We start from the raw sequence: 140,084 nt of genomic DNA on the forward strand, positions 1-140,084 counted from the left end.
TCTGGGGAATACCGAATCGATAGACGATATGGTCTCTTACGAAGTCGGCCATGGTAGCCGATGTCACGGCCCTCAACGGAATTGCTTCCACCCATTTGGTAAAGTAATCAGTAGCCACCAGAATAAATTTGTGCCCTTTGCTTGATGGGGGGTAAATTTGGCCGATAAGGTCTATTCCCCATCCTCTGAACGGCCACGGCTTGATAATAGGGTTCATGGCTGATGCGGGCGCACGTTGGACATTCCCAAATTTCTGACAATCCTGGCATCCTTTATAATATTTAAAGCAATCTTTGAGGATCGTCGACCAGTAATACCCATTATTTCTGATCATCCACTTCATCTTATGGGCCGATTGATGGGCTCCACACACCCCTTCATGGATTTCTCCCATCAGAGTCTTAGCCTCCTCCGTTCCCAGACATTTGAGCAGGACGCCGTCAATTGTTCGGTAGAACAAGTCGTCTTCTAGCAGTACGTATTTCGTAGCATGAAAACGCACCCGTCGTTCCACCTTCTTAGACGGGTCTTTTAAGTAGTCGGCAATTTTCTTTCCGCCAGTCATCGGCCGCGAGTTCCAGAGCCATGGCACCTAGAATTGGCCGATATCCAGATGCGTGCTGGGCGAGCTTGTTGGCATCCTCGTTGTGATCCCTTGGGATGTGCTCGATTACTGCCGATTTAAATTCTTTTAAGAGCTGCAGGCAATCTTCGTAATAAATTCTTAATACGTCGTCCTTGCATTCGGACCTCCCTATCAATTGATCCACAATAAGCATGGAATCTCCGAAGACTTCAACAGAACTGGCTTTGACTTCTATTAGTAGTTGTAAGCCCTTCAATACAGCCGGGTACTCCGCTTGATTGTTAGTGGCGGTGGCTTCTATCGGCAGAGAAAAATCATAGCTTGCCCCCCGAGGCGATATGAGGACGATGCCGATTCCTGATCCGACCCCACATGAAGATCCATCAAAGTACAAAGTCCAAGGCACCGGTTCTACGAAGGTGGTCTCTGGTCCGCAGTGTTGGGCGACGAAATCGGCCATGACCTGACCCTTAACGGCTTTTGCCGGTTCATACCGCAGGTCAAACTCTGACAAAGCTAAGATCCATTTGCCGATTCGTCCTTTCAAGATCGGCAGTGATAGCATGTATTTTACTACGTCGTCTTTGCATACAACCACGCATTCCGCCGACAGTAAATAGTGCCTAAGTTTGGTGCATGAGAAGTAAAGACATAGGCACAACCGCTCCACCGGAGGATATCTTGTTTCAGTGTCCAGAAGTCTTCTGCTGACATAATAAATCACTCGTTCCTTTCCTTCGAATTCCTGGACTAGAGCCGACCCAATAGCCTTTTCATCGGCTGATAAGTATAATTTAAACGGCTTACCAGTTTGAGGAGGAACCAATACTGGTGGTGAGACCAAGTACTGCTTGATATCTTCCAATGCTTTGCGTTGCTCCTCCCCCCATATGAACTCCTGGTCAGGCTTCAACTTCAACAGTGGTGTGAACGCCTGAATCCGCCCAGATAGATTAGATATGAATCTTCTGATGAAATTCACCTTGCCGATTAAAGACTGCAGTTCAATTTTATTCTGCGGGGCCACGACTTTGTTGATAGCCGCTATGGTCTTCTGATTGATTTCTATTCCCCACTCGTGCACCATGAATCCTAAGAATTGTCCGGTGGACACGCCGAAGGCACATTTATTGGGGTTCATCTTCAGCCCATGTTTGTTGGTGCACTCCAGCACTCTTCGCAAGTCGGCCAGATGCTCTTCGTGTCCTTTGGACTTGACCACGACGTCGTCGATGTAGATTTCTACCAGAATGCCGATGAGTTTGTGAAATATGTAGTTCATGGCTCTCTGATACGTAGCGCCGGTGTTCTTCAAGCCAAAAGTCATCACCACCCACTCGAATAAACCAAGGTGGCCCGGGCACCTAAAGGCCGTTTTGGGTTTGTCCTCTTCGGCCATTAGTATTTGATTGTATCCAGCGTTTCCGTCCATAAAGCTAATAATCTTGTGTCCCGCGGCAGCATCTATCAGCACATCGGCCGTTGGCATGGGGTATCCGTCCATCGGTGTGGCCTGATTAAGATTTCTGAAATCAACGCACACGCGTAGCTTTCCATTCTTCTTGTACACTGGTACAATGTTGGAGATCCACTCGGCATAACGGCACTGCCGAATAAATTTTGCTTCGATTAGCCGAGTTATTTCGGCTTTTATGTCTGGTAGAATTTTAGGATTGCAGCGCCGTGCAGGCTGTTGGTACGGCCGATACCCTGGTTTTATGGGTAGCCGATGTTCAACAATAGATCGATCTAAACCGGGCATCTCATGATACTCCCAAGCAAAACAATCCTTAAATTCTCTTAACAAATTTGTCAATTTACATTTGTATTCTGGGTCTAAATTCGCACTAATATAAGTCGGCCTTGGTTTGGTACCATTGCCTAAGTCTATCATCTCTAATGAATCGGCCGACGTGAACCCGTGACCTAGCTTCCCATCTTCTCGGGCGAACTGATCCATTTATTCCGAGTCTTCGGAGCCGACTGGTCGGATCAGCTGTAGGCCAAAATCGGACACCTTCAGGAAATTGGTATCCCATACTCTGCCGGATATGCACCTGACGGTTTCGCAGCTCCACTGCTGTGTGTCGGCTGCCGTGATGCTGTATGCGGAATCGGCGTTGACTACCTCGATGTTGTCGCCGACCCATTGTACAAGACATTGATGCATCGTCGATGGGATGCAGCAATTTGCGTGTATCCAGTCCCGGCCGAGTAGCATGTTGTAGGATCCCTTGCCATTAATAATAAAGAAGGTAGTAGGAAGGGTCTTACTGCCGATGGTGAGGTCGACGCAAAGGGCGCCGCGAGCGGGGGACACGTTGCCTTCAAAGTCTTTGAGCATCATGTCCATCTTGGTCAAGTCATCATCGCTGTTCCCAAGCTTCCGGAGCACGGCATATGGCATGATGTTGACCGCGACTCCTCCGTCTACCATCAACCTGGTGAGGGGTCGGCCGGTGACATGTCCTTTAAGGAACAACGCTTTCAGATGTTGCCGTTTGTCGTCTTCGGGCTTCTCAAACGTGGCTATCATCAGCTCCAAAGCCAATTGTGCCATCTGTTCTTCTATCGCCGCCACGTCCTGTCGGTCAGCAGGGGTCATAAATTCCATCGGCAGTATGAACACCATACCGATGTCGGCTGCCGATTCATCACCCGCCGATTCGTCGCCTCCTCTGTCATTTCTTTTGGGGCGCCACACCTGAGACCTGCCTTCCCTCTTGTCCGCCGTGCTCTATTGTTCCTCCTCCTGCTGTTCCCACTGGCAGAGATGTTGGATCCTTCGTTTTTGAGATTTGGTCAATCCATCGGGACACCACCTGGGGTTTACTGGTTTGGTCCTTGGCCTGGCGCGTTCCCACTCCGGCTCACGTCCTAAAGGGTTTTCGTCTGTCACCCGATCGTCGGCCATCTCCTCAAGCCGACTGTGAACGTTGGCCCTGTTCCCTGGCCGGTCATGTCGATCAAACCTGCCCTCCGGCCTGTCACGACGTCTGTCTTCTGACCGGTCATATCGGTCACTTCTGCCCCCCAGCCGATCACGTACGGGAGGGCGCCGGTCGTCTTGGTCGCGCCAGTTCCTGCTGATCGGTTCTGGTCTTCCGTCTCTGGAGCGAGACCTGTTGAACGGCTGATTACCCGATACGGGCCGTTGCATTCCGGGCAATTATCGGCCGAAGGTAGCCTGAGGTTGCTTTCCCAATAGTGAATGAAGAACGGGCATCTCCAGTGATCTTCGTGTCGCCGCATCGCGTCTTCCTGAGATCTTGAGCGTTGATGTTGATGCTGATATTTTTGGAGCAGGAACTGGGACGTAACACGTGGCTCGCTTGATTCGCCATCGTCATCCTCCATCCGCCGCTTCCCCTTGACGTCTTCAGGCGTCGCTTGATTTCTGGGGTCTACGGCACCACTCTTTTTAGCCGATTCGGACGTCAGCACCTTTGTTTGGAGCGAGTTCTTCCCTGTGTCAACCATGTTGGTGGGGAAGGGGTGTTGGTCGATCTTCATCGGCTTGACCGATTTTGCCGGTATTTCAAACTTAAGTCTGCCCTGCTCAATGGCCGACTGTATCTGCTGCCTGAAGATTTTGCACTCATTAGTATCGTGGGACGTAGCGTTGTGCCATTTGCAATATTTCATCTTTTTTAATTGTTCGGCAGAAGGTATTGTATGATATGGCGAGAGCTTGATCTGTCCTTCCTGGAGGAGAAGGTCGAAGATTTTATCGGCCTTTGTCGTGTCAAAGCCGAATGTTTCTGGCTCCTTTTTGCCGAACGGGCATGATATTGGCTTCTTTCCCTTGACCCACTCTGCAAGACCGACCTCGGCGTCTTCTTCGGCTTCAACCTCTTCCAGGAACGCCACCTTCTTCTGGAAGTTCCTCCGTGGATCGAAAGAACGTACTTCCTGTCCAGACAATCGGTGGACGATTTGGCTTAAGCTCTTGAACTCCTGGGAGGCGTATTTTTCTTTGATGTGAGGCAGGAGACCTTGAAAGGCTATATCAGCCAGCTGTGCGTCGTTTAGAGCCAAAGAGTAGCACTTATTATTCCGGATTTCCCGAAACCTCTGTACGTATGAGGATATCGGCTCGTCGCTTCTCTCCTTGAGGCTGGTCAAATCGGACAGCTTCATCTCATGCACCCCGGCGTAGAAGTATTTATGAAACTGTCTTTCCAAATCGGCCCATGTTATTATCGAGTTCGGCGGTAATGTAGTGAACCACTGGAAAGCCGACCCGGACAAGGATGATGAGAATAGCCGCACCCGTAGAGCATCTTGTGCAGCCGCTTCGCCGCATTGGATGATAAATCTATTCACGTGTTCCACGGTTGAAGTGTCATCCATCCTCGAGAATTTGGTGAAGTCAGGAACTTTATACCGATGGGGAAACGGTAGTAGATCGTACGTAGACGGGTATGGTGTCCTATAGGTGTAAGTTTGTACCTTCGGCTTCAAGCCGAATTGTTCTTGAATTACTTCTGCAATACATGCCGACCAATCCGGCTGTTGCTGGTGAACCGTTGGCTGAGGTATTGGCACGTGCTGGTATACCGGAGGTGGAATAGCCTGATGTTGAGTGAAAGTAGGTGGCATCTGAGTGAAAGCCGATTGTGTATTCAGGGCCGGCTGTTTGAATGAGCCACTCAATTCATCATATAGCACGAGCTCTACTGTTTTGCTCATCTCTAGCGCGACAGGCTGGTACAGCGGCATGGTTGGTCGAGTGGCCGTTTGGAAAGATGCCTGGAATTGGGGGCCTCCCTGACTGGCCGATTGATCCTGAACGGCCGTAGTTGATGGTGCCCCCCAAGGCGTTAGGCTAACTGGAGGGAACAACACAGAGGACAGCTGGACAGGGTATGGCTGAAGGTGTTGTGTGCCACCATACCCCATAGGAACCGATGATGATGAAGCGCCTGAACCCCCAACAGTAAATTGGATCGGCTGAGAAGCCGAATTCAAATAAACCTTGTTTGGTGGAATCGGCTGAATATAAGCCGGTCCCTTGTATCCTTGAGGTATCCCGGTAGCGAAGGAGCTGACTACGGCATTGTACACCGTATTTGCGAGCACCGGGGATTGATCAATGAAGGCGTGATAAACGGACTGTTGGACCATCTCGGCCATCTTGTCCGAGTCCTCGGAGATCGTGATCTGGCGGGGAGCTAGAAACGGAGATTTTTTGATGGTTTCCCTGCTTCTGGAGCGACTGAAGGACTGCAAGCATGCCTTCCGGTAGAGTGCTGTCTGCTTCTCTAGCTCTTCCTTCTGGTCGTCCTTGAGATCTGCTTCCGTCACTTCGATGACGTTGTCTTCGGAGACTTCAGCAGCTTTGGACATGGTGGCGGTTGTATGTGTCCCACCGGGCGTGCCAAAAGTGTGTTGGCGCTAGAAATCGGTCAACCGAATCCCCAGCGTCTGACACACGACCCGGGAGAATCTGCTTAACTCCTGTTCGGGTGATTGCCCTGGTGCGGTTCGCGTGGCGTGCCAGCCAATCTGACCTGTTGATTGGCAAGGAAGAATACGTGTCAAGTCCAGAAGTTGCGATCGGCTAAATTTCCGATCTCGAGAGAGCTTATCAGCGAATCGGCCGATTCGCCGTAATAAAGAAATCGGCTATAAAGCAACCGATCACTATAGCCGTGTAGACAAAGAACTACTGGAGCAATCGACACAATGCTATAGTAACAACACTAGGAATAGATCTAATCGGCTATATGTGAAATAAGTAAATTAAATAGCAGAATATGATAAAAGCCGAAACTGCCGATTCCTAGCTGGATAACTGGTGATAAAAACTAGAAAAACAGGTAAAACCTACAATTCTAGTAGATATCGATAACTGGTGAATAAATCTAAACGAAACAACAGCGATGCGCCCGAAGTTAAAGCTTAGATATTACTCGATAAGCGGAACTTACAGAATTGGCCGGAGATCAAGTTGATGCAGCCTTGCCAACCTGCACGAACTCGTGGAAAAGGAGAAAAGTATTGGCGAAGTCGCCTGCTTGAAAGTAAGTACAAGGAAAAAGTAGTTTGTTGTATTGAGTAGTTGATGATTACAGATTTACAAAGGTAACTATTTATAGCCCCGTACAGATGACTCCTTAACTGACTAGAACTCTATCCCTAATTCAAATAGAAAACGAATATTTATAAGTACGATTCGTACTAGGTTGGTTATTATACGCTTCACGGGCTGATCTCCCCTTCATCCTTCTATTCCTTTCAAGCCCATACCGGCCCAATTATTCCAACCTCCTAATCGGCCGATTCCTCATCGGCAAAAGGTAACCGATCGGGAACCTGGCGTGTCCGATCCGAACCCCAAGGGTTAAGCGAGGCAGAAGTCATCGGCCGATCCCGTACTGTAGCATTGGCCGATCTTGGACTGTAGCGCCAACCAACCGATCTCGAACTGTAGCGCCATTCGGCCGATTTCCAACTGTACTTTTCCAATTTCCTCTTTTCCTGGCGCCGATTTCACTAGTGATGAAATCTGGCGTCAACAACAGCGTTACCTTACCTTACTCCTTTCTTCAAACTTGTCAGAGTAAACTATGTGATCTATCGTTAGTAAACAGTAAGCTAGCGGGATGTTGCAGACATATTTCTGAAGTTCAAAGATGACAGAGGAAATATTGTAAGCAATGATGCAAGATGTTTGTTGAGACTGTATGATGCTGCACATCTTAGAGTGCATGGGGAAGAAATACTTGACAATATTATCACTTTCACCAAGAGTCAACTTCAATGCATTGTAGAAAATCTGGAACCGGAGTTGAAAGAAGAAGTGAAATATGCGTTGAAAACACCTTTTTTCATGAGACTAAACATAGTAGAAGCAAGACAATATATCTCGATATACGAAAAAAGTAGTGCACAAAAAATTGGACTTCAACATTTTACTAACTCTATATTGTGAGGAGCTAAAAGATCTTACATCATAAGCACAGTCACTAACTGAAAACTGATATTGTAATGAGTACTTCCACTGCAAATATCTCTATAAATGTGCTGATAAAACACATATTGTATATAACTACAGGTGGTGGATAGAGTTCCAAACTCATGCCAGCACATCTAAGTATGCACGAGATAGGATGGTGAAGATGCCTTCTACGAAAGATACTCACTTAGTCAGTTATACCATAATCAACTTGACTGTTTCAAGCCATGTAGTGACTTGAGTTATACACAATATATGTTACGATTTCTATTTAGATTTGGAATGTGAAGTCCATCGAGGACTTGTATATCCAAATCTACCAAAATTATTTGATCTACCAATGATTAAATATGGAAATATATTTTCACATATACCATGAGGGTATGTTGCTCAGTCTCAACATGAAACTAGTGCTACAATCTCTCATTATCTCACCACCTTGCTTTCATAAAGAATGCATTTGTGAGAAGATGATATTATGGTGGTAAATACTTCTCACTAGTGAACGAGAGAAATTCTCCATAATTGCCACCTTTGCTTTGACCAAATTTGAGTGTTGATACACTCTGCCTAGGACTTTTGGTCTGGATCCAATTTAAGGTGTATAGCAATTTTGAGAAGCATATCGACAATTTGTAGTCTTTGTATGATTGATTCAATGGAACCAGTATAACTTCTGAAATATTAACCCTTTAGAACTCTTATCTCATTTCCCACGATGATAGATTTAGGGTGTTCCAATGACCCAGTGCTTAAATTTATGTACACATGTACTGGGCTTTTGAATGCTGAACATTCATAGGCTTTGGATTTGAATATCCATAAAGTGTCTAACAACATGCATGATGTTGATTTGCATTTACTATCTTGGAGGATGTCTCCCCTTATTTCCACGGATGCTTGGAAGAACGTAGTGATCATTATGATTCACAATGCAGTAGAATAAAAAGAACATGTGCACATGCGTACCATGTTGGAGACAATTCGTAGCAACAAGAACTTGTCCTTTTCTAATCCCACTGATGGTTGTGGCCTTCTTAATTGTACTCAATTAGGAGCGTGCATGATAACGTGTTAAAAGTAGAAAGAGAGATTGAAAAAATGAATATGCTGATTCTCTTCATTTATTGAATAAATGGTCCGGTTACATATTTATACAAGGGGAAAGGACATACCTAAAGGGCATCATGTCCCTTGGGAGTTGGCCCCTTCACGAAAGGTCCACATCCTTTGATGAAAGGTCCTCTACAATTATCTAATACTAATTGATCACTAATTAACATATTTCACAGTAGAAATATTACAAACTCTCAAGTAGAATCGATTATCTCGATTATCGATAGATTGCAGCAAAGAAATGTAACAACTCTACCTAAATTAAGTGCTTTAATTCTAAACCAGTGTCAAATTAAATCCCTAAGCTACGAAGTGAAATGACCTTTATAAACCTAAGAAGCTCTCTTTTAAAGTTTGTTTTAAAGCTTGAAATTCTATATACAAACTTCAGTTTCTGCCCAAATAAGAGTTGTAAAACTTTTAAATTCCAACAACTTTTGTTAAAGGCACCTGGACTAATTCGGAGTGGCAGGGAGTCAAAAATAGCAACCAAAGCCGGTTTTCCCTAAAGGACCCTGAAAATCTCTTAAGTCCTGGAATTCGAGTTTCCTCCATCTTTGCAAGCTTTCATCTCCCGTTTTCCTATCTAAACTCAAGTCAGAGCCTTAATAGAAGTTGTAGTACCTCGAGAGTGTTCCAACTTTGTTACACTGACCCAGATCCAAATCGGGCCCGAACTTGTTCAAAATCCCGGTCAGAGTGAGGTAAACCAGTCAACTCCCCCCCCCCCCCCCCGGATGCTTAAAAATTCTAAGTCTGGAATCCCAGATTTTTGGCTAACTTTGGCCGGAAATATCTTTGAATCCTTTCACAATCTAAACCGACACCTTAAACAAAGTTTGAAGAACGATCAGAGTTGAACAAGTTTGTTTAAGGGACTTTCGGGAGTTGTGTTGAAAGATTCGGAGAAGGATCGCTCCAAAGCTAGTCTGGCTTGCTGCCCGAAAGGAGCCTCGACGCCCGCGCGCCCGAGCATGTTCGCTCGCACGCCGCGCGCCGCGTGGCCGCCGGCCACCAGCAGCTCGCCAGCGCCCTATCACTAGCGCGACAGCGACAGGACGAGAGCCACGGCGCCCAACCCGCGCCCGCGACAGGACGGAGCGAGCGCAGGGCTAGCCAATCGCCGGCCGCGCGCAGGTCGCCTTCCGCCTGCCACGGCTCTGCTCCGCCAACCCGGTTCCGCCCGTTCGCCGAGAAAGCTGAGATGCCCCCGACGTCCCGCGCTTCCGCCCGCTCGCCCAACCCCCACGGTAGCCTTTCCGCCTCGCCCGCCCGACAGACTGGAAGCCCCAGACGCGCGCCGCCCAAGGCCAATCGCCGCCAAAGACCACCCGGAGCTCCGCCTCCTCTGCCCAATGGCGTCATCGGCCAATGGCCGCCTCGCTCAAGCACTCGCCGCTCCCGGCCTTATCCTTTCCCCACCGGAGCCCCGCCTCGACCCTCCGCGCCACCCCGGCCCTATAAAAGGGGACCCCCTCACCGGCAATGCCACCCCTTGCCACCGCCCGCACCTGCGCCGCCGCTTTCTCCTCTGCGCCCTGCCTTCTCCTCTGAGCCACCGCTTTCTTCCCGCGCCGCCGCTGAGCTTCCGTGGAGCTCACCCCCTTGCGCCACCCCCACACTCCGGCGACTTCGCTGCCACCCTCAAGCCGCTTCTTACAACACACCAGCCGCCTGCTCCTCCACGCGGTGCTAGAGCTTGCTGGTGTCCACCAGAAGCACCGCCGCCGTCGAACCACCGTCGAAGTCTCGCCGCCGCCCAAGCCTTCGTGCGTACAACCCTTCCGCCCAGCCTGCTCCTGCTCGGCCCCAAGGCTTCGCCGGTAGACCTGGAGGTAAGCTACTTAACCTCCCTGTCTTTTCGGTTCGTCCGACCCCTCTCCGTTCGGTTCGTCCGACCCCTCTTCATTCATTTCGCCCGACCCCTGTCTTTCTGTCTCGCCCGACCCCTGTCCTTTTCGTTTCGCCCGACCCCTGTCTTTCCGTCTCGCCCGACCCCTGTCTTTCCGTCTCACCCGACCCCTGTCTTTCCGTCTCGCCCGACCCCTGTCTTTCCGTCTCGTCCGACCCCTCTCCGTTCGGTTCGCCCGACCCTTGTCCTTTTTCATTTCGCCCGACCCCTGTCCTTTTCGGTTCGCCGACCCTTGTTTCGGTTCGCCCGACCTTTCCCGTTCGTCTCGCCCGACCCTGCCAAGTTCGCCGACCCTTTCTCCGCCTCGCCCGAGGGCTCAGTTGTAATTCTTTTTCTTTGACCCGAGGGTATCGGTGAAATATTTTCGGGGATTCCTCTATGTTGAGTCTGAGGACCTCGGTACGGTTTTCCTTAAACCTGAGGGTCAGACCCTAAGTTTCCCCCAATTCGACCCTCTCATCTTGCTCTCCACCAACAGAAGTTGAACTCCCCCACCTTTCCTGTAGCTTTGCTACAAGTGTCCGTGTTAAAACATGAGTGTGTTGAAAATAACCATCTAAAATGTTTAACCCCTGCATTGCATTTCCGTGTAGAGTTGAATCTCACCGACGGGACGTACGAGCTTCATCCAGCCCCGGAAGAAGACCCCGCCGAGGAACAGCTGCACCCCTTCGAAGGAGAGCCCGAACCAGCGCAAGACCCCGAGGACCCCCAAGCTTTTTCTGAAGGCAAGCCTCGGTGCATGAACTCCCTGTTTTATTTCATGCCACTTATTGATTACTTGATTGTGCATTTACGTTTTGAGGAGTTGTAATGGAACCTTAGATGCATAACTTAGTACCTTGTTTTTGAATACTAGTTTCTAAGGCCGAGTAGTTGCATTGCTTAATAGGTTTCGGTAAAAGTCGAGTGATCTCCTGTCACTCGCGAGTTATAGGAGTTGAATGTTTCAGAGTTGTCGCAACTATAAGGACGACGGACGGGGTCAGGCTGGTGTTCGATGCTTGGTGGATTGCCCCGTCTGTCTAAATGAAAATGAACTAAGGTCGAAACGTGTCGGCGTTCGTGATCAAGTGATTGAAAGTACTAATCTCATACCTAGTATGGGATGGGGAAGCCTAGTACCTGATTGAACTGGGGCGTGGCATACCTTTCGGCTATCCTTGGAACGTCGTTCCCATGGTGCATCATGTGGGTGCAAGTGCGGTCACAGTGCAGCAATAGGCCGGGACTGTGGAGCATTGCATGCCAAAGGAAGTTGGCCCTGACACGTGCCTAAGGGATCGATGGGGACGGCTGACAAATGAAGCGACCCTTCGTGGTGCGCGGATGTCGTGAGATTAGGTTTGCCATGCATGGTTAATAAATTCGAATCGATTCGTCTGCCTCTCACAGATTGGGACTACTTGATCGCTATTCTGCACTGAGTAAAGATGGAACATGATAATGATTTAATCTTGATGTTTGTCAAGGAATTGCTTGGAAACCATGTTTGTTTAGTATAAGTTGCTAATCTAGAATGGATAAAGAACATAGAACATGAGCTAAAATGTTGAAAGTAAGGACTAACTTTAGACGCTTTTGGCAAGAAAACCCCAGAGCCAGAAAGCCTTGCATGTCTAAGTCTCGGTCGTGTCCTTCCGACGGGTCAGTCTTGCTGAGTACTAGTTGCTCAGCCTTGTTATGGCTAATCTTTTTCAGGTAATGTCAGTAGCTTGGGTGTTGGTACCACTTGGCCGACCCAGCTTCCTCCAGGCTGGACCGTCGAGTGGGATCCTTCCTCGGATGGCGAAGGAAGGAGTTTTTGATGTCATGATCGGCTCCGTCATGATGTCTTGTATCGACGTTTAGCTTCCGCTAGTTTTAATTTGACCTCGAACCATGCAAAATTTCGGTTTGAATTTCCCAAAATTCTGATGTAATAAATTGTTGAACTATGTTGTCATGATGGAATGTTGTAATCTCTGTGCTACTCACCCTCGCGTGAGCGATGCTTCTCGATCCTGTTTACGTGGTTTATCGGAGGAAATCCGACGGTCGACCAAGTTGACTTGCTTAAAGTGCATAATCGCATGTCAGACGACTTCAATGCATTTTAGTCAGGTTAATTTGGGCGGTTCCGCCACAAGAACACACCATATTGTTCATTATCATAAATCAACAATTACTTTGGCAATTGATAGTGAACGATTGCCTGGTCATTGCATTTGTCTACCTCAGTCCTGGACTTCTGGTCGTTGTATTCACCAGCCAAGTGTTAGGATTGTGATCAGATCAATCTCTACTGAAAAATAAGATTGCGGAGGACTCAAATGTCCCTAAGCAATGGATGAGGGCATGGAGGTCCACAGCACGAAAGGAGAACGAGGAGTTGGAGTTGCAGGCGCTTCTCCGTCACGACATTACGATTTTTCCTCTTTTGCATGCTGCAAACTTGCCATGATGTAGTTGTACTAGTATAGCTAGTGTCTGCAGATACTTGGGGAGGGGCCTCCTTTATTCAGGGCCCTAGGACGGCTGCCCCTCTCACCCCCCCTCCCCCTCCGCCCACCAAGGATCGGGTCTGCATATATGTATGTACGACTTACATAAGTAAGTACAATTCGGGAAATTAGAGAAAAAGAGGATTCCTTACCTCGTATACAAAGAAGTGAGGGGTAGCTTAGTTGCATATAAGTTCATTGTAGTGGAACCTATTCACCGCGGTTAGAGTCTCCGAACGAGAATGACAGACACTTGTAGAGGTAAGCAATGAATATCAATACGGAGTTTTAACTTTCTCCAAAACTAAGCTTCAAATAAAGTTTAATTTAAAATGCACGGTGGCCTCACTCTCCTCCAAAAAAACATCCACTTGGTTACCCTTGTCATGATTATAAGTGTCCAAATCAAACTTCTATTAAAATTGACCATCAATGTACAAATTTTTTTATAATTGACAAAACAAGGTTGGTATTACTACCTTTATTATGAAAGCAATTTTTATAAAAAAAAACTTTTCATTTAAGATAATAATTTTATAGGTATTGCTAACCAAAACTAAGAAAAGTTTGAATTGCCTAAGATAAGGATTAAGCACACCAATATAATATTGATACCAATCAATAGACTGTAACAAAATCAAAGTAAAAAAAAAAGAGATCACGCACAATCATGCTGTGTAGTCCGTAGTCCTCACCATGCTTACGTACGTACGCTACGTAGGTCTTGAAAATTGAAGCCTTGATTAGACCAGTAATGATAAGGTCACAAGAGACAAATCATCGATTGGACTGTACGTACCAGTCAGCCAAAACAAATTAACTATCGTATGCCATTTGTTTCAAATTGAAACTGCGAGATCCACTACTAGAAAACTGAGTATTAGTACCGGTTCGTAGGCTGCATATCTCCCGAAAATGTATTCGGGATTAACCTGTCGAGATAAAATGGGAGGTCTTTTATCACGGATCCCTGAACCGAGATATAAGACCCGCTTTTAGTCCCGGTTTGTAAAACCAACCGGGACTAACGGGGCTGCCACGCCAGGCACTGGACAGACTCCTTTATACCTGGTTGGTGTTAAAAACCGGGACTAAAGGTCATCTCTTTAGTCCCGATTTGTAAAACAAATCGGGACTAAAGTGCATGTATACAGTGTCATGCAGGCGCTTGCATGGCGTCTATAATTTCGTGCATCACGTACCCATTTATTTAGTTGAGAGTTTTTTTATAATTAATGAAATCAATCAAACTATATATAGTATTTAAACGAATCAATTTAACTATTACATACTTATATATACAATTCTTATACAATTACAATTCTTGATTAGTATATATATATAGTACAATTAATTCCTAGCTAGCTAGCTATATAGCTTTAGGATCTTCGTCGAGGTCTTTCCGTCGAGGTGTTGCTCAGTGCTTCTTAATTTCATCCACCGTAATGAAATTCTCCTTGTGGATTTATCACCTCGTCCAACAGGAATCCTACGAGACTTTCGCATATTGTGTCTATTCTTTTCTTCTCCAAGATCTTGTCTCGAATATTATGCATCTGTAATTTGAAAGTGAATAATGTTACACGGACAATTAAATATAAGGAGCTAGAAAACAATTAACTATTAATAGTCTTATTTTATATTACGTACTTCCTGTTTTTCCTGCAGCGTCAACCTGGCCTTGTGTGACAGAAAACTTTGCTTGTTCTCACAGACATAGTACCCACATAGATTATTCTCTTGTTCCTGTCTTAAACACTTCAGTGGGAAAAAAATAAGTTATAAAATATTCATCAGGTAGAATGTACAAAATATGCAAACTTCATACGTACCGGGAAGTCTATGTCCCATGTAAGTTTTTCTTGGAATGCACCTTGGCGTCATTTTTTGATGAATTGTTTCCATACCCTACGGATTTAAATAATGAATGATATAGTGTTCGGTGAAAATTTAGGAAACGCACTTTTGTATTGAGATAAAGGTTCAGAATTATTAATTACAAGTGTAAAATATCTTGAATCTCTTGGTACTCCGCTAGTGGTTTCCTCAAGGAATCGAGGACGGTAACTCGGCTTCTATCAGCCTCAATTACTATTAGGATCTAGTGGTAACTATGTACGTAAATATTCATTAATCAGATAAGGAAAAGGATACTAAGATAGACGGTATACGTATGTACAAACACTTACTTGAAGTTGTATGAAAGTAGTATGTATCTCTTGCCACCTTGAAGGTCTAGCATATTGAAATAGTCCACCAACGTTTTATCTGTAAAATCTCGTAGTTGGGTTTGGTTAACTATGGATGGATCCATGAAGCCAACATGCAAGTATCCTTCTTGTCAGCACTTCTGAATTAGCCTCCTACATTAAAAGGAAGACAAAGTTAGTAGGGTGACGCATGCATAAAAAATAATGATATGGTCCAAAATTTACATATAGACAAATGGATACTTACAGAGCCCAGGTGCTGATGAGAGAGACGTCTAGAGCATTTTGATGGTACATTTCGTATATATCTTTGAATTCCAGCCAGAGGCATTTCTCGCCTTCACTGTAAAAATCTATCGGTTTTACCTTAAGGGCGAACATGGAAGTCTAGTCGGCGGACATCTTCATGTACCATTCATGGAATTCGTACATCTTTGGTGATAGGCTCCATACCAACTCAGGCCTTACTAGAGACTTTCCTAGCTCAAACGTCCATCTTGGTTGAAATGGTTGTGAAGCTGCTGGCTCATGACCACCTAGCTCTATACATTGATCAAGTCCCACTCCAAATTCTTCCATGAATTGCAATACTTGATCTTGTTGAGACTTGGGCATTGCTGCTATCCTTCTAGCATTTCCTTTTGGTAGATGACGAAGGCGGCGATCAACAACAGTTGAAGATGACTTTCCTTTTCTTTTTTTCCCTACATTCATCGCCTCCTTGTTTGAATGTGACATCTTCTGAAAAAATTGTAATTTAGTTGGATCAATTGTTGGTTGTGGCTCCATCTCCCTTGCTTTTTTTTTGTTCAGCCCTTTTCCTGAACAAATCCTTGCTTTCTGCTTGGATTTCGGACCAGCGTTCCTCTTGAGTCATTGCATTCCAGCGTTCCTCAGGAGTCAATTCAGGCTCCTTATTTGTTTTCCTTTTTTTATGTGCTAGCTTGAGAGCTGTTGGTCGCGACTTCATAATCGGGTCTCTAGCAGGTTCCTTTCTCGGGGCTGTAGGTACCTTGCTCGGGACTGCTCTTATTCCCGGCGTCATCGGTGAGCGGGGAGGAGTATTGTTGTCGTCGTTGTTGCCAGCTGGATGTGGAGATGGAGACTTTGCTCGAGCATGCATCGACGACGGTCCTGGTGCTGAAGGTCCTGCTGGTGATGGTCCTGGTGATGATGGTCTTGGAATTGACCGTGGTGGAGAAGTCGATCTTGCCATTTGAGGAGATGGTTGTGGCTCGGGTTCTTCCCGGAGGGGTGCTGCCTCCATGTTCGGGATGATGATGTAGTGTTTGCACCATAGAATGTTGCTTCCTTGAACTGCATCTCCTAATGTCCTCTTCCCAACGCCTCTCGGGAGCTGGAGCTCATAGCCTTCATATTGCCGATCAACGAGCTTCTCTACCGAGACACTAGCATAGCCAGGTGGAATCTCCATGCCATGGCTCGCCTGCGTTGCCCAGCTTGGTAAGGCACTCACGTACACTACCTGTACATATAGTAGAAATAAAGATGTTATTAAACTCCAATCCTATGGCATGGTGGATCGATGGATTGAGAAGATTATTGCATAAATATTAATTATGTATAAGAGTATACCTTAACAGTCAGGTTGCCGACCGGTACATGCAACTCACAAGAGGTGTGTTGCCTGATGAAATCAACAGCGAACTGTTGCTGGTCCTGTGGATCGGGCTGTGCTTCTGATTGTGAAAGGGCCACTCAAAGATTGACTTCGTCATGCATTCTTTGTTCCATAGATTGCACTTGAGATTCTAGGTTGCGCCGCCAACTCTGCTCAGCCCGATCCTTTCTTCGCTTGCGGCTTTTGTAGGAGTCTCTGTCTTCATTGAAACCGTACTTCCACGGAACGATCCCGAACCCACGGACACGTCCTGGGTGCTCAGGATTCCTGAGGGCCAATGTGAGCTCATCCATTTCTCGATCCACCACCAACCTCCCAGCCTTAACATCTTCAATGTTCTTGGCGAGCTGTTCGCCCTTGAGACGTATTTCCTCAGTTAAGATCAACGTCCCATCCTCTGGGTTCAGTTTGCCTCCATGAGCGAAAAAGCAATTTTTAGCTCGTTGGCTCCATTCATGAGTTGCTGGTACGATACCCCATTCGAGCAGGTCTTGTTCTATCTTCTGAAATTTTGGCACTCGTTTCTTGCAAATTTTAGTCAGAAAAGGCGTTCTAAGGTTTGTTGTTCTCCGTACCGTGCTTCGAGCTCTGATGCCAGCTGTGGCGGAACCGCCCAAATTAACCTAACTAAAATGCATATAAGTCGCTTGACACGCGATTATGCACTTTAAGCAAGTCAACCTGGTCGACCGTCGGATTTCATCCGATGAACCACTTACACAGGATCGAGAAGCATCGCTCACACGAAGGTGAGTAGCACGGAGATTACAACATTCCCATCACATTAACTTAGTTCCACAATTTATTACATCAGAGTTTCTGAAATTCAAACAAGTTGCACGGTTCGAACAGTCGAATAAAACAAGCGGAAGTTAAACGTCGATACACGATATCATGACGAAGCTGATCATGACATCAAAAATCCCTGCCCTCGCCGTCCGAGGAGGGATCCCACTCGACTATCTAGCCCGGAGGGAGCTGGGCAGGCCAAGCGGTGCCAGCAGCCAAACTATTAACATCACCTGAAAAGATTAAGCTACAACAAGAAAGATTAAGCTACAACAAGGCTGAGCAACTAATACTCAGCAAGACTGACCCGTCGGGTAAACTATTTTTACCAAGACCTAGACATGCAAGGCTTTCTGGCTCTGGGTTGCTTTGCCAAAAGCATCTAAAGTAGGTCCTTACTTTCAATATTTTAGGTCAAGTTCTAAGTTCCTTATTCAGTCTAGATTAGCAACTTATACTAAGCAAGCATAGTTTCCAAGCAATTAAAGAACAAGCATCAACTTAATCTCGTCATCATGTTCCATCGTTACTCAGTGCAGAATAGCGATCAAGCAGTCCCAAACTGTGAGAGGCAGACGAATCGATTCGAATTTATTAACCATGCATGGCGAACCTAATCTCACAACATCCGCTCACCACGAGGGGTCGCTTCATTTGTCAGCCATCCCCATCGATCCCTTAGGCACGTGTCAGGGCCAACTACCTTTGGCATGCAATGCTCAATAATCCCGGCCTCTGTCGTACTATGACCGCCCTTGCACCCATATGATGCACCATGGGAACGATGTTCCAAGGACAGCCGGGGGGGTATGCCACGCCCCAGTTCAATCGGGTACTAGGCTTCACCATCCCATACTAGGTATGAGATTAGTACTTTCAAACACTTGATCACGAACGCCAACACGTTTCGACCTGAGATCAATTTCATTTAGACAGACGGGGCAATCCACCAAGTATCGAACATAAGCCCGACCCCGTCCGTCATCCTTATAGTTGCAACATAAATAAAACATTCAACTCCTATAACTCGCGAGTGATAGGAAATCACTCGACTTTTACCGGAACCTATTAAGCATGGCAACTACTCGACCTTAGCAACTAGTATTCAAAATAAGGTACTAAGTTCATGCATCTACGGTTTCAATCAACTCCTACAAACGTAAATGCACAAACATAAGCATCGCAAATGGCATAAAAGTAAAATAGGGAAAATTCATGCACCGGGGCTTGCCTTCAGGAAAAGCTAGCGGTTCCTCAAGGTCTTGATCCGGTTCGGGCTCGCCCTCCAAGTCATGAAGCTCCGCAGCGGGGTCTTCCTCCGGTGTCAGGTGGAGCTCGTAGGTTCCGTCGGCGAGATTTGCTTCTATACGACATGCACATGCAAGAGTTTAGTTGTACTCGCGCGTTTACTCAAAGATACAAGGCATGGATTAAATAAAAGGAAGTTGCAACATCCACAATCACTTCGACGAGGTTTAACTTTCTTTAACTTCAAACAAATGTGGTCGGTTTAAACTTGAGTTCGAATTTGATGGCGATTGTGTACATATATAGTTTCTTGCAACTTAGAGTTGCATAAAGAGTGTGAAGGGTCGTGTTTGGGTGGTTCAAGTGCATTAGGAGAGTTACTTTCTTCTGAATGTTTTTATGTACCTCTTTCAATTTCCACTTATTTAACGTATTAGGATTTGTGCTTTTCTTTTTATTCCTTTAGGTTGATTAATTAACCAAAAATGACTTCATAACTAAACAGTAGCTAAAGGTACTGAGAAAATTACAGCACCTCACTTAAGCCATCACTAAGTTACTGTAAAATTTTGGGAGCCATTGGATGACTCAAAAAGGAATTGCATGCATTTTATTATTAAAGGTAACATGAGCTTAACTTTTTCTATCTCCAAAGTTACAGTGTAACAAAGGATGAAATTTAACTAGTATGTTAAGGGTGTGTTACAGGAGCTTTGGTGAATTTTTCATGATTTTTGGAGAAGGATAGCTATTTACTCTATTTTCCTTCTAATTAAACATGCTTCGCAAGGAAGGTGTTTTTCTTTCTGATTTGCCCAACAACTTAAATTTTTCCTGCAAACTACACAGCAAAAAAAACTCAACCCAAGTAATTTCACATTTTTTTGAGCTCTAGATCAAAACTTATGTAAAAAGGAAGATTTAATCTTATATTCCTAAATTAAAGTTAAAACAGTGACTTAAAGTGCTAGACCAGAGCCCTAACCATTTTTTTGAGCTTCTACACATAGAAACAAGCATCACAGAGTTGGTTTTACATTTTTCCTACTTTTCTTCTATTTATTAGGATTTAAAAGGCCTAGACCATGATTAAAAGCATAGGATATTATTTACAACAGTAACATGGGCAAACTTATTTTTCTTAGGAACTAGACAAAGCAAGGATTCCAACAAAAGTGGTTTGGCATTTTTATGATTTTTCTACGATTTACTCGGCATTTACAAAGTTTAACTATTTTTTTGCCTATATTTAAAAGAAAAGGCCGTGGTAAACTTGCAAGCTACCCCCTGAGTCTACGGGTTAACTACGCAGGGGTCCCTAAGTTTTGCGCCCAGGCCCCTGGAAAGAATGGGGAAGACGCAATGTCGTCCCCGGGGGCGCGCGCGGCGGCGGCGAGGAAATCCCCGGCGGTTCGCCGGCGGGGATGGGGCAACAAGTGGCCGGAGGAGCACAGGGGCTCACCTGAGCTCGGTTTGGCGGGGTTTGGGCGACGGAGATGGCCGGGGGGGATCAAAACGTGGCAGCGGCGACAGAGCTCGGCTGGCGGCAGTGCAGGCGGCGTTCCGGCACACCGGCGGCGTCGGGGAGGCCACGGGCTGCTCGGAGACGTGCGCGGAGGGGTGGCGAAGCGGGTGGAGAAGTCGTCGGAGTGCGGGGTGGCTTGGAGGTGTGAGCTCCACGGGAGCCTAGCGGCGGTGCAGAGGAGAAAGCAGAGGCGCGGTTGCGGGCGGTGGCAAAGGGTGGCGTTGATGGCGAGTGTGACCCTTTTATAGGGCAGCGATGGAGCGGAGGGTCGAGGCGGGGCTCCAGTGGCGGGAGGATAAGGCCGAGGAGCGGCGGGTGCGCGGGTGAGGCGGCCATTGGCTAGCAGCACCATTGGGCTGGGGAGGAGGAGCTCCGGGCGCTCTCCTGCCGCGATTGGCCTCGGGCGGAGCGTGTCTGAGTGCCTCCGGTCTGTTGGGCGGGCGAAGCGGACGGCCACCGCGGGGGTTGCGCGAGCGGGCGGAGCCGTGGGACGTCGACGGCGCGGCGGCTTCTCCGGCGGGCGGGTGAAGCGCGGGTTGGGCGGAGCAGAAGCGCGTCAGGGGGAAGGCACGCGCGCGGCCGGCGGTTGGCCAGCCCGGCGTTCGTCCTGTCCTATCGCAGGCACGGGTTGGGCACCATGGCTCTCGCCCTGTCGCTGTCTCGTCGGGGATAGGAAGCCGGCGAGCTGCCGGTGGCCGGCGGCCACGCGGCGCGTGGCGCGCGGGCGAACATGCCCTGGCGCGCGGGCGTCGAGGCTCCTTCAGGCAGTAAGCCCGACCGGCTTTGGGGGCTCCTTTCTCCAAATTTTGCAACTAAAGTTTCAAAACTCCTTTAAACAAACTTGTTCAACTCTGGACGTAGTTCAAACTTGGTTTAAGGTGCTTGTTTAGATTGTGAAAGGATTTGGAGATATCTCGTGCCAAAGTTTGCTAAAAATCTGGAAATCCAGACTTAGCCAAATCGGCCGGAGAGGTGGAATTTCAGAGGTTTAGCTATCTTTGACTCGATTTTTGGGGAGCTTATGAGTTGAATTAGACCGAAGTGTTATTAAAAGAGTTGCTCTCCAAACTTAGGACTTCAACTTTTATTTAGGGTTTTTCTTGAGTTTAGTTCAAAAATTTAGAGGAACGCCCTCGCCAAGAGGTGCACTCTGAGCAGTTTTTCCAGACTTAGTGTGGTAGTGCCCAGCGGCTGAGTTGACCGTTTTACCCAACTTTGATCAAGATTTTGAACAGGTTCGGATTCGATTTGGACCTAGGTTAGTGTAACAAAGTTGGAACAAACTCGAAGGACTACAACTTTTATTAAGAGTCCGACTTGAGTTTAGATACGAATTCGTGAGATAACAGCTTGCAAAGTTGGAGGAAAACTTGAATTCCAGGACTTGGGGGGGTTTATAGAGTTCTTTAGTACTTCGGTTTTGATTCCTATTTTTGACTTCCTCCCACTCCGAACTAGTCAAAATGCCTTTAACAAAAGTTGTTTTAAATTAAAAGTTTTACAACTCTTATTTGGGGAAAAATTTAAGTTTGCATATAAAATCTCAAGTTTTATTTTAAACTCCAGAAAGAGCTTCTTAGGGTTAAAATGGTCATTTCACCTCTTTACTTAGTGATTAACCACTAGTTTATATTTAAGAGCACTTAATTTAGGTAGAGTTGTTACAGGTTTTGATCGGGCTCTTCATTGCCATCGGCAAAGATGTTGAGGTACGTGTCCGCCTGGTTACTCTCTTCTTCGGTGTACGTTACGTTATGATCTCTACCAGCAATAATGTTCTCCAGCATGAACCTTGCATTCTCGTCATCCGCCATCTCAACTACTCCAAACACACATGAAATCATAATTACATGTACGTTAAGGTATATAAATAAAATCATAGAAACGTACACATAAAACCGTACACGAAATTAAACTTACATGAAAACTTCTTAATTACATGAAAACTTACATGAAAAAATACAAAAAAAGCTTGAATGAAACTTAATTACATGAAATTTCTTTAATGTATTACAAGTTAATGTACATACATGAACTCATAGAAGAACAATGTGAAACCATACTAATTTGTACTAATTTCTACTGAATTCTATCAAAATTGAAGCGTAATTTATTTATAGAGATTTCTACTAATTTATTGGAATTTTTCTAAAATTTGTATTAATTAGTACAATTTCTATGAATTTCTACCAAATTTTATAACTAGAAAATTTTATAACTACCAAATTCTAACTTCCTATACAATTTTACCAATCCAAAATTTTCTATTAATTTTATAACTAGAAACAAATAAATATAAAAGGCTTGCATCACTGCCAAATTTATTCTAACTTCCTATACAATTTTACCAATCCAAAATTTTCTATTAATTTATAACTCGAAAAAAGTAAATAAAAAAGGCTTGCATCATTGCCTTACCTGCATCACTGCCAAATTCATTCTAACTTCCTATATAATTTTACTAATCCATAATTTTCTATCAATTATATAACTAGCAAAAAGTAAAAAAAAAGGCTTGCATCACTGCCTTGCATCATCACTACCAAATGAATTAACTAGCTACAGCGGCGGGTACCAGGGTTTTACGTGCGCGGGCGTGGCGTGGGGTTGACAAGGCGCGAGGGTGGCCGCAGCGGCAATGCGCGCGAGGCGGATCGGGGCTCGAGGCGCGGACGGAGGACAGCACGTGGACGGAGGAGGGAGGACGGGGTGTCGGACGACGGATCGAGGAGGGAGGACGAGGCGCCAGACGGAGGAGGGAGGACCGGGTGCGCGGACGGAGGAGGCAATACGGGGCGCCGGACGGAGGAGGCAAGACGGGGCACTGGACGGACGAGGCAGCTGGATGGGGCGCCGGACGGAGGAGACGGCTCGCGGATGACGACGAACGGCGGCGCGGATGAAGGCAGAGGTCGACGGCACGGACGGAGAGGAGGCGGCAATGGGGATAAAGACAACCGGCGGCGATGGGGATGGAGGCGGCAGTGTGACGCCCGCGGAGCCGGTGACGGAGACGATGCGGAGGCTAGAGAGGAGTAAAAATTTCGCTAAGTTACCGGGTGCGGGGGGAGTAGAAACGCTAGTTACTTTTATCCCCCTACCATTTATCTCGGTTTGTAAGAAGAACCGAGAGAAATGAACTTTTAATCTCGTTTCTTCTTACAAATCGAGATAAACGGCCTGTCCTTTTATCTCGGTTTGTAAGAAACCAAGATAAAAGGCATTCCCTTTAATCCCGATTTTGACGCACCCGGGATAAAAGGGCAACCCTTTATCTCGGTTCGTAAGTAGAACCGGGATAAAAGGTCACATCCAGGCGGGAACTAAAATTTACCATTTTGTCCCAGTTCTAATTACGAACCGAGATAAAGGGCCTCACCAACCGGGATAAAATACCCCTCTCCCATTTCTCATCTCCCTCTTCTTTTTTGGAAATAAATTTTTTTTATGTTTTCGCTGGATTTCATGTAGAAAAAAATAAACTTTACATATTTCGAACATGCAAAAATATATTTAATTAGCAAGTATATTTACAATAAGTTTGAATGACTCATTAATTCTACACTAGTTATATTACCTTCTTAAATAATTATTTTACTGCATCACTACCATCAAGAAATTATCAATTAAATAATTTATACGCATGAAAATAACTAATTTAAGCACACATGAAATTGTATCAAGTAGTACATGAAATTAATCATAAATGTAAAGCAAATTTAACGCATTACAATGTAACATTAAAAAACTTCTTCTTCACGAATGTTCCTTGGTCATGATCGCGGCGCAGGTACGGAGCCTCTTTTTTGGATAGCAGGATGCTAGGGTCAACTTCAACAGCGAATGGAGGCATGCCTGCAAACTGATCATAATCATCTGATTGGTCTGTTTTGTCCTCGACTCCCACAATTTTTCTTTTACTTGGAAGGACTATGTGGAGCTTTGGCTCCCATGGATCTTCTAGATTTCTCTTGGGTTTGCTAGACATGTCCTTCACATAGAAAACTTGATGCACATCATTGGCGAGTACGAATGGTTCATCACTATATCCAATCTTGCTATGGTCCACTATTGTCATTCCATACTGATCTTTGGTTACGCCATTTAGCTTCACCCATTGGCAACAAAACAGAGGGATGCATAGCGGTCCGTATTCGATTTCCCATATCTCCTCTATGAAACCATAATAAGAGTCCATGCTACTATTTATGCCTATGGCATCTATGCGGACACCACTATTCTGGTTCGTGCTTTTCTAGTCTTGGGCTCTCGTGTAAAATGTATAACCATTTATCTCGTAGCCTTGAAATTTCACGATTGTGCTAGAAGGTCCCCTGGCTAACCAAGCAATATGTGGGTGAATCTCAGAGTTACCCATAAGTTGTTTGCACAACCAGGAGGGAAAAGTTTGCACATGGCTTCTTGTAAGCCAAGTATCGGATCTCGCTGGTTTTTCAGAAACTAACATCTGCTTGTGCTACTCGATATACGGAGGCACAAAGGTTGACTGCTGTAGAACAGTGTAGTGTGCATTGTTGAACAAATCAGCATCATTGCTCAAACATACTTTCCTTCCAAGGGTGCCCATTCCCCGCAGCCTCCCCTCGTAGTGTGAAGTTGGAACCCCAATCAGGTCAATTGAGTCAATAAAATCAACACAAAACTCAATCATCTCCTCTATTCCATATCCCTTGGCGATGCTTCCTTCTGGACGGGCACGATTAAGAACATAGTTTTTAAGGACTGACATGAACCTCTCGAAAGGCCACATATTGTGCAGGTATACTAGCCCAAGAATATTAATCTCTTTTACTAGGTGAACCAGAAGGTGAGTCATAATATTGAAGAAAGATAGTGGAAATACCAACTCAAAGCTGACAAGATATTACACCACATCGTTCTGTAGCTTTGTTAGCTTCGATGGATCGATTGCCTTCTGTGAAATTGTATTGAGAAACGTGCATAGCTTTACGAGCGGCAATCGAACATTCTCTGGTAGAACACCCCTCAGTACAACCGGAAGCAACTGGGTCATCAACATGTGGCATAGGCCTTGAGATTTGTGAACTTCTTTTCTTTCATATTTATTGTTCTCTTTATATTCGAGGAGTACCCATATGGGACCTTCAGACTATTCAAGCATTCAAACATGCTATCCTTCTCTTCTTTGCTGAGAGTGTAACTAGCAGGACATAAGTAGTGCTGTCCGTTATGTCTCTTTTCTGGATGTAGATCATCTCATTGCCCCATTTCTTTAAGGTCACATCGTGCTTCCAGTGTATCTTTTGAGGGCCCATAAACACCCATGAAGCCTAGCACATTCACACAAAGGTTTTTCGTCAGGTGCATCACATCTATTGCGTTGTGGACATCTAGGGTTTCCCAATATTGCACATCCATCATCGTCGTTCGGAACAGGTTGGCTACCAAGACCTTTTCCAAATACTACCCTTACATCCTTTATCATCTCAAAGACACGTTTTCCATTACGATGTAAAGGTTTTTTACGAGTTTCTGGCGCCCCTTTGAAATGCATCCCGCTTTCTCGCAGTTGGTGGTGAGCATGGAGAAATCGACAATGACCCATATAGACTACCTTCTTACAATGCTTCAAATACATGCTATCTATATCATCTAAGCAGTGGGTGCAGGCTCGATATCCCTTGTTTGTCTGTCCTGAAAGGTTACTTAGTGCAGGCCAATCATTGATGGTTACGAACAACAGTGCTCGCAGGTTAAACATCTCTTGTTTATCCTCATCCCACACACGTACACCTTCTTCCTTCCAGAGCTGTAAAAGTTCATCAACCAACGGTCTTAGGTACACATCAATGTCGTTGCCGGGTTGCTTTGGGCCTTGGATAAGCGTCGGCATCATAATGAACCTCCGTTTCATGCACATCCAAGGAGGAAGCTTAATCATACATAAAGTCACAGGTCAAGTACTATGACCACTACTCAACTCACCGAATGGATTGAATCCATCAGTACTTAAACCAAACCTTATGTTCCTTGGATCACCTTCAAACTCCAGGAATGCTCTATCAATTGATCTCCACTGAGCCCCATTAGCGGGGTGTCTCAGCATCTTATCTTCCTTATGTTCTTCTTTGTGCCATCACATCAACTTAGCATTCTCCTTGTTCCTGAACAACCGCTTCAAGCGTGGTATTATAGAAAATACCACATCACTTTCGCGGGAACTCTCTTCCTAGGAGGGTGCCCCTCAACATCACCAGGATCATTTTGCCTAATCTTATACCGTAGCGCTTCGCACACAGGACACGCATCCAGATCCTCGTATTCAGCACCGCGATAGAGGATACAATCATTACGGCATGCGTGTATCTTCTGAACCTCCAATCCTAGAGGGCAAACAATCTGTTTAGCTTCATATTTTGTGAATGGCAATTCATTATTCTTGGGAAGAATCTTCTTGACAATTTCCAACATCCCCTGAAATGCCTTATCAGACACACCATTTTTGGCCTTCCATTGCATAAATTCTAGTGTGGTACCCAGCTTGTTATGGCCTTCCTAGCAATCTGGGTATAGCAATTTCCTGTGATCATCTATCATACACTGCAACTTTGATGCTTCCTTCTGAGTTTCGCAATCTCTATGTGCATCCCTAAGCACCTGACTGTTGGGATACGAGGTTGGCTACACTAGCGCAAATCAAAAATTTCTACCGCGTAAACTAGGAAAACTGCCGTATAAGGATCACGGGATTACCACTCGACGCACTACTGGTGCGGAAGATTTAGATTCGCGTCGATGTAGCGAAGTCGATCAACGTAGTCATACGTAGTCGATCACATCGACGTCCAGCAGCTCCTCAGCAGCTCGTCCACGTGCAGCAAGATCGCCCTCGTGCCGCGGCTCGTCGTGGCTCGTCGTCGGCTCGTCGGCGGCTCGTCCAAGTGCTGCAGGCGCAACACCTCCAAGGTATCCACACGTGCAGGGAGGAAGCGTCGCAAGCCGGACTGCTAGATCCGTGAGTTGCAACTGGCGAGGGCGTGGGAGGCGCGGCAGATGTGTCTCGCCAAAAAGGTGTAAACCCTAGGGCGCCCCCACCCCTCTATTTATAGAAGTTCCTAACGGGCCTCTGGGTCCGAGGCCCATTAGTACTTCTAAACCTAATCCAACTCAGATCACATCCGAATTGGGCTTCCAGCCCCTTAAGTGTGTGACCCTATGGGTTTGGATGCGTATAGACATGGCCCGAGTACTCGTACTTGGCCCAATAGTCGGTAGCGGCCTTAGCAAGACGTGCCAACTCCTATATGCACACGAAGATCATATCAGACGAACCATCACAACATTATATACATGCTATTCCCTTTCCCTCATGATATTTGGTCTAGCTTCAAGCCGACCGCTCTTTCTCGATCCTGTGATTCGGAATCCCTTTGTAGGTTAACTCTTAACCGTACGTAGCATGGTCATGCATTTTCGGATCTGATCACTCGAGGGGCCCAGAGATATCACTCTCAATCAGAGAGGGGCAAATCCCATCTTGATTGACCATGTCTCATAGCATGCTTCTTGACAAACCCGAAAGCTACCTTTATAACTACCCTGTTACGGCATAGCGTTTGATAGCCCCTAAGTAGGTCGATCCACATCTTGAATACATGCGACAATCTCAGGTCTAAGGACAAAGCGTATATGTTGTTTAAAGAGAGAACTACTTCTCATGTTGGGTCAGTCCTAGCACATGTCTCCACATGGCCCACATTATTAGTTCAACATCTCCATGTCCATGACTTGTGAAACATAGTCATCAACTAATACATATGCTAGTCTAATATTCATGTGTGTCCTCACATGAACTCCGACTAGGGACAACTTTAGAATAACCATACAAGTAAAGAGTTTCACACACAATTCACATAATTGCAAATCAATTCAAGTAGCCTTTAATGGATATTCAAGGAACACAATATAAATCATGAATACAAATGGAATATCATCATCTCTATGATTGCCTCTAGGGCATACCTGCAACACTGACTGAGGTCATCGGTATGGCCATCTTCTGCAAACTCATCTTCATCAGCCTCCCCATTGTAGTATCTGCAAAAGATTGGCCTATAACGTAGTCCGGAATATTGTCATCATCATCCTCCTCTTCACTGTCTTCCATTATAACCCCTCTTTCACCGTGACGGGTCCAAACCAAATAGTTAGGCGTGAAACCATATCTAAACAACTGGCTGTGAATAGTTCCACAGGAAGCTTTTGAATAGCACTTCTGATTACTACATTGGGCGCATGGACAAGATATGAACCCATTCTCTGGCTTGTTCGCTTTAGCCACTTCAAAAAAATTATTCATGCCAGCAATAAACACGTTGCTCCGCCTGTCCGCATTATACATCCATTGCCGGTCCATCTGCATGGTATTACGCAAGCCATCAATAAAATGGATTACAATAAAAGTATCCATCACATTGCTACAATTTTAGATAGAAAAACACAAATTAAAATTTCAAAAGCAAATAACATCATACAGTACGACAAACTCAAATATTGCTGAAAGTTTACATAGAAATACACAAATTATTTAGTTCATATTTAATTTACAAATAACTACTATTAAAAGTTCAATATTGTCCACATAATGTACTTATTCTAAAAATGGCTAATTGCATACCTCTATCTGAAAAGTACTAAAGTATCAAATTACACCTACAATTTATATGGCTAATTTATAAGTATTAAAAACATATTTACTCTAATTTTTCCTAATACATAAAATTGAAATAATCTCAATTCTACCTCACATTTACTGTCCATTCTCCCTCACATTCAAACTATCCATCACATTGTAGCTCAAAAACATGTATAAATACAAATCCTCTACATGCTTAACAACAAAAAAACTAATTTTTCTCCCTCTCTAAAGTATAAAACAAAGCTTAACAACAATATTTGAAATGGAGCATGAAGTAGCTAACCTTCACAACACTTTGGATGGGTGAAGTCCCCACAGCAACACCTCCCCTAGGCTTGCTTCGGCGCCATGGAGAGGATGAGCTTCTCTATCTTTGTGGAGTGGAGTGGCTCGGGCTGGAGGAGTGGAGGAGGAAGAAAGGGTACTTGTAGATAAGATTTTATCCCGGTTGGTAAATCCAACCGGGACAAAAGCTTCAACATTTTGTCCCGGTTCGAATTACCAACCGGGAGTAAAACGTTTATCCTGGTTGGTAACTCCAACCGGGATAAAAAGTTGGATCTTTTGTCCCGGTTGGTGGCTCCAACCGGGGGTAAAGGGTAGCGCCGTCGGTGCCCGAAAACTAGCCGTTTTAACCGAGACTAAAGGGTGCCTGTAGTCCCGGTTGCAAAAAAAGAACCGAGAGTAAAGGTGCGCCGCATTCCAGCCTACCGTGGCGCACCCCCTTTTCTCCTGGGTCGAAATTAAACCGAAACTAAAGGAGGTGGCGCCGTCGGTGCTCGGAAACTAGCCGTTTTAACTGAGACTAAAGGGTGGTCTGTAGTCCCGGTTGCAAAAAAGAACCGAGAGTAAAGGTGCGCCCCATTCCAACCTACCGTGGCACACCCCCTTTTCTCCCGGGTCGAAATTAAACCGAGACTAAAGGAGGTGGGATCTAAAGTCAGTTCTCTAGTAGTGATCAGATGACGCCTACCAGGGCGTTCTTCAATTGGGTTGGACTCTGAAAATATTTTTTGAAGACAAAAGTAAGAGAAGTGCCTTTCAGACATACGGAGTATTTTCAGAAGACTGGCTGGAAAAGGACGTCAGCTGCGCGGTGCATGAACCATGCATACAAGTGGATGTTACTGACATGATGCTAATGACTTCTTGTGTTAGCATTAGTTAATTCAGGGTCTGGAAAGTCTCCACAGGCTAAGAAAAGACGGATTTACAGAAAACAGCACTCCGGCTAAGAAATTTCAAAGAAGCTATAAGACAGTTCAGGAGGTTGCGCGTCGTGGAAGCAACAAACTATGTGTGATCAGATCATGAGAGTCTGCTTTAATTTGTTCTCATCCACAAACCACAAATTATTAAGCCTTACTGAGAGATTCGTTTTGGAAAGAAAAAAAAGCCTCACTGAGAGACTGGTTTTACAAATGTATCCTTCTACCAATATATCAAGATATAAATGGAGCTATATGCTTGATGCCTTGAAGGTCGTCGTTGCTACCATCACTTTATTAGAAAATAATTATTCCGAAATGTTAAGGATACCGAGAATAATAGACAACGGAAAATCCAACAACTATTTTTAACTATTTCATGATGAATCTTGTAGCGGCAGCGTTATAAAAAATGCACCATAAGATAATTTCATGCTGAATCTTGTAGCAGCAGCGTTATAAAAAAAATTAAATTTTTAACTATTTATGGTTAAAGTTTCAAAAAAAAAGATTGGCTAATTAGAATAAACACTGAACTTCTTGTATTTGTCTTGAGCAGTTTCGTGTCTCCTTTGCAATCAAAAGAAATTTATGTCAACCCGATTTCACATGTATATATCATGAATATGTGGTCCACCCAAATCTCTCTTAAATCATAAGGACAAGAAAAAAGAGAAATTACAATATATATAAAAAGGTAAGAAAAGAAAGAAAAAAAGATGCGTGTGACTAGAGGGTGGGGGGAGTGGGATGGGATGGGAGTCCTGGAGCTCACGTTAGGGGGTGTTTGGTTCTTTAGAACCTCCTAAAATTCATGTCACATCGAATGTTTAGATAATAATTAGGTGTATTAAATATAGATTAATTATAAAACCAATTACAGAGATGGAGGCTAATTTGCGAGACGAATCTATTAAGCCTAATTACTCCATGATTCGACAATGTGATGCTACAGTAAACATGTGTAATGATAGATTAATTAGGCTTAATAGATTCGTCTCGTGAATTAGTCTCCGTCTGTGTAATTAGTTTTATAATTAGTTCATATTTAGTTCTCCTAATTAGCTTTCGTATATTCGATGTGATATGAATTTTAATCCGGACAAAGATCTAAACACCCCCTTAGGCATGTACCGGCCTGATGCAGGATTGCAAGCCATCATCAGCAATGATTATATTACTGAAGCACTAAAAGATTCAGATAGGTAGGCACTGAATCATTTGCATCTTTTGTCAAGCAACATGGTCTAAACTTCATAGATTGTCTCTCCACCGCCATCGGATACCACCCATATTGTTTAGCTGTCATTTAGTAAATATTCGATCTTCCCCTCAAATTCCCTTCGCAGGAAATTCAATTAGTTACATGTATTTGAGTTCCTCTCTAGTCATTTTCGTGCACGCGAATTTTTTAAAAGAAATTGACAAAACATATCACAAGAAGCATGTGCACACATGCCCAAACAACAGTTCTCCCGGGCCTGGTGCGCGTCTAAATAAAGCCGGGAACTCATCAGCCATCCTTATCAAGCCATCCAACACCCACATCGCCACCTGCTACTTAGTAACCTGTGTTCTGGGATGTTACATAGTGTGTGCGTAATTATGGATATGCAGCTGCAAAATAATGTTGTGAGCAAATTTTGTTGCATGTATTTAGATAATCGACATGGCCAAATGCTATCATGCTGAGGCAGAATGGCGCGACAAGAAATATGTGCCAGGCACCGTTGAAGAACATCTAAGAGTTCCAGCATATAACGAGCCAGGGATTCATTTCAATGGGAGATGTGGCAACTACGGAGGCTATTGAGTGGGCTTTTACCTATCCGAAAATTATCCGAGCCGTTTACATTATTGCACGTCTTGCTAATGATATAATGTCGCACAAAGTACTACTTAATTCTATATTTTTTAGAAGAAAATAAATAATAAACTTAGCAATAGAATTGTTCCTAACTTTTCACTTATTCTTTTTTGTGAAGCGAGAAGCCGCCTCCTATGGTATCTCTAGGGTTCAAGCTTGCGCGAAAGAGCATGGCATCACAGTAGAGCAGGCCACAGAAAAGCTTAGAGAACTGATTGAGGAAGCATGGATGGACATCACAGTAGTTGCTGCTCCGTATCCATCGGGTGATTGCCGCCTTATCTTCAACAAATGCATTCCACGATTTCCATTCGGTGATTACCTTATCTCCATTGCTTATGCATGCTGCAATAGGCTCACCTTCCGAGCCCTCTGCATTTGTTTGGTTCCCAGCGATTCCTCCCATTGATACAGACAAAGCCGCTGTCACCATGCGTGCATGCCCACATGATGGCTTAGTGTTGCCTCCTAGTCTGGTTGATGGTTGGTGAAAGTTCAGCCATCTAGCAACAGAATTAGGCATGTACCGGCCTGATGCAGGATTGCAAGCCATCATCAACAACGGTTATATTACTGAAGCACTAAAAGTTTCAGATAGGTAGGCATCTTTTGTCAAGCAACATGGTCTAAACTTCATAGATTGTCTCTCCACCACCATCGGATACCACCAATATTGTTTAGCTGTCATCTAGTAAATATTCGATCTTCCCCTCAAATTCCCTTTGCAGGCAATTCAATTAGTTACATGTATTTGAGTTCCAATTATGTCCTCTCTAGTCATTTTCGTGCACGCGAATTTTTCAGAAGAAATTGACAAAACGTCTCACATGAAGCATGTGCACACATGCCCAAACAACAGTTCCCCCGGGCCTGGTGCGCGTCTAAATAAAGCCGGGAACTCATCAGCCATCCTTATCAAGCCATCCAACACCCACATCGCCACCTGCTACTTAGTAACCTGTGTTCTGGGATGTTACATAGTGTGTGCGTAATTATGGATATGCAGCTGCAAAATAATGTTGTGAGCAAATTTTGTTGCATGTATTTAGATAATCGACATGGCCAAATGCTATCATGCTGAGGCAGAATGGCGCGACAAGAAATATGTGCCAGGCACCGTTGAAGAACATCTAAGGGTTCCAGCATATAACGAGCCAGGGATTCATTTCAGTGGGAGATGTGGCAACTACGGAGGCTATTGAGTGGGCTTTTACCTATCCGAAAATTATCTGAGCCGTTTACATTATTGCACGTCTTGCTAATGATATAATGTCGCACAAAGTACTACTTAATTCTATATTTTTTAGAAGAAAATAAATAATAAACTTAGCAATAGAATTGTTCCTAACTTTTCACTTATTCTTTTTTGTGAAGCGAGAAGCCGCCTCCTATGGTATCTCTAGGGTTCAAGCTTGCGCGAAAGAGCATGGCATCACAGTAGAGCAGGCCACAGAAAAGCTTAGAGAACTGATTGAGGAAGCATGGATGGACATCACAGTAGTTGCTGCTCCGTATCCATCGGGTGATTGCCGCCTTATCTTCAACAAATGCATTCCACGATTTCCATTCGGTGATTACCTTATCTCCATTGCTTATGCATGCTGCAATAGGCTCACCTTCCGAGCCCTCTGCATTTGTTTGGTTCCCAGCGATTCCTCCCATTGATACAGACAAAGCCGCTGTCACCATGCGTGCATGCCCACATGATGGCTTAGTGTTGCCTCCTAGTCTGGTTGATGGTTGGTGAAAGTTCAGCCATCTAGCAACAGAATTAGGCATGTACCGGCCTGATGCAGGATTGCAAGCCATCATCAACAACGGTTATATTACTGAAGCACTAAAAGTTTCAGATAGGTAGGCATCTTTTGTCAAGCAACATGGTCTAAACTTCATAGATTGTCTCTCCACCACCATCGGATACCACCAATATTGTTTAGCTGTCATCTAGTAAATATTCGATCTTCCCCTCAAATTCCCTTTGCAGGCAATTCAATTAGTTACATGTATTTGAGTTCCAATTATGTCCTCTCTAGTCATTTTCGTGCACCCGAATTTTTCAGAAGAAATTGACAAAACGTCTCACATGAAGCATGTGCACACATGCCCAAACAACAGTTCTCCCGGGCCTGATGTGCGTCTATATAAAACTGGGAACTCATCAGTCATCTTTCTCAAGCCATCCAACGCCCACATCGCCACCTGCTACCTAGTAACCTGTGTGCTGTGATCAAACCCCAGCGATTTCTATGGCGACCACCGTCCTTGCAACCTCACAGTCGTCGCCGGAGCATAATCCCCGGCCATACACCCCGAGCCCCTGGGGCGACTTCTTCCTCACCCACCAGCTGTGCACGCCGGCAGAGCTCCTGTCCATGAAGGAGAAGGCGCAGGTTAAGGAGGAAGAGGTGAGGCGGATATTGCTGGCCACTGCCGCCTCGCCTGACCTGGTAAGTAAGCTGGACCTCGTCGACGTGCTGCAGCGGCTCGGGGTCGACTACCACTACAAGAAGGAGATTGACGAGTTGCTACGTGCCATTTACGATGACGAAGATGGTGGCTCTGATGACCTCTATGTCACCTCACTGAGGTTCTACTTGCTCAGGAAGCATGGCTACAATGTGTCCTCCGGTATGACAGATTGATGGCAAAATAGGACAACGTCCATTTATTTAGTATGCAATAATTTAGAGTTGGATTATTAGGATATGAATGACTGGTCAATTATATACGCAGACATTTTTCTGAAGTTCAGAGACGAGCAAGGAAACATTACCAGCGATGATGTGAACTGCTTGATGACGTTGTATGATGCTGCGCATATGAGAACACATGGGGAGAAGATACTCGACAGTATTATCACTTTCAACAAGACCCACCTCCAATCTGTGATGGAAACAGATTTGCAGCCGGAGCTCGCTGAGGAGGTGAGGTTCACATTGGAGACAACTCGGTTCAGGCAGGTTAAGAGAGTGGAGGCGAGGCGCTACATCCCAGTATATGAGAAGAAGGCTACGAGAAACGAGGCCATACTTGAGTTTGCAAAGCTCGACTACAACATCTTGCAAGTTCTCTACTGTGAGGAGTTAAAGGAACTAACGATGTAAGTAGGCATGTACTTTTTTTTTTGGCAAGCAGTAAGCATGTACATTCCTATGAGTTGGTCGTCAACTTTCAGATGGTGAACAAGTACTGGTGTGAAGTACATTTTGCTAAACATATTCATTGGTCATCAACTTTCAGATGGTGGATGGATTTCAAGTCTCGGACAGACCTGAGATTTGCGCGGGATAGATTGGTGGAGATGTATTTTTGGATGATGGGAGTTGTTTATGAACCTTACTATTCGTACTCCCGGATAATGCTCACAAAGTTGGTCATGTCCGTGTCATTGCTCGATGATCTCTATGACAACTATAGCACTACAGAGGAGAGCCAGATCTTTACTACAGCTATGGAAAGGTACGCTTGACCTAGATAACATCATACAGAATTTATGCTTATGAAAAATAATTAACCTTTTCTTGAAATTGATGATAGGTGGGATGAAAAGGCTGCGGAGAAATTCCCATCATACTTGAGGGCTCTCTACAAAAATATAATAGGCACAACTGATGAGATCGTGGAAGAGTTAAAACTCCAGAATAATAAGCATGCTGAATTAGTAAGAAAACTGGTACGTTTGCTCAAATGATCACACCAAGAAACTACGAAATCAGGCACTTAAGTTAATTTAACATCACGTATATTTTCTGTTCAGATAATTGACGTCGCCAAATGCTACCACGCTGAGCTGAAGTGGCGTGATGAAAACTATGTGCCAACTAACGTTGATGAGCACCTCCAAATTTCAGTGTGTAGTAGTGCTTGTATGCATGTTACAAACCTTGCATTTATTTCACTAGGAGACAGGGCTAGCAAAGAGGCAGTTGAGTGGGCTTTCACGTATCCCAAAATTATCAGAGGTGTTTGTATAGTCGCGCGTATTGTTAATGACATCATGTCACATGAGGTATATAGAAAATCAGTTCATATACAATACATTGACATTATAATATTGCTAATCACTCCTCACTTTTATTTTCTTGAAGAGGGAACAAGCTTCGAATCATGTGGCATCCACAGTGCAAACTTGCATAAAGCAATATGGGGTCACAGTACAGGAAGCAAACGAAAAGCTCAGAATAATTATCGAGAAAGCATGGATGGACATCGTTGAAGAATGCCTCGATCAGAAACAATCCATGGAACTTTTAGAGAAGGCAGTCAATCTTGGACGAACAATGGATTTTATGTACAAGCGTGAAGACGCATACACCCTCTCTTTTAGCCTCAAGGACATTATAGCTTCAATGTACGTGAACTTCGTGTGAGTTTGATGATCCAGCATCAAGTATATGGCTTTTTGTATAATGCCAGGCTACGTTCAGAGGTCAACAATATTGTAAAATCAACCTTTGTGTGGTTGCAGCTCTTAGGCTATCCACACTTGTCAACCTCTATTTCCATACTCTAAAAAGAATATTCCATCCTAGTCATCAAGATTCTCTACTTTATACAAATTTCTTCCACACTCGTGTTATCTCTATCTCATACTCTATACTAACTACTCCATATTTTATTCCCCTCCCTTCCCCTTCCTCTTAGACTCTTCGTAGCGTGTTGGTTGGGTCTCTTTTATCCAATGTGGGCCTGTGTGCCTATTTTCGTATTGGGCTGAGCCCATAGCTACTACATAAATGGGAAATAACATAACTCACGAAAAAAATACCTGTGATCGAGGGGCACTGGCACGTTTCGCGGCAATGTTAAACATCACGCAAGCTGCTGGCAACCAATTCATAGCGCACCCCTCGACCAGTTCATTCCAATTTTTGTTTCTTTCTAGGTGGCCCCAGTACCTTCCACTCCTATCTTCACTAGAGTGGAAGGTGGTCCGGACCTGGTGCCTAGCCTACATAACGTAGGGGGCTACTCTAACCTCTGAACCCTGATACAGCGTGCTGTGAGCTAGCATAATATTTGGAATTTCAACGAACTTTTGTGTTATCCATGCACTGAAAATGCCCAAGAGTCTGACGCACTTAGAAAATGTATCATGCATGCAACTGTGAGTTAGCACAAGGTACTTAGTCCATGCGATGGCGATGGAAGCCAAAGGAAGCAATTCCTTTATTGTGATTGAAGCATTTTCCACCAAACAGATCGGAGCATTTGTGTCCGCATATTTCATTGTGCAAATACATACTATTTCCTATTTTCCCACCGCATCTCAACATGTGAGTACGTCATCAATTTTGGTCACCATAACCAACTTGTACAGCTCTAAATTGAAGAAAAAGAACTATGATTTGAGCTCCGACGTCATGATATTCTTTGATCCATCTCCACTGCCGCAGAATTAATGTGTTTAACTTCACCAAAACTTGCCTGATTTTTCCGGTAACTACTGAAATAGTCTAGCTCCAAATTTTGATAAAACTAGCTTAAAATTGTTAAATGTCATATACTTTTTAGTTGTCAACTAATTATATAGTTCAGTTGGTTATTTTAATTTTGGTAACAGCATGTCCATTCAAGTTTCAATCTTCGACTAAAACGCACTGGTGCTCACATTTTTGACTAATTAGTTATTCTTTTAGTCATAGGCTACATTCTGTTCTCATCGACAGTGAGACATCTAGGATGACTTTCTTAACGTATTAACGTTTAAGAAAATGCATGATGATAGATGAAGTACCGCACACCAAGATCTAGAAGGACATAATAAGCATTGAATCCGAATCTACAGTGTAATCCATGCAGGCATGCAATTAGCAATTAATCACGCAATACAAATTCTTGGTCGAATTGTCTCATATTCCTGCCTCTAGTATACATTGCATGTGCAAAAGATATGTAACGTGCGAGTAGCCGAGTACCCTAAACGATGAAGTTGGAATATATAGTAGCAGAGAAGGAAAACAAATTCTTGGCTAGCAGTGGCTCAGCTCGCGTCCATACATGTGTCACTATTTCTCTAGAAGAGCAGCAAACACAATCAGCGTGGTACCCACATCTCTAATACTAGGAGACGGAGATTCATAATGAGCATCCAAACACAATCACGTGGTACACATGCAGACCTATGTTACACGGATACTTCGGTATGGCGCCGTGTCCCGTATCGGATACGTATCCGTATTGGATACGGAACGGATATGCATTGGATACGTATCTGAAAGTATCCGAAATAAAAATTAATGCTAAAAAAACCGATACACATTTCGGTACGTATCTGGGTGGCTCTTCAATACGGCCCTGCATCCACGACGGACCTTCGCCGGCTACGGCCCTCCGGTGAGTTTCTTCCCTTTTAGCTTCTCCGGCGACCAGCGGCCCTTAGCTTTCTCGATCTACTCTCTTCAGTTTCTTGAGTTCTTATTGTTCGATTTTCCAGATCCCTTTCGTGATGCAGATGGAAGCAACAAATTCGTGATGCAGATGTGAACTGCTGAACTCTATTTGTATTGGTGTAATCGTGTTTATTTATATTTTAAAAAATGTTGAAACGTATCAGCGTATTGGATTTTTTTGAGAAAATAACGTATTCACGTATCCGAAGTGTATCCGTATTTAGTGCAGCTTAGATGCACACACACCTCTAGAAGGGCAGCAAACACAATCACGTGCTAAGTCACGAGCATATGTTTGGATTTAACACTGGTAGAGAATGGACCTTTCATCCCGAGGCTCGGTACCGGTTGTATTTTAGCTTGGTACTAATGTGAACATAAGTACCGGACCTAAGGAATAGTTCCCGAGGAGCCCCGCATGAACCCCTTTAGTCCTTTAGTACTAGGTGGAGCTCCCACCCGGTACTAAAGGCCACCCTTAAGTACCAGGTGGGCTTGCCCCCCGGTACTAAAGGCATCGCATGCCTCCGCATCTTCCTCCGAACCGCCTCCCTCACCTGTAACTCCTGCACGTCCCCCACCTGCTATCTCTCTATCCTCTATCTCCTCCCCATTGCTATCTCTAGCTCTCTCCACTCCTCTATCTCCACCATCCCCACTGCCATTGCCTCCCCTCCCCCCTCAGCTTGCCCCTCACCGACGCAGTGAGGAGCAGCGGCAGGGCGAGGTGAGGCGGCGGCGGGCAAACGGGCAAGGGGGGTGGCGGGAGCAGCGGCAGGAACGGGCTGAGGTGGTTGGATGGCAGAGGGCGGCGGGTGGAGGGTGGGAGCGGCGGTGGGCAGGTGGGCGGCGAAAGGCCGGGCCCGGCGGTGGGCAGCAGGCGGGCTGGGGCAGCTGGCGAAGGCGGAAGGACAGAGGGGTGATGGGGGGCGGGACGGGGCGGGGCGGCTGGGTAGAGGCGGAGGCGGGGCGGGCGCGGGGGCACGCAATACAAATGTTCTATGCCTATGTCTTCATGTTTGTACCAAAACACAGATCCATCTCCTAGCAGTTCTTGAACCTGTGGACGGCGGTGCTGGTTTCATCATAGATGCCAATATGTCATACACCTACTCTTCAGGTACCAGCAAGTCCTTAGGTACACCATCAAGTGTGGTTCTCTCTACACAATGGGCTCTGTTCTACTAATTAAACTTGTCGATAAAAATAGAATGATAGGACCAACAAGTATAGCTTGGGTCGTTATTTGTTAATGGAGACGGTTGTACCTCTTGCATATGTAACACCCAGCTCCAAAATTTGTTTATGACCTAGCTCCTCATGTGGCACGGGTTCGTATGTGCATAGCACCTCTGTTACACTTTTGTCCTCACTTCACGTAAAAAGATTAAGCTCAAGATGCTACGTTTGGAATGACAAGCATTATAAGCTGGTCTTCACCCTTTTAAACTTCCAAGGTGGTACTAAACCCACCAACTACAACCACAATTGATCACATGGGCCAACAACCACTCTTATTAGAGGATATTTGGCTGGTGTATTACATCACATTAAGGATCAAACCGTCAATCTTAAGATCTACTAGTCCAGTCTCCTATAGGTATTGATGTGTGTGTCTTTGCATGTTTATGGTTCTAGTTACTACTACAGGTGTATGTACCCATATCAAAGGAAATTGCTTTTTTAAAAATAGCTAATAATGTAGTCATACATCACATTTATCATATGTGAAATGTCACAGAAAAGCCATTTCCTTTCAATTTGATGTGATGTACGATTACAAAAATAGTACCCCTACACCATTGAACCCATCCGAGTGGAAGCCTTGGAGCGAACTGAACTTCAGTAAAGTCTTTTTTTTCTGAAAAGGAGGAGCAACTTCTGTTATCAACACTCAAGTGGACATTGATGTGATGATGTATGGTGGCTATATATACAAGGGCAGGGAAGGTGCCACCATGGTTGTAAAAAGCCCTAGGAACCAAGGAAAAAGATGGAGGTTCTATGAGCTTCTCAGGAAGAAGACGAGCATCACGCACCCTACCTTGTGGGGTGATTTCTTTCTTCATCACATCCCATGTCCTCCAATACAAGTATGTTTTAGTTATTATGATCTATAAGTGCATCTTCTCTTCTCTCAAAGGAATTTTCTTTTGCTAAAAACCAGAGTTTGTTTTGGATAATTCCTAGTGTGGCATAATTTAGTATATATACCAGTAAAAAGATGTATAACTTTTCTTTTTTCGTCCCATTTAAAAGATACATTCGCGACGAAATAGGTACAATGACCAGGCTAAAGAATATTGCGCATTCAATTTAGGTCATCACATAGAAGAAAGGGTTGGGTTTAAAAATAGATCAAATACCCTCACTGAAAGGGGCATATAAAACATAGATCTTGATCTTCCATGAACAGCTGGGATTGGATCATCACTATACGAAGGAGATCCATGAACAGCTGCGCAATGTCTCTGAAGCTGGGGACAGAGATCTTGATCTTCCTACAACGTCCCTTCAGTTCTATGTGCTCAGGAAGCATGGATATCGTATTTCTTCTAGTAAGATTCCAAACAAATTATTCTTAACTACCTTGTATTTCCGTATCCAAAGCTTTAAATAACACTACAAGAAAATTTTAGCCTACAGCATCAAATCAAAATAATAAAGATGGTGTCTTTTATACTTTCAGAATCTTGTGGGACTCCATATAGTGTCTAGAACAGAGGAAACTATCCATACAGCACCTTGAATTATACTATTCCATCATTATACCTTATTTGCTTCATAGTTTATAATTTTGGCTAATGTAATTAGATGCCTAAATTTGTTGATGTTGCAGACGTATTTCTGAAGTTCAGAGATGGCAGAGGAAATGTTGTAAGCAATGATGCAAGATGTTTGTTGAGACTGTTTGATGCTGCACAACTTAGAGTGCATGGGGAAGAAATACTTGACAATATTGTCACTCTCACGAAGAGTTAACTTCAATGCAATGTAGAAAATTTGGAGCCGGAGTTGAAAGAAGAAGTGAAATATGCGTTGAAAATACCTCTTTTAGGAGACTCAACAGAGTAGAAGAAAGACAATATCTCTCAATATACGAAAAACATAATGCACATAATGATGCAATATTGGAGTTTGCAAAATTGGACTTCAAAATTTTACTAACTCTATACTATGAGGATCTAGATCTTACATCGTAAGCACAGTCACTAACTGAAAACTGATATTGTAATGAGTACTTCCACTATAAATATCTCTATAAATATGCAAATAAAACACATATTGTATATATAACTACAGGTGGTGGATAGAGTTCCAAACTCATGCAAGCACATCTAAGTATGCACGAGATAGGATGGTGGAGATGCATTTTTGGATGCTCGGGTTGCTCTTTAAACCCCAGTATTCATATTCACAAAAAATGCTAACGCAATTGTTTATGATCGTGTCTATACTTGATGACTTGTATGAACCACAGAAGAAGGCGGCATCTTTGCTACAGCATTGCAAAGGTTTTCATAACTTCTTATTCAAATTCAACATGCTTCTTCTACAGTAGCAGACATATATACTCTTCATTGTTTCTTTTTATGATACTCTTTGTGCAAATATCATAATATGTTATACCAATTCGGACATTATTTATAACATGTTATGAAGATGGGGCATGTTTTATTCATTGTTACTCCTAACCACATTTATATACAAAATTTTATAGTCACTCGATGTAAATAATGGAAATTATTTTAGCTACTATGATCATAAAAATATGCCCTTTCGACATCAAAATGTGCCAAAAACCAAGCTATTATCATACAATACCATGTATTTAGGAAAGGAACCAAGTTAAAATAGTTCGTAAGACTGCAAGGACATGTACTAAGAATATTATAACTAACATTATCTCAAACTACTTGTGGTTTGCAGCTATCTTGTCCATACTACGAATTTGCATCTGTGAAGTCTCAAAGGCCATTAATTATTTTTTTATGATACACAATCAATTGTAGCTATTTGCAGATCATATCTATTAGTTCTATTTCTTAATGCTTGTAAGAAAATCACAGTTGATGGAAATGGCAGGTGGGATGAAGAAGCATCAGGGCAATGCCCAGCATACCAAAGGATCTTATATATAAATATACTTACCACTGTAAAAGCTACTCCCTTCATCCCAAATTGTAGGTCATTTTAGTTTTTTAGGTTCATAGATATTATTATGCATCTAGATATAGTGTATATTTAGATGCATAATAAACCTAGAAAAGTCAAAACGACCTACAATTTGGAACGGAGGGAGTATCGAGGAAGAACTGAAACTTCAAAAGAACAAGCATGCCAAGTTGGTAAAATGATTGGTATGGATTCTCTAATCTTATCGAAACAATAAGTTTTAACTGCAGAAACAAAATTTGTATTACCATACGAGAAAAATTATGGTGCAAGGGGCATAAATAAAATAATGTATAGTAATGTATTACCTTAATTTTTTTAAATGTGGACATGTTGGTTCCATCTAGTGTGTAACACTCAGGATGCGCAAAGGTTAAAATATGCTTTGTATGTTGGAATACATAAAGATGGTAGGCGGAAGTTGACTTTTAGATTCGTCGCTTGTATGGATAAACGGAGGCCATGGTTGCGTAGAGCTCGTCGTATTCATTCCGTTTGATCACTCATATGTACCATTTGGAGTTCGTCATGAATTTATGGATGCGGCATTTTTCACCCATAGGTGCTACAGTAACCCCGCGTAGCTACAGTTGTTGCAGCTACAGTTGCCCGGTTCCATCTGGTTGTCAAAGTTCTTTTTTTTTCTTCCTTTTCCCTTTCCACCATGACCCCACTTCTTTTCCAAACTGTCAAAGTCCCTACATCTCCTACCCTGTGCGCCGCCACCTTCCCTTGCCGTGCTCCACAGGACGGAGAGAGGGAGAACAAGAGAAAAGAAGGAAATTAGGGTACGCCGCCATCCGTCATCACCGTTCCTCTCCAAAAATTGGCTGGGCTTCCTTTCTCTCCGTTTTCCCCAATTGATTGCCTTTCCTCGCTGTTCAAGGTGGTGCCGCCATGTGTGGTGTAGTTTAGATGCAATCGACAGGGATGCCGTGACGTTCGTTGCTAGGGAGAGGAAAACGACCGAGTGTCATCGTTGGGATCGCCGTCGTCGTCGTTGTCCTTGCTGTTTTCAAGCGGAAACCCTAGGTTAATGACAAGGGGAAACCCTAGGTGAGATGTACCCCCGCTGTAATCTATGTTTTCCCAAAGGTTTTAGATATTCTAGCATGTGCGTGTAGCGGCACTCGACACCGTCAAGGGGTAGGGTAAAGTTTTGCCCTTGTCACTGTGTTCAGCATGTAGTCAATCTGTGCAATTTTCAGTAATAGCTGTTTTACATCCTCTTAATGGCTTCAAAAAAATATAAAACTTGTATATGAATTTTATAAGATTTGCAGAGCTTTCCATAGCCATAAACAACACCACAATCAGATTCTATCAGTTTTTCAGTCTCGTAATTCTAGGCAGAATCTGTTGACCTACAGTTTAGGCAACCCAAATGAAAGAATTAGATCTTTGGATGAATAAAGAAGTTGTAGGCAATTTCATAAGTGTAGAGAAGTAAATATGGGGAAACACCACACACCCTAATGAGGGGGGTGACCTCTATTATATAGCCAATATGGATTGGAGTACAAGGAATACAATCAAGTGTACATGGAAAGAATAAATACTTCCTAATACACATATATATTTCCTAATACCCGCCCGCAGTCGTAGCGGGAGGATCACGGATCCAAAGACTAGACCTAAACTCAGTGAACAAAGGAGTCGGTAGGCCCTTTGTCATGATTTCCATGAACTGGTGAGAGGACGGCACATGGAGGACCCTGACCTCACCCAATGCCACCTTCTCATGGACGCAGTGGATGTCAATCCCAATGTGCTTCGTGCGCCGATGATGCACCGAGTTAGCTGTCATGTAAACAGCACTCACATTGTCACAGTAAACAACAGTGGCCCAAGCAAGCAGGACATGATGCTCCTGAAGAAGTTGGCAAAGCCAGCAACACTCCACCACAGAATGGGCCATAGCCCTGTACTCCGTCTCAGCACTGGAATGAGACACGTGGTCTGGCGCTTGGAGGACCAAGACACCAGATTGTCGCCGAGGTAGACGCAGAAGCTGGAGGTGGAGCGTTGAGAGTCCGGGCAGCTAGCCCAGTCGGCGTTAGAGTAGGAAGTCAGAGACTGAATAGAGCTGGTGCCGATGTGAAGCCTGAAGGAGAGCATGCCCTTCACATAGTGTAGGATGCGCTTGATCAGGGCAAAGTGGGGCTCGCGCGGGTCATGCATGAAGAGGCACACCTGCTGAACTGCATACACCAGGTCAGGTCGAGTCCGAGTGAGGTACTAAAGAGCCTCATCAAGACTCCTATACTCAGAGCCGTCCTTGAGCTTGGCACCGTCGTGTGCCGAGAGCTTGGCATGAGTGTCAACAGGAGTTGCTGTAGAGTCACACTCAGCCATGCTAGCACGCTGAAGAAGGTCCAGGGCGTACTATCATTGGGACAGCAACAGGTCCTGGGAGGAACGCATGGCAGTGATGCCGAAGAAGTGGTGAAGATCGCCAAGGTCCATCACGGCGAACTCGGAGTGGAGATGCCCCATGATGTGCTGGAGGAGAGTCGAGGATGAGGCGGTGAGGACGATATCGTCGACGTAGAGCAGCAGGTAGGCGATGCTCGGACCTTTACAAAGAGGAAGGTGTCGGAGGTGGAGGCAATGAAACCGAGCTATCGAAGGAAGGAGGCGAACCGCTGGTACCAAGCCCTCGAGGCCTGCTTCAGGCCATATAAGGACTTCTGCAGGAGACAGACGTGGTATGGGGCGACGGGATCGACGAAGTCTGGAGGCTAGACAGTCTCCACGAGGTGTCCATGAAGAAACGCGTTCTTCATGTCCAACTGATGGATCAGCCAGGCACGAGAAGTGGCGATGCTGAGGACAGTCTGTATGGTCATCGATTTGACAACCGGGCTGAAGGCCTCGTCATAGTCAATGCCATGGCACTGGAAGAAGCCACGAACCACCCACCACGCCTTGTGCTGGGTGACGGAACCATCGGCGTGGAACTCATGTCGGAAGATCCACTTGCCTGACACAACATTAGCATCGGGCGACCGTGGGACGAGGTGATAGGTGTCGTTGTCAAGGAGGGCCTAGAACTCATTGACCATGGCAGCTTGCCAGTTGTCATTAGCCAAAGCACTACGATAGTTCACCGGAATTGGAGAAGGCGAAGAAGGAGTCGTGGCCGTCAAGCCCCTGTAGTGTACCCGCTGGATGGCCCCAGTCATAGACCGAGTGACAGGGCGCGGTGGAGCAGAAGGTGGTGCCAGGGTAGGCACAGGGGGTGCCAGGGCCGCGGGCGCCAGGGGCGCCAGGTCGGGCGCCAAGGTTGCGAGCGTCAAGGCAGACGACAGGGACACCAGGGCCGCTGGCGCCAAGGGGTCGTGGGCGCAACGGGCGACGGGGGCGCCAGAGGCGCAGGGCATCACTGGGTGTAGTGGCAGAGCAGGGGCGCCACCAGCGGGCTGGTAGGCACCAGGCCGGCGGAAGAAGGGAGAGCTAACTGGGGACCCCTGGGGAAGGGAGTAGGGGCGGTGCTCGAGGGGGCCGCACCTGAGGACCTGCTAATAGATCTGGCGGGCAAGGCCCGCCGAAGGAGCCTGGTACGCGGCCGGTCCACACACCAGTATTGCGGGGTCATCGTCAGTGAGTTCCTGCAAAACAACCAGTGAGGGCAGCGGTTGCTCAACGTCTGAGGATGGAGCAACCGAGGTGGGAGTAGGAGCACCTAAGGGACTTGACAAGAGGATGTCGAGCTGTGATAGGGGGGTGGGGTGGAGGAGAAGGGAAAAATAGACTCGTCGAAGACAACATGGTGAGAAATAATGACTCGACGGGTGAACAAGTCAAGGCAGTGGTACCCCTTGTGAGAGGAGGGATAACCAAGGAAGATGCATGCTGTGGAGCGAGGAGCAAGTTTGTGGCGTGCCATGGCTAAAAGGTTAGGATAGAAAAGACAACCAAATACACGCAAGTGAGAGTACTCGGGAGGCTAGGAATATAGGAGGCAGTAGGGAATATCATTCTGGACGGTGGAGCAGGGGCGCCTGTTCAGAAGATAGGTAGTGGTGGCGAGTGCCTCAGCCTAGTATCAGGCATCCATAGAAGACTGAATCATCAAGGTGCGAGTCACATTATTAAGAGTACGGAGGACACGTTCGGCTTTCCCATTCTGTAGAGATGTATATGGACACGAAAGGCGCAAGTGAATGCCCCACGAAGCCAAGAAGGACATGAGGGTCCTGTTGATGAACTCTACCATTATCAGCCTGAAGACTTCGGATAGGCAGACCGAACTGTGTAGTGGTATATGCATAGAAATTAACAATATGTGTGGACACGTCAGACTTGTGGACTAGGGGAAAGGTCCAGCAAAAATGAGAGTAGTCATCTAAAATGACTAAATAGTAGCGGTAACTAGAAACGCTAGTGATAGGAGACGTCCAGACATCATAATGAATAATTTCAAAAGGATTAGTGCTGCGAGAGTGGGAACTAGAAAAAGGTAACCACACATATTTGTCCAACTGACATGAATGACATAAAGTATGAGTCCCTTTATTACAAGCTATGGAGGAATTAAGTCTAAGAGTGTCGATGGCGGCGGGACCCGGATGACCAAGACAAAGATGCCACAAGCTGGAGGAGGAGGCGAGGCCGGCATAGGGAGCTACTGGGCTGGCGACGGGTGGGATGGTGTAAAGATCGCCAGCACTATTGCACCGAAGAATCACGCGTCTAGTCTGGATGTCCTTGATAGAAAAACCAAGAGCGTCAAATTCTATAGTGCAGTTATGGACTAAACTGACGAACAGAAATCAGGTTATGGACTAAAGAAGGAGAAGACATTATTTAGGTGGGACTGTGAAGTCGGGGTGGATAGGGTGGAGTTGCCACGGCATGTAATAGGAAGTGTCTGACCGTTGCCTAGGGTGATGAAAGAATGAAAGGGAGGTAGGTGAGAGTGAAGTATACCATCAGACGATGCCATGTAGCCAGAGGCACCGGAGTCAACCACTCAGCCACCATTCTGCTAGGCCATCTAATTGAGGGTAGCAACCAGACCGGCCTAATCCCACATCGGAGCCACCGGGGGCACTTGGACAAGCGAGGAAAGGAGTGTACGCCGTGTGTGCCTGGGGCGGCGGGCCTAGGAGTCCGGGGGCAGAGGTGCGCTAGCCGCCCCCGCCACCAGATCCATTGCCACTGGCCTGCTGCTGTGCTTCGTAGGGTCCAGTCCCTGGACTAAAGCAGAGCCACAGATCGGAGGGGTGTGGTTGGCCGGCCTACTGTCCACCAGAAGCAGGCTGCTGGAACCAGCCGCCACCTCTCTTACCGTTCCACTTCTTCTTGCCACCGTCATTGCTGCCCTTCTTCTAGTTGAAGGCGCCGCTGCTGCTGCTGCCCTGGACCAAACAAGAGGAGGAGCGGCACCCGCCCGAACAGGTAGAGGAGGAAGACGTCGAGCCGGTCGCGGCAAGTAGGACAGTGGAGTTGGAGACCTTCTCCTCGTTGGTGAGGTGAAGCTCCTTCAAGGCCAGCATGTCGCGGGCCTGGGCGAAGCTGGGGAAGCCGGTGGTGGAGTTGGCGATGCCGTCAGCGATGATGGAGTAGCGTGGGTTGAGGCCGTGGAGGAGATTTAGGACAAGCTGGGAGTCCTAACGGAATGGCCGATGTCGCAGAGGGCGTCGGCGAGGGTCTTTATGCACTGGCAGTACTCAGTGATGCAGGAGTCTCTTTGCATCATGAAGTGGAAGTTGTGGCTGAGGAAGATCGCCCGGGACTGCTTGTTGGCGCGGAAGAGTCCCTCGATGGTGAGCCAGCGATCCCAGGCGGTCTAGTTGTCATCGTTCATGGTGAGGTTGAGGACGGAGTTGTCGACGAAGCTGAAGAACCAGGAGCGGACACAGCAATCTGCTTGATCCCAGTCAAGATCCTGGTGACGAGGCACCACCATGCCATCGATGTGCGACTTGAGTCCAAACTTGCCGCACATAGACTTGAAGAAAGATGCACACTTGGAGTAGGCGGAGGACTTCATCGTCAACATCATGGGAACATGAGACTTGACGGAGATGGTGGCGTAGGGGTGGACGACGAGCGGCAGTGTCGGGTACAGGAGGAAACTGCAACTGTTGCCGGGCACATCACCGGCAGGAGGAGCACGAGGCGCCTGATGAAGAGGCAAGCCGCCACCAGGAGGGGCGCCACCGCCGGCGCCAGGAGGTGGACCAGGAGGTGGCCCAGAGGTGCCACCGCCGACTCCAGGAGGAAGCACAGGGGCGCCAGAGCCGCCAGGAGGGACGGTGGCGACGCTGGAGGTCAAGAGGCCGCCGCCGAATAGGGAGGAGTCGGCGGTGGAGTCGGTGGCCATAGGAGGGAGGCGGTGTGGCACCGGCGTAGGAAGAGGAAAGAGCGCCGCCGCACAGGTGGGCGCCTAGGGTTTAGGCGCAACGGGGAGGAGGAGTGGAGCGAAAGGAGAGTCCCAGATTAGATTGATTCCAGTCTCGTGATACCATGTAGAGAAGTAGAATATAGGAAACACCACACACCCTAATGGGGGGTAACCTCTATTATATAGCCAATATGGCTTGGAGTACAAGGAATACAATCAAGTGTATATGAAAAGAATAAATACTTCCTAATACACATATATACTTCCTAATAATAAGATTTCCAGATTGATTAAGTGCATCTTCATATGAATTTTGGAGCTCCAAATATACCTGTTTTATTAGGACTATTTTGTTGTTGTCAGATTTTCAGTTTGAGGTTCATCTCAAGATTAGCCTATGTTCATGATTTTTCCTCTATTTATGGATCACTAGGAAGTTGTAATTTATGAAGTTATCTTTCATATGGCACAAGATGGGAATTTTTAGCCATCAGAATTAAAAGATATAAAAAAGAGAAGCAACAGAGTTGTTGTCATGTCTAGATTTGTTTGTGTTTTTTGAGAATGTCGGGTTCAAGCGTAGGAACACTTTGAATTATGTTGTTTATGCTTGTGTGTTTGTGTTGGTGATGAGTTATATTTGTAAACAGATGGTGCACCATCAGATCATGCTTAGCTCACGTTCTTAGTCTTCGGTGAAGGCAAGTAAATGTAGTGATGTGGTCTACATGCTTTAACTTTGTTGTTTGAATTGTCTCCATTTAATTTCATTACCTCACACTAGCAAGATAAATCTGAAATTTTTCTTTATATTGAAGTATCTTGTTCCAGTTGAGGCTTTACTTTTGAAGTTATGACTTTGAAGTATATAAAGTTCATGCATTGCAATCTTGCATTCGCATTCTTATGTTATTTATGCATATGAAGAAACTGTAGTCGGATTGGCGCGGTCAGTACCAAGACAGCAACGCACATTGAGATATAGCAATGTGGTTGCAGCCCTCACCTCCTTCCTTGGGGATGTGTGGGTAGAAGTGAAGTCATGCATTGCATTGCACCATTCGCATTTCATTATGAAGTGTTATTCGGAAGTATTTATTTATCTTACTACCTGAAGTTATGTGGTGCTTCTTTTATAGTAATGACTCTTAAATTTATGCTTAATATATTGTGATTTAAATGATTTGGTTGAAATAGTTTGCTTGCTGAGGTTTTCCATAAACCTCATACGTTGTTTCCCCTCCACAGGTTCTTGAGTTTGGAGGGTGCTTGGTTGGATGGGGAGTAGCAGCACGCGTGTACACACTTCTTCATATATATATTTTGGACACATGTGTTGTAATAAAAATGTTTGGTTGTGCAGTTTTTTGCTTTGCTTTTAATCTCATATTTGGCAGTTTGTAAGATATTCTATCTAGATGATTTAAGTTGCTTCCGTGTGCTGTTTATTTATCTTTGTTGCTGTATTTTATGTGTGTGTTGTAGTAGTTGTAGTGTAGTGTTATGCCTGTAGTATTTATGTTGCTGCTGTTCTAGGGTGTTACATAGTATATGCGTAATTATGAATATGCAGCTGCAAAAATAATGTTGTGAGCAAATTTTGTTGTATGTATTTAGATAATCGACCTGGCCAAATGCTATCATGCTGAGGCAGAATGACGTGACAAGAAGTATGTGCTAGGCACCGTTGAAGAACATCTAAGAGTTTCAGCACGTAGTAGTGGTTGTATGCACTTAACCAGCCAGGGATTCATTTCAATCGGAGATGTGGCAACTACGGAAGCTATTGAGTGGGCTTTTACCTATCTGAAAATTATCCGAGCTGTTTGCATTATTGCACGTCTTGCTGATGATATAATGTCACACAAGGTACTACTTAATTCTATATTTTCTAGAAGAAAATAAATAATAAACTTAGAATAGAACTGTTCCCAACTTTTCACTTATTCTTTTTTGTGAAGCGAGAAGCCGCCTCCTATCATACCTACGGTTCAAGCTTGCGCGAAAGAGCATGGCATCACAGTAGAGCAGGCCACAAAAAAGCTTAGAGAACTGATTGAGGAAGCATAACCAATGGCTCTTCTGGATAGCGCAGTCAGCCTGGCACGTACAATGGAGTTTTTATACAAAGATGTCGATGGATACACCGAATCCTACAGAATCAAAGACACATTGGATTCACTATATGTGAACCTAATACACTGAATTAAATTTGATAACGCTTGCGAGTGCCGACGAACTTACCTCAGATAAATAAAATAAATATGCAAAATTGGCCGGAGTTGCTGCTCCGTAGCCATTCGGTGATTGCCTTATCTTCTACAAATGCATTCCACGATTTCCAGCTCTGTATGCTCCATTGCTTATGCCTGCTACAATAGGCTCACCTTCCGGGCCCTCTGCATTTGTTTGGTTCCCGGCGATTCCTCCCATTGATACAGACAAAGCCGCTGTCACCATGCGTGCATGCCCACATGATGGCTTAGTGTTGTCTCCTAGTCTGGTTGATGGTTGGTGAAAGTTCAGCCATCTAGCAACAGAATTAGGCATGTACCGGCCTGATGCAGGATTGCAAGCCACATCAGCAATGGTTATATTACTGAAGCACTAAAAGTTTCAGATAGATAGGCACTGAATCATTTGCATCTTTTGTCAAGCAACATGGTCTAAACTTCTTAGATTGTCTCTCCACCACCATCGGATACCACCAATATCGTTTAGCTGTCATCTAGTAATTATTCGATCTTCCCCTCAAATTCCCTTCGTGCACGCGAACTTTTCAAAAGAAAAAATTGCAGTTATTGTTTTATCCCAAGAAGCTGGTAGTTGCCTTAGTGGAGAGGGCTCCCCTTGGTGAATTGTGGCTGCAGTGAACGTAATCACTGAGCTCATCTTCATGATCCGAACTATGAACATGGTGTATGAATAGTCAAACATAATCGTTTCGATTAAACTGTATTTAGCGATTTATAATCGACCATCAGAGCGACGTAACGGATATGGTCAAACTTTTATTATTTAGCTACCCTGCTGCCATTTGCTATTTCCATTCATTAAACTGTTTCATTACGTACATACAGCTTGATGGTACTAGGAATCTAGCTACAAAGTGCAAACAGGAATTGTTTGTATAATGAGTACACCCGGCCCCATGATCGAATACTTTGGCTGGTACGGCATCTTTATTCCAGGTTTGACAATGAGGAGAAAATGATACTGCCGACTGTTAAGAATGCCTTTCGCGTATGTCACGCATGGCGGCTGGCCGGCCGGCCGTATGGCCCAATGAGCCTACATCAGAAGCAAGATGAGGTGCGGGTTTACTTTGTTAGGGATGATCATCTCTTTGTTAGGAGTAGATTGGGACGTTATTTCTAGAGTGCTTGTTAGTCAAGTCAGTAAATCATATTTCTTAGAGGCGGCTGAGTACTTGTCAGTCAAGTCAATGTATAGATTGCATTTGTTAGAGAGGCGGCTAAATAGATGTCAACCAGTCCTCTATTTGGAATCAAGCAAGTAAGAAATTGCCAACAGAGATCCATTACTCTACAAGGCTAAGAAAAACGCCCAACAGGCGGGGATACTATAAACCTGCAAAACAAAAAAGGCTAAATCTAATAAGGATGCCAGTAAGCCTCAGCTTTTACAGTCCAGCTTATTACAATCAGTTTCTAAAAATCTACAAAACTTTTTCACGGTTTGTAGCTAAAACAAACATGCCATTAATTATAGTTAGAACTATATATTACTTCCTCTGTCCCAGAGTATAGCTATATTTAGATTTTTCCAAAGTCAAACTTTCTTAACTTTGGCCAACTATATCTCTAAAAATAATTTATTTCAAATAGAAAAGGTTACATATATATGATTATTTTTATGTTATTAGTCTCTATGATTATTTCGCTATTCGTAATCAAAATTGAAAAAAGGTTTGACTTTGAAAAAATCTAAACATAGCTATATTCTGGGACGGAGAGAGTACATTAAGTTCATGCCTTCTCCTTGACCTATATATTTTTTCGTGCAAAGTCATTGGTGAGAAATTAGCTTTGAAACCTTTTTGCTCGGGTAGGTCCAATTTGAATCCCTTCATCAGTCATCACAGATATAATAATGCAAGTACATCCTGCAGTCAACTAATATTCAAAGAAGCGAATAGCTACACTCATACGATGTATGACGTTTTGCAATCACACCCCAAGTTTGCAAGTCTATAATTAGAGGCCAGGAGCCCAGCCATCATCTCCAAGCCACCAGCCTGCAGCCTCTCTCCAGCAATCACAACCCGATCCAGCAGTCAGAATGTCGACCACGGGCGATCCTATCCTCCAGGTGTCACAGGCGCAGCGCAAGGGCCGGTCATACACCCCCAGCCCTTGGGGTGACTTTTTCCTCCATCACGTCCCATATACTCCATCACAAGTACTCCCTTCCTTCTAAAGTACTATAGGCTAATTTAGTTTTATTAATTCTAAGTGAAAATTCTCTAACTTTTATCACATTTAAAGAAAAATAGATGAGCATCCACAATACTAAATAAATGCAATAACTTAGCCAAAAGATTTGATGTTATACGTGTTAGTGTGTTTTTTCGATAAATTAGATAAATTTGACATAGAACAAAACTAAAAATGATTTACACTTGTGAATAGTGGGAACACATACAAGACGATTTTCTACAAAAGTATAACCATTTAGCTCCATCGCAGCTGCAGTAAAAAGGACGATGAGATTGATCAATAATCACACATATATAAAACATCTTTCTTCGATAACGGATGTCTATTAATTTATGAAGTTTTTACATCGAGATGGTAACAGTATTTGAAAAGCATTCCCAGCCATTGCATATCTAGGATACACAAGGCCAAAAATGGAATGTAAGAACACGTACTCTAATGACTAGCAATCCAAAGACTAACTGCCACCCATGTACCTGAGTAAAAAAAACTCCTTAGGTACAAGCACCAACTGATGAGATGCTACTGCATAAAACGCATTTGCTTGTCTTTTACTTTATTTCCATGCAAGTTAAATACCAAGGTTGGGACATTTTACATCTTGTTGTGGGGCAATTGGTATCCAGTGCACGTATAGTATTTGGTCGGCAAGTAGTAGTGCATTTCAAAACCTTTTTGATAAAAACTGCTTTATGATGTGCTTATAAAACTACTCTGCTTACCCAAAGATCGAATTTCAGGCCCAATATAGTGAAAGTAACGAAAAAGAGAATTTTCTAACAGATGATAAATGTAATGGAGAAAAGCACCACACAATAAGACAGATGCTGCTTATTATTGTTGCTTGTTCCTTCTAATACACTGTGACTTGGGCTTTAAGTTTTAAAGGGTGCACAAGAACATTTACTCCAGCTAGAAAATTTTCCAAAAAAATATTATGTTGATTTAAATAGGCTTTCTTGTCCATTGGTGGACCAAATGGTGCTTGTGCACTAGAGGTTTTGCCTTAATTCATTCATTTATCAATTTGATGCAGCTCTTGTCACTGAAGCAAAGGGCGCAGATAAAAGAGGAGGAGGTGAGGCAGATCATACTGGCCACCATTGCCTCCTCCGACCTGGCTCGGAAGATGGAGCTCGTCGACACGCTGCAAACGATTGGGGTCGACTACCACTACAAGAAGGAGATCGATGAGTTACTTTGTTCTGTCTACGATGACAAGGATGATATAGGCTCTGAAGACCTCTATATCACCTCCTTGCGGTTCTATTTGCTCAGGAAGCAAGGGCACACTGTCTCTTCAGGTAAGACAGCAAGTTAAAAGCTATATACTTTGAAATTTGCTATCTAGTTTTTATTTGTTTTGTTGACACGCTGCTGTTAGATATGTTTTAATTTGTTTAAAGTGGTATTATGTGTAGTAGACTAGTAGTCTACAACTTTAGTTGCATTGACATGAACAAATGAATGAATGAATGTTCAAATACGTATACAGATGTGTTTCAGAAATTTAGGGATGAGCAAGGAAACATTTCGAGCGATGATGTCACCTGCTTGCTGATGCTGTACAATGCTGCGCATCTGAGAACTCACGGGGAGGAGATACTTGACAGCATCATCACTTTCAACAAGATCCGCCTCCAATCTTTGATGACGAAAAAACTGGAGCCAGAGCTGGCAGAGGAAGTGCAGTGCACATTGGAGACACCTCGGTTCAGACGGGTCAAGAGAGTGGAGGCAAGGCGCTACATCTCAGTATATGAGAAGAAGGCTACGCGAGATGAGACCATACTGGAGTTTGCAAAGATGGACTACAACATCTTGCAAGCTATCTACTGCGATGAGTTGAAAGAACTTACAATGTAAGGAGACACATCACTATAGCAATAATAAGTTAGTGAAATTTCTTACAACCAACAATACTATGCTGACAATATACATTTACTCGTTGACTTATAGATGGTGGAAGGATTTCCAATTAGGGACGGACCTGAGATTCACACGGGACAGAATGGTGGAGCTGCATTTTTGGATGATGGGAGTGGTTTATGAGCCTTATTACTCATATTCACGGATAATGCTGACTAAGTTCACCATATATGCGACCATGTTCGATGACCTTTATGACAACTATGGAACCACAAAAGAGAGTAATATCTTCACCACAGCCATGGAAAGGTTCGCCTAGCTCACTTCTTGAAATCAGATTAAACATATAGCTAGGATGAACAAAGTTTACACATTGCTAAAACTACCTCTGCTTGAAAAACTGATGGCAGGTGGGATGAACAAATCACAGAACAGCTCCCAGCACACTTGAAGGCACTCTTCATCAACATACTTAACAGTACAAATAAGATGGAGGAAGAGTTAAAATTTCAGAAAAACAAGCATGCTGAATTGATCAAAGAACTGGTAGGTTGCTCAAAAAGAGATGTGACAAGTTCGTCTTAACATCTTGGTCAAAGAAAAACAAGCAAGAAACACATGGCAAGTTCATTTAATTTTAACATCTTGTACATCTTCTATTTAGGTTATCCACACTGCCAAATCCTACCATGCTGAGGTGAAATGGCGCGATGAACACTACATACCAACTAATGTTGAAGAGCACCTCCAAATTTCCATGAGTAGCAGTGTATGCATGCAGATTACAAACCTTGTGCTCATTTCACTGGGAGATGTGACTACTAGAGAGGATGTCAATTGGGCTTTCACCTTTCCAAAAATTATCAGGGGTGCTTGTATCGTGGGGCGCGTCGGCAATGACATCGTGTCGCATGAGGTTTACCAAATCTCTCCAGAAATAAACTTCTTAAACGTTGTAAAATCTTTTCATCAGTAGTGGAGATATTATATATTTATGTCATTCAGCCATTCTCCATCTTTTTAATTATTTCCTAACTCTATTCCCATTGTTGCATTCAAAAAAAACTCTATTCCCATTGTTGCCGTCATCCCTCTTGCAGCGGGAACAAGCTTCAGAGCATGTGGTGTCCACGGTGCAGACTTGCATGAACCAATATGGGGTGACAATGGAGGAAGCCAACGAAAAGCTTAGAGTTATAATCGAACAAGCATGGATGGACATCATCGAGGAATGCCTGGAGCGGAAACGTCCCATGACACTTTTGGAGATACCAGTCGACCTTGCACGAACAATGGATTTCGTGTACAAGCGCGACGATGCATTCACCCTATCGTTCAGCCTCAAGGACGTTATAGCTTCAATGTATGTGAACTCCGTGTGAGCTTATTGATCCAACATCAGTAGAAGCTGAAGCGAACAGGCCCAATTAAGAAGCACGAGGCTTTTTGGCGTATGTGGATTGACTCAAGGTACTCAAGGGTATATTTAATCCCAGTTTATAGAAATAATATGTGCAGTAGTGTTGTACTATCCTATTACATGTATTTATTTGGGCTCCTAATATGTCCTCTCTAGTCATTTTCCTGCATGCGAACTTATGCATGGTATAGTGAGTCATGTTGTTGTCTACTGTACAGTATCTTGCAGTAAAAGCAGTTGTGAATTGTGATACTAAATTTCAAATAAAGAGGACAATGTTTTCGGTTGAGTTATCTCATATCTGCCTCTAATTTACTTGTGGAGAAGAAATGTGTGTGTAATGCACGTGAGAACAGCATCCACAAGTAATTATTCAAAACAAAAAACAGCATCCACAACCCCTGAAGATGGTGCCTGATACCTGTACATGATAGCTGATCAGAAAAAAGATGGATGTAGCTAATTATGATACCCTGTACATGATTTGGTACCTCTACCTCATAAAACAAAAGTTTGCAATTAAATCCCAATTTGTTTGCCTTGGAAATACATACATACATACAATTTCTACGGGCTAATACGATTTAAAAAAAAAGAGTGTTTGATTAAAAGGACTATTAAACTGGAGAGGACATAGACTTTCATTCCAAATAAAGGAAAATGGTACTACAAAGACGTCACATTAAATTTTGCTCAAGCGATGAAACCAGCACCATCACCATTATTAGCTAAGGCATTAATAAATAGAATAGATCAGGCCATTTTTAGCTTGTCAATTTCACATCAATCAAACCCGACAAAGCGAATGAGTGCCACGAAGGCCAGCCCATGATGGTGTCATCCGGCCCATTTAATGTTACCAGTTGATATGGGGGGCGTAAAGGTACATGTATGGGCTGGCCTGGGAAGCTGACTCTTCATCTGAAGCAGCAGCAAATTTTGGCATGGAAACGGCAGCATGTTCTAAAAAGAAAATATAATGGGCACAAAATTTGTCCTCCTTTTTTTGTCGGCAGGAAAGGATATTAAGCAAACGTGCACATACTACGTATATTATGGATTGATGGTGCAGATGCAAAACTTGCAAAAAAAAATCTGAAGGAAAATGGCGTCATGCGCAGACCTCCATCCAGAGTGACAGATTGAAGGAGCAAGCCTGCTCACTGTGACGACACTGACTCACTGGCTGCTACCTCGCAGTCAAACTGGGCCGGCCCATGAAGCTTTGAATAAGGGCCGCATGCACGCACGCACGCACGCGTGGGCCTGGTATGCGGATCAGTCAGTTTCGTCTTGTGGGCTTGAAACGGCACGAGTTTCCCATCCTTTTCCTTTTTTTTTTCTCGGCGAAAGATATAGATCAATAGATGGCCCATGGGCCAAGGCCGTAACGGGCTGAAACAAAAGCAGACGAATAGCAATAAGTATACATATCAACTACGCCCTCTCAAAAAAAAACATATCAACTACGTATCAAGTTCAGAAAAAAAAATACGTAGTACTCAGCACACGAACATGATGGGGCGGATTGCAAATGTGGAAGGAATTTGAAGGAAAATGGCGGCACACGCACAGTGCCCCTGCCTCCATCCAAACTTTACTGACTGACCGACCCAGTCTGACTGACTGACTGACTGACTGACTGAGTGGCTGGCCTGCTGGCTGCTTCCGTCTTCGGGGCCCCACCACGCAGTCAAACTGTCATTCAAAGTACACGCGGTAACCAACCAAAACCAACGACCCTCCTCCCTTCCCCATCCCCCTTGCCCCCTCGTAGCCGTTGGGACAGCGACGCCTCGGTCTCCGTTCCGCGCGCGCTCCCTCTCTCCGCTTGGTTTCACTTTCACCGCGCGGTGAAACGGTCAAGGATAGCAGGCCGCCCGCCGCTGCTGCTGCCGCTAGGAGTAATGCCGGGATCCCGCGGGCCCCGCGCGTCGGTGACGCGGAAACGGATAAGGGCGCGGTGGGTGGGCGGCGCGCGGGTTCGGGCCGTCCGTTCCGCACGCTCCTCGCGCCACGCGTAGGGCGGCGATGCGCCCGCCGGATTCCGGCGACGGTTGGCTGACGGGCGGTGACCCTACCCCGCGGTCAGCCGCCGTTGGTTCGCGCGTGATGAGGTCACCGGAAGTCTGGAGCTAGCGCTGTGGATAGTGAAGCCAAGCCAAGCCAAGCGCGAAGCTCTAGCCGGTGGCTTACCTATATTGGCAGCAGGCGATTTGTATCCTCTGCTCGTCACTCGGAGACGTTAAAACTATAATACGCTGTCTAATCTTCTTATTACCAAGGTTCAAGCAGAGGTATTAAATTTAGTCTTGTATAAACTTTTAGTAACAATTAGCCGCGGCGAAAAACTCATTACCAAGGTTCAAGCGGAGGTTGAGGTTTGATGGTGACGGGTGGGTACGGAATTATTGACCAAGTCATCAAAGAAATTGAACATCAAATAAGGTAAGGGTTTGGTGGTGGTAGAGACTAGAGAGTTAGTATTGACCAAGCCGTCAAAATGACATAAAGTTTTTGCATACGAACCATGAAATCCGCATGATTAAGTGACTATATATATGGTGCCTTTGCTAAAGCAAGAGGGTTTAGTAGCATTTAGTCTTTTAGAGTGGATTATTTCATCATTCAAGCTGGAAGAATCACCCAATAACTATTTACCTTTTTTGTCCCCATAGATATGAAATTATGAAAGCTGTGTAGACATCTCTCTGGCTTGGTCAAGAATTTGAGGAGTGCATACGGGAATCAGCTACAGGTTCTTTCAGTTTACATGGTGATTATACAGATAAGTAAATGACCAACCAGCTACTAATCAACGAGATCTAAGAAGTAAACAGTTGCTGGTCACAGTTCACCGTGGAAAAGTTGCACTTGTGTAGCTAAGCGCGACAACAGCTTAGATGTTAAAAATTGAATTCCGAACAATAGTAAGACTTAGATGTATTGCAATATTGTAATCAATTACTAAAATTGTCTGTAGAAATTGTTGACAGATAATTATTGTTCATTCAGTTTGGTTGTTTTTGTTCAAATCAGGCTGATCAGATGGTTGCTGGTGGTATTGCTATGTCCCCTTTGTTAATCTTGTCAATACTTGCCGACATTTTCCAATTGATATGTGTTACATGTGACTGAAGTTGTTTCCTCTGTTTTCCTTTTCAGCTATAATTATTTAGGCTATGGTGCTTCTACAGGAAAAGTAAGTTTCTGAAAGAGCTGAAGTGTGGTTCTCTGCAATTTAATGGAAAGTCACAGTAGGCCTTGTTTTGCTATTTGCATACCTAATGGCCTATTATTACATATTTCACTTTCAAATTTAGGTCTATTTTAAATCAGCGTTAAATAGAACCGGTACGTTCTAATACTTGAATTTACTTATATATAGTTTTTTCACAGGTCAGATGTGGAGAAAGCCTTCAGGTTGGGCAGTGGCGACCACATTGAGCACAAGCTAACGAGCGCAGTTAGAGTAATAAGCTGGTGTTTGGATACACCCTCTAAAGTTTAGCACCTATCACATCGGATGTTTAGATGCTAATTAGGAGTATTAAACCTAGGCTAATTACAAAACTAATTACACAGATGGAGTCTAATTTGCGAGACGAATCTATTAAGCTTAATTAGTCCATGATTTGATAATGTGGTGCTACAGTAACCATTTGCTAATGATGGATTAATTAGGCTTAATAGATTCGTCTCGCGAATTAGCACAGGGTTCTGCAATTAATTTTATAATTAGCTCATGTTTAGTCCTCCTAATTAGCATGTTTATAATTAGCTTAATGACACTGCTAAAGTTTAGCACCTAGTATCAAACACCTCCTAAGAAATGCATGCGTTGGTTTCATCAATTGTGTACATAGCTGTGATATTGTGATAATGTGGTGGCAAACTCGCAATGAAGTGTGAGGCCCGGTACAGTTAACATCAAACATCATGTCGATGCGGATGCCTTTCAAAATGAGGCTAGTGCTATATCTGGAACTTGATGCACTACAAAATATTTGGAAAGTGATGCCCTTAGAAAAAGGTAGTTTCACATGAAGACCAAAGAAGAAGGAAGACAGTGACCTTGAGTAAGACCGAGCAAAAGGATTACTTAAAGAAAGGCCGTCCTGAACCCTCAGAAGTTTCCTCTGGCTGCTACTGAAGCTTCAATTCCCTGTGGCTTGCTACTGCAATTGCACCACTCATCAAGTTTGTTATTGCTAATGTGAAGTGGGCTCAGTCCACGTCTGGTGGACAGGAGAAGATTGTGATTTGCAGTTTCTTTCACCTGGTCTTAAAGCCTGGATCGACCTCGATTTTGTAATAGCTGTACGCCTGTAACTAGCTAATCTGACGTCCAAAAGTAGGGACCGATTTTTACACTTAGTCAAAACAAAACAAATCAACTCAACTAACCCATGAAACAATATCTCTAATAGTTAGTTATTTTCTCAGAGAATGCATGCATGTTCCTTGCCTACTTGGCTGCAATGCTTGTATGCTTGTATGCTTGTGCTTCTTTGGTTCGGTTTGACTAGGCTCTGGCTCTAGATCCTGGACTCCTTCTATCTTTTGAACAGAGTAGGGACATTGCCCTTCTACTTTCTCTTAATCTATGTGGTTCTTAGAAATTTCTTAGAATGGAACAAGCAGAAGATGCAGCTTGTTACCCAACCTGGAGTCCTGGAGTATATCCTACTATAGTCTTTTACCGGCTGGGAGGACTAAATCACATTGAAATTAAAGTTAATCTCAAATTAAAAGCCGGAAGAAAAACTGAAGTAAAGTGCACTTCATTCTAATGTTATTGCCAGGGGTTCGACTCCCTGGTAATTTCTCCATTTTTTCTGAGAAATACACCGATACTTACTAATTCCCACCTTTAAGCAAGTGAAATTTTATTTACCGGACAGCCATGGATGGAAAAGTTCGTCGTGCTAGCGATCTGATCGCACCAACACCAGCATCGATTGTTTGTATATGAAATAACATCTCTCTTTTTCTATCAAACATTATTTGAACTTTGAGAAAAGTTCGTATGGTATTTGAAAATTTTCTAATATAGTCCGATTACTGCATTTACAGTGACACCTTTAAACCATAGATGCTGGTAGGAGCAAGAGCAATACAATCGATGGTAAGAGGTTTCCAAACAAGGCAAATGCATAAAACTACAAGAGCAAATGTTTACAGGGTGAATGGAGGAGAACCTAATAATCAATGCAGTCTAAGCGGCGGATCCGAACGTGGTGGTGGTGGTGCCCGCCGTGAAAGTCTGCGACACCAGCTGATCGGAGTCGAGATGCGCGAAGGGGCTCACCGCCGGCGCGGCGACGTCCTCGTCGCCCTCCAGCATCCGCACGACGCCGCTCATCGACGGCCTGTCCTCCGGCCGGTACTGCACGCACCACAGCGCCACCGCGCACATCCGCTCCACTTTCTTCCTCCCCTCCTTGCCGGCCTCGCCGGCGAGCGCCCGCGCCGCCAGCACCTCCGTCTCCCCGCGCTCCAGCCGCCGCCACGCCCACCGCGGGTACCAGCGCTCGTCGGCGCTCTCGTCCTTCGATTCACCGTCGACGTAGTTCCTCCGCCTTCCCAGGATCTCGAACAGCAGCATCCCGTAGCTGTACACGTCACATTTGTGCGTCGCCGGCGCTGCCATCCATAGCTCCGGCGCCGCGTACCCAGGCGTGCCCCGCCCACCACCGGTCATCGTCATGTGCGTCCTCTCCCGCTCGCACAGCCTCGCCAGCCCGAAGTCGGCGACCTTTGGACGGAAGGCCTCGTCGAGGAGGACGTTGCCGGGCTTGATGTCGTAGTGGATGATCCGCCGCTCGCACTCGTCGTGGAGGTACCGGATCGCCTTCGCCGTGCCGACGGCGACGTCGTAGAGCTTGTCGAACCCGAGCTTGTCGCCGCCGCCGCCGGCGTCGTGGAAGAAGAGGTGGCGGTCGAGCGAGCCGTTGGGCATGAACTCGTAGACGAGGGCCTTGAGGTCGGCGTCGAAGCAGAAGCCGTAGAGACGGACGAGGCTGACGTGCGACGTCCTCCCGATGGTGCCGATCTCCGCCATGAACTGCTCCTCGGCGCGCCGCCCCATCTCACTGCCGAGGACCTTCACGGCCACCGGAAGGCTGCCGTGATCCGGGAGCGGGATCTGGCCTCGGTACACCACGCCGAAGCCGCCGGCGCCGAGCTTCTCGGCGTAGTTGCCGGTGAATTCCTGCAGCTGCAGCGAGCTGAACCTCAGTGGACGGTTCTTGACGACGTCCACGGCGCCATAGCTGCTGCTGGTGCTGCTGTGCTTGACGCTAGCCATGGCAGCCGTGCCGCCGTTGCCGCTGGTTGGCAACGCCGCTGCCGTCCTCGTCTCCACCAAAGGCAGGACTGGCGGCGGCGGAAGGCCGCCGTACTTGCGCATCATGCGCAGCTTGCAGCACTTGTAGATGAGCACCGACACCACGATCACCACGATCCCGCCGATGATCACGGACACTGAAAGTTACAGAGGCCATGGTGCCAACAAGTCAACAAATAAGTTGTTAATTTCTCTGCGAAATTAAACTCTACAGATCAAGCATGAACAATCCATGGATGAAGTAAATCTACCCGCTTACCGATGGCTATTGCGATGTCTCCACCTCTTGTTTCCGACGCCATATCCGATTGCTGAACTTGGCTAGCAGGCAATGAGATAACTCCCTGAACAAAGTTGATCAACCTTTTCACACTTGTTCTAGAAACCACAAAGTCAAACAAAATGACTTCAAGAACAAAACAATTGAATTTTCTAGGTGGAATATTCGTTTGATGAATACTAGTAGGTTAGTAGACATACTTTCTTCTATAACCATTTCAAACCCAACAAAAAGCCATCACCATGCCCATCAAGTCCAAATCCTACTAGCCCTCCACAACAATATATTATTTTTTAACTCCCATGCCATGCAAAACACATGAAAATACACACATCATGGCACAATAGCAAAATAGTAAAGTCCCCTGCTCCCACTCCAAAATTTGAGCATTGATTACATACTACAAAAACAGGATGGCACTATGCCTCCAAACATTGAGGTTGCGACAACTGTCCATCCCATTTTGGCACGAGGAGCATATATCCTTGTCAACAGCGCTAACATTAATTGTGGTCCACGTCGACTATTTCAACCATATCTTTTCATTAGAAAGGCACTAATCCTCCATATAATAGTTACCAAAATATACATGATTTATTTTACCAACATTCATTACCAGATACTACTAGATAGCATAGCACAATCTTTGTAACCATAGTAAAAGAGATAAGTTTTTTCGACCGGTCTTTTTTATGGTGCAATTTATACAGTATGTGTCGTTTAGAACTGTGAAATCAGATTATTTCAAAATAGATGAACATATTGGCTCGGCGCTCGAATATGCCAAGCTTCCTAGACAATTTTTAAAAATAAAATAGACTAGTATGTTACAAGCTCCGTAGCCAACTTTAGAAACAACACGGATAAATATATTGGTTCAGCGCAAAGGATTATGCCGAAATTTCCTAACCAACTTTATAAAGAAAGCCGATGAATATATTGGCTCTATGCCAACGAGTAGTATGTCCGAAACTGCATAGCCTACTTTAAAAGGAAAACTAATTAAAAATAATAGCTGACGCTAATGAATACGTCGGAAGCTTTCTAGCTAGGTCTAAAATAGAAACGGATAGACATATTGACGAATAATGTGATAGGATACCACACATGTAAAAGCCATTGCATACGAAATGTGCACAACGTGTTCATGACACTTAAACTTATCGGTTTGGCGCTAATAAGTATATCCTGATCAACTTTAAAAGAAAAATAGATAAACATATCTATTCATCACTATTTGAGGACCTCAGATCCTTTATGACTAAGATAAACATATTACCAAAAATGTGGAAGGATGCCACGCGCAAAAGCCGTCGCGCGCGAAACTTGCATAGTGTGTGAGACGCACTTAAACCCACCGGGTGGTCTCCTCACTCGCTCCCACGGTAGCCCGTTCCCGTCCACCGGAAGTGCCGGACTTTCCCCACTCGCTCCCAACCCCTCCTGACCTCCTCCTCTTCTTCTTCGGCTTCGTCTCCCTCCAGACCAGAGTCCCACACGCTTCCCATTCCACTCTTCCCCTTCCGCGTGAACGCGCCGGCGCCGCGGATCCTGCCGCCAGGAATGGAGGCGTGGCCGGACGACTTCCGGTGCCCCATCACGCTGGAGGTCATGACGGACCCCGTCATCCTCCCCTCCGGCCACACCTTCGAGCGCCGCAGCATCCAGCGCTGGCTCGACGGGGGGCACCTTACCTGCCCCGTCACCAACCTCCCGCTGCCGCCCTCCCCGCCGCTCATCCCCAACCACGCGCTGCGCCGCCTCATAGCCACCGTCGCGCCTTCAGCGGTGGCCGCCCCCGTCCCATCGGAAGGGGGTGCGCAGGGGAGGCAAGAAGCGGCGGCGTCTGCGGCAGCGGTCCAGCCCTCGTCGCCCGTGCCGACGCTGCTGAGGCTGGCCAAGTCCGGCGCCGCCGGGCGGAGGGAGGTACTGGAGTCCGGCAACGCGGCGGTGCTGCTGCGGCACGCGGCGGCCGGGGACGAGGCGGCGGCTCGGGCGCTTCTGCTCCTCACCCTGGACGGCGACGACACGCGCGTCGGGCTCGTGGCGGACGGCGCCGTCGACGCGCTCTCCTCCGCGGTGCGCCGCGGCGGCGCCGTCGCCGCGCTCGCGGCCACGGCGCTCACCAGCCTCGCCACCGTCGACGTCAACAAATGCACCATCGGGGCGCACCCCTTGGTCATCCCGGAGCTGGTGGGGCTCCTCCGCCGCGGAGGCCCGCGGGAGCGCCGCGAGGCGGCCACGGCCCTGTACGAGCTCTGCAAGCTGCCGGAGAACCGCCGCCGCGCGGTGCGCGAGGGCGCGGCGCCCGCGCTCGCCACCTTAGCCGCCGCCGGCTCCGCCCGCGCCGTCGAGGTGCTCGGCCTCCTCGCCAAGTGCCGCGAGGGGCGCCAGGAGCTGTGCAAGATCCCCGGCATCGTTGCCGTGCTCTCCGGCGTCGCCGGAAGCGGCAACTCCCGGGCAATCGAGCAGGCCTTGCTCGTCCTCAACTGGATTTGCTCGGAGAGCAACGAATTGGCATTGGAAGCAATAAAGCTGGGAGCTTTCCAGCTCTGTGAGACCCTGGTGAACGACGACAACTGCAAGATCGCCAAGAACGCGCTCGAATTGGCCCGGACGCTCGAGACAGCGTGAAGATTGGGGGCTGTCCGGAGATGAAATTTGTCATGATTTTGATTTGGCACCTGCTCGATTGGGTGTTGGCCTCACTGTACAGAGGTAGAAACAGCAAAGGTGAACCTTTTCATCTTCTTCTCTCGTTCTGTTCATTTCCCCTTCTGTTTTCATGTTGTAGCAGTGCCGAAAGGGGGACAGATCAGTAGAATTTAGTTTCTGTTCATATGGTTAGAACAAAAAAAAAAGAACATGGTTCCTGGACTTATCAGCTTGAACTGCTTCCGTGTTTCGGAGAATCACCAGATCAGCAAATCTGAAATGTTGTTCACAAATCACAAGTATATGGTACATCTGATGATCTAGTGACAGTGAACATATACTTGAAGTGGGTTGATCGAGTGTGGTCGCTACTAGTTTTTTTTTTCCTTCTTCCTTTGCTGTGTTCCATAGTTTTACATTGTTACATGAGGAGAATTGGATTGTGTGTACCGCCTATCATCTCCTTGTGACTTTTTATAAGAAATGAAATTCCCCAGAAGTATATAGAGTCTGTGACTTCCTGTCTGCTCAGAAAATTTTCTGTGCTTGTTAACTTGATATGCACTTCATCAGCTATCTGCTATATTAGGTTTGACATTTGATGCTAATATTATTTTCATGTAGTGCATTGAAAGCTTGTGATTTGTCCTAAGTTTTCCATGTTGGAATTCAATAACCAGGGTGAGCTTACTGCTGGGCATATATTATAGCCAATAGATATCCTGATGAAACTCATGTAGGACCCTCAGTATCTCTTGCATCATCCTAGAGCTTAAATTACTCAGCAGATTGTGCAACTGATGTTCCTTATTTAAATTTGAGCAGGGCCGTAGATTTGAGATAGGCTAACTTTGTGCTATAAATTATACGATATTCTGTATCAGTCCCCAATAAACTTTCAGAGTGCTCTTATGTGGAAACGTTTTATACGATTAAGAAGGGCCTCTTGCAGCCAAAGCCATGTGAATCATTCCGGATTGCTTGTGTCACTTTTGTCCATGAGGTAAGCTGAGTGGTTATCGCTCACCTTTGATTATCGTTTTGTTTGACAAGGACACCTTAGTTTTTTAGATGGTCTAGTTTTTGCTACGTCAACAAACTTACAATCTCTACGTCGAATTGAATATGGAGAGGTCTAAACACGCTTTTGTCCCATTAGTCGGCGACAAAGCAGTGGGGATTTCTTGAGATCCGGACGGATCAAGAAACACCCAGGAAATTTAATGGCTTTTGTTTGTGGCTGGTTTTTCTTCATATATTCCTTTCAGGGAGTTGTTGCCATCCTACTTTTGTTTTACACTTTTACTAGTATGAACAATGGGAAAATATCTTATTTCTCTCTGATTTGCCATAAAGATAACCAGCCCTTAATTATCTGATTAGCTTTAGCAAAACTGCATCAGTACAAAACTTAGTGAGGGTATATGCAGTGCTGATGTGGCGGTGATGTTGACAATGACTGAATGGAAACCTAGCAGCCGTAAGATGAGGGTTGACCTTGACCACAAGCTTTTCCTGTGGGGGTGGTTGTTGGCATGTCCATTTTGATCGCATGGCCTGTTCTAAACCAACAAAAGCCTGTTGGCGCCATTACTAAAAGCTGAAACGCAGGGATCTAATCTGACCGGTGACCCTGGGTTAGATCACGCAAATCGGGCAGTCGTCAGCTCCTCTGATTGGGGTGACCCATCCTGATGCCCTCATGCACATTTTTAGCAGGGAACTGAATGAGTGTGTGTGAAGAATTGTGATAACATCTTTCAGGAAAAAAAAAAAAGGGCTTTTCCCCACGTAGCTCCATTTCGGTGTGTGATGGATGTGATGGATCTGTGGATGCTCCATCCGGGTGTTGTTGATGATGATGCAGAAACGGCAGCGGCAGCTGTTTCCTGAAATACGCTTGCTTCTTTCCCTGCCAGCCATTTGGCTCCTGAATCTTGATCTATGCATGTCTGCTTGCTCCCTGACATGCCTGTCTGACAGTTCGAAAAAAAAAAGTTCATCTGTTCCATAATTGTGGTGAAAAATAGTACAGTGTCTCAAGCATATAGTACTCCATTAAGAATTATGGCACAGGTAATAAGTAGAAATGCAGATTATACTTGGATTAGGTCATTAGCATCATCATTGTAACTTAAGCCTCTTCTGATGAAACTTGTGCAAAGCTGCTGGTCTCTGCTCCTTCAGCTTCAGGAATCATATAACACAGACAGGTTAAGTAGAAATGCAGATGACAATAAGGTGGTCCATTGTGGGGGGAAAAACAAAGAAACGAAATTGAAGCGTCCTTGGCTGAGGGGGCATGTACTGAACTGCTTTCTGATCATGAACCCCTAGGGGTGTTTGGATACAAGGTACTAAAGTTTAGGAGTGTCACATCGGATGTTCGGACGCTAATTAGGAGGACTAAACATGAGCTAATTATAAAACTAACTGCAGAACCCCTATACTAATTCGCGAGACGAATCTATTAAGCCTAATTAATCCATCATTAGCAACTGGTTACTGTAGCACCACATTGTCAAATCATGGACTAATTAGACTTAATAGATTCGTCTCGCGAATTAGACTCCATCTGTGCAATTAGTTTTGTAATTAGACTATATTTAATACTTCTAATTAGTATCCAAACATACGATGTGACATGTCCTAAACTTTAGGAGGTGTTTCCCAAACACCCAAGACGACAAACACCCGTCACATCTTGATGGTCGGCCCTTGCTGACATGTGGGGCCGCGCTGCCTTGGCTGGGAAGTGGGCCCCCCTGAGCCAGCGACTGTAAATAGGATCTGTCGCATGCCGTTTCAGAGATCACTAGCAGCAGATGCTGTCAAAAGAGGCGCCTTCGAAGAGTCCGCGTCTACAGTGCGCGTGGCCGGAAACAGTCAGAGGCCCCTCCCCGTTTGGCGCATCGCATGTCCATTATCAACGGAGCAACCGAATCCAACCAATGGCAATTGGTGCTGCAGTAGCAGCTGCACGTTCATCTCTCTCGTCTGATCTCTCTGCATGTGTGTTGAAATTTTGATCTCTGAACTCATGAACAATGACCATGATCATGGATTGGAATTTGGAGTCAGAGCATTTTGGTGGCCAAACACAGCCAGTAGGGCAAGTGGAATGCTGCCAAATCGATGAAAGTAGGCCAAGAAGAGCAACACAACATGATTACACCACCATCTCTCATCGTCGTCATCAGATGAGTGAGGGGAAAAGGCTTTTTGCATCGAGACGGACGGACGGACGGAGGGCGGTGGGGGGGACTTTGGTGGTGGTGGGCTAGTTGCTCGGGCCCAATCCGTTTGGGATCTTCTTGATCTCTTCTGCCCACCGCGCCACTTGTCGACTTGCCGTCGATGATTGCTACGACCCTGTCTGTCTAGTGGGGGCTCATGTATCATAATTATTCTTCCAGAGATTATACCTGCTGCCCTCAAACAGAAAACAAAAACAAAAAAAAAGAGAGTATGCCTGCTGGTCAATGACTCCTCCTTTCCTGGCCCCTAACTTGCGAAAGAGGGAGTTTGACCAAGTTAGGACTCGCAAAGACCGGCGGATCGAGGGGAAACCAAATTCTCTAGAAGATGAAGAATCCGTGTGACTCAAAACCACCGGGTTAGGTACTGAATGGTCAAACCGGCCGGTAGTTGAACTAGATGACCCGTGTCGGTGGTAATGCTACACAGATTTTCATTTGCTGCTACGCGAAAGCGATTCATCTAACTAACTGCACTTTCTCTTCAGTGGATGTAACTGAACGATGAAAACTAAATCTGACTATGACAGAAACAATCTGATAACTAGTTCACGCCATGACAGAACAACGAAAACTAAATATGACTACAGCAGAAATATTGATCTGATAACAAAAACTCGGATGTATGTGCTCCTATACAAATAAAATCACAACGCAAAGAAGAAACAAATAAGTAGCTTGAAATCGACACAAAAAAGTGAGCCACTGAGCCTCCCTATCATTCCTAAAATTGCCACCAGCACCACCCACACACCAATACCGCGCCTCTCCGTCTCTCTCTGTCACCAGTAGTGGCAGAGCTCAAAACTCAAACTGCACTATCCGGTAAGTCTCCAAGAAAATGGTTATTCTACTCTTTAAAATAAAATTTGACAAGTCTGCTGGAAAAGTATATAGGACCGTCCGTAAAATATATGGGTAGTACCAAATTATAACGTGGCCCTCAACCTAATTGCCAAAGTTCAATATATAGTATTTTTTATACTATAAATCATTGCATAACCACTTCAAATACTTGTTGCTTGAACACATTTATGAAATCGTGTCAGCTGCTTTATTCTTTTTTTCTTCTTTCTATGCTTTTCATAACCAGAGTCATACTTTCTATTTCAACTTCCAGAAGACATGACCAAATAGAGATAGAATGGAATTAACAGGGTTGCAAATTCAAGAAGAAAAATGCAGGTTTATGTAGGCTGTAGAAGTACTGGCCCCCCTAGCTACGCCACTGGCCACTGTGGTAGCAGGCTATGCGACACAAACACATTCAATCATGGGCCGACCGAGGAAACATAAAACTGACCAAGGAACAACTGCACGACACACGCTTCATCATTTCATCATAACAAGCACAAATCTTAACATTATGTTACCGTACTCCCGTAGATCGGTAGATAGCACAGGAACTGGGTAATTTCTCTGGAACTCAGGCAACGGCGACGACCGTCCCTGCCAACGTCGGCGACTCGCGAACGGTTCAGGTTCGAGATTTACTGTCCTTCTCCACACAGGGAGGACAATAGATAACCCTCCGGCCACTAGGCCGGAATGAACCTATCCTATTACATGGGCCGAGCTCAGGTTTCCCAGTCAGGTCCGACGGGTTTGGCTTCCTCTGGCGCCTTCCAGTTTCCTGTCTTCCTAGCCTGCGTGGCGTCTTCTCGGGAGCATCAGGTTGATCAGGTACCTTGGTGGTGACACATTACCACAACCATAGAAAAGTGAGTGGAAATAGAACGCAAAATCAACCGAGTGTTATCTAGAAAATCCGTCTTTCGGACCTTCTTGTTACATACGTGCAAGCAAGAGGAAGAACAGGTGAAACCTGAAAGGCTCAGTGATCCACTGGGGACATAGGGGACTCCTATATGTCTACCGAAAGATGGTTAAGCGATTGAATTATAAAACTCAGCAAGACCCAATTTTATATTTCTGTTCCAAAGTCACGAGGCCCAACTGGTAATGGCCCATTCAACATTTTCAACGAATAAAAAATGTTGACCAACATTTTTCGAAAAAGTTGAACCTATATTTTTTAGAAATGTTGAACCTCAACATTAAATGTTGAGCAACATTTTCTCAAAAATATTGAACCTCAACATTTTTCAAGAAATGTTGAAAAAAAGTTGAACCAACATCTTTTTAAGAAAAGTTGATCCAATATTAAAAAAATTTGTTTCAATATTTTTTCCGCACCTTCTTCTCCGGCTCCGATGGTCAGCGGCGGCGCGCGCTGGCGAGCCCGCACGCGGGGGGCAGCTAGGGCGGCGGCATGGGGCGACACATCAACCGACCATGGCGGGCAGCAACAGGAGCTAGCGCGCGGTGGGAGGCAGCAACAGGAGTTAGGATTTGATGCAGATCTGACGGACCTCATTTTTCCACATATCTTAAACATTGAAAGTTAAAATTACCGACCCTATCCACCTTCCGGAAATGGATAGGATTTCCGGATCCACTTTCATCGCTGCCGGGCCAGCCCATGGGCCCTGAGTCACCATGAGCCTAGTCTGGCTACCAGCAGCTCACAAAAGCACCTCAGGAATACAATATCGTTTCAGTTTTGGTTTGCACATGCTTAAATACTTTTTTAAAAGCTATGCTTATAAAACAAAAAATTCTTTAATCGAACAAGTATGGTCTGATTTAAGGGTCCGTTTGGTTACTTTTGCACATGTCACATCGAAATGTTTAGATACTAATTAGGAGTATTAAATGTAGACTATTTACAAAACTCATCACATAAGTGGGGGCACACTAGCAACACATTGTCAAATCATGAACTAATTAGACTTAATAGATTCATCTCGCCGTTTAGCCTCCACTTATATAATGAATTTTGTAAATAGTCTACGTTTAATACTTCTAATTAATATCTAAACACGGTCCTAAAAATAAGAAAAAACCAAACCAAACCTTTTCGAAATCCAGAGCAAACCTTTCTCGTGCGCCGAGGTGACTCTGCCGAGTGCCGAGGTGGAGTGGAATAAAAAAAAATGCGGGCCGTGTGCCCCGACCCCGAGCGAGCCCTGTCCTCGTGCGTGACACACGACACGAGACGAGGCCACTCCACCTCCACACGACCAGATGCTTTGACGGCCTGCCCTCTCCCAATCTTCCTCAGCACACCACTGCTCGAAGCTACTACCACTAGTACTCTTCTAGTAGCTCTTGCCTGCCTGCTCAAAGCTACCGCCGATCCAATCTCCTGTTCTTCTCCAACAAGCTGCCAAGGCCGTCTCTCGCCATGGCGACCAAGATCTACATCGTGTACTAAGCTCCCCTCCCCTCTTGGGTTACCATTGGTGCTCCTTCCTCCTCACATTGACATTGTCCACGCCTTTCCTGTCTGAACTTCAGTTGCTTTGCCAAAACAGAAGCATGTATCGTCGTTTTGTTATGAATTCTGCAGGTACTACTCCACCTATGGCCACGTCGCGACGCTCGCGGAGGAGATCAAGAAAGGCGCCGCGTCCGTCGACGGCGTCGAGGTCAAGCTGTGGCAGGTACATGATTTTTTCCCATGATTTTACACCTGTTAACAATCCCTGAAAACCTGACAGAACCGTCATATCTGAGCGACTGAATCGATCGAACAGGTCCCGGAGACACTCTCCGGCGAGGCGCTGGCGAAGATGAGCGCCCCTCCGATGCGGGAGGACGTGCCGGTGATCACCCCCGCGGAGCTCGTGGACGCCGACGGCCTCCTCTTCGGGTTCCCGACCAGGTTCGGCATGCTCCCCGCGCAGTTCAAGGCGTTCATGGACGGCACCAGCGACCTCTGGTGCGAGCAGAGGCTTGCCGGAAAGCCCGCCGGCATCTTCTGCTCCACCGGCTGCCAGGGCGGCGGCCAGGAAACCACCGCGTAAGTTCATGGCACCAAATTTAGCGTGTGATCTCTGACGTGTCATAACTTGATCTTGATTATTGTGTAGGCTGACTGCGATCACCCAGCTGGTGCATCACGGCATGATCTTCGTGCCGGTAGGGTACACGTTCGGCGCCGGGATGTTCGAGATGGGGGAGGTGAAGGGCGGGAGCCCGTACGGAGCCGGCACCGTCGCCGGGGACGGGTCCAGGGTGCCTACCCAGCTCGAGCTGCAGCAGGCCTTCCACCAGGGGAAGTACTTCGCGGGGATCGCCAAGAAGCTCAAGGGCTCCTCCGCATGATCGCCTAGATAAAAACTCTTGCATTTTGGGTCGTCAAAAGCTAGCTAGAGATGTTTTCAGTTGCAACGGAATAAAGTTTGATTAGCTGTGAACTTTGTCTATTTGGTAGCTGTTCCTCACTTGAATCCATGAGCCGTTTCTCTGTCCTATGAAATTCAAAGCAGGAATGAGGCTGTGTTTAACTGATGCAAATATTAGTTGCTTCCCTTCCCTGTTAGAAAATTCAGAACCTCTTTTTGCAGAGGAGAAAATCCAGAAGAGGCCTGAATGCTTGAACTTGGTTTGAATCTTTCCAAGGAAGCTCCTATGTGTCTTCCAGAAGGTAGATAAGCTACTCATTTTTAAACTTCATATTTAAGTCCATGTACAACATTTTTTTTAACATCTATCAACATTTGTTGACATCCATCAATTTTTTAAATTTTTTTTACTTAATTGTTACCAACATTTCTAGACATTGACCAACATTTTTTATATATACTAACATTTTTCTTTTAACTTTTTTACATTCACTAACATTATTGCTCAACAATTTTTTACATGCACCAACTTTTTTTTGCACTTGCCAATATTATTTTCTCAATATTTTTTGACATTCATCAATTTCTTTACCGAAAAAATATTGAGATAGTTAATCTAAAATGTTGAGATAGTTTGTTGAGCCGTTGTGTACCAGTTATGGGTTACTGCTGAATTATAGATGTTTAAGTAAGATAGGAGTTGGCCCATTAAACAAGAACAAATATCCAGCCATCATCCGGCCCGGCCCACTAACGCTGGAATGGGCCGGCTAAAACCCTCGCAAAATATCTTATTGGTCCTCACCCTTCTTTAAAGCGAACGCGCAAGTACTCTCTCTCTTCCTCCGCTCACCTTATCCCCTTCCGGCAAAACCTCGCGCGCTCCTCCAATGGCAACCTCCCTCCCGACCACCGCCGCCGCCGCGCGCCTCGCGGCGCAGGCCTTTGCCTTCCCGTCGCCGAGGCCTTCCTCCGCCACCGCCTCCGCCGCCCTCCCGCGCGCCGCCTTCCCCGCAATCGCCGTCGCGGCGGTGAGGCCCCGGCGAGCGCAGCAGCTGAAGCCTCCGGCCGCGGCGGGGGCCGCTGGGGGCGAGCAGAGGGAGACGATACTGCTCCCTGGGTGCGACTACAACCACTGGCTGATCGTCATGGAGTTCCCCAAGGACCCCGCCCCCACCCGCGAGCAGATGATCGACACCTACCTCAACACCCTCGCCACCGTCCTCGGAAGGTAACCTCACCCACTCAACGATACTTACACGTGGCCCGGTTGTGCGGCGATCAATGTCGCCGCCTTTCCGAATCCCCTTGCTAATTTGCTAAATTTAGTTGGGGAACGAAATGATGTTTTAATAGTAGCTGTCAGCCTGTGATGGGGAAAAGATGGAGAGCGTTCCAGTTTGGATAGGGATGGGTGTCGGAAACCCACAATTCTCACATATTAACCGCTGAGTTGATCAATTTTTTAGACAACTGTCTCCGGGATTTTTGTGCATATTGTGTACTTGCACAAAGAGGTACTTGGTTGATAGATATGCAAGATAACACAACTACTGCCTCCTTGTCGATAAGATTGAGAAATGTCTATTGTGCACACAGGAAATGGCTGTTGGATAGCACTTAGAAGTTAGAACATAGAGCAACATTTCATTTCCATCGTTACCCCACATATTTGATGAGTGACATTGTGTCACCTGATGTAACCTGCTGCATTGTTTAGCATCAACATTTTTCGATGCCATATGAAGATTCATCCTCTAGTTCATTGACCTGATAAAAGAGCTGCAATGCAATGTTTTTTTTGTTAATGTTGATCAGTTTGCTAGTGAAGCAAGTTGATCAGTTCGTGAAGCACGGAGTGCGGGCATAGTGAAGCATGATTAGTATACAGCAATAGTGGCTGTGCTAGTTGGATGCAGCCTGTGGCTTTGTTAGTGGTGCTAGCTGCGTGAGTTTTCTTGGCCGGGTTGTGCGGCTGAGATGCAGCTTAGTGCGTGCGTGTTTGTGGTGTTAAAATCTGTGTAATCGTGTTGTAGTGTGGTGATATAGTGCAAAAGAGGGTGCTGTTGTGCAGTGCCGCAAAATAGTCTGTGTGATTCTCATCTGTGAGTGGGTGGTGTGATCCTGGGAGGTGCTAGAGGCTAACAGTTAATTAAATAATTGTGCGCATATGACTCTAAACTGGATATTTTGTTGCATTGGCAGTATGGAGGAAGCCAAGAAGAACATGTATGCATTCAGCACAACCACCTACACAGGGTTCCAGTGCACTGTTGATGAAGAGACATCAGAGAAGTTCAAGGGTGAATCCTCAATTGACTAAATTAACTAACCGATTGTTCCAAATATTTTGGATGGCCCTGGCTCACTGTTTTTCTGCTTCCTGTAGGTTTGCCTGGTGTTCTGTGGGTGCTTCCTGATTCCTACATTGATGTAAAAAACAAGGACTATGGAGGTCACTGCAACACTACCAACCTCTGCGGCGGCGCTTTTATATACGTCTTGCTTCTTTCATCACAAGATGCTCAACAATTTCTCTTTCCTCCATTCAGGTGACAAATACATAAACGGTGAGATAATTCCCTGCACGTACCCAACCTACCAGCCAAAGGAACGGAGAACATCTAAGTATGAGAGTAGACGGTATGAGAGGCGAAGAGATGGCCCCCCAGCCAACAGGAGACCAAGGCAACAGGCCCCCCAGACTGAGTCAGCATCTTCATGAGGTAGAAACACATCCGAATCAGTCCATTTGCACAGCTTGTCGCCTAAACTGAACCCCCTCCTTATCACAGTATTGCAGGCATTTATCCACATACTACTGAAACAAAAGAGCACGTGCTTTGGCACCATGTACGGACGAGCAGGCAAATCCATCCTCAGCCCAAAATATCATGCAGAGCTGTGCAATTGACCCGCACAGCTTGGATTTGGATCATGTGGATGGGTGCTGGTATTTTGTGCAGACTATGACATCTCAGTGTGACACGTGACTGAAAACCCTGATTCATCTAAAGTGTTACTATTCTCCCAACTCCTAGGGAACTATCCTCATGATATTTTCTATGATGTCGACTGGCCTAGCTGTATCACGGAATTCTAAATGTGCTCCAGTTCCCCTTTTGAGCTTTGCTTGAACAGTTGGCCTTTTGCCATGGTATTATACTTGCATGTTCTGCTTGAGTTTGCATATTGGGTCATTGAAGGAAGTGAGATTTATTCGTCCTTGTGTTAATGTGATGCGTTTTTTGCTCTCTGGATTGTACTGTGTGCTTGATTGTTAGATGTGAAATGAGAACCTTGAGGTGCTCTTTCACCCCAAGACAGTTTGCCTGGGGTATGGTTGGGATAGCTCAAGATTGGAGGACATGACCATGTTGTGGTAAACCATTGATTGTTCATCTGATTATGTGAATCTATGGACGGTGTTGGTTTTTAGTTGAATTTGCATAATCATATAAGAAAACAAATGAAATGAACCCTACTTCGGTTGTAATTTCTAATTTAGCTGCCCTCACCTGTTATATGGAGCAAATTCCTGGATTTCATCTGTTTTTTTTGAAAGAATGATTTCATCTGTGGAAGTCTATTGTTTCTTTCCAGAAGTATTGTTGGTTCTTTCGTTTTTGCAAGTTTTGTTCCACAAATTAGGGGTGGGACACGAGGTGCTAAACTTTAGCAGGGTCACATCGAATGTTCGGATGCTCATTAGCAATTATAAAACTAATTGCATAGGTGGAGTCTAATTCGCGAGACGAATCTATTAAGGTTAATTAATCCATTATTAGCAAATGGTTACTGTAGCACCACATTGTCAAATCATGGACTAATTAGGTTAAATAGATTCATCTCGCGAATTAGACTCCATTTGTGCAATTAGTTTTGTAATTAGACTATGTTTAATACTTCTAATTAGTACCAAACATCCGATGTGACAGGTGGCAGTGAGAATCCAGTGGTAGAATAAAATGAAAAATGGAAGTAAGTGATACAAGAGAAGTTTCAGAATTAATGGCAAAACATGAAAAGAAAAGTCACCCGATTTGTAGTGCGTCAGTGAGATCCGACGAGCAATAGTTACAGCAGCCTTTCAATGCGATCACATCTCACTTCTCACATATGTTTTTTTTTTGCACGATTTTGGCAGAAATGCAAATATACACTGTAAAATTCCTGCTCTGCCAAACCATGAACCCTACACCAAACGGCTGTCGTGAAGATCGCATCCGTCCATTTACCAATCCGACGGCCACGACATTGCTAACTGGAAAAGGAAAGAAAAAGAGCGAAGGGTATTCTGGTCAATCCAGATATGAACCCTGCCGCCGCCACACGGGGGGCAGTACGGTCAGTTCGCCCCAAGCCCTAGAAAGCTCTTAAACCCCAGGTTTAGCAGAGGAGGCGAATCCCTAATTCCCCCTCCAGTCTTCGGCACCAGGACTCCGGCGGCGGCGGCGATGGCGGCGGCTGTGGCGAGGTCCGGCTTCCGGCGCATGTTCTCCATATCGGCCTTCGCGCCGCCGAAGCCACCCGTCCCGCGACCCCAGGCCGACCCCTCCCCGAACCTCTTCGTCTCCGGTACGGTCCCTCCTCCTCCTCCCCGTTCCTGTTCGTTCCCCTTTTCTGGTGAGACCTATGGAGGCGATCTGCTCTGTTGATTTAGCTCGAATGTTGAATCAGTGACGCCGGTGGGTGGTCATGCGGTCTTGATTTTACCTGTCGGTTAGGTCTGGTAGCTCTGGATCTCGTCGTGGTTTATGTTTAGAAATGGATTAATTGTTAGCGCGCTCCTCGGGAATTGTGGAAATTTTGAGATGTATGCTCATGGTGAATGGAACCACAATTCAACCTGTAGGTTCCCTTCATTCCGCACATAGGGTTTCTTATACTGTTGGTGATTGGCAATTTGGCTTAGTTCTCATTTCATTATCCCATCAACAGTAGATTTTACTACCTACTATTAACTAGTAGGTTGACAGAAAAACTTGAGCAGTGACCTTGCCCACAAGCAATTAGAGAATTGAGCGTCAGGAGAATGGGGGAGCCCAATTGAGACCCCTGCCCATTTGTCAGTTAGCCCAATGCCCCAATGTCTCAACTTTGAGCGGTCTACACTTGGAGTTGAAATGTTAGCCACCTTGGTTTGTGATTATTGAACATACCAGGAACTTTATAGTCGCAAACTAGTGAAAAACTTGAAAATGACAAAGAAACACAACTTGAATGTAGTATGGCAGCGCTTGACTCCTGAGTTCACTAGAAGTCGTGATAGGAAAGGCCATCAAATTGTTATGAATGTTGCCAATTTCTTACAGTCTTAACAGATGAAAGATGGCGGTAGTGAGCTCACTTTCTCCATTACAGAAATCAGACATTCATTCAGATATTAACATCTATGACTTGTAGGATTAAGCAAGCGTACCACAACAGAAGGACTTCGAGAAGCTTTTGCAGCGTTCGGGGAAGTTGTGCACGGTATATGGTTTTTCTCCTTCCCTTCCCATTCTTTTCAGGCTATGAATTTCAACCTTCTCATTTCTTTTCCAATCGCAGCCCGAGTTGTGACGGATCGTGTCAGTGGTTTTTCTAAGGGGTTTGGCTTTGTAAGGTATGCTACAGTTGAAGACGCAACTAAAGGAATAGAAGGAATGGATGGAAAGGTAGGGTCGCTTAACCTTTTCTCTGTCTGATATTGAAGAAGTGCTATTGTTTATAATGCTTGGTGCTGTCAATTTCTGGACATGGTGCAGCGTTGCTCATCATTAGGTTGTCTATTTCCATTATCTTTTCAGTATATGCATATGCGATATGTGGTCCTCTCCATCTCCCTTAGACACAGTTCTTAACATCCATTTCTGGTTAAGAATGATTTTGTGATATCCTACGTGCTATAGCTTTCAGATGGTTTTTATGAATTGACGCTATTCGCATTAACTAATACAGAGGCGCTGCGGTGCAAATGAGTTCTGTCAGCGGGCCACTGGCCCTACCCAAAACTTTTTGCTTCTTGAAGCATTAGGGCGAACTATGGTCTGAATATAGATGGCATGTGGCTGTATGGGTGGACCCAGTCCATAACCTTTTTTGAATTAACCTGTTCATAGCCTCCTTCCCAGTTGGCTATTATTTCACCTGCTCGTGGTCACATGACCGCTCTGGTGTGGCACTTCCACCAGGCTGACATGTCCGCCAACCATAAGCATTCATTCTATGCTGCCACATCTTTTGCTTATATCCCTGGGAAGGAGGGATATAAGCAAGAAGACGACCACATAGTTCTTATGGCATGTTCTCTGCTATCCAAGAAGACGACCCTGATCTGGCTGTATATCCATCCCATTGGCAATTGGGAGGCATTTCTAGTTTTTGTGTCTGCTTTGTTTTTTAATTATGATGAAATGGCAGTGAGGAGATCTGAAAGGCCGGTCTTACGGCTGCTTCCCAGTTTCCCAGATATGACAAGTCACTTGTCTTCTAGGAGTGGGATGGTAGTAGCATGATGTTATTCGGCGAAAGGTTCTCTGAGCCATATACTCAGAATTTCTATCTTCTTTTTTGTAAATTTCGTGGTTGGCTTTGGTTGACTGTTGCCTTTAAGTCCTCTAAAATGGATCTCTTTGTATCTCACTTCTTCCCCTGAAATGTACATGGCTTGTCTGTCTAAATAGGCATTTAGCATTTTGTGGTCTAGTTGTTTTTGGCTTTAGTGTCTTTTTTGAAAAACAGAGAGCCAGATTTGTTTAATATGTGAATTAAAATACCAGTGTAGAGCAGGAACATTATTTGTTAGTGACAACTGCAGAAGAAAGGAACATAAATCTTTGGAGCAGTGCTCCATTCCTCAAGAGTGCAACCTCAGTCCCATTTTCCCACAAGCTCACAAATTTATTCTGTCCTGTAACTGTAAGGCCCACTGGTTGGTCCTGTTGCCATCAATAGAATATTATGATTGACCCTAGAACCTTAAGCCTTTGATTGCATTCTGGACCAGGCGAAGATTGGCTGGACCGTACCTTTGCACCCTTGATAAATGATAACCGGGCTAGTCATGTGTCTACTGTAGATGGCCTAACCACAATTTTATTGACATCTTGCCTTTCCATCAGACTGGCTTTTGTGTCAGTTTGGCTCACAGGTATATGGTGCTCACTATTTCTGTGTGAAAGTTAGCAACTACCGTTTCTGCTTAATCTTGCATGACCTGACACATGGCTGACACATAAATGAAACTATGCTGTGATTGTACTATTAAAAAGCGAAGTAAAATTTGTAGAACTCGGTTTTTAGTTTTTTTTTCCACACACAACTGATGCTTTTTAGTTGCTCCTGCTCCTGCGTACATCATTACTGGGCTCATAAGGATGTGTGAATAAGTCACAAATGGTGTGCAGATTTCTTAATTATATAAAACAGATTTCAGATTCTCATTGTTTTTTGAGGTAAATACAGTAGGGGAGGCCCCTACTGTGGTAAATATATTAAAATATGTTAAAAAACTGTACAGCAAGTTAGAAAAGAGGTTAGAAAAGATCTACAAGAAGAAAGGTGAAAACGACATCTAAGAAAAAGAGAGCATGTGAGTTATTTAGCATAAGGAGTCTATGCAGCTAGAAAAGGAGCTCTTTTATCGCGCTCTTGAATCTGTCAGCCTGCAGAGTAGCATCTTCTACAAGTAGCATCTTTTATCGCTCTTCAAATTCTCATTGTAGTCTCTGATGTTGCCTTGTTCTGTCATTTTGTGGATCACTATTCTTATGTTGCCTTGTTGCCCCAGATGATATGCAACTTTGCTTATCAGCTTATGTATTTGGCTTTTTATTATTTTTGAACTATCAGCCTGCAGAAGCTTTTGCATATCAACCAAGAAAAAGAATTTAAATTGGTTTGGTTTCTTGTTGGGTTCTGTCTTGCTAGCATTTCTTTTCATCCCTATTTGAAAGATATTGATGAGCAGAAGCCCAAGGTCTTTTTTTTTCTGTTTTTTTGTGCAGTCATGCTGCATTGCGTATAGATATGCAATTATTTTCTCCTGCTGACAGCTCCATTTTTGGTGCAGTTCCTTGATGGATGGGTTATTTTTGCCGAATACGCTAAACCCAGGCCGCCACCCCAGCAAGCAGAGATGAATTCACAGCCACAGCAATCATGGGGCCCTCCATCAGGTTCCTGGGGTTCACAGTAGATGAAGAAAAGCTCACGGAACCCTCCATCCGGCCTTGGACTCACAGCAGATTGAAAGGCTGCCAATTCTGCATCTAATTTATACTAGATATTGTGTGTGCTGTCCCAGGTGTGAATGCCCTTGGCGTTCCGATATTCTTACCGTGTTGGAGTGGTCGTTTACTCGCGTCCATGGTATCCACACGTAGAGGTAGTTGTCAATCCGAATACGGACCAAAACATGTATTTCTGTCGATGTGCAACAGGTGAGAAACAGTTGAAAACCATTGCGAATAATGTCTGCTGTCGTGCTTGTCTTGGGATGTTATGCAAGGACGTCGTTTTATTTGAATTGTCGCCGCGCTTATCAGCTGGTGGCTTCTGCTACTCTCCAGAGTGCTCCTGTACTAGATATTGTGTGCGTGCTATCCCAGGTGTGAATGCCCTGAATAATGTCTGTTGTGGTGCTTGTCTTGGGATGTTGTTATGCAAGGACGTCATTTTATTTGAGTTGTCGCTGCGCTTATCAGCTGGTGGCTTGTGCTAGCTGCTCCAGAGTGCTCCTGTATTGTGTGTGCTATCCTAGGTGTGAATGCCCTGAATAATGTCTGCTGTGGTGCTTGTCTTGGGATGTTGTTATGCAAGGACGTCATTTTATTTGAGTTGTCGCCGCACTTATCAGATGGTGGCTTGTGCTAGCTGCTCCAGAGTGCTCCTGTACCTGATAACGACCCGGTATCACCGAACAAGAACACCTCTGGTGAGAAGGCCGTGTCCTTCCTGATCAACCCGTCGGTCGATGGCGACGGCGGAGCTGATCCTTAACTCATCTGTGATCGACAGTGCATGATCAACCTTCGTGCTGTTATTGTCCTGAATCTGATCTGGCCCCGGATATGGTTTTTTTTGGAGGTAGTGTTGCCTGATATGGTTGATGCCGTGTGCCTGAACCTGCTGTTCCCAATTGGTACACCCTGATGCCCTGGCGCCGTGCTTAGCCTGTCTCTGCATCTCCAGTAGATGCTTCTCAATGCCGTGTGTCTGTCTCCGCCGAATCCGGCCATGGGCGCCACATGATCGATAAACGGTTCGTCGCCGGCGATGACGACATGTCGCGCCGTGATCCAGACGATCCCGCCGGAGGATCCTGAACACGGCCTGAAATTGAGGTGGCCGGGCTGCAGGGAGCCAGGGACGACGGGCGCCTCAGGGGTGCCTTTCAGAGATCGTGCACTGGAGATACGGGCAGAGGGAGATCAAGTGACGGCGAGAGGTGCCCGGCGACGCAGGGCAATCGCCTCGTCCAGCCACGTGGCCGTGCGGTTGCACTCCTGACCACGGCTGTCCATCCGCCTGTTATCCAAATCTTAAATTGGGATTTGAATGCGTCAACAGTGACTTGAACCAAATCCAAATGGGATTGGGACTCAGGAACTGCGTAATTGAGGGGGTTAACTGAAGCTAATCCACACGTACTCGTACAGTAAAAGGGAAAAGACTGATGTTCTTTCGTATGGTTATGTTTTTTTGTCTTTTTGATGAAATATAGCCATCATATTTTGGTTATATTCAGGAGTAAGTTTTAAAGTAAATTTCGTAGAATTACAACTACATAGCCATGTAACTACAACTATTTTGACTAGTTTTTGTATCTGCAACTATTTTGACACTTGGTACCATAGAAATACAATTTCACCATAAAAGTACAACTAGTTCTGCTGCAATTCCAAGTTTCAATATAGCTGTAGTTCTAACTTAGAGCATCTCTAGCAGCCTCCAATAAATATTTTCTAATAACTAGTTAATAGGGATATCCCAATATCACTTTTACCGTTATTGGTAGAGTTGTTTTTGCGGTCTCCCAATAATCTCATCCCAATCTAATTACTGTATTGGGAGAGTCACAACTCCTCCTATATTCAGGGAGAGTTGGGGTGACTTATTGGGTTGTGCTAATAATTGTTGGGAAAAGGGAAAGCTAAAGGGAGACTGCTAAGCACTATTTTCTTATCAGCTCTCCCAATATGGTAGTTGGATTGGGGAAAGGTAGACTGCTGGAGATGCTCTTACCACCAAAATTGACAATAGTATTGTATTATGTGTCAAAATAGTAGTGATTATATGTGGAATTTAATTACTCTTTGTGTTGCGAAGTTGTTATTATCAAGATCCTTAGCCTACACTTGACCTTTCACATGGCTAAAACACGTGGAGGATGGTGTAGATCATATCGAACTTCAAATTGATTGATCACTCGTTCCAAATTAAAACTCTGGGTTTGTTTTGTGCACAAGTTGTTGATATTAACGTCAACAATTTAATGGATCTTCTCAATCCCTGAACTTGAACTCCTGCACATGATCAACCAACCTCTTCCTGTCCTTTATGCTAAAAGAAGAGAAGAGACCAACCTCTTCCGCAAATGCTTCTAGAAGAACTGTCACAGCAAATAAAGTAAAGCTTTCGTTCCACTTCTTTTTTTACTTTCTTATTTAGGTCTTGTTTGGAAACAAAGCAATCCCCTTCAATTCATATGTATCTGAAGGGACTGGAGCGGAGATTAGGGTATCCAAACAAGACCATAGGAAAACGATTGCATTCTTTCTCAAATTACTATTCGTTTTGGCTGTCTAGATACACATCTTTTGATAAGCACCTAGACTATTACTATTCGTTTTGGCTTTTTCTAGATACATCACTTTTACTATATATCTAGACATAGTATATATCTAGGTGTATATCAAAAGTTTATCTAGAAAAGTCATAACGAATAGTATTTGGGACGGTGGGGGTACTTTTCATAGTATGAATGCTTCGAAAGCTTCGAACGTATGATGTTGTTATATGAGACAAAAAATCTCAGTAGTATTTCGATGAAGGCTAATGATCAAAGTCTAAGCCTATGGTTATAATAATTATTTAATTTGCATAAAAACAAATTAAGGCATTTCCTTTCAAAAACAAAGGCATTTTTAATAAGAATTGACAAGGGAGGACATGCCCCATGCTACCATGAAGGCACATGTTTATGAAGGTACAATATGTCCTAGTCAGCACCTTCACTTACACATAACGCATGGACCCACCCAGCGCATATCGTGGGCCCCACGGTCCGCGTGTAACACTGTTTGCATCACACGATCAGGAAAGCGAAGCACCTAGAGATTCACGTACATAAACGTTTCCCTCCAAAAATTAATCTTTGCCCTGCCCTGCATGGCATCCATGCCCGTCGTCGTCTTCGTCATATCCAGCCGATCTCATGATCCCAGAACTACCCCTGCCGGCCCCACATGATCCGAGGGCATTTCGGTCGTCCTGATCATCTTCAACCCCACCTCGCGAGCTCTATAAAGCAGCACCTGAGCACGTGATCTTCTCTCACACAGCCGCTCGGCTCGCTGGTTGGTTGGTTGCTCTCTCGGTCTCGGCTGGCTACTCATAGCCAGTGGCATTCCGGTCAATAGGCGCCGAGGTCTCACCGCCGGCCTAGAGAGAGAAACAGATCAAGAGAGAGAGAGAGGATTAGGATAGAGAGAGAAAGTAGAGGGGGTTTTAGAGAGAGAGGGGGGGAGGCCGGGGGGGAAAGATAGAGGGGAGCGTGCGCAGGAAGCTGATGAGGCTCCTGTCGTTCGTGCCCTGCGGCTGCCGTGCTGGACCCATCGACGACGCGCCGCCTGCTGCCGACCACGCCGGAGACGCCGCCGCCGCCGCGAGGAGGAGGCGCCGGAGGAGAAGGGCCGCCGCCGCCGCCGCCCACCAGTGGCGCCCGTCGCTCGGGGACATCTACGAGGAGCACAGCACCGACGCGGCCAAGGCTGCCGCCGGCGGCCCGGCGAGGACCAGGAAGGCGGCGTCCTGGGACGTCGCCAGGGTGCTCCCCCGCAGCGATGAATCCAGGTATAGCTACGCCTACGCGTGTCACCCCCCTCTCCCTCCCTCCCTCCCTCCCTCCCTCCCTTCCATGTGTAAGCCTGACGTGCGATTTATACCATGTTTGCAGGCACCTTGAGAGCTCGTCGTCCATGCCGGCGTTCGCGCCGACGGCGTACCTGTTCTGATCATGGCGGCGTCGGCATCGACCTCCAACCGGCGACGAGTACCTGCCACCAGAAGTATTATTATTGTCTGAAGCATGTATACAGATTATTATCCACGTATTGCAGGACCAAGGATCTTTACGCATCCATCAGGAAATAAAAAAGTTGTCTCTTCTTCCTCGTGAGAGAATAGAGATAGCAGCGTGCGTGTAAATATCTATGTATATACGTGGCATGCATCACCATGCATGATCTAGCTGCTTGTAAAATCTTCTCATGGTGTAGTCATGCACATAATTACTATGTGATTAATATACAGAGTGGTGATATATAATTAAGAGAAATTTCAAAGTTTATATAAATTATATTCAATGGGCCGCGTTTAATTTGTTATGGAATGCAAATAAGGAACACTACTCACAAGGAGATGAAAGATTTGACTTTTAACTTTGCTTCGCACAACTGTAGTCTTCAGAGACCTGGTGGATGTCGTTTTCAAAAAATATTTTTGAATGGAACGTGGATATGGGAAAAACAATAAAAGTTTTGTGTGGGTTAGATTATTCCTTCGATGATTATGTCACATCATTCATTCAGAAGGTTGGCCGAACCAAGAAGCCCAACGTCAGTCAGTCAGTGAGATGGGAAGTAACATGTGGGCCATTTCCTACTTTTTTTGAAGCGTTTTTTTTTTTGAAACGTGTGGGCCATTTCCTATAAACGAGAAGCAATCTATGGGCCGGGCCATGTGCTGATGCACTTTAGTTAATTTGGGCCACGTAGCAGCTTGCGTTCTTTAAGTTCATGATAGCTAAACAGAGTGAGAAAAAGAACAAAATACAAGTTGTCGCAGCATAGAAACATTTGCTTTTGCAAGAAATATGATGAAATAGTGAACTTGCATTGAGACCCATCTTTAGAACTACCATGCATGATATGTAATCTCACTTTTTTTTTTCAGAAAGGACAGGCTCCGATCGAGACACTCTCAGACGAACTGCAGCTCTGATCGTCAGAAAACTCTCCACTTGATCGTCAGAAAAAAAACTGCAGTTAAATTACTGCTGCTCAGACTCTGTTCATGCGAGAGAATAACAGAGTTCAGGGCGAATAGCGTAATTATTGTTATGGTGGCCAACCGGAACTAGCTAGCTCTAATTACTAAGCAAGCTAAGGAGAAGTGTGTGTATGATTGGAACGCTCATGCAGCTATGGCCAACACGGATTAGCTAGCTGTTGAACAATACGATGACGCACATATAAACATTTATTATGCATATATCCACCTCATATCCATACTATAATTGTGGTTGGCCAGTCAGCACCAGCCACTCCTCATTCTGCAAAAACGTGTCAGCACATATCTCACTAAAAGGAGCCACCGCTTTTCATTTTTCGCGAACGTGTCTGAGCACATATCTCATTAAAAGGAGCCGGATGGACATTAAAGTACAAGTATATATATATACTCCCTCCGTATAGAAAAAGGAAGTCGTTTTGGACAACGACACGGTCTCCAAAACATTACTTTGACTCCTTATTTTTATAAAAATATTTATCAAAAAGTGATATATGTATATTTTTATGAAAGTATTTTTCAAGACAAAATTTCCAAACTCAACAACTTAAAAGTTATTCATGATTTATATTCCCAATATTTGACCCAAATCTTGTCCAAAACGACTTTGTTTTCCTATACGGAGGGAGTATAGAGTTCAGATATCAATGCAACATGATAAGTTTTGGGATCATTGGTGACCTTTAATTTTGTCGAGTAACCACTGCCGTCTGCAAACAAAAAGATGGCCTTAGATCCAACCCCCCAGAAGACAAGACGCACTACAGTTGCTGTGGCTTCATTTGTTTCTTGAGTTATTGGGCGCACACACAAAAGTAGCAAGATGCGATGCCCCTGCAGGTTTCCATTAAACATTGCCTAGCTAGGCCACTACTAAACTTTAACTAATATTCATTCCATTCCAATTCCAAATCGTAATTCACTTTTTTCGAATAGAGACTTAGAAGTTTACGTACGCGCGCGCACTCACCCTCATAATTTGTTTTAGTTTTTTTAAAGTCAAATTTGTTTTAATTTTAATCAGGCTTCATATATACAACAAATTAATAACATATGTAATACCAAATAAATGCATTCCCAAGATATATTTGTTTGGTGGATTTAATACAAATAATTTGATATTGCAGATGCTGACTTCTTTTTACAAAACTCAGTTGAAATTAATTTTTTTTTGATTTAAGATAAAACTAAAACAGAATTAGCATTTCTCTCATCGGATAAACAAGCAGGCAAGCAGTACCAGATCTACAATATCTCATGAAGTACCATCCTATGTATGCACAACATGTGCAGTGTAATGACAAACATGTACATGTACCGAGAATGACCATGTACGGGAACATGCCGTGCCACAGGAAGTCGCGTGTACGTGCTTGCACGGCCCATGCATCCACGTGGGCATGCCTATTATACTCATACTCACCCACTGAACGTACACATGCAGGAGTACGTCTAACTACCATGTGACTTTGCTGTGTCCGGTCTTCATCGATCTCGTGTCATTGGTCGATCAGCTGATTGCATTGCTCACGGACTCATCGTGTTTCAGTGACCAAACAAGTACTTCCAACAAGTTTCCTTTTTCCTTATCATCTTACCCCCTCGTCCTGAAATACGAGTCATTTAGATTTATCTTAGCTCAAATTGGTCTAAGTTTGATAAAAAAAATATAGAGAAAATATTAACATCTAACACATTAAATAAATAAATTACGAAAATATATTTCAGAATGGATGTACTTACACTAATTTGACATCCTAAATAGTATTGTTTTTTTCCATGAATTTGGTCCAAACTTCAAATAGTTTGACTTCCAAAATGTCTTGTGTTTTAGGGTAGAGGGAGTAAACCGTATTTGGCCAAAGAATTTTTCACTGAGTCATGTCTCTTTTTTTTTTTTGCGTGGACTGAGTCATGTCTTGGTGAACATGCATGGTTTCTTTTTCTTTTACCAATGGAGAGGGAGAAGGGCAGTTTCGTCATTTAAGTAGCAGTGTTCAATGTGGAGGAGGAGCATCAAGCATGAGGCGGGCGCACGTCTCGAAGCCGGAAAAGGGCGCTTCTTCATGGCTGCTTTCTTTAGTGGGTTGCTGCTTTAGCACATTTCATATAGCTTTACCATTTTCTGTGGGATTTAATAAATGATTTTGCCTCGATTCATACGCGTTTAATTTAATTTGCTACTAATTTAGTAGTAGTTGCCTAGTTGGTTGTTCAAGCGAAAGGCAAGAGTTTGGCCATCGAGCAACACCCACGACGGCATCCATCTTCTGTTACAAGCTACTCTCTCCGTTCTAAATTATATGTCATTTTGACCATTTAAATATACACTTAGATTCTAAGTGTATAACAACAACTACGTACCTAAAGAAGTCAAAACGATCTAAAATTTGGAATAGATTCTAAGTGTATAACAACAACTACGTACCTAAAGAAGTCAAAATGATCTAAAATTTGGAATGGAGGGAGCAGTAATAAAGAATTTAATGTCAGAATATATCTCGGGCTATGTACATTTAAGTTAATTTTGTGTGCTCCTGCATGAAACAAACCATGGCAAATGCAGTAAAAGATTGAAGGCAACAAATTAAATCAAACATTGCAGGCAATCAAATCTGAGGGCCGGATAATCAGTTAGCAAAAATGACTGCCTGTTGGCACGCGGCATGCACATGTACAACATCAAACACTTCATAAAAGTTAATCTCTTCCATGCAAAATGATGCTTAATTAAATAAGCTTGCCTTTCAGCACCTTAAGCGCTAGGAATAAACTTAAGCGTCATGGTCCTCATATAAGCACCTGGTGCAAATGACATAGTAGTGCAAAAATAAAGATTTTTTTTTTGCTAAAACCTTATACAAACACGACCATTGCACACGCTCTACAAATTTTCTTGCCTCGCCTAGGTTTTGACCGTACCAAATTCATGTGCGTTTTTACAAACTCCAATTGGTCATTTCTTTCCCATGAGATTTCTTTGAAATCATGGAACTTGACCAAACCAGCAAACTGTTTTCCTTTGATTTTTTTCGGTTTTTTTCTTCTTCAAAAAGTCTGCTGAATTTCGAAGTTGGACCCATTTACCAAACTACCCTCAATTCCTTCCTCTTTTTGGAAACCTTCTTTTCCCTGCCTTTGTTTTCCATGTCTGCTTTATTCTCAACAGGATCCCATAAGTCGTCGCCTCTCTCGAAATGCACGTGAAAGCCAGGCCTTTCCTCTCCAATCCATCTGCATCCCTGGCCACGAGCCATGAAATCAAGTTTTTTCCTTTTGGCAAATCTTGGATGTTATTTCCAAACATCTGAAATTTTAAAAACCAAATTTTAAATGTCGGGTAAATCCGCAGCATGGGAGTCATCTGCTTGTGCAGTTGTGCGCACAGCCGTGGTGGCAAGGAATAAGTTGGAGAAAAAGAAGGCAACCTACTGCCCGATTACGAATCCGGGCGCGTTCGCCCTCTCCTTTTTCTTTCTCCGCTCCACGCCTTCACCTCCCTCCCTCTTCCTCTCTCTTGGCCTTTCTTTCCCAGAGGCGACCATAGGGCGGGCGGCGCCGTTCTTGGCCAGGTCTTCGCCGGCGACGACCATCAGCCAGGTATGCCCGACCATTCCCTCCCCTTCCTGCTGTGCGGAATCGAACACCCCAAACCGTAATGTGTGTTATTTGTATTCGGATCTGAACTTGTATTCTACTTCTATCTACGAACTTCGATTTTTTTTTATTGTTTTGGCAAAAATTATACTGGGTCCACCCCCTGTTCTGAAACTTCTGATGGTGTTTTTGGTCAGAAGGGTTCTGGATTCATCAGTGGAAGGGAAAAGGGGGCACTTTGCATTTTGTGATGGTGATTTTAGTTTTTGTCGAGTCGTTCTGATGATGTGGAAACTGCGAGTTGTTTGTACCATTTTTCGTTGCCACTAAACTGAATTTGTGTTGTACTACTGTTCTTTTGCGGGAAAATTCCAATTTTTTGGTATTTTCAGTCGAAGATACTGAAAAGAAAGCAAATTTGATTATGTATATGTTTCTACCATTTATGGAAGATGGAGATTTTGATCTGCTCTGTAAGCCCAATTGATATTTGGGTGGCATTAGAGTCTAGGTGGTTCATCTAAGAAACTGTTTGTCTCTCTTACGCTTCCATGAATAAGGAAAGCGATGTCTCAGTTTGGATGTTTGTTCACCAAATATATCCAACTCGCGTCCCTGTCCAACTGTGATCATGTATCTGACAATCTCATCACCGCGGTTATCATTTTTTTTTTCAGTTCTGATGTGATATGAGCTGAGATGGCAAAGTTTGACCAAATGTTACTGTGACTCTTTTTTTTTTTCGGATCAAAGATTGGCTTAACCTGCAGTGCGACTTGTCCTTGTACAGCCACCTAACGAATAGAGCCACATGTTCTCACAATTCAACGCTTCCAACTTACTTACTATTCTTTATTTTACTTCTTGGCAGGACATATAGCTATTGCTCTTCTTCCTCGGTGGAGTGTCCATGAGGTGGATGCAGCATCCCTAGCGTTAGGATCTGCGGCTAAATGGGGAGAATGAAAGGGGTATCAGAAGGTCTGATCATCGGAATCACAGTTGGGGTGGTGATAGGAGTTCTGCTGGCAGTTGGAATCCTGCTGTGCTTTAGGTACCGGCGTTCCCGGGCGCAGATAAGGAGTAGCAGCTCAAGGAGGGCATCAACAGTCCCCATCCGCACCAATGGTGTTAATGCGTGTGCCATGCTCTCAAACTCGACCACAGGGCAGGAGTCTCCAAGGGAGCTTGAAGACCGTGGGAGTTCTCTGTGGATTGAAGGGCCTGGTAGAAAGAGCATGATTTCAGCTTCTGGAATACCCAAATATGCATACAAGTATGTGTTCTGAATTCTTATGTATTCTCATTGTTGCATGATTCGTTTTTGTTTGATTAATTTGCTTAGAAAATTAGAAACTGGTCTATGTTTTGTTGTCTTGGTAAGTCGGTTACTTCTTGGTTTTAAATCCTTGGGACCTTTGAGAATTGCTTCATGAAAGGCCAGTACCCTTCTTGATTTCCTACCAACTTTTAGGATCTCTTCTTTTATTGTTATACTCTGACATGGCAGGGTAGAGGTTTGCATCATAATGTTCGATATGGAGAAATTAGTGATGCAGGGTGAGAATTTGCCAGATTTATCTCTAGTTAAATAGATGGTGAGAAGCAAGATTGAAGGATGGGAACATCGGTCACAATTTAAAATTACGTTATATATGTCAAAGTAAAACATTCATGTGGATTTCACTGAGGCCAAATCCAATTTGATTGAACTGCATACATGGAGGACATGTGCTTCAGTGTTGACCAAAGCATCCAACCACATGGGGATGTTTGGGTGTCAAAGGTAGGTGGTAGGAACCAACATTGCAACGTTATGAAAATTGAAAAGTATCAGTTTTCCACCCCCAAACAATAAGGTCAAAAGTTCAGATATGACTTCATCCGTTAATTATGAGTATTTAGGTATTTTTATTTGGTTTGAAAAGTATTAATGCAAGTTTGTTAAAAAGTAAAAATAATTCATATTGCGCACAAACATTCATAATATATCATGTTTTAGTGGACCAATGCCCTGTCATGACAATTTCATGAACCTAGAACTCAAATTCCCTCCCTGTGGGGCGAATTGCCACTCCTAGGAGCAACAGGCCAAAGGATCAACCACACCCGATATTTTCAATGAGAATTTAGTATTTTATTTATAATTTAAACATTACTGCTACACATGTCAGTTGGTTTTTACCATGTTTATGTTTTCTTGAGACATCATGTCTTTTACATAACTGTGTACCACTCACAGAATTCTTGTGGTACTTCAAATTGTCAATTCTGAATAGCACAGACTCTTGCTGATCCAGAATTTTGCCTCATCTCTAGGGAACTACAGAAAGCTACCAGCAATTTCACAACAGTATTAGGCCAAGGAGCCTTCGGCCCTGTTTACAAAGCAGATATGTCTTCTGGTGAGATACTGGCTGTTAAAGTGCTTTCTAACAATTCAAAGCAAGGTGAAAAGGAGTTTCATAATGAGGTAAGTTAACATTTGTACACTTGTATTGTTTGCTTTGGATCTGACCTCACTAGAAATCTGGCATTCTTAACATTTGACTACTTCTTGACTTCAGGTCTTACTTCTTGGGCGATTGCACCACAGGAATCTGGTGAATTTGGTTGGCTATTGTGCTGATAAAGGGCAACATATGTTATTGTATGCATACATGCCTAACGGGAGCCTTGCATCACACTTATATGGCATGTTCTCTTCATGTGATCCCATGTCATCTCTCATGATAGTATTATTATGGCATATCTATGCTTGGATGATGGTTGGCTTTGTGATATAACTAAACCAATTCAAGTAGGGTGAATTTTAAAATAATTTGAAGGGGCAACTGGACTGGTACGGTAATCATCTGAGTAAAAGATAATAAGAAATCCTTAAAGCTCAACTAAGATTAATGTGTTAAAATTTGAGGCTTTATATCTTGAACCTTGAAGACCTTGGTTACCAATAAACATAACCACGGCATTTCAGCTGCTTTTATCAAAACACCCATAGTCTCATTATTCTTGTATTAATTAAGTACACAGACTACTTGAGTCATTGATTTTTAGTCCACACACCATGTTTTTCGAAAAGAAATGGAACATATATACTTGCCAACACATCTTATCTCAAAGTTCAATCTGGAGCCAGCATTTAGCATTTACCTGTAAATATAATTCATAAACTTTTAACTAACTGAATATTCCTTTTGTGGTTCAGGTGAAAACAGTGCACCGCTGAAGTGGGATTTGAGAGTAAACATAGCTCTGGATGTTGCTAGGGGTTTGGAGTACTTGCATGATGGGGTAGGCTTTTGTATGCAGAATTCAAAGCATGAACCATGATGCCATGATATTCCTTAATGTTGTTTAATTTTAGCGCAGGCTGTTCCTCCTGTAGTTCACCGTGACATCAAATCGCCAAACATTTTGCTGGATCAGTCCATGCAGGCTAGGGTATGTTAAACATCTGTGGTATACTGGTATTAATCATCCAACGTTTCTTCACAAACCTTTAACTGAATGTTCAACTGTCCAAGTGGTTCTTTCTTTTAAAAAACAGAAAATGAAAGGATTTCTGAAATTGTAGTTTGCTCACACCAGAGTTTCTTGCCCATCACTTCTAATGTTGCATGTTGTTTAAAAGTTATGCTCTCTGACATAATGAACCTCTGCTGGCTAGGTTGCAGACTTTGGATTATCAAGAGAGGAAATGGTTACTCGAAATGGAGCCAACATTCGAGGAACTTATGGATATCTTGATCCAGAGTATGTATCCACACGATCATTCACAAAGAAGAGTGATGTGTACAGCTACGGTGTTTTGCTATTTGAACTGATTGCTGGCAGAAATCCACAACAGGGTCTAATGGAATATGTTGAGCTTGTAAGCCTTTCCCCTTGCTCTTCACAGGCTTCAGTTTCTGAGGACACTAACATTTTCAAATGCTGACTATAATGCAATCTATGAACAGGCTGCAATCAACGCTGATGGAAAAACTGGGTGGGAGGAAATTGCAGATTCTCGGTTAGAAGGTGCATTTGACGTGGAAGAGCTCAACGACATGGCTGCTGTTGCTTACAGATGCGTAAGCCGTGTGTCCCGCAAACGCCCAGCGATGCGAGACGTTGCCCAGGCTCTGACCCGTGTGTTGAAGCACAGCCGCAGCAGGAAGCATCACAGCAAGAGGCATCCGCAAGCAAGGGCAGATGATGAATCTGTTGACTTGGAGGGCTCCGAGGTTCAGTCATCGTTCTCTGGCCTTCAGAGAGAAGAATCAGTTGGCAGCGTCTCTGATCTACCAGATGTTTGACGGAAATTAACCAAACTTTCGACTATAGTTGTTCCTTTTTTTTGGCTTTCTTTCGTTTTGTTGATATGAAAAATACTGCGACCGAGGATGAAGTTGTTGGGTAGATGCAGTTTTGAGCAGTAGGGGTGAGTGGTGTGAAGATCTGACAATTGTAAGTGTGTTGTATAGAATGCATTGTGTCTACTTGATGAATAGAAGCTGATTGTTACCAATTTCCACCTTTGTTATTGCCTTCCTCAAAGAGATCAGGTGGATGTGTAGTTTCCTAGCAGTTTGAATTTGTTTAATTTAAATGAAAATTTTAAATTTGACCCGATCCCAACCAGATCACTGCCCATCAACTTGAATTCAGATTTTTCATATTTTACAGGGGTATTTATATAATATATACCCCGAACTGGGATTTGCTCCCCCACTACCCTTGGGGCCGCTGGATCAACCTTTTTTGTAACATGACGGTTAGTTTCTTGACACGTGGGCCCAGGTAGCAGCTACACGTGACTGGTAACTGGTAAGCCCTGACACATCGGGAAGAAAAAACAAAAATCTTTTAAAAAGAAAATAAAACTTCGTTTTATGGCTTCTTTTTTTTAATTTTTTTTTAACATACAACATACATTGATGTCACTATGAAAACAAATCAAATCACAAGCATATATTTTCCTTTAACTCCGGTACAAAGACAAGTGTATGTTCTGAAACTGCCAAATCACAAACAGAAACGAAAATAAGGAAATAATAATGATGATCTCCAGGCCAAAAGCATTGCGCTGAGCACCCCGATCAACTCTCAGCCGCTAGCTAACCCTCGTGGGCAGCAGCGGTGGCGGTGACATAGTAGGCGACGGTGATCCCGCCATGGACGAAGCACATGATCCCGCCGAGGGCTAGGGTGTGTCCGTGCGTGAACCCGCATGATGTCTTGGACTTGGAGTTGGACATGGCACCGGCGAGCAGCAGCGAGAATCCGGCAATCAGGGCAATCCTATGAAATTGCAGAGCAATTGAATTTAGTAGTGATGAAAAAACATCATACTGAATGAAGAAAGCTAGGTTAGTTCTATCATTTGTTCATTGCTACATGATCACAACATTGTTTCATTTCCTGATGTGTGCAGGGATAACAGGGTTGTGTTCTTGTGCAGTAGTTGCATGTCTTCCCAGTCACCATAATAATAACTTAGGTCAAATAGTGTCATTAAATATTCCATCTAGAGTAAAGGTTCATCTTCCAGATGTGCAAAAGGATTTTATAGACAAGCAAAGTTATTACCATGAGAGAACTATGGTAGTAGCTGCCAGTTTCCTGTTAATGGATGCCCGGATGAACTCAAGCTGGGAGCAGATGCAGGCACAGCCACCAAGGAAGTTGGCGATTGAGTGGGCAACTACCAGGAGAACTGCAGCAGCGAGGCCAAGCTGGTATGCTTTGTATGATGGTTTCTCACATTCAATGAAGAGAATTGTCACCTTTTTAACCTGCAATAAGATGAAAATACCCAACATGTGTCAGTCATAAATTATCATATCAGGCACCCTTTTTAACCTGCAAGAAGATCCCATACCATCAACCACGCATGAAGTAAAAACATATAGTTCACACCCATTTCATTTTGGAAAGCCCTCGTGAAATCAGAAAGAAATTAGAAGTTTCTTTAAATTTTACCTTGTTCTGAGCAGCCTGCGCCTCAATCCCTAGTATGCCAGCAGTTACATCCAGGGCCAAAACCACTATGCAGACCAAAATAGCAGCTCCTATCTTAGCCATTGTAGCACGCTCTCAGATTTGTGTCAGCTGAGAGAGCTGTTGAAGGAAGATTACCTGTTTACAATGGAGTTGTGAGCTGCAAGCGGTGACCCCCTTTTATTACTCATCAGTGAATAAAGTGGTGAAGGCAGAAGAACAGAAAGGTATTTGTTCTCCAACTAGGATGCAGTTATGAAGCAAGAAGAAACTAGCTGTCCCAAGGTGCTCAAAGTGCTATACTTTCCTTTGATCCTTTGTTACATCTCAGCTTTATTCCTTCCTTACAGGGCACAAGATTGGCATCTTGAATGTGAAAGCCAACCAAAACATATTCAGCCTACTTTTAAGGATCTGCTTTTACACATGGTTTGTAAAGCTAGTGGAAACACAGGGAAAACTATAGATCTTATTTTCCTCAAAAGAAAATGATTTTTACATGGTAGATCACAACAGCCAGCTTTTCTACAGAGATAAAGGCATATAGATGGTGCTTACCAAGATAAACAAAAGTTCTGCCGACAGTTAAAGGGGAAGGGGAAAAGAAAGGGGCAAATGGACACATCAATGCGAATTAAGCTTGTAGATTACTCCTTCAAAATCTTGAAGTACTATAGAACTCTGAACTCACATGTAGCAGAGAAATAGAATACAGAAGCATCATGAATTCATGACCGGCCAAACTGCTTTCTCCCCATTAATCAAAGTTATTTCCAGTAAAGAATTGGCTTCAGAATATCTTGAGTGATTAGCTGTCAGCAAAATATGCATTAAGTTAACAAACTGCAGCATATGTACTTCTTCTCGTGCCTAAGCAAAACATATTTGATCAGAACATACATAAAATTATACATATACTGAAATTGATTATTCAAGTTAAAACTGATACGAAACATATACTATTTCACGTTTTGGTAGTCTTCAAGGTGAAAAAGAAGGGCACATCTGCTAATTAATGGCATAACCCTTGCTTAGTTTTAATGCCAGTAAACTACAGTAAATTAATATGCAATTAGGTCAACCCAATATCAAATACTAGATAGTTGAACATACCCAATTACCAGTAGTCGCCGCAAGAGCAGGTTCCCAGTTTGAAGTGATGGAATCTGCTACCATCCCTTACAACAATTTCCCTCTTGGTAACTTTTGTCAAAAACTTGATTATCTTGTGACAGTCACGACACAAACGATGGCTTTGAGTGATCCGCAAGGGAGTACAAGGAGACGTGCTGATAAGGCCAAAAGCAACTGCCAGTCTTTCACTGTGGTAAGCTCTCGGTATGTTCTGCTCATCAGGATGAATATCAGGGAGCAACTCATTCTCCTCAGCAAAATAACCAGCTTCTTTTACCTCCATCATTAATGTATCTAACTTCCTGTATATTTCAGCACATTGTGGGTGCAAACTATCTTTAAAGAAAAACCTATGATCTTTTTTCTTGACTGTGACCCAGCTACAAGCATTACTGATACATAGACCTTTCCTCTTCAGTGTTTCAACTACCTTGCAAGCATCATCCTGTCTACCAGAGCTAATATACAAGTTGAGGAGCACAGCATAATTGTTTATTTTCTCAGGCTCCATCGCCAATAGCTGCTCGGCAGCTAATTTTGCAAGATGCATATTCTTATGGACCCTGCTAGCAGTGAGCAAGGCACCCCACATGTTAGCGGTTGGGGTGAACGGTGCTCTCCTTATCATTGAATAGGCTTCATCTAGCAGGCCTTCTCTACCAAAAAGCTCAATAACACATGCATAGTGCATAGCCCGTGGTTTCGTTTTTGGATTTCGAGTCATCAACTGGAAAATCCTCTTCCCTTTGTCAACAAGACCAGAGAACCGGCATGCATTCAGTACCGCTAGAAACGTCACATGGTTTGGCACAACACCTTCAGCTACCAGCCTCTCGAACATCTCGATCGCCTTATCCCCCATGCCATGGTAGCCGTATCCTGCTATCAGAGCATTCCAAGAGATCAAGTTCCTCTTAGGCATCCTCTCAAAGACATTCCTCGCGTCCTCCATCCTCCCCCACTTGCAATACAAGTCAACGAGCACTGTGTTCCCTACAATGTCCAAAGGCAACCCTTTCTGTATCAGGCCAGCATGCGCCTGCTTCGCGTGCTCCAGCAGCCCCAGCCTAGAGAACACCCCCAGCATCGTGGAGAACGTGAACTGGTCCGTGTCAACACCGCTCCTGCGCATCTCGTTGTACAGATCCAACGCGTCCTCGATGTGCCCGTGGAGCACGTATCCCGCTAACATGGAGTTCCATGCCACGATGGTCCTCTGACGAGGTTCCATTCCCTCAAACACCCGCCTCGCCTCGTCGACCCGCCCGCACTTGCTGTACATGTCGAGCAGCGCGCATGAGAGGTACCGGCCGCTTTCATCATCCTCGCACGGACCCATCTTGACGACGCAGCAGTGCAGCTGCCGCCCGGCTCGCAACGACCCGGACGCCGTGGCCGTGCGGATGGCCACCACGACCACCCTTGGCCGAGCCTCCCTGCCGCCGCTGCCCTCCTCCTCCTCCCACATCTCCCGGAACAGCGCGAGCGCGGCGCGGGGGCGTCCCCGGTCGACGAGCCCGCCCATCATGATCCCCCACGTGACGCCGTTCCGCTCCGGCATTCCCTCGAACACCCGCCGCGCCTCCCCGAGCATCCCGCAGCTGAGGTACGCCCCGAGGACGCGGTTGTGCGTGTAGGCGTCCGCCTCGGCCCCCGAGCTCTCCATGTGCCAGGCCACCGCCGCGACCGCGCCGGGCTCCCGCAGCGCGGCGGCGGCAGCGAGCAGGGCGTGGTAGGTGGCGGGCGGGAGCGGCGCGAAGGGCGACGCCGCGCGGGCGAGGCGGAACGCGTCGAGGGCCTCCGCGTGTCGGCCCGCCGCGGCGTGCCGCTCGATGGCGGTGCAGAGGGAGGGGAGGCGCGCGGGGCTGGGCCGGGGCCTGTGGACGGCGGTGGCGGGGCTCTGGCGTGGGAGGCGCGGGCGGGGCTTGAGGGTCTCGGAGGAAGAGGAGGTGGAGGGAGCGGCGGTGGCGGAGGTGGAGGCCTTGGGGCGGTGGTGGATGGAGGCGAAGGGGCGGAGGCTGCCGAGGGGCGGGGCGAGCTGCAGCTCCATGGCGGGCGGGGTTTTGGCTGGGTTTTGCAGATTGGGCTCCGCAGCGAGCTGAGCTGAGCTGAGCTCGGGGAAGGAGGTGGGGTGAGCAGTGATACGGTTTCACTGACATGTGGGCCCAGGTTTACAGGGACCGGGCGTTCGGTTGAAGTGAGGTGGTTACTCGGGCACCCACTTGAAGAAGAAAGACGATTTGGATTTTGGAAGGCACGAAATCAAAAGAAACCAGTAGGAACCCCCGCGCGTTGCGTGGGTGGGAGATGCAATATATCAGGGAATAGAAGGATTTAAATTGATCCGTTAATGGTTAAACTTGTTCTTAACGTCAGGCTAGTACATAGTACAAATATGTACATATATACCATTTTGCATAATAAGATTTCTTAAATATAGTATTTACTGAGGGTACTTAACTTGGATGTTTTCTTAATTCTGTAGTCAGAGTGCCACGTGCCACGGAGAAAGAGCCGCTGTGGTATGGGTAGGTCGGAGGTCGGCGGCGGTCGGGCGACAGCAGTATGATGAATCCTCGACGTCACTCGGCAGTAGGGCATGGCCGGCCAACAGGTGGGAGAGGGAGGAATGGTGCAGGGCACGGCGCATGGCGCACGTCGGCTACACCGAAGGGGAACATGGGATGCAGCGAGAGGAGGTGGACTGGGTGCTAACGTAGGCACGCGGTCATTGGATAACGATGCAGGAGCGGTAAAGATCAAACAACCATGCTGCGAAGTGGCATCGAACAGCTAGTAGTCCGTAGTTCTAGCAGTGCTCCCTCTCATAGATAGGGATGCGTGTCAACACGTCATGAACGCCGGAAGACATAGGTGACAAAATCACCAAGTCTAGTAGTAGTCTTATAGCACGTCAAAATTCCACGGATTTTGGAATTTTCAAACGTTCGGTTCAAACATGAGGTGTAGAAAAATTGCACTGCTGCCTAGGTGTCCACGCTTTTTCAGCTGCCCATGGATGGAAGACGGTAGATGAAAATAAAGGAAGAAGCTTAGGAGAAGTTGCTTGTGGACTAGTAAGGAGCACGTGCAATAATGAGCAGTGGACTAGAAATTGTAAGATGCAAGGCAATTAGACAAGGTGATAAGGTTGGTGGCGAGGGAAAGACGAGTTTATAACGTGCTCCTTCCGTTCCAAATTATAGATCGTTTTGGTGACCTATAATTTGAAACAGAGGGAGTAAGTAAATACTAGGATGGCAAGGCTTATGTTGTCTTTTTGGAAAAGAAGCTAATACAAGGACAATCAACTAAATTTAAGAAACTAAACTTGAGTGAGCGGGATAGAGGTCTTGCTCGAGAGACTATTCATGAAACCCACCAATCGACGATCAAGCGAGAGTAAGGCGGGCCTAGCGGGTATTCAGTTGAATGCCCATTATTTTTTGCCAAACAATTTGTATGCGTGTTGAACAGTTTGAAGTTATGATCTCAAGTCTATGAATTTATATATATATAATGCTCAACTCTGAGTTATACATTCTATTTGTTATACAATTAGTATTTTGTGATGCTATAACCAATTATGAATACTAAAAATTTAAACTTACTCCCACCGGCATGCAAATAGTGTCTTTTTAGAAAATTTCGGACATAGTAGTGGTCATAACAAATGATCATGTTGCCCTTAATTACTCATGTAGTCATAAGAAATGATCATGTTACCTTTAATTACTCATATTAGTTGTTATTGAAAGTTGCGCTGTCTTTTTAGTTTTCTACATTCTGAATAAATGAACATACATTGAAGCTAGAAAAATAACATCAACTAATCAATTGATTGGCACTACACGCTTCTCCATACATCCTTTTTATTGGTATAGGTGTTGTTTTAATTAGATGAATGCCAATCTCAGTGGGAGGTTCGATCAAGAGTTTCATGACCATTAAATAACATACCACGTCAGCAATTTTGCTGACGTAGCTTAGTCATTCTGAGGAGAGAGGAGAGAGAGTTTCATCATATGTGAGAGGAATTTCATCACCAAGAAACCTAGCTGGCACAGTTATAAATGTACGTGTCATTAAATTGTGCATTGAGACTGGCCTAAGCTAAATGGACTCTCTTTGTGGGACAAATTTTAGAGCCTAAAAGGACACTCTTTGCGGGACGAAGGGAGTAGGCATGTTGCTGAACATGTATTTTAGTATCAGAATTACTTAGATCCGGTTCGAACCAGCAACATAAAATTGTTAATGTATCTTAGCGAACCCCGCTTTGAGGAGACCATCAAGCATAACACATAAGTAGTGGTCCGTTGGATACCTAGTTAGCTACACTAGGGTGGTTTGAGGCGATTACAATACCATATACTAGAGATTTGTAAACGTAATGCTACAGAACACACGTTCAGAATCTTAGAAAAAATCGGACGCCTCAACATATGTTCCAATAGAAATATTGATGTTGCAGCTATTATTCCCGCATGTTTCATAGTAAATGTTGCATGAAACATAGTGTTCATGTTGCGGTGAGAATTTTCTATCCAGAGTCGAACGACGTAGTCATTTTTTCGCATATTTTACACTATTGCAACTATAGATTTTTGATGTTGCAGATGTTTTGTTTCGATGTGCAACATTGCATATAGATTTTCGATGTTGCAGATGTTTTGTTTCGATGTGCAACGAAGCATCCAATGGGAAAATTCTCATTGGACGTCTAGGTGCTAGCAATGCCAATTTGTAAATAATATGGGGAGTGCATATGTGGCAACGGCAATCACATGACAAAGTTGTAGAAGGGAAAAAGCTACTAGCGGACCGGCCGATTGCTAGTTCGCGACCACACGCGGCCTGCAGCCTGCAGGTAAGGGGCTGGGCTGACCACACGCGGATCGCGGCATGCATGAGCGTCCGACTGACGCAGCCTGCTACAGCCCTGCGGGATGTAACGTGGGCTACTATGGCCCGCAATTATTTTCCTGTTTTGCCTTAAAAAATACGATAACTACTCTACGAAGTGTTCATTTTTATTTTCGTTTGCACCATTGTGTTTCTTATGTTGAGATCTACAAAACAAGACCCATGATTGATATATTTTGAAATATTTTTTTATATACTAGCAACTTATACTAAGTGTGGAGTAACTACTTATATATTAAGTGTGTAATGACTTATGTGCAAACCTGTTATATATAAATTGCTATACAAATAAATTTTAACTTCATATTATTTATCTATATTCAGTCACCACATGGTCTGTACATAAGTTACTACCGGACATATTAGATAAGTTATTATACTGTATGTACACAAGTTGTTACGTATATTTACAAAGTTGATATAGTTTATATGATAGAAATGTGCACACTATGTATCGAATTTAGTATATTTATGCTAATAGCAAGTTATGCATATTTGGTACTCTGTAAAAGGTTTATTATATAGTTTTTACGGTCGCAACTTATATGCATACCAGGTCACACATTTAATATAGTTTTGAGATAGCAACTAATATGCATACCATGTGATAACTTTACTATATTTTTGTGACAACAACTTTAATATATACATATACATGGTAGCAACTTCTTTGATAACCCCATCACACCTTTACACATAAGTTGCTACTAATATAAATATCTTCAAAACATATGCAATTGGGGTCTAGTTTTGTTGGTCTCGCCACGTGGAATACAAAGGTACAAATGAAATTTGAAACAGAAATCTCATTCAAAAGTTATGGAAATTTTAAGATAAATATAGTCTCTCTTTATTTCAAGTACAGCCATGCATGCAGCCTGTGGTCTGACCATAGTATTGCTGGGCACGGGGCGTTAGGACAGTGGGGTCGCGCGGTTTTTTATAGCACGACAGGTCGCGGGTTATCCCGGTGACAAATTTTCGAAGGGTGGTGTCAAAAACTATGATAGGAATGAAACAAGGTTCATGGATGATGTTGACGAGAGATTAGGATTACCATCATATCCAATGGCTCCTACATCATGTTGTATTATTTAAAAAAAAGTCACCATCACCATGGGTCCATTTACTTTACTTACCCAAGGGATACCGGAGAATATACCAAACTCATTAGCTCATCGATTATCATAGGCTAATGAGGCTACATTACAAGCCTACAATAGCTTACTAACATTGGCAAGGACCAAAGGAGGGAAGGGGGGTCGCACCCTTCATCCTGACGGGATCTTCCTCCAACCACGCGGCGCCATGTCACCACCCGCACACGCCACCTCCTCACCTACTCCTATCTCCTCCCGCAGCCACACAGAAAAGTAGAAACCCCGTAACGAATTGCCACCCACCCGCCCCCACACGCCTGGGCCCACCTGTCATCGACAACGGCGAGCCCTCCCTAATCTCCCCTCCGCGACGCCAGCGACCAAAAAGATCCACGAATTGGAAAAGAGAAAACAAGGGGACAGGAAAAAAGCTCTCGCCTTTGCTCGGCGGCGATGTCTCTCCCTCCGGCTCCGGCGGAAGGCGGCGGCGGCGGCGGTTCCGCAGGCGACGACTGGTTCCTCGACTGCGGCATCCTGGACGACCTACCGGCGGCGGCCTGCGGGGCCTTCCCGTGGGACGCGTCCCCGTCGTCCTCCAACCCCAGGTCAGCCCGGTGACCGATCGATTCCTCCCTACCCCCACACCCCCCTGCTAGTTCCGGATGTATATAGGGTTCTTCTCCCGTTTCCTCTTGGTTTCTGGCGATCGATTCCGTGAACGCGGCGTTCTGCGCCTGGGCGGTGATGATTGCGGATAATTGCTTAGTTCTTCTGGCTAGGCATCTGATTGCCTGACTAAAGAAGAGTAGGGTGGATAAATTATTTATTGGGATTCTAGGGCTGATTTTTTGGGTAGTTCATGCATGTGCCAGGAGGCATCAGATCCGTAAAGGCGGTTGCTTTAGACTACAGATCTTGTAGTGTGTTATTTCTGATATAAACTTGCCGAGGCTGCTTTTGTTGTAGGTCGGGAGTTCCTAAAAAGAATTAGTAGGTTCCTAAAAGTACAGATTGGTGACTTTCCACGCTGCAAGATGATTCCTTTTGGTAGATTTGTTCTCGTGTTGCAGTGGCTGTGTTTATGATTGTGAAATGGATAAATTCATGTCTAGTAATGATTTATTTGTTTAAGTAATTGATTGGGATCGGATTACCCGTCTTAACGATTTGGGACGGAGGGAATGTGTGATAGGATGTGCTGCTGCTAGGTCATGGCTGGAATCGTGATTCTGGACCGGATTAGAGTCACACGTATAATTTCCCATCAGTCATGGATGTGCTGCTGTGAGATTATTGTAGCGTGGAAATTGGTAGTCTTTACTTTGGGGTGATTTGCAGTGATACTGGATTTTGACCCTTTTGCTAAAGGACAGTTTACTGCATACGGGCAGGAGCAGAGGCCTTCCATGTAGCTAATCCTCTGATTAAATTTGTTTGGGGGAATGATTTCCGGTTTTGGGTTCAAACAAGGTAGCAACCGGGAAATTTTTCATATGCAGAGCAAGAATCGCTAATCATTTTACCCCTTGTTTTGACAGTGTGGAAGTGGGCAGCTATGTGAACACCAACGATGTCTTCAAGGAGCCTGGCAGTAATAAACGGTTAGGCTGTTATTTCATCCCACAACTTAGATGCATATTACCTCATTGAATCCAGTCATCAGTTCTGTAATTGTCAATCTGTTGCAAGTTGCAGTTTAAGGTCGGGATCGTCTGGTAGGCCAACATCTAAAGCTTCTAGGGAAAAACAGAGAAGGGACAAGCTCAATGACAGGTAAATGATGAACACCGACTCTAGAGTATGGAAGATGGATTGCCATGTTGTTGACTTTCTGAATGTTGCTTATGAGTTTATGATTGCTAGGTTTCTTGAATTGGGCTCTACTTTGGAACCAGGGAAACCCATAAAAGCTGACAAAGCTGCCATTCTAAGTGATGCTACTCGCATGGTTATTCAACTTCGCTCTGAAGCACAACAGCTGAAGGACACTAATGGTAGTCTTGAAGAAAAGATTAAAGAACTAAAGGTTATTAACCTACTCCCTGTTAACACTAGGATATAATTCAATTATTCTTCCTACACTATTTAGGAGTCCATGAGTGGACTACAATTTGGTTGATATTCCCAATCAATATCCAGTAGTATTTTTATGTTCATCACCACAATGAGACCTTTATCTAAGGCTGTCAATGCTGCATGATAGAATATGATACTCTACACATGAACACACTGCTGACAGCTCTTGCGTAGCTCATCCAAGACATTTCTGGTTACCAGCTTGAATTATCGCCGCAAACTTGTTCTTTTGAATGTGAATTGTCCACAGGTGTCAAATCAGACATTGGCTGACCACCAACTATGTAACTGGTTTACATATATGGTGATGCTGTGTACCACAATGCTCTAGCATGTATTGATCCCATAAAGCCTTTCATATTCTTAGATGATGCAATTAACTACCAAGCTTTCCAACCATTTATAATTCTAGGGAATTCACAGCCCACCGTACCACTTTATTGTAGGACCCATCAGGGATTTGATTAGACTATTGATTAAAATGTACGATATAATATGGTTTCTCATATTGTGCTACACTGGTGGTGGAAAAGTTTGCTTGGGGGCTGCAGAACTTGCTCCATTTCTAATGTTTTTTAATCCTTTTTTTCTGCAATGATCATGAACCAGTCACTCTTTCTCTAAATTTCAGGCAGAGAAGGATGAGCTTCGTGATGAGAAGCAGAAGCTGAAATTAGAGAAGGAGAGTTTAGAGCACCAGATGAAACTTATGACCTCAGCTCCAGCCTACATGCCTCATCCGACCCTGATGCCAGCGCCCTTCCCGCAGGCGCCGTTAGCACCATTCCATCCCCAGGGGCAAGCTGCAGGACAGAAGCTGATGATGCCCTTTGTTAGCTACCCGGGATACCCGATGTGGCAGTTCATGCCACCTTCTGAAGTCGACACCTCCAAGGACAGCGAAGCGTGCCCTCCTGTCGCATAATCGCTTCGAGCGACTGGTCGTGCTATGTGAATTAATCTCAACTGAAGCCCCCTAGCTGTCGATCCATTGATTGGGTATAACTATTGTTCTTGTATGTGGTAGTTCGTCGGTGACTGAGTAAGCTGACATTTGTGCCGGCGTGCCGCCCTATAGAGGCTACTACTACCCCCTTCAATGGCTGTACAATTTTTTGCGGAGAAGAGAAGAATGTTCGTTCTCGTTCTCCATAGCAACAATGTCAAATTAATTATGTGTCACATATATATATTTGACAGTCGTAAATTCAGTCATTTTGTGATACAAGTTAATTATGTGGCATGAATCTTTGGAATAGACATTATATGTTCAACGGTGCTGTGGTTATTGCTGATCTGTTGCAGCATGAATGATCGAAACAATCAGCTAGATCTAGGGATGAAAATGGATTGGATTCGGATAGATACGCACGGATATGAATACATATAGTTATTCTTTTCTTGACTGGGATACAAATAGTGCTAAATATGTTGGATATTGATATATATCTAATATCTTATTCGTATATAAGATGTGCAACTTTGAATACGTGGATACAGATACGGTATGGGAAAATACTTGGATTCAGCTACGTATTATCCATTTAGGTTGTGTTTGGTTGCTTGTATCATTTGATTTATGTATAAAATTGTTCAAAATATTGTATCATTTAGTTTAGTTCATGTATAAAGTTGTTCAAAATATTGTATCATTTGGTTCATGTATGAAATGGTTCAAAATAATAATGATCCTTTAATTTGGTTGGGTGAATTATATCAACCCATCCAGGATGAAGCCATCCCATCTAATACATTATTCTACTAATTAGAGTGAATCATATAGTATAAGCAAATTGATTGAACCCTACCATCCAAAACCATCCATACATGCATCAAGTGATTCATGCAACCAAAATATACCCTTAGTCTCTGTTTTCACCCCTGCTAGTCTGCTAGGCAATGGTGAGGCCAGCAAGCAGCAGCGACGCCATGGTGGTAAGCATAGAGCTGAGGCTGGCTGAAGACACCGGCGCCGCGCCGGAGCCGTAGGAGACAACACCAGGTGTCATGATGACCGTCGGCGAGCCCGAGCCGCCTGAGCAGATCGTGATGCCGCCCGGCGCGCCTGGCGGGGCCGGCGGCGGCAGCGTCGTGGTGCACCCGGGGTCGACCTCCAGCTTCATCCCGGCGGCGCAGTGCCCCGGCACGCCGCAGATGAAGTAGCGGCTGACGCCGCCGAGCTGGACGACGTCGCTGCCGGTCCGTAGGACGTCCGACCGCGGGCTCGCCGCCGAGCAGGAGCGGTAGTCGTCGCTGCTCACCTCCACGACGTTGTGCGCCGACGCGTCGTACTTGAACACGAGCTCGTCACCGGAGCGGAAGTCGATGGAGGACGCCCAGGCGGTGAGGTTGGTCTGGAGGTCCCAGGAGCCCCCGGGCCCGCCGACGGTGTAGGTGGCGCCGGACGCCGCCGTCGCCAACACCGCCACCGCCACCGCCACGGCGAGCAGAGATGCTTGTAGGATCGCCACCATTTTCTAGGCTCTGCTAACGGATCTTGGAATCAATGCTCAATGATGAGATAATGGTGATGAATTGATGATCAGCTAGTTGGGAGCTGAGATGGTGTATTTGGTGGTCGAGTGATTGTGCATGGAGGTGAATATAAAGGGAGGAAGAAGAAGCTGGTCTACTAACTTAGCTTAGTTTTTGCATGGCTTAGCTTAAAGAAATGAAACACTGAACTTGGTCTCCCGTGATGACATACTGATTCACTGGACTCACCTACTATATATGGTAATTCAGGGCTGGTCATGAGATTTGAGAATTTAGAGGTCCGATCCGGGATGAGACTGAAAATGGGACCCTATTGCAGTAGCAGTAATGTTACCAAGAATAGCATAAAAATTATTTATTTCATGTAATTTACACATAACATTATTATCTAAAATTTCTACAAACATTTATAGATGCCAAGTGATTAATGATGTTACCAATATCAATCTCATTCAAATTTCTTAAAGCTTGAGAATAAGAAACAAGTTGCAATTTGGAACTTGAAAGTTAGTGCAAAACTATAAAGGTATTTGGATCATTTCAAGGAAAAATTATCCATAAAACTCTCAAATGTCAATATCATCCATCTCTAACCAATGTCCAATCAATCAGTTATCCATGGCCTAGCGGGATGAACCGTTAATAAATGCGTCTATCAACCATTCATGTTGATCCGGTCAGCGTTAGGGACTTTGCCACTTTGGTCACTGGAGCAAACTGACGCCCAGGCTATGGATTAAATGTTAAGTCAAGAGCTTGAGACGACTCAAATGGCACGTGGTTTCCGACTATGGATTAAATTTTAAATTCTGACGCCATCAACTTCCCTCCGTTTTGCATCAAAACAAAGAAACTTACCTGCAGCTGCTGACAGAAAGCATCACTGAATCAAATAGAAACGCGACGTTTTCATACACTCAAGTATGTACTTAATCAAATTTACTTGAAGCACGTCGGCGTGTATGAAAGAAGCAGAGGACTGGACTTGGTCTTGTGACGAAGGTCATTGATTTTTGGGAGAAGGCCGGGCTCGACTGTTGGAGCAAGCAAGTAAATCTCTGAATATAAAAAAATACTCCGTGGAAAAAATACCATTAAATTATTTCAAAAGACCATTGATGGAGGACTGGACTTGGTCTTGTGATGAATGGTATGGAACTCGCGTATGATCCACACTGGCCTCAATTAGCAAGGGTCAGGTCGACCAGAGACCATTTGAATTTTCATTAGCAACTACAGTATACAATTAACTTCCTTCCAAACTTCATGTCAAGGGCTTGGAGCTCAAACCTTTCCTACTTGCATCAGTAATGCCGCCAAGTGTTGAACTGAATTTGTTCTTCCACAGGCTCTCTCCATATGCTCTTTAGTCAGTGATGCCGCCATTTGAGCTGTTCTCTCCCTGTCCCTGTACAAGCAGGGATTGCTCACGTATCCAAGTACTGAAGAAATCGAGGAACACCCATCTGATGGACTGATCCAAGTACTGAAGAAATCGAGGAAGGCCAGAACAAAGAATTCTTGCACTGATCTCGGTTCAGAAACGAACTGCTCCTGAGCTGCTGTCAAGTAGAAGATAATTTTAAAATTGTTTGTACTTCTCTGTCCCTTGAAACAAAAGTGTGCCTGATAAGGGAGAAAGAATTGAGGGAAACAACTTGATTCACTATAAAACTTTGAATTGTTCGTGTTTCTAAAAACATAAATAGTTTGAACTGTTCGTAACTAGAATTTGTTCAAGGTTTTCGTAGACCCTTTTAAGAAGTCTATCACCAGCTTCCTTGTTACATCAAATAGTTCACTTCAGGTTCTTAAAATTAATATATAAATATAACATTTATGAAAGACCAGGTACATCTGCAATGTAGCTCGACTAAACTATAGGTACAGTAACAACCATGACCATTAACTTATTTCTCGTAGAACTTGAATAATCCTTGCAAAAGAACATTTAATAGAAGACAAAGCTTATACGATACAATTAAACTCTATTTCTAGAACTAAACACTACTAACAATGCTAACATATGGCAACTCTACGGATCCAAGATAAATTTTGCCGTCCCCTCGTTCCACTGCCTCTGTTGGTCGAACATCCTTGGGACCCCTCATCTCTTGTAACTTCTCACCTTCAGCGCCGATCCTAATAGCGACCAAGTGGCTGTCCTTTCCAAACGGGAGCTCATACTTCTCACGGTGCAACGCCACCCAATACCCTCCCTTTCCATCAGGCCTCACATTGTCCGGGTATCCCGGCAGGTCAGCGAACAACTCGGATGTCCCTGCCTCAGGCCCCCGGATCCAATACCTCATCAGCTTGCATGGTCCAGTAAGGGCGACGATGAGGTGGCTCCTGTCGGCACTAATGGCGATACCATTGGGGTATGTCACGCCGGACTGGAGCACGGTGACCTTGTTAGTCCGTCGATTGTATCTCATGATCCGTCCCGTCGAGTCTCCCGACGCGGTGACCATCTGATGCTGCGCCCGAGAGTATGTCGTGCTACTATCGGTAAAGTAGACATCCCCGGTGACCTGGTCGACGTCTACCCCGTTGGTGAAGCGTAACGGCACGCCGCCGGCCTCGGTGGCAAGCACGGTCGCCTCCCCACCGTTCGGCCCGACGCGCATCAGCCCCATGTATGCGTCCGCGATGTACAGATCGCCAGAGTTTTTGTGGAACCGAAGGCCAAGCGGCCGGCCGCACGAGCTCTCGGTGGCGACCGATGGGAGCTCAGACGGTGCGTCGCAGTTGTTCTTGATGTAGCTAGGGCTGTACGCGAAAGTGGTAAACCCGACGCTCTTGCCGGCGTACTTGAGGATGCGGCCGTCAGAGATGCTGACATAGGGCCCGGCGCCACGGCGGTCGAAGGCGACGCTCTCGGGGCCGATCAGCCCGTCGGGCAGGTCGAGGCGCTGGGTCTTGGTGGCGTCGATGGCCTTGCCCATGGCGGCCGACGGCAGGAGCAGCAGGACGGCGAGCAGGATCGTCGCGATCTGAGGCAGCTTCGACGTCCTCCGTGCCATGGTTGCTGTTGCTTCGAGTAGGCGGTGGTTCTGGTTTGCTGTTGTCGATCAGCTGAGCTCTGATCGTGGTGTTTGGGTTGATGGAGAGGGCGTACCCTGGCCTCTCGTTTTATTTGGGGGTTCTCTTCAGGTGTCAGCTCCGAATCGGTTTCAGAACTCCAGCACAAAATCGGACTCGACAGGATTTTCCCTCGGCAAAGGAACAGAAACGGACACGGAGTTTCACCCAAGGAGAACTAGTACTGTGTGTTACCGTACAATTTTCAGAAGCAAGAGAATTCATGAATTTCATATATGCAGAGGTGCAGTCGTCAATTCTAGGCTTCTAGTTGAAGAACCGAGAATGTTGACACAGGAGAGTGTGCTAAAATCACAGAGAACGTTGACACAGACATTTAGGAACAGAGGCGTAAACATATGCAAATACAAGTAAATGCATGCGTTTTTACAAGGAATCCTGAAGAAAATTTTTCTCTATTTTTTTACCTTGCTCTTTGTCACATCCTGAAATTTTTAGGTTTCATGATGTGATTAAAAGGAATAATTAAACAAAGATTTTCTCATAATTTTAAAAAGATTTCCAACTATTTTTCTTGATAGGAAATCTAGTATGGGAAAAACAATTGATCGTTTTTGAATTAAATAAAATGTTTCTGTGTGTATTGCATTCATGCCGATGCATCTTGAAAAAGGTTTTAAAATGCGCTTAGGTTGCGAATAGATTCTTCTTAGAATTTTTCCAGATTTTTCTAGAATTTATTCTCATTTTCCTAGAACTCAATCAAAATTTTGGAGGGTTCTACAAGTCTTTCCAGGAGCTCCAAGTATTTTATTTAGGTTCCTCATTTCTCAAATAACCTCCAGGTATTTTTCTAATTTTTTTTTGAAGTTTTTGAGTATTTTTCGTGAGTTAATTACTATTTTAGGATTTTATGAAATTATTTTCGAATCTGAAATTAATTCCTGAAATTAGAAAAAGGATGAAAATAAATCTAGACTCCAACCCGACCTATATATGCTTTTCGGTGATCTCCTTGATATCCTCGTTCCAACGCCGCAAACCCCACCTCGTTTCGACAACTCCCACAGTTCGACGCCGAACATACGGATGTGTTAAACTCTAGCGAACTTTCTGACGAGAACTCCGGCGAACTTTCCGCGAGCAAATCCGGTGAAACCATCAATCCTCGGCAAAAGGCGAACGCACCAACACATTCGTCTCATCGTCCTTGTTCCGTTTTTGCCTTTCATGTGCGAGTTTGGGGGTTCATCTCCGGCGATCTCCGTTTTCCCTATGTTCCTGTGCGGCCATGGCCATGGTTGAGCTCCTGCTCGCCCTCGCCCTACGCGCCACCGCCCGACCGCGCTGCTGCCAACCGCTGCTACGCGCCGCCGCCGAGCGCCCCCTTTTGTCAGCCCAGGCGCCGCCGGCGAGTGGATAGTGTCGGCCGAAGGAAGAAGAAAGATGCTTTTGCGTTTTAACCCCTGAAGAAAACCGGAATCCTGAGATCCAGTCCAATCTATTTAAGCCCTCGGTTTTCATAGATAGGATCCTGGAAGTTTAGTTTTCTCGCAGTTAAACCCTTTATCTTGTGTAGGCTATATCTTTCAAGTTTTAGCTCCGTTTCTATCCATTCAAGTTGCGATAGATTTATAACAACATAAATGACATGTTAGTGGTGATATTTTCCATCATGCAGGTCTTTAAAAATAAATTTAATATTAATTTGATTATACCTATTTGAGTGCCTTTTCTTAATGAGAATTTAAGTAGGGTTTACATTGGTTTTTCATAATCACTAATGCTAGCTATTTAATTGAGTTTTCTGAATCAAATTAATGTAGACTTGTAGCTCGGCTTTTCTTAATCAAACTTAATTTGATTAATGTTCAGCATTGAATCAACTTTTCTAAATAAAAGTTGATTAGATTTTTACACCGACTTTTATAAATAAATATTAACTTGAATAATGCCAACGGAAATATGTTTTCCATAACAATTTGACCGACTTGAATCATAAAATATACGTTTAGATGTTTCACATAGTTTAGCTTTCCTAAAGTTAAGTGAGTAATTGGTGTAATTTATACAGGAACATTTATAAATAAAACTTGACTAGGTTTTTACCTCGGTCTTTGCTAATAAAGTATAATTTACATTAATTCCAACTGAGGGTTTTAACTTTCTGAAATATCTTTTACATATGTTTTTCTAATTAAAAGACCTAGCATATAGTCTTTCGTGCTATCATAAATGAAAATTGTTCGATAGCCGTTCTTTATCAGCTTTAGCTCTGTATCTCTTCGGAAGATCTAGTCTTCTGTAAAGCGGTAGATCTTTCTAGTTCCAGTTCCAGCTTAGATCCAGTTTCTTTTATAAATCTAACCAAGCCTTTCCTTTTCAAAGCACGATTTTTGCGCTTAGTGAGCTCAATAGTTTATCTTAGAGTTTCTGTTCTGCCTATTAGTCTGATCATGCTTGTCTCTGTTTCTCTTACAATCCTATGTCCAGTTCATAGCTGTCCTATACCCTAGTTATCTCTTTGTGAGTCAGCTATGTTCTTTATGGCCAAACCTTTCGCAGCCATCTTGTTAGTTGTTTATTTGCTGACTAGTTCAGTTTAGCTTTGACTAGTTTGTTATCCTTGCAACCTAGTTGCTCTCATTGTAGACTAGTCTTTCCTAAACCATAATTTAAGCTTTTCTTCTACTCTCTAGAATAGTTTATTTTTGTTGTTCTAGTTCGTTTCACCTTAACTTATGCGTGAGCTTGACTAATTCTTATTCAATTACCTTTCTAAATAAAAATTGATTAGGTTCTATCCCGGTTTTCATAAACTAAATTTAAATGGTTAATTCTTATTTATAACCAGCTTTTCTAAATAAAAGATATCTAATGTTATAGATGGGTTTTCATAAATAAAGTTGATATGCTTAATAATATTATAAATGTCTTTTCCACATTAACATGTTTAGTTGAACCCGAAATACAAAGTTATTCGATTAGATGTCTTATACATGCTCTGAGTTTCTAAGTTAATTGTTAAATTGGCATAACTTGTACTTGAATATTTACAAATAAAATATGATTAAGTTTATCATATTTTTAATGATTAGATATATAAGTTGCTTAATTCCAAATAGGGTATTTCTCTGAAATAACCTATATGCATGTTTTATTTAATTAAAAAGGATCAAGTGTATAGTCTTTTTATTCCCTCTTATAATTCAAACCTATCAATAGATTTGTCTTTTCAATCATAGTTGTCTTTAGTGTTTCTTGCTCTTTCGTCCTTTAGTAAGCTCTTTTCCTTATATTTTGGTGTATTGTTCTTAGTTGTACTTGTTTGTACGTTTGTGCCGATGATTGCTTCGAGTAAAAGGATCGTTGTTCGCAAGATTTGAAGATTAAGAGTTTCAAGAGACCAAGAGCTGAACAGCAGTAAGAGTAACTTTTCGTTGGAGAAAGGCAAGTGTCCCTAACCACCTTTCTATCTATACTTATTTATAATACCTTGATAATGTTAATTGGAACGTGGAGAACCACCCAGGAAAATAGTGCAACCACAAGAACTATATGGCTCTGTTCTTGGCTAATTAATTAGAGACTCTAGTTTAGGGTAATCTTACCGAAAGGGCCAGAGGGGGGACTGAGTCATTGTATAACTCGGTCCTCTTGGGAAGTGGGCTTTGCTAAGACACTATGCCCATTAGGGAGGTTTATATACACCAGACACCGAAACCTTTGTAAAGACCTTGTAGTGTCCCTATGCAGTCACACCTCGGTAGTGTGATGAGTGCCTGATTAGCACAGTATAGTTGGGTCCAAAGTTCTTTTGAACTTTTACATGACTTGTGGGTAAAGATGTACAACTTCTGCAGAGTGTAAAACTGATATATCAGCCGTGCTCAAGGTCAGGAGTGGCCTGGACCTCATATGATTAATAAACTTGAAGATGGACTTAAATCGTTATTCTAGTTATTTTTTGTGACCTTGCTGAGTACCAGCCGTAAGTGTACTCACCCTTGCTTACTTCTGCTCAGAAGAGGAAGGTGTGTGAAGCTTTTCTGAAGATGATGCTGAGTTCTACGCGTACGCAACCCCTAGTCGATTGCCTGTGAAGTTTGGAGCCTTCGTTGGATTAAGCTGTATATCTTTGATAGACTTGTAAGTTTTTATTTATATTCCTTTACATGATACTGTTACTGTTATTCACTAATGATGTTACTATATGTATGACACTAGATCCTGGCATACATATAGGTAGCACTTGGTTTTGTTTTAAAACCGAGTGTGACACTCTTGAGAAACCTAGTCTAACTAGTTTCATTCCTCAGTTTCCCCGTTGTGTGCTGATCTCATAGAAATAGACTTTTTTGAGGGCTCATAGAAATAGACTTATGATACACCTAGGTGCATATAGATAAAATTTATAAGTTTTTGAGCTCGTTATCTCTGGTTTTGCTATTTATCCTCGAAGTCTCCACAGCATATTTGAAAGAAAATGGAAAGGCCAATTTTAAACCCACCAGGTCCATTATTAAATTAGCCAGACCGGTTTTTGTGGTGTTCTTGGTGTTGCTTCAAACTTGTTTCAATTGTTTGGGTCCGCTCTGATATTTTGAGTTCAATGATTGTTAGAAGAGAGATGTGTTAGATTAAAAATGGGATATTGGCCAAGTCACTCTTTCGTCAAAGAAATTTTTTGTCGCCTCACATTCACCTCCACTCTGGTCACCATTTTAGTCCTTCACACTTCCATGCGTAAAAATCAATTCCAACCATTTTGAACTTTTATTAGGTGTAAAAAAAACCCAACCGATACTTCATTTATTTCAACGACAATGAGAATTGCTTAGGGGTTGTTGCATGAAGAATGAAACAATCAGCTAGACCATGATGAGGCCAACAAGCAAGACCGACACGATGGTGACATGCACAAAGCTGAGGTTAGCTGAAGACCCTGGCGCAGCCCTGACGGTGAAGGGGTTAACGTGCAGATCATGACGCCTGACGGCGTGCCGGGCGGGGCCGGCGCCGGTGACATCTTGGTGCAATTGTATAATTAGCTTCATTTCATCCAAAAACTTCATGTCAAGAGTTGCTGTCATGCTCAATTTTAAATGCATAAACAGATGATAAATTACATGTGCATTAGGATCAAGTTCCACACATGTAACACCTTCAGTAAATACCATAAATAGAGCCAAAGCGTAAAGAGAGTATTAAATTGATTACATGACAGAAAGTCTTTAAATTGAATAGCAAAATGAGTCTCAATTCTAGCAGCGAAACTCCAACGATGATGATGACTCCACATGCAGTTTACTGGTGGCACATGTATGCATACAAATCCACGAAGTCTTCAGGAACCTCCTCAAAGTAGTCTTGGTTTGAGCAGCGGTTTTAGCAAGGGTGAGTACACTTATGGTTGGTACTCAGCAAGCGTGAGGAATGTGTATGTAGCGAACATGGCCTTGATGAGCTCAAGCAAGAAGTGCAATGGCTGGCTCATGGGCAAATTGGCAAAGTTGAAGAGCAAGGACAAGGCGGACAATGTACAAGCTTCTCAAGACAAGAAGAGCAACGTCCAACCTTCTCAAGATAACCGTGATCACATGGTGAAGAACCTTGAGAAGGGAGCAACCGTGACTTGCTTCAAGTGTCATGAAGAAGGCCACAAGTCCTACCAATGCTCTCAAGTGAAGAAGATGAGAAAAGATGAGAACAAAAATATGAACTTCACCATCAAGAGCTCCCTCATCTACACCAAGCCCAACCACGAGAACAAGGCCAAGAGCAACACCTACGTCATTAAGAGGAAGACCAATGGCAAGGTGATTGCACATAAGGTTGGGAAGATGAAGAGGGAGTGGGGTTGGAACCGACCCATTTGGGTGCCCAAGGAAGTGATCACCAACATGAAAGGGCCTCAAAAGGTTTGGGTTCCAAAAGACACGTGAAGTCCATGATCGGCTAAGGGGGATTTGGAGGCTTAGCTCACAAGAAGATGATGGTTCAAGTCTAAGAAGCCATGCTCACGACATTGGACATATATGCCCAAGTCCCCTGGAGATATGCATTGCTTAATCTTCCAAGTGGTCTTCTTCTCAAACCCCTCTTCTTATGAGCTACCTCCATGCATGATATGTTCTAAGCTTCCTAGTATTTCATGTCGTTTAGTTGTGCACTTTTTTTCACACCATCATGTTGTGCACACACATAGGGGGAGCTTCGCTAATGTCATGCTAGTTTCATGAATTATGTTTCCATCCTAGTCATTTTTTAAGTGGTATCTTCATTGGTACCATCACATGTGGATCATGGTTCATGAAGCTATCTCCCTAGGCTACTAATGATTTCCTTTGATCTATGTTTGCAAGGTCTTGTAGGCTTATAAATGGAAGAGGTTGCCTTTTTGGCGATTTGATTCCAAAGGGGGAGAAATGTGGAATCAAAGCAAGAGCCAATGGAAGAACCTATGCGTAAACATACATACGGGGAGAAATACAAGAAAAAGGGAGAATTACATCAAGGGGGAGTCATATGAAGATGTTCAAAGGCGGAGGTTGGGTGATGGTAAGCATCCAAGCAAGTGTAAGTGGTTCAATTGGTCAATTTTTGCAAAATTATGCTTGCTTTTAGTGTGTTGTCATAAATCACCAAAAAATAGGGAGATTGTAGCAAACATAGTCTTGATAAGACATTTGTTCATGATTTTGGTGATTCAATGACAATATGGTCATTAGGACTAACAAAGTGTTGAGAACATGTTGTGAAGGTATTCTAGGTCCCAAGGAAGCAACCACAATCAAAGTGAAGAAAACGAAGGAAATAGGCACCATCGGATGTTCTGATGGTCCCCAAGAAGGTGTTAGAGTAATTGCTACGCTGCAAAGAAGACCAGGCAGAGTCAACCATCGGATGTTCCGATGGTCACTTTTAGTGTCGGACGAATTCTGAGGGACAGGCTTGGAAGGAGGAAATCCAATAGCATCGGATGATCAGATGGCAGGCCAAGGGAAGCGTCGGATGAAGTAAATTTACTTCACAAACTTCCAGATAGGTTTTGGGAAAAAAACCGTTCAGCAGTGGATGAAACAACGGTATCATCAGATGAAGCGTCGGATGAATTTTGGATGTGTTAGTAAAGAACTTGGGCACTGGGAGGTCAACGGCTAGTTGAACCGGATGTTCCGATGCAGGCCAAAAATAGACCATTGGAACATCGGATGGTATCCTTTTTTCACTAGCCATTGGAGCAGCAACTCTTTAAGCCCTTGGATCTATTTATACCCCCACCACTCGCACATTTGGAGTTGCTGAAGTGTCCAGGGATGCATTGAAGACCAAGACTCATCAAGAACACTTCCATGCCACCAAAAGTGCTTAAGTGATCCATCAAAGGCTCAGCACAAGCTTAGAAGAGTGATTAGTGCTAGGATAGGTCTAGACAGGAGTGAGTGCAAGGTGTGCTGACCTTGTGATCAGGTTCTAGAGTGAACCACCGCTGTACAAGAGGTGTTCTGGCACCTTGGAGCCTTGGTGGCTCGCCGGCAAGTATTCGACCCTCCGGCTTGGTGTGGAGCGGCGTTGACGACCTTGTGCGAGACACGTGGAGACCCCTATCTTTCATGGAGAAGCTCCTTAGTGAAGGCGACATCAATGTGACTGAGGGACTTGGCGTGATCCTTTGTGGCCAAGCCTTTGTGGCAAGTCAAGTAGCACCTTGGGAGAGACTTGGTGACCGGGAGGAAATATTCTTGTGTGAGTGCTTTTACAACATGGACTAGTTGTGTCTTAGTGCCTACCAATACCACGGGATAAATCCTTGTGTCAAGAGTTTGCTTCCCCTCATCCCCTTCTTACGTTTCCGCATTTCATAATTGCAACTTGTGTGCCTTTAGTTTCCTAGAGTAGTATCTGGATAGGATTGGCTATAGGTTGCAAAATTTGTTTTAGGATGAGGGTTTCACACTAGATCAATTATAGATTGCACATTTAGATAGCATGATCTAGTTCATGTTTTGTTAAATCTAGTGGAAGCTATAGGTTTAGTTTTTAAGTTGCCTAATTCACACCCTCCCTCTCTTAGGCTATGAGCACCGATTCCTTTCAGTATAGTGTAAGGCTATGCATGGGATAGGCTAAGGTTTAACAACATGTCAGCATTTTAATTGGTTGGTCAAGTTTTATTAGCAATTACTAAGTATACCCACATTAAGCATGAACATAAATAAATAAAACAGCAACAAATAACATCAATTTAATTCAACTTCTGTTAAAATTAATCATTTGATGGTCCAGACCGCTCTAACCATAAGCACGGCTGATCGATCAGTTTTAGACACTCTGCAGAGGTTGTACATCTTTACCCACAAGTCGTGTTTCCCCATATCGCCCGAGGTAACTAGCCTCTTAAACACTTCCAAGGTGAGTGGCTATGGATTCACTACGAGAACTTTACAAAGATTCCCTAGTAGATAACAGCTCGCTAAGGATTCAGGTCGAAGCAAAGCATAAACCTCTCTCAAACTGCGAAGCTACCATAGAGCAGATCTGTTCAAGGGCCGGTTATACTACATCAACGCCTCCCTTATTGCCCTTTTGGTAAGATTATCACCCACTAGAGTTTCGAATTAATTAGCCAAGCCAAAGCCATATAGCCTTGTGGTTGCACTGTTTTCCTGGGTGGTCGCTCCATGTTCCAATTACATGATGCTCTTGTATTAAGTGAAAGGTATAGCATAAGTAAAACAAGTTTAATCATTGGTCCATTAAAACCACCATATCCAAGTTGAGCAACTAAGCAAGTACTACCCAACATAAAGTAAAACCCAGGTGAACAAGGCATAGGGATTAAAACTAGCCACTCCTTAGATAGGACCCATCATGTTTAATCATTAAATTGCATAGCGTGTGTACATAAAAGTAAATGTTGCATAGGTTCAAATTGTGATCAAGGACAACACTTGTCTTCCTGAACGTGCTCTTGCTGCTCAAAGCATTCGGAAGCTTGATCTTCGAATCCCTCGAACTGTGATCTTTCTACTCGCATCAAACAAGTACGCACAAGCACATAAAAGAATAAAATAAGAAAATAATACACCAAAAAGTAGCAATAGAGCAAAACAATATCATAAAACTATTCTATGCATTAAGACGAACACATGAGTGAAAGAATTACTCAACACGGATTTAAAATGCTAAAGATAAAATTCTAATAAATTTATTAAATTGCAAAAGTTGAAAATTAGGGTGTTACAGTTGCCCTAGGCCCATTGCCTTTGCTACATGTATGATTGTATCAGTAATACAGGCATCTTCAGCAACTAGCCAATTCCCAGCTGGTTGCTGCAAAACCAATCTAGTGACAAAGCTGTCCCTCGTGAAAGCACTAATTGTGCAAAAATAAATTGTTCCTGAGCTGCTGTGAAGTAGAAAAAGGATTCTAGAACTGTTTGTACGGCTCTATCTCTCGAGAAAAAAGTGTGCCTGAAGGAGAAAATATTTGAGGGAAGCAACTTGACTCACTATATATGAAAACTTTGAACTGTTCGTGTTTCCAAAATAAAAGCTTTGAACTGTTCGTTTTCACGACCTTTTATGAACACTATCGGCAGGTTCGTTTATACGGCAAATAGTTCACCGCAGGCTCTTCAACTTACTATATGATTATAAAATATATGAAAGATCAAACACATCTCAAATATATCCTCACTAAACTCTAGGCACAGGGAAAAGGGGTTGAGGCTCCTCCAAGTGCCAACTGCAAGCAGGTTGCTCAAACGTAGAAGCAGTAAATCTCTGAAATCAAGACAAATTATTACATGGATATTTAGTAACAACTATGACCAATAATTTATTTTTGAAGAACTTTAACCCTTACAATAATAGAAGACAAAGCTTATCTAATATAACTAAAATTTATTCTAAACCTAGTTACTCTTAACAATGCTTACGCATGACCACTTCACGGATCCTAGACATTAATAAGATAAAGCTTATGTGATATACCTAAAATCTATCCTAGACCTAGCTACTCTTGACGATGCTCACATAGGACAACTCTACGGACCCAAGATATATTTTGCCGTCCTCTCGTTCGACCACCTCTGTTGGCCTGACATCCTTCGGACCCGTCATCTCTTGCAGCTTCTCGCCTTGAGAGCCGATCCTAATAGCGACCAAGTGACTGTCCTTTCCAAACGGGAGCTCATACTTCTCACGGTGCAGCGCCACCCAATACCCTCCCTTTCCATCGGGTCTCACATTATCCGGGTATCCCTGCAGGTCGGTAAATAGCTCAGATGTACCGGCCTTAGGCCCTCGGATCCAGTACCTCATTAGCTTGCATGGTCCCGTGAGAGCGACGATGAGGTGACTCCTGTCGGCACTGATGGCGATGCCATTAGGATAGGTCACGCCGGACTGAAGCACGGTGACCTTGTTAGTCCGTCGGTTGTATCTCATGATCCGTCCCGTGGAGTCTCCTGACGAGGTCACCATCTGATGCTGTGCCCGCGTGTACGTCGTGCTACTATCGGTGAAGTAGACGTCGCCGGTGACCTGATCAACATCCACCCCGTTGGTGAAGCGCAGCGGCGCACCGCCGGCCTCAGTGGCAAGCACGGTCGCCTCCCCACCGTTCGGCCCGACGCGCATCAGCCCCATGTATGCGTCCGCGATGTATAGGTTGCCGGAGTTGTTGTGGAACCGAAGGCCCAGCGGCCGGCCGCAGGAGCTCTCCCTGGCGACGGCCGGGAGCTCAGACGTCACGCCGCAGTCGTTCTTGGTGTAGCTCGGGCTGTAGGCGAACGTCGTCCACCCGGCGCCCTCGCCGGCATACTTGAGCACGCGGCCGTCGGAGATGCTGACGTAGGGCCCGGCGCCGTGGCGGTCGAACGCGACGCTCTCGGGGCCGATGAGCCCGTCGGGCAGTTCCAGGCGCTGGGTGTTGGTGGCGTCGATGGCCTTGGCTACGGCGGCCGAGGGCAGGACCAGTAGGACGGCGAACAGGATCGTCGCGAGCTGAGGCAGCTTCGACGCCCTCCGCCCCATGGTCGTCGCGGTGGTTCTGTCTTGCTGTTGTTGGCTGTTGACGCTGCTTCTGTTGTTTGGCTTTGATGGAAAGGGCGTACCCTCTGTCTGGCGTTTTATTTGGCGGCTCCTTCAGGCTTCAGGTGATAAATCCGACTCGGCTTCAGCGCTCAGCACAGAGAAGGACTGTATCGGAGTCTCCCTCGGCAAGGGAATAGAAACGGACTCCGAATCCGAACCAGTTCCCGTATAAAAGACGTACTATGTTACGTGCAATTTTCATAAGCAGTAGAATTCATGAATTTCGAATATGCTACATACCGAAGCTTAAAAGAGAAAATTGCTGGGCGTGCACACACGAAGAAAAAGCGGCCGACTTACAATATTTTTTTCCGGCAGCCATGCAGCAGCCCCAACCCCGTATAGTGGACCTCAATTGGGATCTTCTTCGCCTCAACCAGTATGATCTGTCATTTCTAGACTCACCGTTCTCCGAAGAGGAAATCAATCAATCAATCCTTAGCATGCCAGGGGATAAAGCACCTGGTTCGGACGGGTTTACGGGGTTATTCCTAAAATCATGCTGGAGCACCATAAAACAGGATGTAATGGCAGCAGTAAACGCATTCTACGGTCTCCGATGCAACAGCCTCCAACTAATTAACACAGCTACCATCATACTCATCCTGAAGAAAGAGGGGGCGAACACCGTGCATGACTTCAGGTCTATAAGCCTCATTCACTCATTCATCAAGATCATCACGAAGGCTATGGCACTGAGATTGCAACCCCACATGAATGCAATTGTCTCCAAATGCCAAAGCGCATTTATTAAGACGCGGAGTATCCATGACAACTTTATGACAGTGCGAAGTACGGCAAGAAGATATCGTAGAAACAAAGTGCCGGCTATTTTCCTCAAATTGGACATCGCTAAAGCCTTCGACTCCATACGATGGGACTACCTTCTCCTACTTCAGCGTCACTTGGGATTCCCCGCGCGCTGGTGCGATTGGACTGCGGCCATTCTGTCTACTTCTTCCTCACGCGTCCTCCTAAATGGAGTCCCGAACCCACCAATAAAACATGGCCGTGGGTTGAGGCAAGGTGACCCATTATCACCGCTGCTATTCGTTATAGCGATCGATCCCCTACAAAGAATCCTACAATTAGCGACAGATATGAACATCCTTACTAGACTACGTGGAAGGGCGCCCACATGCCGTATTTCGATGTACGTGGATGATGCAGCATTATTCATAGCACCAAGAAAAGAGGAAATTGATGCACTAACTAACATCTTGGAAAATTTCGGGGAAGCAGCAGGTCTCAAAACAGACTTCCGCAAATCGACTATCGTCCCTATCTGTTGCGAAGGCATGCAATTGGACGTGGTACTGGAAAATCTACCGGCGAGGAGGGGAGCCTTTCCAATCAGATACCTTGGGCTACCACTATCCACACTAAGACTGAAAGCTGTAGATTTCCAACCCTTGTTAGACAAGGTCGTGGCCAAGTTAAATAGTTGGAGTGGTAGAAACATGACGACAGCTGGCAGACTCACTTTGGTCAAATCGATACTAACTGCTCAGCCGGTTTACTTACTGTCGGCCCTCAAAGTGCCCAAAGAGATATTGAAGATTATCGATGCTAAGCGAAGGAAATTCCTATGGGCGGGGATGGAGCCGCTCACAGGTGGGAAATGCAAAGTGAATTGGACACGATCTGCAAGGCCTAGGAGGGGAGGAGGACTAGGTGTGTTACACCTCGAAAAATTCTCCTGGGCCTTGCGGTTACGGTGGCTCTGGCAGGACTAGATGAAAGATGGACCTTCCTGGGAGAGCCAGGACATCCCTTGCTCCCAAACAGACCGCAAACTCTTTGCGGCAGCAACCAAGATCACAGTGGGAGATGGCAACAAGACTTCCTTCTGGGACAGTGGCTGGGTAAGTAGACAAAGGCCAAGGGACATTGCGCCAAATCTATATCATATCTCCAGAAGGAAAAACAGGACACTATATGATGCAGTCACAAATCGCACGTGGATAAGAGATTTAAACCTTCTTCATCAAGGATTTACCGCCACATATTTCATTGAGTACTACCGACTATGGGTTGAGACCAACCGCCTGCACCTTACGCCAGGCATCCCGGACACCATCACATGGAAATTCACGCCGAATGGGAAATATAGCACACAATCGGCATACAGAGTACAATTCATAGGATCCATGACAACTAATCTCAAGAACCTAATCTGGAAAATATGGGTGCCACCAAAGTGCAAATTCTTCAGCTGATTGGCCGTGCAAGATAGAATTTGGACAGCGGACAGACTCCAGCGTCGGGGATGGACCAGTAACCCAACCTGCCCCTTTTGCAGCACAGTGTAGGAGACAGGGTATCACCTTTTCACCGACTGCAGTTTCACACGGCTAATTTGGATGGAAATTAACACATGGACGCAATGCCCTAATGTTGATCCAAGCCGCTGGGATAGGCACGACTCCATACATAATTGGTGGACAGCTACGCTGGCTAGCCCGATGGCTGAGGGAAACGGGGGAAAGGGTTGTGGACCCTCATTATCCTCGTTCTTTGGGAGATCTGGCTAGAGAGAAATCGGAGGGTCTTCCAACACAAAGACAAGACGGTTACCCAGATAACCGACGGCATCAAGAACCAAGCTGCGATGTGGGTCGTTGCGGGAGCTAAACACTTGGGGGACTTTCTCTCAGGTTGAGTGTTCCGTTTTGTACTAGTTGTCATAGTGGAGTTCTACCTCCCTGTTTCGGGGATGCGAGTGTACAGCTTGTATAGTATGTTTGTATACGGCCCATCAGGCTTTTCCTCTCTTTTAATATAGCAGCAGCTCTCCTGCTGGCTCGTTTCAAAAAAAAAATATGCTGACATGGAGTCTCCTAGGTTTCTAGCCGAGCGAAGAGACGAATTTGATCACGTATAATGTTAGTCCAAAAATACTTTCAATAACCAGCTGGTGCCGCGGGCACAGAGACAACCAGTATCATTGCCACCTTTTTTGTGCGCCAATTGCATAGTGGACCTCCAACTAGTATGAAATTTCTATTTTTCAACCTTCATTTCAGAACGGGCAGCTAAAATGTCAAAACCATTTCGCGCAAATGCCACATGGAATAAAAATTGGAAGGGATCTGCTGAGTTGTTGGAGGTGTTTTTATAATACCCATCACATGATTGGGCATAAGCACCAGGTAACACTATAGAAAAAGGAATTACAGCATATAACAAAATGCATTGACCAAAGTCAAACTCTAGAAGTGTTGCATCCTAGGCCCGAGGCAACCTTTTACTAATGACACTCGAGGAAAAGTTATGCACCCCTCTCTCAACAGAACTGACCTTTCATCCACCCCTTTTATCCTGGCTAACATTAGGCCCGTGACTAAAGTGGGAGCTTTAGTCCCAGATGTAAATACCAACCGGGACTAAAGCCCCCCTTTAGTCCTGGTTGTAACGGTCGAAAAAATCGCACCGACGCCGTCCCCGTTTTATCCCGGTTGGAAGCTCCAACCGGGACAAAATATCCCCCCTTTTGTCATTGTTGGAGTTACAAACCGGGACAAAAGAGTTAGTCCCAGTTGGTAATTCCAACAGGGACAAAAGGGTGTGTCTTTTTAGGCGACTTTTGGTTGGTTTTGGCTTGCCACCATGGACCATGCTCAGGAGATAGATCTTTTGCCTTGACGGGCTATTGTGTGTGTGCACCTGATAAAGGAGTTTCTTTGATGAAATCCGAGTAGAAATCGAGATTGTGGTCTTCAATTATCTCTGATCCAGATTTTGACTTGAATAAGGTTGCTTGATAAACCAAAGCCATGTCTCGGAGTCCAAATGGAAATTGACTCGAAGTTTGATTCGGTTTGAGCGATGGCCTATTTGCATGCTTGTGGGAGCCAGTTCGAGTTATTGTAGAGTTTGAGTTGTACTCGAGCTCACTGTTTGTCAGATTAAAAATTTTGTTGAATTTCTCGACGAAATCCTCCGTAGCTTGTCGACGAAGGGTGACGTCGAGTTGCTTCTTCTCCGGGGCCTCTGTGATGTAGCGATGGAAACTTCCAGCACCATTGGAATTGCAGACCCAGGAGCTGAAGATGAAAGTTGCGCCAGCTTCGAACGCAATCATAGGCTTGATGATGACTTGATCCATCGAACTCGTGTGGAGGATTTTGGCGACTTCCCCTACCTGGCACGCCAGCTATCAGTGTTTTAACCCGACAACCTGCCTAGGGAGTACCCAAGGTAGAGTTTTTGGTTAGTGGGTGTAACCAAAATCAAGAGCTCGATGGTGTACGTAGGCATGCGATTTTGACAGGTTCGGGCCACTAGATTGCGTAATACCCTACGTCCTGTATGTTGTTTGCTTGTATTCGATTGAACCTATCTTGAGGGGTCCCCTACCCTCCCTTATATACCGGGGGAGTAGGGTTACAGATTAGTTGTCATACAGGAGTACTAGTCGGATTCGACAAGAGGGTTCTACTCTAACTCGGAGGAGTAGTTTCCATGTCTTCGACTAGTCCCCTGGAGTCCATGTAGACTACGCCACCCTGTACCATAGTCTCCATGTCTTGATACGATTCGGTGCACGTCTTCTGGTGTGAGTCCGTACAAGTCTTCTGGTGGGCCCATAGGTGTATGGCCGACACATGGCAGTACTCAAGTACATTCGAAGACCCAATCCGATGAAGTACTCAAAAGGAGCACCACAAACTAGTCAGAGACATCTACAAAAGTACTCAGGACTGCTACATTTGACTAAAAAGTACTCAGGGGCTTGTCGGCCATACATCTATAGGCTCACCGAGAGACTTGGACAGTCCTAGATATGGGCTGTGTACCGAGACGTGTCAGACATGGAGACTACAGTGCAGGACGGCGTGGTATATGTGGAGGACAAGAACTAGTTGAGGATTAGGAAACTACTCATAGCAATTAGAGTAGGACTCTCTAGTCAAATCCAATTAGCAGGGCTGAGCCCAAGCAGATGCGACCTGTGCAATCGCACAGGGCCTCCAAATTCTAGGGGCCCACCAGAGCAGGGCACAGGAGACCGCAGACCTATAGTCCGTTAGGCCACGGCACGGGCGCACGGCAAGTCTGTCCATCCGCTGATCCGCCGATCCACATTCCAGTTCCACGGGTGATGGGTCACGGGACTCCAGGCATCATGGGACTCCAGGACAGGGCAGGCGGTGTGAAATCAATTGGCTGGGACAATGGGACTCCAGGCAAGCATCAGGCAACCAGGCATCAGGGTCAGGCCAGGGCGTCGGCTCCAAGCGTCACCGCCAAGTTGGTCACCGCTGGGCGTTGACTCACCACGATCCACGTCAGGCTCTCAGGCGCAGATTGTTTTTCACCGGCTAATTGCTTTTCGCTCGCCAGCCGATTGCTTTGTGAATTGTGATTGATCGAGTCTCCAGGTGTACTAATAATTTGGTCCAGTTAATTTTCAATATTTTAATCAATGTTGATGGGTGATGACTAATGACTAATATAATATTGATCCATCTAGGTGTTCAATTATCTTTATTCTGGTTCTGGATTATCTAGTGTTCCAAGGTTCTAGTCATGTCTTCTACAAACCGGTCTAGAAAGTATGAATCTGGTTACCAAAAGCGTAAGAAAAAACAAAGAATAGAGGATTTAACTCAATCTGAAAAGGGGGCTATGGATAAATTTGTTAGAAAAGAGTCACAAGTGTCCACCGATAATCGATAATCAGTCACTTGGTCAGGGACAGGGAACTGCACTTGATAATAATGATGACAATGATTCTAGAGATGGTCAAATAGAGTCAGAAAATATTGTTGGGGTCGAGAAAGTTCTTATCGATAACACAACATTGAAATGGATAACAATGCTAATAACATTGAAATGGATATTTGATCCTAGATATTGGGATTCCATTGATGATAAACAAATTGATATTTTAGCACAAAAGGACCCTAGAAGAGATTTATCAATTCAGAAAGATCCTAAGGATAGATATTCTAGAAGGTTTTCTACACTATTCTATACAAGAATTTTATCAAATGGAGAGCACTGTGATAGGGATTGGCTTGTCTACTCTAAGGAATTTGATAGGATCTTTTGCTTTGGTTGTAAATTATTTACAAAAGGCCATCGAAAAGGTCAGTTGGCAAATGAGGGGTTTAATGATTGGAGACATCTTGCTAATAGACTTAAAGAGCATGAGACAAGTGCAGATCATGTATCGAGTATGACAACTTGGTATGAGTTGCGTAGTAGATTGCAAAAGGATCAAACTATTGATAAAGCCGCTCAACGACAACTCAAGAAAGAAAAGGACCATTGGAGAAAAGTTTTGTTTGTAATTGTTAGCATTGTTAAATTTCTTGCCAAGCATAATCTAGCTTTTCGTGGGACTAATAGCAGACTATATGAAGATAGCAATGGGAATTTCTTGGGATTGGTAGAGATGTTGGTTGAATTTGACCCAATTATTCAAGAAAATGTTCGTTGTATTACAAGTGAGGAAACTCAATCTCATTATCTTGATTTTAAGATTCAAAATGAGTTGATACACTTGCTTGCTTCTGCTATTAAGTCTGAAATTATTAAGAAAATAAAGAGTGTAAAGTACTTCTATGTCATACTTGATTGTACTCCTAATGCAAGCCAACAAGAACAAATGTCCTTAATTATAAAATATGTTGACTCATCTTCAAGTGATGTTCGCATAGAAGAATCCTTTCTAGGATTTTTGGATGTCAATGATACAATTGGGCAAGGAATTTTTGATGTGCTAGAGAATGAACTAAAGCTCCTTGGTCTTGATATAGATGATGTGAGAGGACAAGGTTATGACAATGGGTCAAATATGAAAGGAAAACATAAAGGGGTAAAAAAAGAAACTTTTGGATGTAAATTCTCGTGCTTTCTATTCTACTTGTGGTTGCCATAGCCTTAATTTAACACTTTGTGATATGGCTAAGACTTGTGGTAAAGCTAAGGACTTCCTTGGAATCATCCAGCGCATCTATACATCTTTTGCTAATTCTACTAAGAAATGGCAGATTCTGAAAGATAACATATCAGGATTGACTCTCAAGTTAGTATCAGCTACACGTTGGGAGAGTCGTGTTGAAAATGTTAAAGCTATTAGATTTCAGTGCACAGACATTCGAGAGGCTCTACTTCAGGTACCCAATATTGTTGTATTGATATTTGATAATGATGTACTTATTTTGGCTATCTCCAACTATAACACATATTTTCTTGCTTTCAATTTCAGGTATCTGATGTTGATAATGATCCAAAAACAAACAGTGAGGCTAAGGGCTTGGAAACAATGAACTTGGAGAGTATGAATTTATAGTGGCAATATTAATTTGGTATGAGGTATTATATGCCGTTAATTTAGTAAGCAAACACTTGCAAGCAAAGGATATGCTTATTGATGTTGCTATTGAGAAGGTGGAAGGGCTGATTTCTTTCTTCAAGGGTTATAGGGAAACTCGTTTCTTAGAAGCATTAGAGATTGCCAAAGGAATTGCACTTGAGATGGATATTGGTACAACGTTTCATAAAAGAAGAGAAATTAAAAGAAAGAGACATTTTGATGATAACCTAGATGACACAAATGCTGCTACACAGTCTGCAGAGGACCTATTTAGAATTAACTATTTTGTACCTATTGTTGATCAAGCAATTTCCTCACTTACAACAAGATTTGAACAATACCAGAGTTACCAAAAAAAATTTGGTTTCTTATTTACCTCTGAAACGTTATAGTCATTGGATGACATGAGTTTGAAATCTTCTTGTGTTAATCTTGGGGCTGTCCTTACAAAAGATGGAAAATCTGATGTTGATGCCAATGATTTGTATGTGGAGTTGAAGTTTCTTCAAGGTTTCATCCCTAAAGAAAGTATGGGTCCTATTGAAATTCGAAAGTTCCTAAAGCAGTATGATTGTTTTTCCAATGCAAGTATTGCATATAGAGTTCTATTGACCATTCCTGTGACCGCTGCATCGGCAGAGCGAAGCTTTTCTAAATTGAAACTATTGAAGTCATATTTGTGTTCGACAATGACACAACAAAGACTTAATGATTTGGCCACAATAGCACTTGAGAGTGAAGTGCTAGAGAAGATTGCTTATGAGCGTATCATTGAAGATTTCATTTCAAGGAACACTAAAAGAATGAAGCACTTCGAGTAAAGATTATGAAAGCAAGAGTCGAATAGGTACGGTTTTTGATAAATCTTATTGTGATATATATCATATATCTTATTTGTAGTCCTATTTTTTAGGGAGGTAGGCCTCATTTTAGAGTTTGGCACAGGGTCTCGATTTTTAACGGCTCGGACCTGCCGATTAGTATTCTTGTAAAAAACCGACTTGTGACCCTGCCCCCGGCAATATAAGGCGAGGCAGGGATCCCCTCCAAACAAGTCTAACCAATACAATCCAACCAACACACAGGACGTAGGGTATTATGCGACATAAGCAGCCCGAACCTATCTAAATCGTGTGTTCAAGTTCACCTTCAAGTTCCTGATCTTGGCGAGCTCCACACATAAAACACTACCTCGGGTACCTCCTCGATAGGTTGTCGGGTCTAAACACCGACAATATGTACAAGGTACCTATTTTAGTGTTGTCAGGCTTGACATGGTTGTTCTTCCTCTATGGTGTAAACATCAACATAATTGACAGTCACGACATCAGGTTCCAAGAATGCCTTTAGTCGCTGTCCATTCACAAAATTTTGATCTCCTTTGACATCCATAATCATTACCGCTCCGATAGGTGATACAGAATGAACCACGCATGGTCTGTCCCACTAGCTCATCAATTTTCCTTTACCAAAGAGTTTGATTCTAGAGTTTGAACAGTAGCACTTTGTCTCCTTCTTTGAATTCTTTCTTGTAAAGCCATTTATCAAACTACCTCTTTATTCTTTCCTTATAAATGCTTGCACTGTGGTAAGTTTTAAGTCTCGTCTCTTCTAATTCACTTATTTGAATTCTTCTTTTTTACTCTTGCAGCACCAACATCAAGGTCTATTTCCTTTATAGCCCAATAATCTTTATGTTCGAGTTCAACGGGAAGGTGGCATGTTTTTCCATAGACAAATTGATATGGGGTCATACCTATAGGTGTTTTGTGAGCTGTCCTGTATGCCCATAATGCTCCATCTAACCTCTTTGACCAATCCTTTCCTCTGATCACCGTCTTCTTCAGGATATCCTTCAGTTGTTTATTAGAAGTTTCTGGTTATCCATTTGTTTGAGGATGATAGGTTTATTAGAAGTTTCTAGTTATCCATTTGTTTGAGGATGATAGGCTGTAGATACTCTATGTTCAATCACCAATTTTGATAGACATTTGCAAAAATCTTTTCGTGTGAAATGTGATCATCCATCCCTGATCAAAATTCTTGGCACTCCATACCTAGGAAATATTATAGTCTTAATCATGTGAATTGATTCTTTTGTTGATGCCTTCCGAAATGGAATAGCTTCTACCCATTTAGACACATAATCAAGCATGACCAAGATGTGCTCATACCTATGCGAGTTTAAGAATGGTCCCATGAAATCTATACCCCAACGTCAAATAAATCCACCTACAAGTTGTAGTTCAATAGCATAGAATTTCTAGCTGAAATATTTCTTGTTCTTTGGCATTCCAGGCAAGTAGCAATGAATCTCTTTGCATCTTCATGCATCTTTGGCCAATAAAATCTGCTTGCCCAGACTTTTTCATGAGTTTTAAAGTATCCATAACGTCCTCCATATTCTGATGAATGATATTTTCAAAGTACCACCTCCCTCTTCTCTTGGAATGCATCTTCTTAATACTCCATCTACTCCATATCTATATAGGTAAGGTGCAGACCAATAGTATTTCTTGCTTTCAGCAACCACTTTTCTCCTTTCATTCCTTTGTAAGTGATTCAAGGGAGCTCTTTTTGTTGCTCTAATAATATCATTCAATCCATGTATCCTTGTCGAGGATTCTATATAGATGATCATCCCTCATTCGATCTTCAATAGGCTCGTTTCCATCATCTTGTTGATACTATTCTCGACAAATGGTCAGCCACCACATTTTTTGATCCCTTTTTATCTCTGACCTCCACATCAAATTCTTGTAGCAGCAATATCCAGCGAATCAGACGTGGTTTAGCATCTTTCTTGCACAAAAGATATTTAATCATAGCGTGCTCGGTGTACACAATCACCTTGGAGTTCACAATATAAGATCTGAATTTTTCAAAAGCGAACACTACCGCAAGAAATTCTTTCTCCGTAGTTGTTTAATTTATTTGAGCCTCATTTAAAGTCTTACTAGCATAGTAAATTACATGTACCTTCCCTTCTTTTCTTTGTCCAAGGACTGCCCCAACAACATAATCACTTGCATCGCATATTATTTCGAAAGTAGATTCCAATCTGGAGGCTGAATGATGGGCGCACTGATGAGTGATTGTTTTAAAGTTTTGAAAGCTTGGAGGCGGTTTTTATCAAACTCGAAATTGACATCCTTTTGCAGGAGTAGTGTCAATGGTTTGGTGATCTTCAAAAAATCCTTAATGAATCTCCTGTAAAATCCAGCATGTCCAAGAAAGCTTCTCAATGACTTGATATCTGTGGGCGGACGCAACTTTTCCATAGTTTTAATTTTTACTTTATCAACCTCTATCCCTCTTTCTAAGATTACATGCCAAAGTACTATTCCTTGTTTTACCATAAAGTGGCACTTCTCCTAGTTTAGGACTAGATGAACTTATCCACATTGCTTAAGAACTTTATCAAGATTTTCCAGACAGTTGTCGAAACTTGTACCATGAATTGAAAAATCATCCATAAATACCTCCATGATATCTTCAATGAAATCCGAAAATATAGCCATCATGTCGTGTTGAAAAGATGCAGGTGCATTGCACAATCCACAAAGCATCCTTCTATAAGTGAAATTTCCATATGGACAAGTGAACGTGGTCTTATGCTAATCATCTGGGTGTATAGGAATCTGAAAGAACCCAGAATATATATAATCATAGCAAAAGTGAGAATGCTTTGCTAATCTTTCGAGCATTTCATAAATGAAAGGCAAAGGGAAGTGATCCTTCCTGGTTGCCTTTATTCAGCTTCTGGTAGTCGATACACATCCTCCACCTTGTCACCATTCTTTGAGGGATCAGTTCATTCTTCTCGTTTGTCATGACAACAAGTCCTCCTTTCTTAGTTACACAATGCACTGGGCTCAACCATTCACTGTGTGGTACTGGATAAATAATCCCAACATTAAGCAATTTGATTACCTCCTTCTTTACCACATCGCGCATAGCATGGCTTAGTCTTCCTTGTCCCTCCACAACTAGCTTATCTTGACCTTCTAACTGTATCTGGTAAGTGCACAAGGCTAGACTGATTCCTTTTAAGTCTTTAATTGTGTACCCAATCACTTTTTGATGTCTTTTCAATAAATTCAACAACTTAGTTTCTTCTTTGCTTAACTCATCGCTAACAATGACTGGATACATTTTTTTATTCCCTAAATATTCATATTTTAATCCCTTGGGTAACAGCTTCTGCTCAACATCTGGTGCTTCTGGTTCTTATTGCACCAATTCTCCAATTAATATCTTTGAATTTTCCTTCCTCCAGAGTTTCATATTGAGGTGACAATGCTTCAGTTGCTTCTCCCAATTCGTTATCCTCATTATTTTCCATTGCTCTTAGTAAAGGATCCCTGGAACTTTCAGCAAAGTATACACTTTCTACCTTCTTGTTATTAGGAGATGGATGCAAATTTTTTCGAGATGCAGGCAAAAAATCATAAGTATATTTGGCACCATCAAGATTAATTGTTACTTTTCCTTCTCCCGCATCAAGCACAGCATTTACCAACTTAAGAAAAGGTCTACCAAGGATTATACCATCATGTTTATCATGGCAAGCATCAATAACAAAGAAATCAATTGGTATAGATTTATTTGAGATATTAACTTTTAGATTTCTAAGCACACCCAAAGGTTCGGTTGTTCTACCATCTCCCATGATCAATTTAATTGGTGTTGGAGCAAGTTGCAAAGTCTTACTAAAAACTTTATCATAAAGTTTCGAAGACATGACACTTACATGTGCTCAAATATCACAAAGTGCTTTGTTGATAATCTTCCCATTGATCATGCAGTTGATATGCGCTGTAGGCAAATGTGCTCCCTCATGTTGATTGATCACAATTGCGTATATTTGCGCTAGACTGGTGAAAGGTGATGCTTCAGGTTTTACTCCCATGACTCCTTTTACTTCAGCAACAAATTTTGGGTCTACTTCTTCGCTGAAAACTAGTTGTTTCCTTGTCAAGCACATACCCAGTGTGTTTCTCTGGTGGAAAATCCGTGTCTATGGCACTGGTTGACCCCTTTTGATTTGGATATGGCCTATATTTATCAAATATCTCGTTGAAATCGATAGGAACCCAATCCATTTGTTCAAACTTCCGCAGGGGTTTTGCATTTGCCAAGCTTTGAGCTTCTGATGTTTCTAGTTTATCGTCTTTGATGCACTGGGTAGGTTCCTCCTTTATGTGTGTTGGTTCTTCTTCTTTTTGCACCATAGGTTCTTCCTTCTCTTCCTTCTGGACTTCTTTTCTGAAAATTCCAGCAAGTATATGTCCGTGATTTCCTTACTTTTGTGCCCCAGATTGATAGTTATCCCATTCTCTGTTTACGGCTGCTCCTCTAATGATTTTCTGTAGAAGTTGTATAGCCTCCCTGAGTATCTTTTCCATAAGGTCTCCTCCTGCACACATTTGAACAAATTCCCGGTATTTTTGGGTTAGTAAAAAATAAAATGTATGCAACAACACATCACCTGAGAATCCAAGCTTAGGTCCTTATTCGAGTAGTCTGTTAAATCTGTCCCAAGCTTGATCTATTCCTTCATCTTCTCCTTGCACGAACATGATCATTTCCTTCCGAAGGTTCTAAAGTTTGCTAATAGAGAAAAATCTCCCACAAAATTTTGTCATTAGTGTCTCCCAATTCCGCTTCGCGTCGAAAGAAGCTTCTACATACCATCATCTTGCTTCATTTGCAAGTGAAAACGGGAATAGATTCCACCTGAACCAAGCTGGCAGAATTCCTTCTTGTTGTAGCGTATTGCATAGCATCGTGAATCGCTCAATGTGTCTATATGGATTATCAGTCTCCACTCCTTGGAAAGGATTGCTTCCAGCCATGTCAATTATTCCTTTATCCAAGATGTACTCCTTGACTGCAAGCACTGAGTTAAATTTCTGCATGTCGAATTGATCAGTTAATGGAATTCAATAGTCCCTCAGTGACTTTTCTCCTTCCTCCTTGTAGTGATCAATCAGAGCCATCTAGACACCAAAAATAAAAGGTTTTCTTTTCTAGAGAAAAAGTTAGATGTTAGAGGATACAAAAATTAATACAAAGTTAAACGTAGCAAAACTGACTTGTTCCCCGGCAACGGCGCTAGGAAAGCTTGTTGACGGCAGTTAGCATGTCAATTTATGAACCGCAAACATACGGATCAGTTGTACTCTTTCCGAAGACTATCCCCCAAGGTCTACCAATCCGTGGAACAAGTGGATTTGCACGCTTAACTAAGCACTAATCTATGTAACCAAAGGTTCTTTGTATATGATAAAATTGATCTAACAAAAGAACTAGTGACTTAGATTAAACCAGATAGAGAGCATGGATGTAGACAAGATAGATAAAATGCTTGTCCTAGGGATCTAGGATCACTTGTAGATGTAATCACCATGCATCAAAGAATTAGATCTAAGTGTTATCGTGAGTGGATGTGAACCATGCCCAACACCTTCCCTCTCGCACGTTGTCACTACACGAGGGTACTCAAATATTGAACGATAAGAACACGGCTTGATGATCATTCTAGGTAAGAAAATAAGCAACCCAAAGTAGCGCTGTCTAGCCATTACATGAAGGAGCATCATCACGATGTGATAAATAACAAACAGATCTTAAACAAGAGGTTCAACGATTACAAATCAAGGTCTCCATACAACCTCAAGGACAAACAGAGACTTTACCCCATGATCTTACACATGTTGACAGAATTCTGAGTAAAGATCGCCCTGTAGATCAACTGGACCGAAGGGGACGATGAACGGGGACCGATCGGCTTGGGAGGTTCCTTCCTCCTCTAGTACTCCGCTTCGCGTGGTTTCTCGTAGATCCAATCTTTTCTTTATTTTTCCTCCTTATGGCGACGGTGGATGGTGCTTGAGTGGTGTTTTCTTCTCTCTACCAACCCCTCCTCCTTAAAGTCCATGAGGGGGTATTTATAGTCTCCCATAAGCGGCAGTTCTGGGCCAATGTCAATGAAAAAAACCCTAGAGGTCATCGTAAACTTCACGCTGAAGAAATGGGAGGTCGACCGGGTCCTCAAATGGGCCAGGCCGATCAGCCCCGAGCTCCCAGGCCAATCGGCCTGGACCCTTCCTAGCCCTTCTGGTCCTCTCCTTCCTCGTGCTGACTTTCTTTGATGATCCATGTCCAAATATCCATTAAACTCTTTATGCAAACCCCCTCGATTACGTCGTATTTCATGTCATAATGCAATATACTTTAAAATACAACACATATACAATAATGGATTATTTCAGGTGCCAAATGGCTGGTTAGTATAAAATTAAGCATGAAAATACTAGTTAAATGACACTAAAAGTGTGTCGATAATAAACGTCAACACCTAGCTTGCTGGAAATGGGGACTTGACTAATAAGAGGTTAGTTGCATTCGTGAAACATTGCTAAGGGCCTAACCAAACAACTAAAAATTGACTGCTCTCCGGAGGCCCATATGGATCGGACTATATCCTAGTGGAATAACGACCAGCTACTTTACATTCGCTACCATGCATGGGCCCTTTTAAGGCCGCAGAACGTGCTTTGGTCCTGACGCCGTTTTTCAACGTGGAGACGTTAGACGGAGGAATAATCGGCGCTTTACAGGAACACGCCTCAGAAACGACTCACGATCATCTAAAGGTACAGAATATCCTTGCTGATATCAGATTGCATGAGACACATGGATTAATTATGTCCTCTCGACAGAGACTGAGGGCCTCACCAATCATCATCTAAATGATAGTTTAAATCAGAGGGTTTGTTTAGGCCTGTTAAAGCTGCCAGGGTTGCTCGGATATCTATGCGGTGCTAATGACCAGTTGCCCACCACAAGCAACTATTTATACAGCCACCTAACAAAGGGTTCTGCCGCACTAATATCAACATCGAAACAAAGGTTTATAAGTTTATTAGTTTAGCGGTCACACAATTTTTTAATCTTTTTTTTTATTCTGCCACCACACACGTGCCTCGTTATCTACGAGTACATTGCGAGCGACTACAAGATCTTGTACCCGAAAAAATTCTTCTTTCTCCTGAAAAAATTTCCTCTAAAAACATATCAATCCACGGTAGATCGCTAATAAATTGCCCCTAATATTTCAAAACAGGCCACGTCATCGTATTGGGCCCATCAGGAGGGACGCGCGGGCATGCGGGAAATTAGGATTGGAGGACGAACACCAACGCTAAAATATACGTGGTGGCAAGCTGTTTTTTAGCATCGTTAAAAAGTTGGGGAAGGTTTGGATGGACTGTTGGAGTTCTTTTTTTCTCTTTTTCTCCCTAAAAAGGATATTGGGGGTAAAATTAGTAGTCTTTTGGAGTTGCTCTTACCATAAAAAATAGTACCACTTAAAATCTTATAATAAGTTTAGAAAAATACTAGTACCATACAAAATTGTGGACTTAATTAGTGCTAATTGCAGGGTGCAGGCATGCCGTCTTCCGTTTGCATGACTCCTTGAACCGATTTTTTGGATTGTTTGGATCACTTTGTGGAAACACGTTTCCATGAACCTGTTTTCACATAAAGAACTCTAAATCTTTGTTTGGATAACCTAACAGAATCCGGTACTTGGAAAATGAGTTTCCCAAAAATCAGAAAAAGATGTTTTAATGAAAACACACTGCTACAGAAGTCCCTATCACCGCTGGCCCAAAAATGACATCCGTCAATTTTGGACATTGCTGGCAAACGATCGGTGGTGATGGGCATAGCTCCGTTGCTCCGAGGTAATCTCGGGGGTGTTTGGTTTGCATAAGCAGCTAAAATAACCAACTTTTAGTAAAAAAACCAAACACCCTTGTTTATTGGAGCTAAAGTTGGATTTCTTATCATAAGTCCATAAGCAACACTTGGGTTGTATTAGAGCTAAAAGGTGATCTTTATACCCCTGCTCTCATTTATGTCTGGTTGTCTCCCCCTCTCTCTCCCCCTCATTCAATGCTTTTTAGGAGCAAACATGTCAATATCAACCCCATTCAATGCTGTTTAGCCCATCAAACCAAACACCTAAGGGCCTGTTTCTTTCCACCCTCATAAAGTTTTAGCTCCTAAAAGATTTTAGGCACCTCCTAAAGTATGTTTGGTTCCACCTCCTAAAAGTGACTAAAGGCAATGAATGAAGTGGTAAAATGACCAAGATGCACCTCTCCCCCACCAACCCGCTACCCCTGTTCCCCTCCACGGCGTTCCCCGAGCTGAGCAGAGCCCGTCCGCTGATCAAATCCCCAGCCTCTGCTCCACCATCTTCAAATCGTCGCCTCCCACGGCTTCCTGACCCCCTCCTCTTCCCCCTCGACCACTCCTTGTCCGCCGCCGTAGCTCCTGGCGCCGGGAATGTCAGATCCCGCGGCCGCCATTCCCGCCCGCCCAAGCTCGGGTGCCGCCGCCGAACACCACCTCCCCGGCCTCCTCGTCCCCAACAAGCAGCCAAAACGGGGTCGTGGTGAAGCCCCGGTGCTCCTGCGCCCATCACCGGCCGCTCTACCTCGCCGTGCCGGACTCCCGGCACCGCTCCCCATCCGCCGGCCAAGCGTTGCCAACTCATGCCTGTGTGCGTGGGTGTGTTGAGGGTGCTGGGCGGCGGCGGGAGTTGGGCGGCGGGAGATGGGCGGCCGCGGCAGCCCTACACGCGGCTGCTGGCCGCCGGGGCGCGGGACGCGGTGGCCACGGCGGCGACGTGGCACCCGTGGCGCCCTGCATGCCGCTCGCCGCGGGCGTCGCGGCGGGGATGGACGGCGGGAGATGGGCGGCGGCAGGAGATAGGCGGCGGCGGCGGGAGTCGGGCGGCGGCGGGAGTCGAGCAGGAGAGAGAGAGGGTAAGGTGGGGTCTGGTGTGCGGTGGGGGTGGGTGTGGGGGTAGGAGCGGTCCAGAACCGATTTTAGTCGGTTTTAGGAGGGGGTGAGGGCCTAAAAGATTTGGACCTCCTAAAAGATTTTAGTCACTTTTTAGGAGAAGTGTTTGGCACTTTAGGCAGTTTTTAGTCACTTTTTAGGAGGTAAGGTTTTAGGAGGGTGGAAACAAATAGGCCCTACGACTAAAAATAAGCAACTCCAAACAGACCCCTCCTCTTCTTATGGATCAATTTAATGCCCAGAGATAGGCCCGTGTCCTGTGTTTTATTAAGTAATATATTTAGAGCAATTATTGTTTGTAGTAATTGGGCAGTTAAACTCTATGGTTGATTGCTTGTGCGATAACCATTTTTGTTCTCACCTTAAAGTGTTCGTGTGTTTTATGCGGGCTTGGTTATATATATATTTGTAGTTGTAGCTGTTTGCTGTAAACAAGTCCAGTGGTGGGAAGCGGCTGTTTTATTTTTTGATAAAGCAATAAGCGGGTAGTTTATTAGCTGCAAGTGAA

General features: G+C 44.3%; 15 protein-coding genes and 2 pseudogenes across 20 annotated transcripts; 11 read left to right on the forward strand and 6 right to left on the reverse strand.

Annotated features, from left to right (window-relative positions):
• Positions 1 to 34,385: 34,385 nt before the first annotated feature.
• On the forward strand, positions 34,386 to 36,780 carry LOC101765863 ((E)-beta-farnesene synthase). Of its 2 annotated transcripts, none has more exons than XM_004972826.2 (6): positions 34,386 to 34,855; positions 34,961 to 35,327; positions 35,468 to 35,686; positions 35,765 to 35,900; positions 35,985 to 36,236; positions 36,316 to 36,780. In XM_004972826.2, exons 1-6 carry the CDS (start codon positions 34,474 to 34,476, stop codon positions 36,595 to 36,597), a joined length of 1,638 nt encoding a protein of 545 aa, XP_004972883.1. In that variant the 5' UTR covers positions 34,386 to 34,473; the 3' UTR covers positions 36,598 to 36,780. The 2 variants fall into 2 exon arrangements, with proteins under 2 accessions (XP_004972883.1, XP_022683124.1); XM_022827389.1 differs by having other exon boundaries at positions 35,765 to 35,888.
• A 3,797-nt stretch (positions 36,781 to 40,577) lies between these two features.
• On the forward strand, positions 40,578 to 51,352 carry LOC101763574 (annotated as a pseudogene).
• Positions 51,353 to 53,449: 2,097 nt separating this feature from the next.
• On the forward strand, positions 53,450 to 56,922 carry LOC101763978 ((E)-beta-farnesene synthase). Its single transcript, XM_004974401.2, has 7 exons — positions 53,450 to 53,569; positions 54,644 to 54,911; positions 55,103 to 55,469; positions 55,567 to 55,785; positions 55,887 to 56,022; positions 56,141 to 56,392; positions 56,577 to 56,922. The coding sequence occupies exons 1-7, from the start codon at positions 53,450 to 53,452 to the stop codon at positions 56,856 to 56,858; spliced, it is 1,644 nt and encodes a 547-aa protein (XP_004974458.1). The 3' UTR covers positions 56,859 to 56,922.
• A 4,999-nt stretch (positions 56,923 to 61,921) lies between these two features.
• On the reverse strand, positions 61,922 to 63,643 carry LOC101766278 (rust resistance kinase Lr10). Its single transcript, XM_004972827.3, has 2 exons — positions 63,505 to 63,643; positions 61,922 to 63,382 (listed from the first exon to the last, which is right to left on the reverse strand). The coding sequence occupies exons 1-2, from the start codon at positions 63,545 to 63,547 to the stop codon at positions 62,115 to 62,117; spliced, it is 1,311 nt and encodes a 436-aa protein (XP_004972884.1). The 5' UTR covers positions 63,548 to 63,643; the 3' UTR covers positions 61,922 to 62,114.
• Positions 63,644 to 64,913: 1,270 nt separating this feature from the next.
• LOC101766684 (U-box domain-containing protein 8) lies at positions 64,914 to 66,691 on the forward strand. Its single transcript, XM_004972828.2, has one exon. The coding sequence runs from the start codon at positions 65,089 to 65,091 to the stop codon at positions 66,157 to 66,159; it is 1,071 nt and encodes a 356-aa protein (XP_004972885.1). The 5' UTR covers positions 64,914 to 65,088; the 3' UTR covers positions 66,160 to 66,691.
• Positions 66,692 to 72,526: 5,835 nt separating this feature from the next.
• LOC101767095 (NAD(P)H dehydrogenase (quinone) FQR1) lies at positions 72,527 to 73,789 on the forward strand. Its single transcript, XM_004972829.3, has 4 exons — positions 72,527 to 72,707; positions 72,850 to 72,943; positions 73,037 to 73,302; positions 73,373 to 73,789. Exons 1-4 carry the CDS (start codon positions 72,685 to 72,687, stop codon positions 73,605 to 73,607), a joined length of 618 nt encoding a protein of 205 aa, XP_004972886.1. The 5' UTR covers positions 72,527 to 72,684; the 3' UTR covers positions 73,608 to 73,789.
• A 681-nt stretch (positions 73,790 to 74,470) lies between these two features.
• On the forward strand, positions 74,471 to 76,862 carry LOC101767499 (multiple organellar RNA editing factor 9, chloroplastic). The gene is made up of 5 exons (XM_004972830.4): positions 74,471 to 74,858; positions 75,833 to 75,930; positions 76,017 to 76,082; positions 76,180 to 76,353; positions 76,423 to 76,862. Exons 1-4 carry the CDS (start codon positions 74,518 to 74,520, stop codon positions 76,350 to 76,352), a joined length of 678 nt encoding a protein of 225 aa, XP_004972887.1. The 5' UTR covers positions 74,471 to 74,517; the 3' UTR covers position 76,353; positions 76,423 to 76,862.
• A 1,109-nt stretch (positions 76,863 to 77,971) lies between these two features.
• On the forward strand, positions 77,972 to 82,297 carry LOC101767901 (organelle RRM domain-containing protein 2, mitochondrial). Its single transcript, XM_004972831.2, has 4 exons — positions 77,972 to 78,205; positions 79,034 to 79,102; positions 79,181 to 79,287; positions 81,684 to 82,297. Exons 1-4 carry the CDS (start codon positions 78,085 to 78,087, stop codon positions 81,807 to 81,809), a joined length of 423 nt encoding a protein of 140 aa, XP_004972888.1. The 5' UTR covers positions 77,972 to 78,084; the 3' UTR covers positions 81,810 to 82,297.
• A 2,866-nt stretch (positions 82,298 to 85,163) lies between these two features.
• Positions 85,164 to 86,192, forward strand: LOC101768308. Its single transcript, XM_004972832.2, has 2 exons — positions 85,164 to 85,687; positions 85,791 to 86,192. Exons 1-2 carry the CDS (start codon positions 85,404 to 85,406, stop codon positions 85,846 to 85,848), a joined length of 342 nt encoding a protein of 113 aa, XP_004972889.1. The 5' UTR covers positions 85,164 to 85,403; the 3' UTR covers positions 85,849 to 86,192.
• Positions 86,193 to 90,250: 4,058 nt separating this feature from the next.
• On the forward strand, positions 90,251 to 95,030 carry LOC101768712 (calcium/calmodulin-regulated receptor-like kinase 1). 3 transcript variants are annotated; one of them, XM_004972833.3, is made up of 8 exons: positions 90,251 to 90,505; positions 91,374 to 91,778; positions 92,822 to 92,975; positions 93,070 to 93,196; positions 93,711 to 93,796; positions 93,875 to 93,946; positions 94,173 to 94,376; positions 94,465 to 95,030. In XM_004972833.3, exons 2-8 carry the CDS (start codon positions 91,456 to 91,458, stop codon positions 94,801 to 94,803), a joined length of 1,305 nt encoding a protein of 434 aa, XP_004972890.1. In that variant the 5' UTR covers positions 90,251 to 90,505; positions 91,374 to 91,455; the 3' UTR covers positions 94,804 to 95,030. The 3 variants fall into 3 exon arrangements, with proteins under 3 accessions (XP_004972890.1, XP_022683049.1, XP_012702130.1); XM_022827314.1 differs by lacking the exon at positions 90,251 to 90,505 and adding an exon at positions 91,266 to 91,286; XM_012846676.3 differs by lacking the exon at positions 90,251 to 90,505 and adding an exon at positions 92,013 to 92,288 and having other exon boundaries at positions 91,654 to 91,778.
• Positions 95,031 to 95,398: 368 nt separating this feature from the next.
• LOC101769116 lies at positions 95,399 to 96,974 on the reverse strand. The gene is made up of 3 exons (XM_004972834.3): positions 96,470 to 96,974; positions 96,077 to 96,282; positions 95,399 to 95,788 (listed from the first exon to the last, which is right to left on the reverse strand). Exons 1-3 carry the CDS (start codon positions 96,569 to 96,571, stop codon positions 95,605 to 95,607), a joined length of 492 nt encoding a protein of 163 aa, XP_004972891.1. The 5' UTR covers positions 96,572 to 96,974; the 3' UTR covers positions 95,399 to 95,604.
• On the reverse strand, positions 96,491 to 99,759 carry LOC101764390 (pentatricopeptide repeat-containing protein At5g50390, chloroplastic). Of its 3 annotated transcripts, XR_002678017.1 has the most exons (3): positions 97,601 to 99,759; positions 97,179 to 97,357; positions 96,609 to 96,625 (listed from the first exon to the last, which is right to left on the reverse strand). XR_002678017.1 is itself a non-coding variant. In XM_022827302.1 (2 exons), exon 1 carries the CDS (start codon positions 99,669 to 99,671, stop codon positions 97,605 to 97,607), a length of 2,067 nt encoding a protein of 688 aa, XP_022683037.1. In that variant the 5' UTR covers positions 99,672 to 99,759; the 3' UTR covers positions 96,491 to 96,625; positions 97,601 to 97,604. The 3 variants fall into 3 exon arrangements, 2 of the variants coding, with proteins under 2 accessions (XP_022683037.1, XP_014660836.1); XM_022827302.1 differs by lacking the exon at positions 97,179 to 97,357 and having other exon boundaries at positions 96,491 to 96,625; XM_014805350.2 differs by lacking the exon at positions 96,609 to 96,625 and having other exon boundaries at positions 97,173 to 97,299; positions 97,601 to 99,757.
• A 4,265-nt stretch (positions 99,760 to 104,024) lies between these two features.
• Positions 104,025 to 106,981, forward strand: LOC101769522 (transcription factor ILR3). The gene is made up of 5 exons (XM_004972835.4): positions 104,025 to 104,252; positions 105,186 to 105,248; positions 105,343 to 105,420; positions 105,511 to 105,673; positions 106,355 to 106,981. Exons 1-5 carry the CDS (start codon positions 104,101 to 104,103, stop codon positions 106,646 to 106,648), a joined length of 750 nt encoding a protein of 249 aa, XP_004972892.1. The 5' UTR covers positions 104,025 to 104,100; the 3' UTR covers positions 106,649 to 106,981.
• A 566-nt stretch (positions 106,982 to 107,547) lies between these two features.
• LOC101764791 (chemocyanin) lies at positions 107,548 to 108,301 on the reverse strand. Its single transcript, XM_004974403.3, has one exon. It carries the CDS (start codon positions 108,195 to 108,197, stop codon positions 107,616 to 107,618), a length of 582 nt encoding a protein of 193 aa, XP_004974460.1. The 5' UTR covers positions 108,198 to 108,301; the 3' UTR covers positions 107,548 to 107,615.
• Positions 108,302 to 110,219: 1,918 nt separating this feature from the next.
• Positions 110,220 to 111,307, reverse strand: LOC101765195 (protein STRICTOSIDINE SYNTHASE-LIKE 10). The gene has a single exon (XM_004974404.2). It carries the CDS (start codon positions 111,243 to 111,245, stop codon positions 110,220 to 110,222), a length of 1,026 nt encoding a protein of 341 aa, XP_004974461.1. The 5' UTR covers positions 111,246 to 111,307.
• Positions 111,308 to 121,281: 9,974 nt separating this feature from the next.
• On the reverse strand, positions 121,282 to 122,307 carry LOC101765598 (protein STRICTOSIDINE SYNTHASE-LIKE 10). The gene has a single exon (XM_004974405.1). It carries the CDS (start codon positions 122,305 to 122,307, stop codon positions 121,282 to 121,284), a length of 1,026 nt encoding a protein of 341 aa, XP_004974462.1.
• A 5,164-nt stretch (positions 122,308 to 127,471) lies between these two features.
• LOC101766011 lies at positions 127,472 to 130,515 on the forward strand (annotated as a pseudogene).
• Positions 130,516 to 140,084: the final 9,569 nt, after the last annotated feature.

Source organism: Setaria italica, chromosome VI (assembly GCF_000263155.2).
Source record: "Setaria italica strain Yugu1 chromosome VI, Setaria_italica_v2.0, whole genome shotgun sequence".
Classification (NCBI taxonomy): domain Eukaryota; kingdom Viridiplantae; phylum Streptophyta; class Magnoliopsida; order Poales; family Poaceae; genus Setaria; species Setaria italica.

Bases quoted from the DNA above. Each gene is read 5' to 3' on its own strand.
- LOC101765863 (XM_004972826.2), top strand. From the start codon at position 34,474: ATGGCGACCACCGTCCTTGCAACCTCACAGTCGTCGCCGGAGCATAAT. The intron at 34,856-34,960 runs GTATGACAGATT...TTATATACGCAG, and splicing joins TGGCTACAATGTGTCCTCCG to ACATTTTTCTGAAGTTCAGA. The intron at 35,687-35,764 runs GTACGCTTGACC...AATTGATGATAG, and splicing joins TTTACTACAGCTATGGAAAG to GTGGGATGAAAAGGCTGCGG.
- LOC101763978 (XM_004974401.2), top strand. From the start codon at position 53,450: ATGTCGACCACGGGCGATCCTATCCTCCAGGTGTCACAGGCGCAGCGC. The intron at 54,912-55,102 runs GTAAGACAGCAA...ATACGTATACAG, and splicing joins AGGGCACACTGTCTCTTCAG to ATGTGTTTCAGAAATTTAGG. The intron at 56,023-56,140 runs GTAGGTTGCTCA...TCTTCTATTTAG, and splicing joins CTGAATTGATCAAAGAACTG to GTTATCCACACTGCCAAATC.
- LOC101766278 (XM_004972827.3), bottom strand. From the start codon at position 63,547: ATGGCGTCGGAAACAAGAGGTGGAGACATCGCAATAGCCATCG. The intron at 63,383-63,504 runs GTAAGCGGGTAG...TGTAACTTTCAG, and splicing joins AGACATCGCAATAGCCATCG to TGTCCGTGATCATCGGCGGG.
- LOC101766684 (XM_004972828.2), top strand. From the start codon at position 65,089: ATGGAGGCGTGGCCGGACGACTTCCGGTGCCCCATCACGCTGGAGGTC.
- LOC101767095 (XM_004972829.3), top strand. From the start codon at position 72,685: ATGGCGACCAAGATCTACATCGT. The intron at 72,708-72,849 runs GTACTAAGCTCC...TGAATTCTGCAG, and splicing joins GCGACCAAGATCTACATCGT to GTACTACTCCACCTATGGCC. The intron at 72,944-73,036 runs GTACATGATTTT...TCGATCGAACAG, and splicing joins TCGAGGTCAAGCTGTGGCAG to GTCCCGGAGACACTCTCCGG.
- LOC101767499 (XM_004972830.4), top strand. From the start codon at position 74,518: ATGGCAACCTCCCTCCCGACCACCGCCGCCGCCGCGCGCCTCGCGGCG. The intron at 75,931-76,016 runs GTGAATCCTCAA...TGCTTCCTGTAG, and splicing joins GACATCAGAGAAGTTCAAGG to GTTTGCCTGGTGTTCTGTGG. The intron at 76,083-76,179 runs GTCACTGCAACA...TCCTCCATTCAG, and splicing joins AAAAAACAAGGACTATGGAG to GTGACAAATACATAAACGGT.
- LOC101767901 (XM_004972831.2), top strand. From the start codon at position 78,085: ATGGCGGCGGCTGTGGCGAGGTCCGGCTTCCGGCGCATGTTCTCCATA. The intron at 79,103-79,180 runs GTATATGGTTTT...TTCCAATCGCAG, and splicing joins GTTCGGGGAAGTTGTGCACG to CCCGAGTTGTGACGGATCGT. The intron at 79,288-81,683 runs GTAGGGTCGCTT...TTTTTGGTGCAG, and splicing joins TAGAAGGAATGGATGGAAAG to TTCCTTGATGGATGGGTTAT.
- LOC101768308 (XM_004972832.2), top strand. From the start codon at position 85,404: ATGAGGCTCCTGTCGTTCGTGCCCTGCGGCTGCCGTGCTGGACCCATC. The intron at 85,688-85,790 runs GTATAGCTACGC...CCATGTTTGCAG, and splicing joins CCCCGCAGCGATGAATCCAG to GCACCTTGAGAGCTCGTCGT.
- LOC101768712 (XM_004972833.3), top strand. From the start codon at position 91,456: ATGGGGAGAATGAAAGGGGTATCAGAAGGTCTGATCATCGGAATCACA. The intron at 91,779-92,821 runs GTATGTGTTCTG...CCTCATCTCTAG, and splicing joins ATACCCAAATATGCATACAA to GGAACTACAGAAAGCTACCA. The intron at 94,377-94,464 runs GTAAGCCTTTCC...ATCTATGAACAG, and splicing joins TAATGGAATATGTTGAGCTT to GCTGCAATCAACGCTGATGG.
- LOC101769116 (XM_004972834.3), bottom strand. From the start codon at position 96,571: ATGGCTAAGATAGGAGCTGCTATTTTGGTCTGCATAGTGGTTTTGGCC. The intron at 96,283-96,469 runs GTAAAATTTAAA...ATCTTATTGCAG, and splicing joins CGCAGGCTGCTCAGAACAAG to GTTAAAAAGGTGACAATTCT. The intron at 95,789-96,076 runs GTAATAACTTTG...GCAATTTCATAG, and splicing joins ACTACCATAGTTCTCTCATG to GATTGCCCTGATTGCCGGAT.
- LOC101764390 (XM_022827302.1), bottom strand. From the start codon at position 99,671: ATGGAGCTGCAGCTCGCCCCGCCCCTCGGCAGCCTCCGCCCCTTCGCC.
- LOC101769522 (XM_004972835.4), top strand. From the start codon at position 104,101: ATGTCTCTCCCTCCGGCTCCGGCGGAAGGCGGCGGCGGCGGCGGTTCC. The intron at 104,253-105,185 runs GTCAGCCCGGTG...TTGTTTTGACAG, and splicing joins CCGTCGTCCTCCAACCCCAG to TGTGGAAGTGGGCAGCTATG. The intron at 105,421-105,510 runs GTAAATGATGAA...TATGATTGCTAG, and splicing joins AGGGACAAGCTCAATGACAG to GTTTCTTGAATTGGGCTCTA.
- LOC101764791 (XM_004974403.3), bottom strand. From the start codon at position 108,197: ATGGTGGCGATCCTACAAGCATCTCTGCTCGCCGTGGCGGTGGCGGTG.
- LOC101765195 (XM_004974404.2), bottom strand. From the start codon at position 111,245: ATGGCACGGAGGACGTCGAAGCTGCCTCAGATCGCGACGATCCTGCTC.
- LOC101765598 (XM_004974405.1), bottom strand. From the start codon at position 122,307: ATGGGGCGGAGGGCGTCGAAGCTGCCTCAGCTCGCGACGATCCTGTTC.